Source organism: Odontesthes bonariensis, chromosome 6 (genome assembly GCF_027942865.1).
Source record: "Odontesthes bonariensis isolate fOdoBon6 chromosome 6, fOdoBon6.hap1, whole genome shotgun sequence".
Classification (NCBI taxonomy): Eukaryota; Metazoa; Chordata; class Actinopteri; order Atheriniformes; family Atherinopsidae; genus Odontesthes; species Odontesthes bonariensis.
In genome coordinates, this window is record NC_134511.1 from 10,224,869 (window position 1) to 10,369,047 (window position 144,179).

Here is a 144,179-nt window from a genome sequence, read left to right on the forward strand (position 1 = left end):
ATGAGAAAAATTATGTGGAGCGTTAGGGCATAAGGTCCACGTCTCCTTCCTGTCACCATCTGCTGTGTTGTTCTGGGCAAATATACATTCAATATTTTAATATTTTTTTCTGCAAACAGAAGCCTGTTGTGGACTGGAAGCCAAAGACCAAAGACTGTCTAGGATGTTTTCAACTTGTGAATAATCTTGATGAACTGCAAACTGTTTTTTAATGACCTTATAACCCTTCCTATATTAATGGGCAGCAACAAATTGCTTATCTAAGATAATTCCTGATGTCTTTCCTTCTTTGTGTTGTGTTAACACACACCTGAATGCTCCAGACCAGCAAACTGACAGAACTTCTGATTTTATAGAGGCGCTCACACTCGTCGAGTGAATTTGATTAGCAGAACCTGACTGCTACTTAACCTCTTCCTGTGGAAGCAGTAAGGGTGCACAGTCATGCACAGTTTCTGCATTTTGGTCTGGTTTTTACCACATTAGTAATGTCACAGTGTAATATGTCACATGTTGTCATTCATCTGAGGTTATATTTACATCATTTTAGGACTACTTAATTTTTTTCATATATCCTGATACAGAAAAACTTTGAATTAGTAGAGGGTGTACGTTCTTTTCGCATGACTGTGCACTGCAGCAAAGCCCAGACAGTGCAGTTGCAGAGATAATGTTGTCAGTAGGTTGAACCACTGAGGCAACATTCTGTAATCATCACTTTTTTTTCAATCCAGCCACCTGCCTCAGCAGCTGTTTGTAGTCCTGCTTCTCTTTCAGACATTGAATTCCACAGAGTCATTTGACTCTTTATCAGGCTGTGCAATGGAATGAGGAGATGAGATGAACGCTGTCTACATGCCTACCCCAGGCTCCTCATCATTTTTGTATCATCTCTCTCTGTCAACTCACTGATTCCTTTGAGGTGAGATCTGAGGGACCAAACAGACTGCATGAAAAGGGACTTAATCTCTTGTCTTTTCCCCCCATGTTACATAACGTTGGTGTTCCAACTTGTAAAGTCCTTTTCATTATTTAAACACGCATAAAACACACCATAAACAATGCTTTTAACAATGTCTTTACCACGACAGAAAACTCAGATCTGTATTCCTGAATGGATAATATTTTCTGTCATGCAAGATTAAAAGTTCATTGGAAACAGCAGTTGACATAACTGATCCTACATGTTAGTCCAACGTGGTCAAATATCTGTAAAGGAACTGTAATTTATATTTTAGACTTAAAAATCAACATCAACCGAACCAGCAGGGAGCTGTTTTTGGTAAATATCCACTGGCTCTGGAAAAGTCTCAGGGCTCTCTCTGTTGAGTAGACAGAGACTGATACACACTATCTGTTGAAGTCCATGGCAGTGAAAGACAGTTAATATAAAATTAAACACGTAAATAAATAAATAAATATGACGTAGACTGCCATTATTGATGATCAATGAGTGCAACACCATGATGGTAGTAATCAATGAAAATTGCACAGCAGCGCAGCATTGCTGAGGCTAAGCTGTTGGTGTGTGACTCTTAGTTTTTCCTTGGGTGATGGGAATAAGATGATATTTGTTCTGCCTGATAATTCCTGTCAGAAATTTTTCCGTCAGTCAGTCTTGGTGCTTATCTTCAACATAACACTGCAGGCTTTTACGTCTCCACATGTGTTACGGCACACGTTCTGACTGCTGAGGTGGGAAGAGAACTGATTCAATCAGTCGCTTGCTGAAAAGAGGCGTCTGCTTAAATGCTGCAATGTTGGAATAAACAGTTAGGAATAAATGGGGTTCTGTCCTACTACAATTTTCTTTGCAATTACACCACTGAGTGCAGAGCAGATGTAGGCTTCTTTCACGAATTAAATTAACATTTAGCCCTTCTCTGTATTTTTAATGCAACTGGTTTGTTGTCGTAAACTGTATGGCTTTCTGTATCGTTACATGAAGTTGAAAACTATTTTCCCAACAGGTCCCCCCCCCAATTAGAGATACAATGCATCATTGACAGGATGTGTTTGTACCCTTTTGTAGAAATCATAGCAATAGGTAAATCCTACTGGGTGCATTTTTCAATACATTCATTATATCATTGAAGAAGTTAAGATGTAATGTATGATCATCATCACCATAAGTATTATTATATCAATTAGCTGCTGCCACCGACATTGAAATACTCAAAAACCCAGCTTTTTACAACATTCTACTAAGGGTCATAAAATGAAGCTTTTTTATCTTACAAAAGCAATTGCAAATTATTGCTCTTTTCTGAGGCTTGAGTTTGGTACATTAAAATGCAGCTTACTCAAGGAAAAAACCCAAGACAATACAAAGTGATCAAAGTCTCACAGAAAATTAATATTTCATCCTCTGTGAGCTGGTCGATTCATGGTTAATTGATCAAAAATAATGCAAATCTACAGCCTAACAATGGAAGGACACTGGATTATTTCCATCTAGCTTCACAAATGGTTATAGAAACTTTGAACTTATTGGTTATTCAAGACAAGGGCTGCAAACTGAGAACTGTTTCCAAAGCATTGGAATCTTACACATCTGAGCTTCTTAATTCTTCTGTTAAGGCCATCAGGTTGGTAACTGCACACCGATTGTAAATCAGTAGCGCAAACACACAGAACTCTCAAAAGTCTTCATTGAACGCGAGAGTCATGAATTACACATTTCACACACAGGGAAAAAACAAATCTAAAATGTATGATGTTGCATCTCTAAAACAGGAGACAAACACGCCTTGCCTTTGCTAACATGGCGATTTAAACACCTGCCAGGACGAGATCCCTGCCCCTTGATGCCCTGCTGCTTGGTGGAGGGAAGCCGTGTCTGTGAGCTCCTTCGGTGGTGCTGAGCTAAGAGTGTTTGTAGGAAATACAGCCAAAATTACTCTGGAGATATCTTTAACTAATTTGATTGGCATGTTTTTCCAGATGAAATAAATAGATTGAAAACGTTGGCCCACAAAACAAGAAAGATTCAGGAAATACGGCCATACTCAGAAATCTACCAGGGTTTCTGAGGTCAGTCTTGGATTAATTTTGCTCTGCTACCACATCTTCCTCCTCCCTATTGTGAATTTTAAACTGTTCTTCCTCATTTGAGGGATGGCATCTTTGTGTCAACTATGAACTGAGACTGTATTCGCCCAGCACAACAAAGCAGCTAATTGCCTTTCCGTTTGCATTGTTTTTGTGGCGCTGGCACTGAATGTCAACACATCCCAGCCTCCACCATGTAATGCATTGTTAAAAAGACTGTGCCGAGTTCACTTCTGATCAGGTTGGAAATTCAAAAATAATTTGTGAATGCCACCACTGTCAGTCACCGAGAGAAATGTCTATTAAAAAGCAAGCTGATGTCGACGTTCGGATTAATTATCTTTTTAACATACAGATATGAAACACTCAGGAATACATGCAAACACACAGAAAACAGATTCATTACACAGAGTCTTTCCTCTGGCCTAATGTCATCAGCTCAGACCATAATTAGGCTTTTTACCCAACTCCGACACGCGCTGGCTTCCCTTTATCCCGTTGATAGGTTGGATGTGACAGTTTTCACACCCTTGGGAACCTTCTCAGGGTTTGTGCACGTCACTGAAAGAGACCTCACTACATACACATTCCCCGGGCTTGTTAAAAAGATGAAGAGAGAAGTACCAAAAGTCCATTCTAATGGGCATTTATGATATGAAAATGTACTCTCCTGTCAATCTCTGCACCAGCGGTCAGCGGAGCACTGAGTCACTCGACAACAGGAGCAGCCATCTCTCCAGTTTAAAGCTCACCAAGCTCTTTGGACCACAGTAACAGTTGTGGCTTCTGTTTTGATTGTTTTTTTCTGCTGAAGTGATGAAGACGTTGATGTCCACTTCTACAAGGTGTTTTATCAACCCTTATCTGTTTTTTGTTAAGTCCCACGTCACATCACATATGATCCAAATTACGTACTACATCAGTTTTTGGAAGAATGAGAGAGGCATCTCAGAAAACTTGCAATCCTTCCAGCGAACCTTGTTTATGACTGTGGTTTGATCTTTTTTTGTGAGGGTTTTCACCCTATGTGAGATAGAAGATTCAAGATTCAAGAGGGTTTATTGTCATTCCAGCCACATACACAGTACCCAGTGCAATGAAATAACGTTTCTTGAGAAGTTTTCAGTGCAAACAAACAGCAACAAGGAACAGCGCAACAACAAGGAACAGCTGGGACAAAGACAATACTAAAAATGCTACAAGTAACTGCAAGTGTGGTGCAAAAAAATGCTTGTGAAGTGTAAAAGTGTAAAGTGATTGTATTTATTTACATGCAGTAAAGGTGCAGTAGTGCATCAGACAAGTAGAAAAAGTGGCTCAGGACAGTATACAACAGAGGTGATCAGATCAGTCCCTGAGCGTTGAGGAGTCGTATGGCCTGGGGGAAGAAGCTGTTCTGTAGTCTGGTGGTGACAGACTGCTGCGGTACCTTCTGCCAGATGGGAGGGGTGAGAAAAGTCTATGTGAGGGGTGGGTGGGGTCTTTAACAATCCTGGTTGCCTTGCAGATGCAGCGTGTGGTGTAGATGTCTGAGACGGAGGGGAGAGTGGCTCCAATGATCTTTTCAGCCGTCCTCACCACACGCTGAAGGTTTTTGCGGTCCAGTTGGGTGCAGTTACCGAACCAGGCGGTGATGCAGCTACCCAGGAGGCTCTCTATGGTCCCTCTGTAGAAGGTGGTGAGAATGGTGCGAGGGAGGTGGGCTCTCTTCAGCCTTCTCAGGAAGTGGAGACGCTGCTGAGCCTTCTTTACTGTGGAGCCGGTGTTGAGGGACCAGGTGAAGTTTTCCGCCAGATGGACACCAAGGAATTTGGTGTTCTTCACAATCTCCACCGGGGAGCCTTCGACGTGCAGAGGCTCGTGATCCCTCTGTGCTCTGCGGAAGTCGACAACCATCTCTTTAGTTTTGTCCACATTCAGAGACAGGTTTCCACTTTCAGTGGAAAAGTGTTGAATGTTATCAGTACTCCACTCAGATCAGCATGAAACTGTTTAAAAAAAAGATTTGACTAATTTGACTAAAAGAAGAAAGAACAAACTGTTAGTATCAAACTTATCAGAAGATGCAGCTCCTGAGGTTCCATTGACAAGAAGTGTATCTCTAACATTGGCGTCGATTACGGGGGACGATGGGGACATGTCCCCCCCACTATTTATGATTTGAATTTTGTCCCCACGACTTTTAAAAATGTGCTCTGATGCGACCGAAAAAAAATCCCCACATTCTCAACCGAAATCGTCGAGTCTAAATCATGCGATAGGCGCGCACAAACATGTGAAAACCCCAATTTGGTATTTAGTCGTTTGATTTGCCGACTGTGAGCCACTGTGAAACATGAAGTTGTAAAATGACAGCGGAGTCGGTGCATTCCAATGACGTCACACCAGAGGTCCGTTTCACGAAGCAGGTTTAGTGAAAACTCTGAGTTGATTAACCCTGAAATGAGAGAAACTTTTACTCAATAAACCTTGAGTTTCTCTCTGTCTCCGCCCTCTTTCAGCCATTTGATTTCCTCATCCATTCAGTCAGCAGTGCGAGTTCTTCTACTTCTATAAGTCCATTAGGCACAGCAGGAGGCGACTGTTTCTGATTCTGATTCTGTTTCCACCAACATATCCTTTAGACAACGATCCCGTGGATGAAGGTGCAGCATTACTGCGCAGAGAAATAAATATTCCTCAGGAGATGGTTATCAGACCGCGCATAGATTTTTGCATTTCCAGACAATTATCTTTTTGAGCGGCACCATCAGAATGTGTTGGGACAAAAGAAAAAAAAAGACATAAAATACAAATAAATATTTTTATGAATAAGCTTAAAAAATTTATATAGGCCTATTATATTTTATAAAGACACTCGTGTCTTGGGGGTGGATTCCCTCCCAGGATTCCCTCAGCCACTGCACTTATTTCTAAAAACGTATTGAAACTCGCCGTATGAGCGCATTAAGATTTGGTGAAAGAGGTTGGTGAAAAACGTAGCCCCTCCTCTTCCCCGTTGCCATGGTGACTCGTCGAATCGGGGCTCCATTGATGCTGGCTTTTTAAAGTTGTGGCGCACACGCTAAACTCAAGGTCCTACTCAGAGTTGATTAAACTCACTCAAATCAGCGTTTCTGTAACCGAAAACTCAGAGTTTTCTATCTCAGAGTAGATCAACTCAGAGTTCAGGAATAGACTCAGAGTTGGTTGAACCTGCTTTGTGAAACGGACCCCGGGTAAACCGCTTTCCCGGCGAAACTCATTCAGAGCTACTTCTACACAAACAAAAATGCAGCGTTTCTTCGCAACTTCGCTGGTGGTTCTTCCAAGGATAACTTTAGAGGATATACACAGGGTCGTGGAGTCACACTCACCAACACCACAGTCCAGGCTGAGGAAAGGGTACAAGTTATTTGTGGAGTATATACTCAGTTATCAAGGTAAATTGTCTAACGTTTTATTTTTATCAGTAGGCTACTCAATAGCCTTCCACATTCATGTTTTGTAATGATAAGCAAACCATATACGATCCATAGAAACCATCTGAAATATTGTCTGTGTGTGAAATGTGTGTTAAATATTTGTCATGTGTAGACTATAATATTATGAATATAATTTGCCATGGTGGCTATGAAGTCTCCGTGTGCAGCGTTAGCATTTTAGTATTAGGTTAGCCAAGGAAACGTTAAGCTAGTTATTTGCTTGTTTTTTTTTTTTTTTTTAGCAACTCCTGAAAATAACATTCTGTATATGCTCAGTGTCAAATGTAGTTGATGGAAAGGTGGTAGTGAGAGGCTCGATGAGGAGGAATGAGGAGCCCCACAGACTACAGGTTTCTGCTTAGTTATAGGACCCGTTGGCCGAAGTCTGTGTTTGTTTTGATAGTCTGTCCGGACTAACAACTGCAGGCACAGTTGTACTTTTTCCCTTTTTCTGTTGTTCAGATCATTTTCACTGTTCTTTCTTACAAACAGTACAGTAGCGTAATTAATTAACAGTAATTAATTCATGAATAAATACATACTTTCGAATCAAATCATAATGATATGGAAACATGAAATTAAAGGATATATTTTATAAACTCTGTATGCGTTCATCAAAAAAAGGGCAGCTTATTAAACATGACGCTGGAATCGATCTAGAATGCGTTACTTTTTAATGTGCTGGATGGTGGGTGGTCCGTGGGGGGCATTACGTTTTTTGTCCCCACCACTTCTAAAACCAAACTGACGCCCTTGATCTCTAATGTCCAACAACGGCAGGTGAGGACAAAAGTTAGTGAGAATTGTTTTTACACCACATTTTAAAATCAGATCCCTTCTATTTTCCAGGTCAGTTGGGATTAATTAAACAGAAGCTGGAATTTGCAGAATTCTGACATGATGCCAAAATATGTGACTAAACATGGCTGCTCAAAATCAACCAGCTAAAACTGATGGTCGCAATAAAAGCCTGCAGCCTGTTTTTACACGGATTTGCTGCACTGATGTTTAATAGATAATAGATCAACTTTAATAATGAAACAAAAGGCATCGTAGTGGCAGGGAGCTATTAAACATGAATCCAAAGAACAAAGGCTCAGATGGAAGATTAAAGATTAAACCACACAACAGAAACAAAGACAGGGATCTAACACAATACTCTGAACCTAATCTGGAGTTTACATACTAATGGGAGTTAATGACTAAAGCTGCACAGGTGTGGCAATCAGGAAACTCAATCCAGATGTGAAAGCAGAACAGGAAGCGCAAAGGAGCAAAAACAAAATCAACTTAAAACGTGAAATAATATTTAAAACAAGGAAATTCGGCTAAAGCGAGAAACATGGGAAGCAAAATGTCCAAAGTGAAACCAAAACCCCACAGACTATGAAAAATACATACTGAGAAAATGTACCTTTGTTCCTACAGGTTGTGATCATGAAAACCAGCTCCACAATTGAACAGTAGCGCACAGATTTATATAGTATCATGTACCATGTGAAAGCTGTCTGTACTGTAAATATATGACATATTAGCAGCACACAACACAAAATGCTTTTCACCCTTTTTTTAATAAAGTATATGTAAACATATTCAAAGGAAAGTCTTTTTTGTTTGTTAAGCCACTTCACACTGAGCTGTGAATCATTCAAGCATGAAAATCACCTAACTCAAGTGATGAACCGGTGTTGTGTCATTCATTTTATAATGTATCACAAGGCACTTTGTTATATACATAATCTGTTTAAATCTCTTTAGAAATGACAGTTTGACGGTCATGAAATAGCACATTTGCACCAACAAGGTGATTCCCAAAGAGCTATTAGTTCAAAGCTTGACACGTCTCAACTATCTACAGAAGATGAACAGCATCTCAAAGTGATGTCCTAAGAAAGAGGAAAAAACCCAGCAAAGACCTGAAACGGGACCTGAGAGATGCATCTGGACCTTCAGCTGATCCGTCTACTGTTCACTGAGGCCTCATCAGAAATGGGCTCCATGGAAGGGCAGCTGCCAGGAAGCCGTTCTTAAGGAAGGGAAACAGGGAGAAAAAAAGGCTGAGCTGTGCCAAAGGACACAAGAAGTGGAGTGAAAATCAGTGGCAGCAGGTCTGATGGAGGGATGAATCCTCCCCAGAGCCCGGAGCTCAACATTACTGAAGCAGTGTGGGATCATGTTGGCAGAGAACGGAACAAAAGGCAGCCCACATCCAAAGAAGAGCTTTGGGATGTCCTTCAAGAAGCCTGGAGAACTATTCCTGAAGACTCCTTAAAGAAAGGACAGAAAGCTCGTCTGAGAGGGTTCAGGCTGTGCTGAAGAATAAAGGGATGCTGTTGAAGCTCTTCATGTTTTTGGATGGTGGGAGAAAGCCAAAGAACCCAGAGAGAGCCCATGCATATGCAGGCAGAACATTCAAACTCCACACAGAAAGGCCCCATCCAGGAATTGAAGCTAGAGCCCTCTTGCTGTGGGGTGATGGTGCTAACCACCACACCACCGTGCAGCCCACACCTATTCCTGTTTTCCTTTAAAGCCAGCTCATCAAAACTCCTCAGAGATTTTAGTGGGACACATGTCCTGGTAAAGAGAGTCAGACGATGTCTATGTATCAGAGTATCTTCAAACCTGCACCAAAACATCTGGACAAAGTCGGTTTTAATAATGCATGTGTACGTTTCACTTGTTTCTCAGCATTAGTTCTTAAATTTGCTTTTTCCTCCTGTGTTCCATCCTCTTTACCCTGACTTAGCTCTCTGGATTATTATTTTCATTGGGTTTTTTTCTACCTCTTGAGTTTTGTTGTGATCCTGAACATTAAATCAGAACTCACCTTTAGGCTCGACAACCTGCGCGCCCATGCTTTCTCATTAATCTTAAACCTTTGACAGATATTCTGTGTTATACAGTACAAGCACATTTAGGTTTGCACCAGAGCAGTACAAACTTTCAGTCCCCAGCTGATCAGAAAAAAAAATTTAAATTGGAAAAGCTGACAACTGCAAATGGGATTGTGGTGACCTCCAACGTAAACGCCATTTTCAGCCTCCAACTGTTCTTGGGTCAGCACAACCATTCCTTACAACTTGACAAGCACCAGAACAAGCTCCCCTTCCCTCATTTTCTTTCATTATGTGGAAGTTTGAACCAACTCCATCTGGCTGTCAGTTTGACCTCGACTGGAAATCATTTTCGTCTCAAACTCAGGTCGCCCTCTCACCAGCTGCTCTGTGTGCAGATAGTGATGGACTGACCTGACAACCTTAATGTGTCTCAGAGCTGATGAACACTGAAGGTGAAGCTGCTAAGAGCTGCGCGGTATGTGGAGGAAAGTATGTGGAGTAATGTCTATCCACTTGGAGTTTACATTTAGAATTTTTTCCTAAATGTAAAACAGAAATGTAACGAAATGGCATATACGTGTATAAACGTACATTTTTTTATTATATGAGACAGTTTAAGAAATAGGCTTAGTGTAGCTTTAAACTGCTATTCTATTCTGGTTCTTCTGGACTGATCCGACTTCTAAATTCTCTGCCTCAAAACTGCCACAGTGTCGAAAGCAGATAAGCTGTTGAATTAGTTTCCCATTATTGCTAATTATTGTAAATGAATTACTCTGTCATGTTGCCTGAAGTTCTGCATTTGTCACAGATTTCAGCTCGTCGGTTATTCCGTATTTAAATCCAACAGTCAATCTGTCAAAATTTGTTTTAATGGGCATGCAATTTAATGATACTGAAAAAAAAAATGCTGATGAACATTCAACACGGTCAGCGAGCACCCAAACAAAACCACACACCGCTGAGGTGAGATGACTGTCAAACAGAGCTGCGAAAGCTGCAGAAGCACGATCTACAGAAACACAAACACAAAGTACATTTTTCTCTTTTCTTTTCAATTTGCAAAAGTGTAAAACAAACAAAAAAAAAAATGTGTTGTGTGTTGGGGTTGGATAGCTGGGTTGAGATGCTCTTGGTCTCTGAGATGATGTTGAACCACGAACAGCTCATTTCCAGAGTTAAAGGTACATTTTTGTAAAGAATTTTTCAGCAGCATGGCTTTTTCATTTCCATTTTTAAGGTTTTCAAAGTAGAGTAGCAAAACAGCCTAGAGCAAAAGTTGGATCAGCCCATAGAAACATCCCCTTGGGAAATAATGAAACTTTTCTATGAGTCATTCATTTTTTAGTTTGGGCGACTTTCAGTCATTCTTCCTGCAACGCTATTTGCGATTCTTGAGTAGATTTTTTTTTTTTATATACAATTCCTCCTTTGAGGTCTATCCACAGGTGTTCATTTATGTTTAGAATGGTGACTGTTTGGGACACAGTGTAACCACCCTCAGAGATACATTTACAATCATTATGTTGAAAAAGGAATCTTTCTTCATCCCAAAATTTTGAAGGATGATGGAATGCTTTTGCTTTAAGAACCATCTGATGTCATAACATTCTTCCATCATCCAGGTCTCATTACAGATAATTCATTTGTGACATTGGTCCGCAGTAGAACACGTTACAGTTTGAAAATATGAGCACAGGATTTTCCTAATCTGTCTCTTACACAGACGGTTTATCTTTCAACAGTAACCCAAAACCTGAGAAACACGAGGAGTGACTCCAGCAAAAAGTGAGAACTTTATGGGCACCATGTCTGACTGAGAGGATGACAAATATTACCAGCAGCTTTACATTAAAATGTACATATTTTAGCTTTGATTTTCCAAGCCAAAACATTTAGTTTTGAATGAGTTTCAACAAAATACCAACACTTTGGGAGGAAATTTTTACACCTAATGGATCATTCATGTGTTTTTGTTGTGACTGGTTTGAAGTTATTCAGAACTACTGGAGAAACTATTCCAAATCACGTCAATGTTAACATTTTTATTTTATTTATCATTTTACAGCAGAGAGAACGTATTTAAGATGAATTTCCAGGCACTTATGAAGCAACAGTTATGGAAACTGCCTCCAAGGAGATAAGTGGAGCATTCACCTCTTTCATTCATTTAATCGCCTGTATTGATGAAATTCTCCAGCGGAACAAGCTGCTCTTTGCATTTCTTTTCTGTTGCATGATGTATGACACATCCATTACGTTTATTCTGTTCATGGTAAAATATTCTCCCCTTGGAAAGCTATCGGTCTGTTTCCTTGAATGTATTTCAGCCATTTTGACAAAGCAGACAGAGCAAAGCAAACTTTTTTTATTGAAATGAATTCAACAATAACTACTTATGTCTACTTCAAAGAAATAAAAAATAATAATAATGGAATAATGGAAACTTTATCTATATAATCAAAACACAAGTGAGTGGTGCTGGAATGTTAGTAATTTTAAAGAAGAAATTAATTTTAAACTTTGCTAAATGTAATACTGATTCAACTTCTTTCCTTGAGTAAAAGTGAAGAAGAACAGGCTCTGAAATCCAATTTTTGTACAAAGTTAATATAAGATCCTTTAAAAGGACAAATTTTGCTCCAGGTGTTTAAATATAAAACTAACTTAATGCCACTTCATAATATATATTGAAGAATCAAAACTCTCTGACTTAAAATAAAGAATAATTCACTGGAAATAACACTATACATTGACAGGAATAACTTGCCATTTAAATTCTCTGTGTCACTAGTTACTCAGTCTTCTTTTCACGGATACTACATACGAGTCTGCTTCGGCTTTCAAATCTGACTAAACATGGAAAGCGAATGAGAATCTAATGAGCCTTAAGTATCGGTGCTGTTGTTAAGGCATCCAACACACTGGCTCTATCTGGGCTTTCTAACCACTCTCCTCATACGTGTCTGATTGGTTCGGAATGGACTAAACTCCACTCATCCGAGTTCTGCCTGGATGTTTCAGAAACGGTGTTGATGTAATGAATAAATATAAACAATTCTTATTCTAAGATATGTTTCAGTATATTGGTTTATATTTACAAAAGCATGATTGAATGAAAATGTTTTGCCTGAAGCAGGAAACTGAATCATTCCTTAGCTGTGGGCACAAAACATAACCTGTTGGTGTTGTGGTGTATCAAAGAAATATTTAAAAAAAGAAAAAAAAAAAAAAACGAAGTGGAAGTAAATGAGCTTTTTGCTAACAATGAATTGGTGGTTTTCTATGTTATTTTGTTCTGCTAAATGGGTTCATCTGAATTTTCCCACCAAACAATTTTTCTACTTCTCAAAGAAAAGATCAATACGCAGAGACTGTGATGATGGTAAACAAAAAGATAAGCGTGAAGGAAAGTGGGAGAATTTCATAAATCTTCCAGCAGGTAATGGAGAGCAGCAGTATGAGATGTGAGTTGTTCTTTCTGTTGGAGAAAAGAAAAAGCTTTAACAAGCACTAAAACCTTAAAGACCTTTGCTGCCGTGAGTTTCACGTCATGAGTGAGAAGGTGGAGGGAAGTGCAGTGAATAAAACTGGAAGTAAATGTTAATTATTGCACTCATGTAGCACTTTTCTGACTTTAGCGAGGTTCAGAAAAGGAGACGCTTTACAACGCGTTTCTCCTCCGCACATCAGGGGCTGAAGACCTGCCATGGAAGGCGCCTGCCTGTCATCGGGAATGATTTAGAGTTCAGCGACTTTCCAAAGGACACTTCCACACGTGGAGGGGCTGGAGATCAAACCACCCCCCTTCCCATTGGTGGACAACCACTCTCTGTCTCACACAGCTGCCCCATTTCCAGGCGACTTTTACCCAGGTTAAGAAAGGCTCCTTAAAATTAGCACTTTGGATAATGACGAGGCAATAAAAGGTTTTACCAGACGTGTTAAAAGCTGCAGCTCACATCTCTCACCATCTCCACTTTGGTCTGTTCCAGAAGTCTTGTGGTTTGTTCAGATGCAGCTTTGCAAACCTAAGCTGTGCTGCCATGTTCTTTTTCTCCTTCAACCCTTCCAAACAAGCCGTACTTGTTCAGTCTTTTTCTCATTGTGCTGTCATGAACTTTAACATTTAACATGCTAACTGAGGCCTGCAGAGTCTGAGATGTAGCTCTTGGAATTTTTTTGGAATTTTTTTCTGTTATTCAGTCAAAATTTGGAGTGAACTTGCTGGGACGTCCACTCTTGGGAAGCCAACTGTCTTGCATGTTTACCATTCGTGAATAATCTTTCTCTCTGTAGAATGATGGACTCCGAATAGTTTGGAAATGATCTTATAACCCTTCCCAGATTGATGGGCAGTGTGAGGGACCGAGCCGGTCAAGCATGAGGACACAAAAATAATTTTCAAGAAAAATGGGTTTATTCCCCAAATGAAGAAACTAAACTCAAGGCCAAAAATAAAGGTTTTAATATAACATAACATAACATAACCTCACCTCAAACTAACGGCTCAAAACAAACAAAACTGACCAAAGGGGACTTAAATACTGGCTGATCAGACCATATTGACACACTGAGGAAGAGGGAAGGGAAACATCTACACAAATCTAACAAAAGTAACTAAACACAGTTAGCTTAAGAATAAACTTAAATGACTCATAACTAAACAAAGTTAACAAAATAAGCAAATCACAAAAGCAAAGAGAACTGATGCAAAAATGAGAATGAAGACTCCATGGTCTTCCCCCATGGAACTCCAGATGGTATCACCCAATCAGCCAGTCAATCTGGGATTGTAGTGTGCCAGCCAGAGTCCATTGCTTCAGCCCAGTCCAAGGTACCAGCACCAGCAAAAGAAAGCACAACAAATCAAGTATTTGACTAAATTAAACATACAAAAGCTAACTAAACATGCGCGCTACACTTAAAACTAATGTATTTCAATTTTGTCAAATGAAAATAAACAACCCATATATTTGTGCTGCAGTAAGCGTAAACTCAGAATGAAAAAGTGTTGGTGTGTGGGGTTACCGACTGTGTGGCTGCAGGTGTGGCCATCACAGACAATTGTAATTCTCTAAGGTCATTGTTGATGTTGTTTCCTCCTTGGCGTTGTGTTAACACACGCCTGAATGCTCCAGACAGCTATTCAAGTGCATTTGATTAGCAGAACCTGGCTGCTACTTAGTTAGGCTTTCACACACGGCTTCCATGTCTCATCTTTTTGGTTTTTGTGCATCGATGACGACAGTGTGATATGCCATGTGTTGTTGTTCCTCGTTTTTTTTTAACCTGATTTCCTGTCAACATTATGTCTATCAGACATTCAATCGATGCTTATGTGCATCTGATAACTAACAACTTTCAGATGATGACTTTAAATATACAGTTAGTCAGTTCATTGGCAAGACAATGGAGAACATCGTTTGGTTTGGCAGTGTTTTAGAAAAGACTAAGGTGGTGGACTGGTGAAATATTTCACCTAATATAGAATATATATAGTATATAGGATTAGTCCAACTGTATTATACCAGTAGGAAAGAAACTTATATTTGTATTTAGTTTAATAGAAAGGTTTTTATCTAAGATAATATGTACTTACAATCCATCCATCCATCCATTTTCTATACCGCTGAATCCGTCGGTCGGGTCGAGGGGGGGCTGGAGCCTATCCCAGCGGTCAATGGGCGAGAGGCAGGGTACACCCTGGACAGGTCGCCAGTTGTACTTACAATCTTTAGAGAATGGCTGAAAAATGCTCCTGAATTTCAGAAGCCTATTATTTCGTCCATCATTTGATTGAATGACAGCAGCACTTTAAGCTGCATGGATGCCACAATTTGTGTCAAAAAAAGTGTAGTTTTCTCAGTCTTCAAGTGTCTCATAAATGTTCTGTGATATTTATGTGACATGTGAATGGAGGATAGTCCATGGCAGTCAGTCTGTAATGCTTGGTCTTCTCTGGTCTTCAAGTATTTCTTCAAAAGCTTTCCACTATGTTTGGGATCGTTGTCCTGCTGCGTAAGAACTACTGCTGCAAACCTCAAGCAGTGCTGAATCAGTAAATGAAACTTTTTTCCGTTCATCGTGAACTGCTTGGCCTCATCTCCCCTATTGAGCAATGGTCTACAGACGTTACCCGTCTTCTGTGATTACTACCACACAGCCTGGCTCTGACACTTTTGCCAATTGGACTGTCCCAGAGAACAAAGCGTCATGTATTGATCTTCTGATTTTTTTTTTTTTTTCTCACTTTTGATCTGCCAGATGGTGTTTTGCATGCAACCGATCCAGTGTCAGCGGGCATGTGTGCATGCATGCACTGCCCTCTTAGAGACCCTTCACAAAAAGTGAAGGGTCACAAAATGAAAATGAATGGAAACTAATTGTGCTTGTTGTATTTTCCAACTTTCAAAGTATTTAAACTGGAGGTTTAACTAAGACTCAACTACGACTTCTGCCTCTAATTTTCTCTGTGGGAGATCATCGTACATGTCAATATAACCGAACTTACCACACAGACGTTGTCTTCAAGTTACTTGAATTGGGATTTTTGTCAAATGAGGCTGAGGTAATTATAGAATTGGGATTTTATTAGAGCAGAGCGACAGTTTGATAAAATTATAAGCTGTCGTGAGTTGACAGACAGTCTTAATGTGCTGATTTTCAGACCGGCTTTGTGGCGCTTTTTGAGGAAACTGTCATCCATCTTGCTCTAGAAATGCTCATGTACTTTTCAGGGGAGAAACCAATAATTCAGGATCATTTAGATGCTCCTTTAGGAGGTTTTTACTGAGTTTTCCCCTTGGTTGTAGTGAAATGAGGACAAAAAAGAAAACGTATTTCCAATCAATGGGTATGCGTCTTGATGAACTGGACTATTGTGTGCGGTTACTGGCCCGAACAGATCAAGGTTGAAATGGTCTGTAATATAGTTTAATCCCAATGAATTAATTCCATAATTAGCAGACTCCAACAAACTGGTGCGTCCAAATTCTTCTTGATCAATAAGTTAACATTCAGATCATGTATGTATGGTCTGTACATTCACCAGGTTTATGGGCTTGTTTCTAAAATGTGTTTGAATGACTTCAAATTTCTCCGATTATATAAGATCCTCCAAAGACGTCAGTCCCTCACAAAGATGGATTGTCTGGAGAGTGTGCTGATCTGGAACAATATGTCTCTGAATGGGAGACAAACTCTTTTGTCTTTTGGTTTTCTGGATGACAGTCATGTTGGTAACTCCACCGTAAAAAAATCCTTCATGATAGTTGTACAAAATGCAGCGAGATTGTACTCCTGCATGTAATCATCCTCAACAGACAGCCAACAGATAACTTTGGGACCATCTTGGAGGATCACTTGTGCATACTATGGTTTGCGACAAGTTGTTTGAAAGATCTCACACCGTCAGTCCCAGAAAGCTGTGGAAAAAGGCAAAGAATAATTCATAACTTAAAGGGACACTATGTAATTTCTTCCCCCATCTAGTGGTGCAATTTTATTTTGCAAAGTCGAATGAATTTGCTCTCTAGCGCCTCACGTTTTCAAATGTGCGCTGCAACTTCTTGAACTACGGCAAGCGGAATGTGTCAAGATTCAAGAAGCTATAGCTTCAGACTCAAGGTCCATACAAACAAAAAGAAATCAAGACACACAGTACAAAGGATTATATAACACACATACAACAACACTATGAATACAGATGACAGATAACATGTCAGATAACATAACATCTCCTTTGGTGTGCAAGCAATGCAATTAGTCATATTCCGGGAGTTACCGGAAGTGACGTCGACGCAGCGTTAGCATTAGCCTGCGTTAGCAATAGGAGCATTAGCAGCGGTAAATAAACTCCCGGTAAACTTACAAACTTTCTAATGCCTCGTTTTGTGAGTTAAGAGCCTATGTGTACTACGGCAGAAGTTTGGTAACAATCAATGCATTATTAGTGGGATCATTTACGAGATAAAAACTATGTAGCATTTTTTTTTTTTTTTTTAAACTTTATTAGTAAATCAACAAAATAACAGTTTACAAATGTGAGCATAACGCCAAAAAGAAGATATCCAGGGGGAGCATAGGAATAATAATAAAAAGAAGATGATGCACTTACAAAAAGAAAGCTAATGAACACAAAGACATATGTGCCAAGGAATAAAATCTATTTAGCATTAGCGGCTGTAATAAGTCATTTGGCGGAAATGACGTCACAATGACGTCATTTCTGCTTGTAGGCCTGGTGGGGAAATCGCGATTCGAAGTGCTTTATGTCCCTCTCGGCACTTCGTCATTTTTCATAGACCGGAAGGACATGGCAGCCTCCATAGAGCTTACCTGCTCTATGTAGATACAGACTAGTTATTCTTCACTCAGGAGGATAAGTGAGATTTTTGACAGAGATCATTTTACACCAATGAGGACTAACTTATGAATGAATATGTTGATTTGAGCTAATAAATGACTTAATTTATTACATAGTGTCCCTTTAAGGTGATCAAATTTCTGAGGATGTGTAATCTGCTGTTTTCAGTTTATTAACTGTGAGGATTTACTGATCATCTGTATTTTTATCTTTTGGATTCAGGCATTTCAATTAAATGAACAATAGATTGATATTTAAATTAGTGCAGACAGTTAGTCAAACTGGATGAAATATCAAATTAATTTGCAAACACTGGCTCTTACCTGATTGAATAAAAGTGAGAATTGGCAGCTATCTATGTGCTTTATCTTTATCTGCACTTTTCACAACTTGACTGTTAATTCGCGATGGCTTCAGATAATATATTGCACACAGGATAAATACCTTGCCATGAAATCAACAGAAGTTTGGTCAGCTGTGAAAAGAAACGCAGTCCTTACGTGAACTTTGATAAAGCAGGTGGGATGATTTCATTGTATATGTCCTGTTTGTAAAAGAAGTTCTTGTCTGTGATGTGGCCCTCCAGATTAAAAGGTCCCAGCACTGCAAAGAAAAATGAGCCTTTTCCTCGATCATGCGTTAAACTGATAGTGAACCCCGGAATCCGAAGGGAGACAAAGCCTTTTCCCGCTCTTCCTTTTAAGTTGTGCAAGAGTTAGCATCGATAGGGCCCGCTTCCCACCTTGAATGCAGACGGGATACAACACCACATAAACTGGACTCTCCTATAATAGAGAGCACCTGGCCCTTTCAGATCACAATCCATGAGTCATTAGGAGGGAAAATTCCCTGATTTAGTTTGGGGTTGGAGGGATCTGCCTGTGCTGCTTGGAGAATGTGATGATGGTGGAGCCCCGGACAAAAGCTACAGAGGAATAGCAGGAATGGCACTGGCACCTGACTTTTTCCAGCTGACATCTCTGGTACTCAGACGAGGATTAACATCCAATTTGCCCCTCTCTTCTTGGGCTCAAGTCTATCCCAACAGCCCGGCGCTTCAAAGAGGCAGATAAAAGGGGGGCGATGGATGGTCATTCTTCAGGGGGAATTGGCTTAGTGAAGCTCTGTCTAAAATGGCAGGGATACAAAAAGCAGGGTTGTTTTGATGTGCTGTGGAGTGTGATGGTTCGGCCAGCTATACAGTACGATGGCCCTTCTTCTTCTGCCGTTCACAGTGCAGCCGTGCGCTCTGACAAACAGAGTGAAGCAGACAGTCAAGCACCTGATCGTGCTTTCTGTGGCAGTTTTTGATCTTCTTATCCTCAGTTTGACACTTAAACGGTCACCGTTTTTTTTGTTGCTTGCCGTTACTATGGTTACAGGCCTGGTTGTGCAGATAGCAGAAATTGGTGGCATTTATTTTTTCAAAAAACAAACTCTGCATTGACTCACCGGAGACTGAAGAAAAGTTCCCAAGGATTGGGGAAAAAAAACGTCACACTCCATAATAGTCTTCAAGAAATTTCTGCTTTGACTCGGAAATTTGAGTTGAAGGCAGATTTAATTTGAGAGCAGACCAAGCGGGGGAAAAAAAAAGCAACATCTCGAAGGGTGTACCAGTGTACTTCTCTGCAGAGACTCTCACATAGTCTTGTAACAAGGGTGATCTGCCAGAGTCATCAAGGCTAACTGTGTAATTAATCGTTGTCGAGATAATTGTGCCACAGATGAATGAATTTTAGATCAACATAGTGTTGCTTGCTCTATGCTATGCAAAGAACTCGCTGATATAATGTTTAATTGCCTTCTCAGAGCACCGGTGGCAATTTTCAGAGCAATGAGTTTGTTAGTTAAACCACTTTACACTCATTCAAGCATAACAAAAAGGTACCCAACTCACTTAGAGATACATGACGTAAACATACATAATGTCCCCCCCTGAATCCATGTAAAATGTCAAAGATAAGTTTGACAGACAGAAAATGGTATTTTTGCCCCGACCAGCAGTAATTTAAATAGAACAGAAGAAACTTAATAAGAGCACACATAAGACTACAGAACTATCCAAACCAGATGAACAGGATCTGAAAGTGATGTCCTTAAGAAAGAGGAAAGAATCCAGCAAAGACCCGAAACAGGACATGAGAGATGCATCTGGACCTTCAGCTGTCCATCTACTGTTCACTATAGCCTCATCAGAATTAGTCTCCATGGAAGCTTGGCTGTCAGGAAGGGAAACAGGGAGAAAAGGCTGAGCCGAGCCAAATAACACAAGAAGTGGGCTGAAAATCAGTGGCAACAGGTCTGATGGAGGGATGAATCCTCCCCAGAGCCTGGAGCTCAACATTACTGAAGCAGTGTGGGATCATGTTGGCAGAGAACGGAACAAAAGGCAGCCGACATCCAAAGAAGAGCTTTGGGATGTCCTTCAAGAAGCCTGGAGAACTATTCCTGAAGACTCCTTAAAGAAAGGACAGAAAGCTCGTCTGAGAAGGTTCAGGCTGTGCTGAAGAATAAAGGAGCTCAGACCAAATATTAACTTTGAAGCTCGTTAGAATTGTGCAAATTGAGTGTTTTTTGCTTGTTCTTCCATTTACGTCTGCGTGTCTCAATAATTCAATGCACCTATTTCACGTTTTGCTGATAAAAACAAAAAAACAAACACAAAAAAAACCATGGAGAGTTGCTCAAGAACAGAAACTTTCAGATGTAATCCAGTAATGCAGCAGGGTTTTATCGAGGCACTATTTTGGAGCAGACGGGAGGCGTTGAGAAAAGTAGCTAAAGAACAGATCGCATGTTCGAGAAAGTGGGAAATCTGCAGTTCAGATCCATTCAGTACATATTTGCAGAGCTATTTCGGTGCATGAAACACATTACAGACAGCCACAGAAATGTGGAAGTGAAGACGCAAAGGAAACTCCTCTGATCTGATGTAGATACAACCTGTGAAAGCGTGTATGGAGAAAATCAGCCACCAGACCTGGGCCTCTTCAGATCTAGGCTAAAAACCTCCTTATTTAGGATTGCTTTTAATACCCGGTAGTTTGATGACACTTTTTTCTTATTTGATTTTGTTGTATTTTATTACTTTCACTGTTCTTTTATTGTTTTTATTTATTCTTCTCTTTATTTATTACCTGCTGTAAAGCACTTTGGTACATCGTAAGGATTGTCTGTAAAGGGCCGTAGAAATAAAATACATTTACATTTACCAAGCATGCGTTCCGTTATACCATACTTTCACACAATGGTGGTAATAGCAGGACCTTTCTTTCAAGATGTTTTTCCCAAACAGATTCAAAGACTCATCAGGACTAAATGAAAGGTCGATGCAGGAAAAGAGAGTGCTCAGGATCTCCAGATGTGGTGAAGGTTTACAACAACCCGCAGTTTAGTGTGGCTTCAGGAAAACGCTGACAGCCCTGGAGTGACCCAACCAAGAGTCTGGACCTGAATCATTTCTCTGGAGAATCGGGAAAATGGCTGCATTGATGCTCTGCAGTTTCAGCATAAAGCCAGGCTCAGATGAGTCAGAAATATAACTAAAGGCCAAAATAAATAGATCCTGGGTGTAAAGTCAAGATGAGTTTAGCAGCGGGAAAATTTGATAGAATTCAAGTATTTGAGACTTTTCTTGAAGCTGTATTTATTATTCAATAATAAGCAGAGTGTCTGGCAAAAAAAAAAAAAAAAAAAAAAAAAATCAATGACATACACAATCACAACAGGCGGAAGAAGGCGACAAATAAAACGTTTCTTTTGTGCTGAAAATCAGTGACATTTATTTGCCCTGGGCTATGAGATACAACCACAAAGACAGTGTGCAAAGAAAGCAAAGATTAAGTCACACTTATGGCGAGTCGGCAAACACGTTACACAAACAAAGATGATATATCTGCAGTGTGCACAGTATACTGTCAGAAGAAGTCATGCTACAGACAACACTCAAACCGATAAAAGGAGGGCTTGAAACTAATTCACAAAGAACACAAACACCTCAAATCTCAATGCATCAATCAATACATTTTCAAAATATACCAGCATATTCAATGTCGTTCAAATCAGCTTTATAGTCTAATAACACTGTTTTGTTTTGGTTTTTTTTCTTAAAAACCAGCTGAAAGTTGGTACAGTGCTGTCCGAGGACAGAAGAGTGAAAGGATCAAAGCACTTGTTTCGTTAATGAGAAAGTTATTCCAACGAAAAGCTACAACACACAACTTCTTAAAAGTACTAGATAGGAGACTACATGACAGACTTTGATAAATGATGTACCATCTGTGTACATATGCGAGTACATTTTTATTGTTAAAATTAAGTCAGCCTTTATGGCCACCTCAGATTTATTTGTTAGCCACCGATATACCAGCTTTGGATAATCTGGAAGGGTTTCACAGTCTCGTTGTCTGGTAAATCAGACTGTATGTTGCCTTCTGAAATATGGATTCAATTTCTCTCAACAAAAAAAACAACAGGTCCCATGTTTCTTAAAACTGGCTTTTTTCCGCTGTTCCTTTAGACCTTTAGACAGTAAAACGCTCTTCAAGAGCCAGTCGTTAAAAGGAGTCTTGAATATCAACATGGTTTTAGTGCCTAGAAGCTAAAATTAGCTTCCAAAAAATAAAAGCTTTACCTAGGAGTTCCTTTTTTTTTCATTTTTTCTTTTAAAGTTGAAACAATTGGCACAGCACGACGTCAAACAAGGAATCCAAAAAAAAAAAAAAAAAACTTGATTGCCTTTTGCTTTTTCAATCAGCAGCCACTCCAAATGAAAAACAAAGTCTTTGCTTTGATACTTTTTTTTTTGTTGACATTTCAAAAACCGTGACCATTTTTATTTTTTTTTAATTTTACCCCCAAAAAGTGCAAGCAAGCAAATACAAATAAAACAAAAGCACGTATACAATGACAAATGTATTTTTCTAAAGAGGATTTGTTTAAGCAGAGTTAAAAAATATACTACAAAACTCTTAAAAACCGGAATATAAGCTGATTGGTATTGCTGTATGTTATTGATTTATTAGTAATACATTTAAACACAGCTTGGAGAAAAGACGCACACTGCAGACTCACAAAGAAGACAAATATATATATATATATATATATATATATATATATATATAAAACAAAAAAAAAAAAAACAGCAGCGATGGAAGATACTGTCCTTTTGTTTATAGTGGCAGAAACAACATCCTCACGCCTTTGCTTCTCCATCCTCACTCATCGTCACTTTTGCTCTTGTCTGACAGATCCTGCAAGAAGAAGGAGATGAAGAGCATCAAAAAGCGAGATTCAAAGGCAAACATGCCGAGGGGGGGGTTTATACGATTAAAGTTGATTTCCTGAAGTGTGCAATGACAAAAGGAAACACACTAAATCACAAACTGAATATATAAACAGCCAGAAACGAGCGGGAAAGCTTTCCAACGCAGGCTAATTCTTTTCTTAGATCCTTTCCTGTTGTTTCATTGGGCCTTGGGACAAAGAGGTGAAGAAAACAACAAAACTGAGCTTTAAAACACCACAAGGGCAGAGGCGCAGCTGACTAAATCAAACACTGCATTAATATTCAGAGTAAGGGGGCATGTGGCCACTCTCTGAAGGTTAATGTAAACAGTTCAGCCGAGTCAGGCCCTGCCATTACAAACAGCACTTACGCACCATCAGAGAGGAGCTGGCCTCAGGCCGCCCACTTCAGCTGACAAGGAAGGAGGAGGATTTCTCCACAGCTCCTTTAAAATGGACTGAGGTGAAGTGGAAAACTGTTCTGTGGTCAGGCAAACAGAAACTTGAATGGATATTGTGTCCTCCTGACTAAGGAGAGGGACCATCTGGCTTGTTAGCAGTAATCAGTTAAAAAAAAAAACATGCATCTCTGATGGCTATGACGGTGCATTAGTGCAACCTGCACATCTGGAAGGCTTGTATTTTTCAGTAATACTGTCTGAAACCACATGCTGCATCTGCTCCGACAACATGGCTTCAGAGTAGAAGAGTAGCAGTCCAGACCTTTCAACCGAAACATTTGGTGAATCATGAATCAAAAACATCAACATAGAAGACCCAGGAGGACTATTGAGCAGCTAGAATCCTAAAGAAGACAGGGATGGACAGCATTTCTCTCCCAAAGGTCCAGCAGCTGGTCTCTTTCAGCTCACAGACTGTTGTTAAAAGAAGACGGGATGCTACACAGAGGGCTCCGAACCAACTTTTTTTTTTTTTTAAACACTCTTCTGAAAGAAGGAACAAAACATCTGAATTATTCTTGATTACTCTGTGGCCACAGATTATATTCCAATTTCCATTATTTACAACTAATGACGCAAGTTTCCTATTAAATCCTTGAGTCAAATATAAACAATAATGTAATTATAACATATCCTCTCAGGCCAGCAAGCCATCTGAGCCCCTTGATTACTGCGCTACTGATCAGCGACTCTTCAAAGTGGGGAAATGCTCCTTTAAGGTAAGGATTAGGAGAAGAATAGATGGGAAGTCTGAGAAATATTTTCAGGTGAATATAAACTAATTAATGACTTGATAAAGTGCAGTTAGTACTTTTCATGCAGGGTTTGCAGTGACTGATTCATCAAGTGCAAAAAGACAAAGGAGAACAAGTGGGAGGTTGGAGCTGAAATAAATCTTTCAAAGGGAAAGAAGAAAGCCAATTACAACTTGAGCTGGCAGCGGGGATAAAAGCAGCAGCAGCAATCTGTGCAGCACTCTCCAACTCCAATCGGGCACCAATATATTCTTTTGACTCCAAATGGGAGGTGTCGATCAAAGAATTGTGGGAAACTGCTGTTCAGATCTGTGTGACGAAGTGTTCATCAGACCACACGACTCCTGACCTTTGAAGTAAACACTGAATCCAAGAGGTCTTCCTCTGCTTTGCAATATAGTTAGCAGGGACTTCAAATCCTCTTCCACCGAGGAACATCAAAGATGTCCAGATAATCACAACCCCACAACAATGGGAGATAATAATAATCATAATATCATACGATCCTTGCAGTACAGGATGAGAGAAACGGAGCTTTGTTGAGGATTTTAGGGGCTGATCATCCATACGTGTGGGCCAAACTCTGAACTGTCACACAGTGACACACAGAGCGGACGTTCCACTGCAGTGTGTCTGCAGGCTTGCATGATAGTTTCCCAAATAATCCCAAAGAATTCTGGGCAATGCAAAAACTACTTGGGTAAGAAAGGATGCCCTTCTATGAGGTATGTCATCGCCACCTCAGTCATTTGGCCTCAGACTCATGTTTGGAATAAGTATTTGGATCACTCAACCAACTAATGCCCAGCTGCTCGGAAAATGTTCTCACTGCCAGAATATAGAGTGTCATATTTAATTGGCATGAATAAATAATGCCAGCTCTGAAGCCAGAACGTATTTTGGTAAATCCTTGTTGCCTCGACTCCTCTCTCCTTGCGGCTCTTCCTCATCTCCTCCTCTCAGGAGGGAAGGACAAAGGCACGAAGACAGGAGATCAGGAATATTTGCCACTACTGTGAACTGTGCCGGGAAAAGCTTAACTTTTATGTAAGAGGATAACGTTTACGTGGTGATAAAGAAAAAAAAAGATGTGTTTATGGTTTCAGTAAAGATATTGATCTGCGTTACCTTAGAAATAACTTGGACCCAATCTGCCATCCACATGAGACGCAAGCAGCTAAGATCAAGTCTTTTTAATGAGACCATTTCATTACAGAGTTCCTGGAACACATTTAGCCTGTTTGGACCGCAGGAACAACATGACAACACTGCCTTCAGTTCCTGAGACTTGTCACGAGTGCTTTTAAATATCGCCTGACATGCAATGTGCTTTACAATCTATTCTTCTTCTACAGACAATTTAACAACAATAAATGCCACCTCTCTGGCACCCCAGGTGTGACAGAGATGCTGATTGGACAGCAAGATTGGAGCAAACAGGACTGTAATGACCAGGGTTGACATCCACTATGCTTCAGTGTGTCATTTCTCCAGATTCCATTAAAACAATGAAAAGAAAAGAATAAAAGACGTTTTCTGATCTGCAGATTGTTAACAGTTCAAATTCTGACACTGACGTTAGTATAAATGCATTTGACAAAAATATGAAGTAGACCTGCTGAATGCTTTTCCTGGAAAGGTATTTATGTCTCTGCTGAAATACGTTTGCCTGCGCCCAGACCCTCCGATCTACTCGCTCCTTCATACTGACCGATACATCTGGCGCTGTGACATAAAACAGCAGTTTCTTCTGGTTCTTTAAGAAACGCCGGAGCACAAACAACAACAACGACATTAGGTCCAGGTGTTTGCACCAGTCTCAAGTGACCGATGAGGAGAAACAAACAAAACAAACACCCTCTGCTTTCGAAATTGGTTTGAGTAAACAAGTTGACATCTGAGTCCCTGTGGATACGCGCTTCTATAAAATACACTTACAATATCGTCCTGGTCCTCGTCACTGTCGTCGTCGCTGACCACTGGCTTGGCCTTCCCTCGGCTTTGCCTCTTCTTGCCTTTGTCGTGGCCGCGGCCCTCCCTGCCCAGCTTGATCTTCACCCGCACAGACTTGGCTGAAAGAAATACGAGCAGGAAACAGGAGCACTTTAAACAAAGTTTAAGTGTTCGAAAATGTGTCTTCTCGGAGTTTCTGCACAGGGAGGATGTTGATCATTTATGCAATCGGTGATTCGTGTCGAGCATCTACACCTCTGTACAAGGAGAGGAAAAAAAAAACAGACTCTTTGGCATGTGCTGGAGAGGACTTTATATATCAGTCTAATGCTGCAATGATTAATTAAAGATCTTGGCTTTAAAACAATGTCATTCTGGTTAGAAATAAATGTTGTGATGATGCATAAGCTGACTGAAATGATGGCATGAAACCATAGGGACCATCATTTGTGTCGTGCTATTTTCACGGGACATGAATCTTTGTACGTGAATGATTATTCAAAATCCAGGTGTCTATCTGCTTTACAATGTTAAAAAATTAAAAAATCGGTTGGTTGCTTGAATAAATTGTTAAGTATAGTTGCAAAACTAAAAAATTTGAAACATTCATGATCAGATTCCTTTTTCTGGAGCCTGGCTGTGGTGAAGCACTCAGTGTGCTGCTTTCATTGCGGTTGGCAAACAGCTCTGTGCATTACTGCCACCTTGTGGTTGTGGTAACAATCTCCAACCGGCAACTGCTTAAACCAGAAAAAACTCCTCCTGAAAGAGACAATGGTCTCATGAACTATTCCATTTTTATAATTCAATAACTATGTTGGATGGAGCAAATTGTGCAGACACAAAAATTTGCAGGAGAATATTGTGCTTTTATCCGTGTACATGTCTACTGTGTACTGTCAGCTGTGCCATCAACACTTATGGGAGGGGGCGAGCTTTTCAGATGTGATGAAAAGCTCTTTTCTGCCACAGAAACATGGAAAAAAAAGCTCTCAGAGACCCCCCCCCCCCAGTTCAGTCTAATTTGACACATAGTCCACGGTGCTCCCAGTGGGATGGCAGTGAATAGAAAACCTGAACAGCATGGGCTTAGCTTCCAGGGGAGGATTTTAACAAGATGATGCAAGGTTGAATGTGTTTGTTTCTGTGCACGGCCCGGAAAGGTGCGCGTCTTACCCTCAGCCTCCGACTCATAGTCGTCATCATCATCCTCATCACTGTCGTCGTCGCTCTCTTCGTCCTTGGCAATCTTTTGTCTGGCACTCTTGAACACAGACTGAAGGACAATGGAGTCCTCATATATCTTTGAAGGAAAAATAAAGGATGGTTATACATACAGGGAGCTGAGGGGTGGAATAATAACATGGAAAAGCCGATCGGTCAGGGACGTAAATACTGCTCATTTACAGAATTGTGACTTTCAAACCTTTAAAGCTAAACTCTAAACCTTAAAACATATTTTTGTATTTTCGTCTCGTGGTGTCTAACGCATTATAGAATGAACCCCTCAGAAAACAAACTGAACAGAAGCTCTTTTTAGGCTATTCAACAGCCGCAAAGACACTTGAATGAAACCCAAAGTCAATGGGGAAAGTCTCTTTAAAAAGGATCACAGAGGGCGAAGATGAAGTCATGAAAAAATAGATCCGCTACATAACCTCATACAACTTTCCTTTTTAATTGAATACTTTAATCCTTGCTCTGCTACAGAGATTTACTGAACAGCGCCATGAAACTGGGACCAACAGTGGTGCAGCCATATTAATTAGTAGAAACAAAGTCTAGATTTCTTAACACAAGCTTGTCCTGACAGCGCCAAACAATGCCAGTAACCGTGGAGCATTGTTCCCGCACAACAGCAGGAGTAAGCCTGAGCGGGAGAATCTTTAGTGATGGACTCAGTTGGTCTATAAGACCAACTGAAGACCCACGTTCTCACCAAATAAACATGGAAAGCCCAAACATGGCACATCACTATCGAATGGGTGAAATGCTCATCTGCTAATGAGCACATAATCACCACTGAGAGACGAGCATGATCAGAAAATGACGTTCACCCAAAGTGATGCTTCCAGGCAGCAAGTTTTCTGGCAGTTCTCCAAGTAATTGACAGATTCAGAAAAACTTGAGAGTAACTTTGATACATAGGTTTGAACACACCAGCAAACATAGAAATAACCGAGGGATTAATTAGAAGAAGCAAATTAGAGAAAGTTGTGAAGAAGAGTTTCTAACCTGGGACCCCTCCAAGTTGAAGGTCTGTGCATTTTGACAGAGCAGCATCACATCCTTCTCCAGGTCTCCCACGTTCCTGTATTTGTGGTTTCTCACACGCTCCTGTTGGCAGAAAAACAGGAGCCAGTTTGAATCCTACTCATCGTATGGCTTTCAACGCATGTGACATTCAAGGATTCTTTCTTTTCTGACTGTCTTTTATAGGATATTTGTGTTCATTAAGTAGGGTTGTGTGAAGTACTGACGAGAAGTCGCTAGAAGTGGACGTGACGCATGATGTTTTGTTGTTTTTGAGGACGGGTTGTGTGAAGTATTTCTGAGCCGTCAGTGTCTTACCTGCAGTGGGCAGCAGTAAGAGCGCTCTAAGACTGAAAGGGGGGTGAAGCCAACTTAACAACTGCTCAGAGGACGCTCAAGAGAAGCTAATGTTCACCATCTAAAACAACTCAAAACTCATAAAATCAAACCGGTTCGAGCAAACAATATTGTGAATGTTTACAACACTCGATGTCTCTGCCACTATATTTCCTCAACTGATGAACATCAGTGTTGCACGTTTAGTGTGCGGCCATCAGTTAATGATTGCTTATTTAAAGGCTGTGCACTATAACGGTAATTGAAAAGTTTAGCACCCATGAAGCGATAAAAAAATTCACATTATAGGGTTTTCTCAAACAGTTTAAATTCACAGGGTTGGATATTTTGCATCACGTTGAGTCGTTAGTTTGGCTCGCCATCAGCTTCCCTGCCTTATTCTACAAACAGAGCGTTCTGACCGCTGTCTACTAAGAAAAGGAACCTTTCTTTAAGCTCAAAATTTATGTATCTCTTTAAAATACTATTGGATTGGGGATAAAGTTCCCTTATCTGTGATTCTGTTTAGACTCACACAAAAACAAAAGAAATAAAAATCTAATTAATTTCCAGAATCTCAAAGTATTCATTCCATTTTCACAGAATACTCCTTTATTTACGCGGCACTGAGTTTAACATCACGAAAGAACTTTCTGATGAGAACATTCAGATTGTTCATCATAATCCGAGATTGACGGTCATTTCTTAATGTTCGTGTTAATCTACGGTTAACAGACCTTGATCTTCTTGAAGTCCACAGGTTTTCTGATCAGCTCATAATATTCCGGGAGTTCCTTTCTGGACGGAAGCTGGACGAAGACTTCGCTCAGTTGTCTTCCTGACCTGCGAGCACAATAATTCCACATCAATAAATTTCACATAATGAAATCCAGATTTCATCCTGTCAAGCTGCTGATTGTAAATTGCAGTACTTTTCATCCTTCGTGTGTTTGGTGGGGAAAAAATATGATCATGTTCTAATACAATAAGTGTTGAGACTAGGGCTGGGCGAGTTAACTCGTTAATATCGCGTTAACGCATTGATTATTTAACGCTGATAAATTGTTTATCACGCATTAACGCATGTTTGCTTCCTGCTTCTGAAGAGTGCAGACGTGTCTCTGCTTCCTCCTGCTGCTTATCGCTTTATTTGCTTTTAAATCATTTTACTTCTTTCCACAAGTCTTGGATATAATTTTATTATTTTTCTTTTAAGTGAACCAAGACTTTTTAAAATCATTTTTATTCTTTTTACAACTTATCTGACGAGCCAGCGACTACAATCCTTTCAACATGCCCTGTGAAAGCTGTCGGATATATCAATATACCCACCCACAAGTTGTCATTTGGGTTTTTTTCATCATTTGAGAATGTGTCATTCAAAATGGAGATAAAACAATCTTCCATACTTTACATCACCATTTATAAACCACCACAGAATTGTTTTATTGATGATTTTACTGAACTACTTTCAATTGTGTGCACTGCTTTTGACTGTTTAGTCATAACAGGGGACTTGAATGTGCATGTGGACGTAGCGCATGACAAGCAAGCTAAAGAGCTCACTGCTGTCCTTGAAATGTTTGGTCTAACTCAGCATGTGACTGAGCCCACCCACAACAGAGGGCACACTTTAGATGTGCTCATTTCAAGGAGTGTTGTTATTTCAAACGTGAATGTCGATGTTGCTTTATCTGATCATTTCTGTGTTTTCTTCGGCCTATCTACTTTACCCAAATCAGCAGCTGGGTCTGCAGTTGTTCGGGGACGACTCATAAATGACAGAACAGGGACACAGTTTATGGAAATGATTAGGTTTGAGAACACCCTGTGTTCTGATGTTGATGATCTGTTGAACTCTTACACATCAAGTCTCTTAAATGTTTTGGATACCATTGCCAATGTCACGGTTAAAATGGTTAAAAGTAGGCAAAGGGCGCCATGGAGGAAAGAAGAGTCGGTCAGGGCACAGAAAAGGGAGTGCCGGAAAGCCGAACGGTAATGGCGCAAGTCAAAGCTCCAGGTTCATTATGAGACTTTCAAAGAAAAGCTATGTGTGTTCAACCAGACTTTGCGTAGAACGAGGGAGAGTTATTTTTCTGAAATCATCAAAAACTGCAGTAACAACTCTCGTGTCCTGTTTGCTACAGTAAACAGATTAACAAACCCTCCAGTTTCACTGCCTTTAGAACTCATTTCTACATCCAAGTGAAATGAGTTTGCAACATTTTTTAATGACAAAGTTCAAGGCATTAAAAATGCAATCATTTCCACAACACAAATAACTACTCTGCAGCCAGCTAGACACCTAGAGCTGACACATTTCACACCTGTTACTGACAAAACAGTCGAAGAGACCATCTGCAGTCTGAGTTCATCAACGTGCTGCCTTGATGAAATGACCACTAGATTCCTAAAGTCTGTGCTGAGCAGTTTGTTACCACAACTTGCTCATCTAGTCAACATCTCACTCCAGACTGGAACATTTCCAAAGGCCTTAAAAACCGCTGTCATTAAGCCTCTTCTAAAGAAGAGCAATCTTGATGCCACAGTACTGAACAACTAACGGCCCATATCAAACCTGCCATTCTTAGGCAAAGTCCTAGAAAAAGTTGTATACCTTTCTCCTGTCTAACAATGCTCTTGATACCTTCCAATCAGGCTTTAGGCCCCACCACAGCACTGAGACAGCTCTGATCAAGGTGACAAATGACATCCGCCTGAACACAGATGCAAGTAGAGTCACAGTCTTAGTTCTGCTGGACCTGAGTGCTGCCTTTAACACAGTTGACCATGCGACCTTATTACAGAGGTTAGAAGACTGGGTGGGAATCTCTGGTCATGCTTTAAACTGGTTCAAGTCCTATCTGGAGGACAGGAAATATTTTGTTGAAATTGGTAACTGTGTCTCAGACCAAATGGCTATGACCTGTGGGGTTCCCCAGGGGTCAATCCTGGGACCCGTATTGTTCAATCTTTACATGCTTCCACGAGGCCAGCTAATACGCAGCTATAATGTGTCCTACCACAACTATGCAGATGACACTCAGATCTACGTGTCACTGACGGCAGGAGAACACGGGCCTGTAGATACACTGTGTCGCTGCATCGAACAGATCAGTGTGTGGATGCAAAACAATTTCCTCCAGCTAAACTCAGACAAAACTGAAATCATTGTCTGTGGCCCAAAGAAACAAAGAGAAAGTGTTATCAGTCACCTTGAGACTCTCTCTCTAAAACCTAACTATCAAGTTAGAAATCTCGGGGTTATAATGGACTCAGACCTGAACTTTAACAGCCACATTAAATCTGTAACATCAGCAGCTTTTTACCATCTAAAAAACATTGCCAGAATCAAAGGAATAGTGTCTAAACCAGACTTAGAGAGACTGATCCATGCATTTGTCTCCAGCAGGTTAGACTACTGTAACGGCCTGCTCAGTGGGATCTCTAAACGGGCTATAAGAGAGCTGCAGTACATCCAGAACGCTGCTGCTCGAGTCCTGACTAGAACCAGGAAATACGACCACATTAGTCCAGTGCTCAGGTCTCTGCACTGGCTTCCTGTCGCTCAGAGAATAGACTTTAAAACAGCTCTGCTCGTGTACAAGTCTCTTCATGGTCAAGCGCCAAAGTACATCTCTGACATGTTAGAGCCATATGAACCAACTCGGGCTCTGAGAACCTCAGGGAGGGCTCTCCTGCTGGTGCCCAGAGTCAGGACTAAACAATGTGAGGCTGCGTTTCAGTTTGATGCTCCTAACATCTGGAACAGTCTTCCAGAAAATGTGAGACAGGCCTCAACTCTGACAATGTTTAAATCCAGGCTGAAAACAGTTCTATTTAGCTGTGCATATGACAACTGAAAGTATTTTATCTGCACTCTTTGCTTTTTAATTAATTAATGATTATTTTAATGGGTTTTTAATTTCTTTATTTTATTTTTTATTTCTTTTAAATGATTTTTTTGCCTTCTTGTGATTTTATGTAGCTGTGAAGCATTTTGAATTGCCCTGTGTATGAATTGTGCTCCACAAATAAAATTGCCTTGCCTTTTATTTTTATTTAAAAAAAAAAAAAAAAAAAAAAAAAAAAAAAATTAAATTTAAAAAAACTACATTTTGGGGGGGCTTTTGTGCCTTTAATGGATAGGAAAGTTCACAGAGACAGGAAGCAGGGGGCAGAGAGGGGGGGAACGACATGCAGCACAGGGTTGTCCGATGCGGGACTCGAACCGGGGACAGAATCAGAATCAGCTTTATTGGCCAGGTTTGAGTAAACAAACAAGGAATTTGACTCCAGTTAAACTTCACTCTCAAAGTACAACACTCAAAAATAACATAAAATAATATTATTAGAAATAGAAATAAGCTGCAGCGAAGACTATAGCCTCTTGTACATGGGGCGCCTGCTCAACCCACTGCACCACAGCTGCGGAACCGGAAAAGAAAGTAGTTGGTGGATCCACCAAACATGGAGAAGGGTACGGAACTTTTACTCGGCCATTTTCATTTTAAAGTTCTTCCAGACGGCGGAGTCGACAGAACCAAAGTCATCTGTAAACTCTGCCAAGTTGAATTGTCTTCTCAGCGTAGTAGTTCCAGTCTAAAATGTCACTTAAAGGCAAAACACACAACTGATAGCAGCAAGTCATTCAAGGAGACAGACAGTGGAGCGAGGCTTCTACATAAAAACTACAGAAAGATGCTGATGTTAAAAGTGTGTTTGCACAACAAATGTTATGGCACTTTCATTCATATGGCAGCACATTTAAAATAAAACTAAATGCTAAAAGCTATACACTACTTTTGAATAAATGAATGGATTTTGCGTACAAATGCAATTAACCGTGATTAATCAGGGAAATCATGTGATTAATTAGATTAAAAATGTAATTGTTGCCCAGCCCTAGTTGAGACAATTGTGTACTAATTTTGGAGAATTTAGTTTGCGGTACTGCATCATACTGACATTTCTGTTACTCAACCTGCCCTCATGGATGGAACTGAAACAAAGAAAACAATGACAACAATCGTTCGACTAGCAGAGCGGAGTCAGGAGGACCACACAGAACAGATGCATGCGCTATCACACACACACACACACACACACACACACACACACACACACACACACAGGCATATGGAGAACTGAGATACAAGCTTCTGTCAGAATGCAAAGTGAACTTATCAGTGCAAACAGGCTGATTTCAGCTAAAGAATGCAGCGCAATTAACAATTAAGTAATAATGCTCAAACCATTTCAAGATAAGGGAGGTAAACAACAAGCAGTCGGGTGCATAAAAAGAGCTGCCATAATGTAAACAGACAAATGATTAAGAAATATGGCACGTATGAGCAGGAGGTTAAATAAAATCCAAATCACTTTGCAGACACCAGTGGACCGAGTCCCTCCTCTGAACACACGGATTATTGCATTGATTTATTCCAATATATCTACAACTATAACAATAAACTGAAAATGTTCAGTGCTCATCAACTGCAAGGTTTGTCTAAGACGGAACACAATACTGCAAGCATGAGCCCACACAAACCACTCACGATAAATTCATATTCATCATCCCGCTACAAGCAAGTATTGACTGCATTTTCTTCCTAGTTCATTTCCATACAGCAAGGAAAATGGGGGAAAGGAGATAGTTTATGTTGAAAGGTTTTTGTGTTTCTCCCTTTTCTTGTAAACCAAGGCATTTGATTGATCCTCAAAAATATTGCTTCTTTCCCACATTTTCTATCCCAACACAGAGAGTGGCTCCAAAACTAATCCATCTGCCAAAGTCTGAATGTGTGTCTTCTTTATTTTCAGTTCAATTCAGCCAACAGACTTCCTGTCACGATGTGTAGAGAGGCAGCATGAACTCTAATGTTCAACAGATGTCAGGAGAAAAAGAAATCTTCTGTTCAGACCCTCACCTGCTGAATAATAAAGAAAGAGGTCCAACAGGTTGGACAACTCTGCCTTTGAGCTGCAGGACAGCAGCTCAAATTCTGGACCAACTGAAAATAACTGAGCAAAAGAAATATTTTTATCAAATACTCAACGACCGGTGGTGTGACCTTCAAACTGTAGTGGTTCATTTATGACTGCACGAGAAACTGGAAACCAAAAGCAAAATAATTAAAATAAAAATCGCTGGAATTCCACATCAGAGACAACCGGAGACAACTGTCCTGTGTTCTGCATCAAATACGCTAAACTCCAAAGCTTCCTACACATAATCATTCAACCAGAACCCACAAGGAATCACTCAACTATGTACAGGAAATACAATGAAAACATAGCATTGCTCTTTATCCAAAGCCCCACTCCAGCAGTTGTTAATCCTCAAAGTTCCTTTCTGTACTCTGCAAGATTTTTTTCTTTTTTTTTTTCTTCTTGTTTTGTAATTATCAAAGCAGAAACACTGGATTCGTCTGTCGTTCAGGCTGGTTTCAGGGCTTCTGATGGTAAATTGCACTGACACAGTAACAGCCACCTCTAAGAAAACAGCTCACTAGTGCTGTGCGATGTTACAATATATGTCGTACGATATACTGTATATCGACAAGCAGTCCTGCAGACACTACAAAATCAGACGGCATTGCTATTCATTTTATATATAAAAAAATAATAATTTTATCCATATCGCACAGCACTACATCTCACTGTGGACTAATGTCATGAATGCTTTAAACAAGGGGATTTCTTGTCATGGCAAAATAATTCTACATGTGTCGATACACATGACGTACCTCAGTGTGTTCTATGGAGGAAATTAAACTTAAGACCGCTGCCCGGCTAAATTGAGGAGATAAAAGTTTATTCAATTCTAAGGTCACACAAAAAAAAAAGCCCTTAAGAGTGCAGATATATACAGTGTAATAGGGCTGAGCAATTTTATTGATACTGCGATATATATCGATATTTCGTTTCCCGATAAAGTATTGATTTAATTTTTTATTTATTTTGTTTAAAGCAAACTTTATTGAAAAGTCAGATGTTACAATTAGTGAAGACACAGAACATTAAAGGGACACTGTGTAATTTCTTCCCCCATCTAATGGTGCAATTTTATTTTGCAGTCGAATAAATTTGCTCTCTAGCGCCTCGCGTTTTCAAATGTGCGTTGCAACTTGTTGAACTACGGCAGGCGGTATGTCAAGATTCTCTTTTTCGCTTTTTTGGCGATGAGGATCCTTCCTCCTGTGGCGTGGCATAACTATGGTCTTCCATTGCGAACAAAAGTGCAGGCCGTTCAGGCTGGTTTATACCAGAGAATGTCTAATGGCGTAGACTGGCTCTGTTTATACCTGCGTGCAAACGTGACGTCAAAAAGACGTAATTTCCTCTTGCAGGCCTGGCGTTGGGGAAAACGCGATTCGAAGTGCTTTATGTCCCTCTCGGCACTTCGTCGTTTTTCATAGACTGGAAGGACATGGCAGCCTCCATAGAGCTTGCCCGCTCTATGTAGATACAGACAAGTTATTCTTCACTCAGGAGGATAAGTGAGATTATTGACAGAGATAATTTTACACCAATGAGGACTAATTTATGAATGAATATGTTGATTTGAGCTAATAAATGACTTAATATATTACACAGTGTCCATTTAAGGTAATGCAATACAATGCCAGGGAATCACATTATACACAACAAAGTGATAAATTAGTTAATAAAAATGTTGTATAAAGTGCACAGCTCTCACGTTTGTGACATGTTCGTTTGTTTCCGTTTGTCTGGCTGTGTTGTCCTTCCGGTTCTAAGGTTGGACCACCAGTCCAATCAGCGACGATTCATGTCGAATCGTATCGTTGGCCGAATATCGTGTATCGTATCGTGAGATTAGTGTATCGCTACAGCCCTACAGTGTAATTGATCTCCTTTAAAACTATAAAGAATTTTTCAAGCTTTTTAAAAAGGACAAAGATGGTTGCCACTTAAGTTCCAGAAGTAATCTAATAAACAGGCTGGTGTGTGCGTGGTTCTCAGTGAAGAGATCTGATCTGCCTGAATCAGTGTGGCCTTCTGGGAGATTTCTCCAGCGTCAGAGTAAAAACATCATGAAGCAATCAGGATTTACTGACTCAGATTTTCACAAGCCGTTTGTTTATGCTGGTCCAACACGGTGACCACCTGTGACAGAAGAGAATACTGCCACCACAGACACCGCATGAGGCATAAATAAAGAAATCTTACCCGTCTCTGTAGTTGATCACCGTGTCAATGATGGTGTTCATTTGCTTGGTGAGTTTGGGCGCGTTGGGGGAGAGCTTTTCTGCCGGCGGTCGTCCACGTCTCTTCTTGGCCTTCGCGCTTCCGTCGTCTCTGCTCGAAGATTCTTTGTCCGGACGTCTCTTGCGTTTGCGCTTTTTCAGCCGGATCTCCTCCTCCATCTCCTCCAAATTTCCATCCTCAATGGCCTGAAGGTCACGAGACAAAGTTCATAATCAGTCATTAAACCTGTGAGATGCAGAGCTGCAGTGTCATGGCATCACGTTTAAAAACAGATGATTTGTATTCTCCTAAAAAGAGATGTTAGAGTGAGTAACTCCTATGCAACAGCAAATTTACATATACGGTATGTGTGTAGTCTGGTCACGGTGCTTTTTTTCCTTCTTTATGGGACAGCAAACAAGTCTTCTTCTAATGAGACTTTGTTTGAACCACAGCCAACGTGGCCTCAAAGTGTCATTGTTCTATTCTAGTATTCCCTGAAACCTCTGTGCCAGTCAATAAAATGGATCTGCCCGGCTTAAGGTGACTCCCCAGGGGAGAGCGTCACAGTCTTCTTGATGTGGGTCACTGAGTGCTGCTGGCATCACAACGAGCAACGATTTGGTTTCCAATCTCTTCTAAGACCCAGTTTTCAACTGAAGAACGTGAAGTGAGCACAGCTCTCTTCTCACAGGGTCACACAGACACTGAACACGTCATGCTGGCTGGTGCACACTCACACACTCAGACTCAGCCACAGACATTGCCATGATTTCTGCACCAGTCACAGACATGCATATCTTATATGCAACTAAATTAGGACAATTATAGATGTAGAATTAGTTCACTTCCCTCAAAGAAATGTGCATTGTATAAAAAAAAAAAACGAGGAAATCACAAGAGTTTTGTTCCTTCTTAACGTAGGAAAAAAAACATTTGTTCTTTGCCTTAATATACAAGTTTGTAAACATACAAGTCTGGCACACATTTGTCACAAATACTATCGTTTGCCATCCTTTGCCACAGCTCTTAAGTATGTGCAATATCATACCATGAAAGTTTTCACTCAACGGCACTGTAAGCTTGTAAATCTTTAGCAATCAATTGGCTGATAGATGTAATCACCCTGGACTTAGTTGGAATGGAGCCTGCAGTATCTGTGACTTGGTCTTGACTGAAGCCGTTGTTGTTTACTCAAGCTGCATTAGAAAACCGGGCTTCACGATGAGGTCTCAAAAAGGCAAGTGTTCGGTAAGCTCTACACTCTTTTGCCCCAACGTACCCTCCTTCTTATGAAATCTAAATCATTTCCAGTTTACAGTTGAAGGCGAATACTGTTCGGTCTGAGCGGGGCATCGGGTGAGTGGCCCGCCTGATACACTATATAAACGGTGTACAGGCTCCGCTGTAGCTGCTTGTATCTGCCATCTGCGTGTTAATGCCCGACGGAGTAAAGTCTCCAACCACCAACGACTGCGAGAAATTAATGTTCAGTTGTTTTAGAAAAAGACCAGACCGTCAAACACAGGAAATAAATCAATTCTTCCAGGTCTTGTCTGCTACAGACAGAAGCTAGATTTACAGACGTTTCAGGCCTGGCGTTTGCCTTGAAAAGACGGCGCAGCGCGTTGTCGTGCACCAGTTGATTTTTGTAACTTGGCTGCGCCGAGAACGACAAACCGGATGGACCAATTTGAGACCAGGCTCAGTCAGGAGGTGCGTTTGTACAGGCAGCTGTACGAAACTGCAGTGAAACAGCACAGGGAGCACGTAAACTCCCAAAACTGGTGCACAGAGATTGGCAGAACTTTGGGGAAAGAGGGAGAGTTCTGTAAGAATGTGTGGAAGCAGCTACGGGACAGATACGTGAAGGCAAAGAAGAGGGCAGAGACTCCAAGTGGTGATGCCGGGGGTTTCAGACCTTCACCTCTATTGACTTAATTGTCTTGGCTAACGAACTTCGTGAAACACAGAAACACACGAAGCATTTCATCTTCCAGATACTGCAGCAGCATCATTGATGACCGTGTTCCTGCTCTCGACAGCGGCATTGTGTTCTTCTCGACTTTCTTCGTTGTAGAGTAGCGATAACCGTCACATAGCAGCGACACCTCTGACGGAGAAAATTGTAAGTACGGGTGCATCGACTTGCGCCACTATATACAGCCGGCACGAAATCGTGGCGTCATCAACACCGCTCGCGCTAGCCGACGCGGCAACCATGCTAGAGCCTTAACACATCACTACTTTTGACTTTGCAATTTGTTTAACAGGCCACAAATCTATAAGATGCATGTGTCTAAATTATTCTTTGTAGAGTAGATACTCCAGATTTCTAATTTCACTGTGAGCGCAGACGCATGTCACATTCAATGCACAGTTGTTTCGGACCCGATAAATCAGGCTGCAGGTTACTGACGTGTTCACAAATATCTGAAACAATGTAAGATACCATATTAGTTTTTAATGCTCACTGAATGAATGACTAAACAAGGTTGTCTGCAACACCAAGAAGTATTCTGTATTCAATTATTTCAATAATCAATTATCAAAACATAGAATATTTCAGACGGCTGTAATAAGTTGCAGTGGAGGGGAGCCGAGATGTGGGGAAAATAAAGTTTTTGATAGTTCTGACTGCGGTGTTTATGTGTGCTTACATTTATCACCTTGTTTGCAGTTTGCTGACGAAGGAATAAAAATTATTTGCACCCTGATAAAAATCCGTCCATACCCGTAGCCACTGTTTTTCAGTCAGTGCGTCGCTGTAGTCCACGTCGCGACGACAGCGTGATCCTCGACCGAACAGCTTCTCCTTTTCCTCTTCATAGGTGAGTCTTTCCACCTCAGCGTCATCTTTGATGATCCAAGAAGGCAACTCGTCTTCCTCCATTAGGCGAGGCTTACGTTTTGGATTCCTGGCATCCTCTCGTCGTCGGTCCATGTCCATGCGCTGAGGAGGAAAGAGAGGAAAACCATAGGTTAAGTGGCAAATAGTGACAGTTTTCTAGGTTCCTTAATGATTAAGCATATAAATGGATCTCATAAGATGGATCTCATACTCAAATAAACAGGTGATGGAGGATCCATAAAGCATCAGGATCAGTCAAAAACATTCCAAAACCAAAACCCTACTGTTTTATCATAGACCACCATCATGCTATCACCATGCTGAGGTCTTTTTCTCTGTGACAAAGTCCTGTGATCACAGCAAGCAACCAGGGCCGGTTTTTGCTATGGGCAATGTGGGCGACCGCCCTAAAAAATAAATAAATAAAAAATTTGCCAGTTTTCTAGACCACTCATTTCCATGTCAAGTTAGTGGAGTGTGCGCTGGGCCGCCCTCATTGTCACATCAACTTGCTGCTGAGAGTCATACAGGTTGTGTGTGTCAGAAGAGGCAGGGGAGGGGGGGGGGGGGGGGAATAGACTGATCCCAGGCCACACAACACAAACTGCTTCTAATCCAAATAAACTGTATTTCCTTCCTAAAATTAACATAGACCCATATACCTTCATGTAATTAACTGGCTTATGTGAAAAATGTAAAAAAAAAAAAAAAATGTAGAAAAAATCTATGCAGTCATCTATGTGAATTTGTTTACGTCACATGACTCCGGTTGATTGATGGGTGAACGGACGGTGTTAATGAGAAAAGCAAAGGTAATAATGTCGAGTCATCATGGATCATCATCATGGTAAAAGACCAAAGAAGCCATCAGGTGCCCAGTTTAGAGGGGCCTCTGTGAGCAACAGATCTGAAGTCCAACTGACCAACTTCATCGCATTTTTAGGGAGGCTTTTGCCAGCAGCAGTGTAAACTCAAGCTATGAATGTTTCATACAGGGTGCCCAGCAACCACAGAGCACAATGCTGATTCAAGCCAAATGAAAACACAACAACATCAACATCAGGACCCTGTAAAGCTTGAGAGCTTTTTTAAAAAAAAAAAGAAGAAACAAATCAAATTTGATTTGAAAAACAACTGGTGTTTAGCAAACTAGTAGTTTTGGCACAAGGGAAAACAGCAATTAAAGATATCTAAAACACAAGAGGGTTACAGAGTTGTGAAGTGTAAAAAAGCCAACTGTTTTACTTGCAATTGCAATGGCAACACAGGCGATTATTATGCAAAGTGATGCTTCTTTGAAGTGTCAGAGCAAATAGAACATTTTTTACCAGAGGAATAGGCTTGTCAGAATGTGCGCAACCTGCAATCAACCAGCTTTAGCCGACTGCTCTTTTCGAAGATTATAAACAATACTTTCCATTTTAACTGTTTTACAAGCGACAAAAACATGTACTTTTCTTACCATGAAGAGCTCAAATTCATCTTCATTGCGGGCTATCATCTGATTAAGGGTTTCATCATCAGGTACCTCATCTTCCTCCTGCAATCAACAAGATGAAATCAGCAAGACGGTCCAAAGCCACATCTTTTTACTCGGGTTTTAACTGTCGCAGTAAAACAGAGCTCTCTATCATGTTCCGTTCAATACAAAAAAAAAAAAACAGTCACTTCAACAAATAAACAGTTAAGATTGTATCACAAAAACACAAAACAATGAGTGAAGGACAAATAATTGCAGATCATATGAAACACCCTCACTGAGCCTTCCTGCAATGCAATCAAAACTATCTCATTACATGAAGAATAATTCAATTCAAGTGGAAAACATCCATTCATAAGCTTGTACATTCATCAGAAAAAATGCCAATTTAGTCCCAAAAATCTCGTCTTAGGCTCTAAACATTTTCGCTTAAAAGTTAAACTTTAGATTAAAAAACATCTTACAAACCTCATTCTGCTCCTCGTGCTCTAAAATGGCCTGAAGGAAAGCCCGCCGCTCGTGGCTTGATGACTTCTGGTCAAACATGCCGGCCTGGATGACCTTCTGATCCACATTCAGTTTGTATTTGGCAGCAGCCAAGATCTTTTCCTCCACACTGTTGACGGAGCAGAGACGGAGCACACGCACCTCATTCTGCTGACCGATGCGGTGAGCCCGATCCTGAGCCTGAAGGTCCTATAGTCAGCAGATCGAAAAGAAATGCTCCGCATGAATCGAGATTAAAAAGGGAACATATGTGCGCATATGTACCAAAAACAAAGTCCAAAGTAAACATCTTTAAACTTAAAAATACCAGAGAACGGCAATTTTCTGAAATCCTGAGGTTTTTTTTTTTAGTTGGAAAGTATAGTTTGGCCAGTTCAGTTAAATATTAACTCAGGAAATTAAATCAAAGTCAACAGGGAGCCATGATCACTGTACAGTTTAACACCACGTTCCTTCGCTTTTCATTGCGTTTAGTCTTGTTTGTGGAAGCTGAAAAAGTGAAGGCAAAGACTAAAAAGAAAACAGCATGCAATGGATATACATTTCCAATTCAACAGGTGGTCTGACTGCCGTCTGAACAGAACTGAGCACGAGGGGCAGCCACAGACACCCAACATCCCTGTGGCAGTAGGGACTAAAGGGTTTTTATTCCAAATTTCAGCTGTTTGAGGTAACTATGACTCCTGCTGGGGGATTCTCAAAAAATGCATGTATGTATAGTCTGCTGTGATACAACAGATTCAGTGAAAATGTGGTATTATTTATCCATTTACTCCATAATTTGCCACCCTAGCCAAGAACATCTGTAAATACAATAAAATGACCTGTTTTGAGAGAGAACAAGCTGCTTTAGAGCGCACAAAAATAGAAAAAAAAAAAAAAAAAAAAATCAAACCCAAGCTGACTAGTTAACACTCAGTTTATCCTAAAAGCAGTAAATATCCCCGCGCATCTGCCCATCTGAAGCTATATTTTGTGGATTTGATCAAAACAAATGTCAACACTACTGTATCACAATATATTTATCACTTATACGAGCACTGTCCTTACAGGTCAGAAATAGGAAAATGAAGTGATGGATGTACCTGGTGGGGGTTCCAGTCGCTGTCAAAGATGACGACGGTGTCGGCAGCCTGCAGGTTGAGACCCAGGCCACCTGCTCTGGTACTGAGGAGGAAGATGAAGAACTGAGATCCTTCCTCATTAAATTTCTTCAACAGAGCAGCTCTGTCCTCAGACTTGGTGCTCCCTGAAACATAAAATCTTCTGTGAACAGCTCATACTATAGAATGCAGTTTAGAAGTAACTTAATAGTTTTACAGTGTCTGTTATGTAAAAAAAAAAAAACAAAAAAAACAACAAAGTAAACAAACCTCATTTTCAAAACCATTTCATTTATATATATATATATATATATATATATATATATATATATATATATATATATATATATATATATATATATTTATTTATTATGAAACTCTTCTCAGATTAGCCAGGAATAAAAGCTATCATTGGGCTTATTTGCTGGAACTGAACAGTTGTTCCAGAACGGAGCTGCTTTCTCCACATGTGATCAGAAAGCCCTTTAATGATAAATCACAATCATCCTCAAACCGGTATGTTTGGATGATCTTACCATCGAGGCGTAAATACTGAAAGTTGCGATAGCCGAAGTAGTCCTCCATGATTGTCATGAGTGAGGTCATCTGGCAGAACAGAAGGACTCTGTGGTTGGTGGCGTGCAGCTTCGGCAGGATGCGATCGAGGAGCTCAAACTTTCCAGAAGCTCGATACAATTCGTGCCTAAGTGGAAGCAGTGACATTTAAAATGAATCATAAATTCTCATTGACAAGGGTGATAATCTGCGGTTAAACAGCCCGAAGTGGCAGACACCATCCTGAAATGTTTATTCAGCAGAAGTTCTGGGAGCTGTAGCTCTTTATATATTATTTCTGTGGAAGCTGGTAGCAACACAATAGAAAAATATAATAAAAAGCCAGCTATTAAGGCTATGTTTGTATGTATGGTGAGCAAAACATCCCTTCATGTCGTCTTGCATCTCCTGTGAACTTTACAACACAGAAATATCACGAGCAAAGGCTAATTTAATAGTTACGGTAATCTTTTTTACGCAGGAGAAAATGTCATGTGTTCATAAACATGTTTTTCTTTAAGTTGATTTTACAGACTTTTGATGTCCACCTGTGACTTGAAAACATATAAAACACTACTACTAACTAATAATAATAATAAATGACCAAATACATAAAATAAATAAATAAATGAATAAAAAACAGCATTACACTGACTAACTGAGTATAACTGTCTGATGCAAAAGTAATTCAGTGTAACGATCCACAATGTAGCGTTCGCTCCAACTTCAGTTAAACTTGTGAGGTTTAAATAGTTTTAGATGAAACAAAGACAGTGAACCCCAAGGAACTGTACCATTTTAGGCCTGATGAAGGCCATGCAGAGGATAATAGTCGACCACCTCCACCTGCTACTTAAGGCTCTAGCATGGTTGCTGCATCTGCTCGCGCGAGCGGTGTTGATGACGTCACGAGTTCGTGCCCGCCATATATAGTGGCGCAAGTCGTTGCGCCAGTAGTTGCAATTTTCTCCGTCACAAAGGTGGCGCTGCTACGTGAAGATTAGTGCTACTCTACAACCACGAAAGTGGAGAAGAAAACAATAAAGAGCAGGAATACTGTCATTAATGATACTGCTGCAGTATTCGGATCATTTTAATTTTTTAATTCAGTTAAAAGAGGTGAAGGTTTGAAGCCCCCGGCATCAACAGAGTCTCTGCCCTCTTCTTTGCCTTCACGTATCTGTCCCGTAGCTTCTTCCACACATTCTTACAGAGCTCTCCCTCTTTCCCCAAAGTTCTGCCCATCTCTGTGCAGCAGTTTTGGGAGTTTACGTGCTCCCTGTGCTGTTTCACTGCAGTTTCGTACAGCTGCCTGAACAAACGCACTTCCTGACTGAGCCTGGTCTCACAACGGTCCATCCGGTTTTTCGTTGGTGGTGGCGCCGCCAAGTTACAAAAATCGACTGGTGCACGACAATGCGCTGCGCCGTCTTTTCAAGGGAAGCGCCAGGCCTGATACATCATTTTGACGTCACGGTCCGCCACCGCCGTGACAGACGCGTCAACCATGCTAGCACCTTCAGGAGGAAGCCTCGACTGCTCAGGGGGAAGCTGGAGAGAGACCATGACTTGGCTGTCTGAACCATGGACGACCAGTGCCAGTACTGTGCCAGCTCTGAGCAGCTTGTTCAGCAACAGACTTTTAGTCCCACAGTGTGGGAAGGAAGGCTACCACAGGTCATTCTTACCAGCAGCTGTCAGCCCATAATGCCACATGAGCACACTCACTCATCACTGTTACTTACTACATCGCCTTCCTCTTACCATGTTCATATGTTGTACATATTATTTTACAACATGTACATACCTTCTTGCGTTTGTTCATCTATTTTTTTATATATATATATATATATATTGTTATATATATATTCCTTCATCACAGAGCTCTGTAATGTGCAATTTTCTTACTCATGGGATAATAAAGGTTATATTCTATATAACCTTTACTATAGTTATAATAATATTATTATAAGTTATAGTTATTCTATTCTAAAATTCTCTCTTCTGGTGTCCGAGCTGACAATTCACCGACTACTCATAAGGACTTCACAAAACTCCACCTCAAAAACAACAAAATATCCCTTTGATGTCATCACCATGAAACTAGATGTCTGTAACTCATTAAGCAATTCATCTGAAGTAATTGTGACAAGCATTTAACTCTGCAGGCAGCTTTTACACTGAGACACCAGCAAAGGAAACGGGGGCATATTTTTAGAAACTTCTGCACGTAGAAAAAAAAACCTTCCATTTGTGACGTTTCAGTGCGAGACCTTCATCAGGCAAACAATTTCTAGGGCCATCTTAAATAGGAAATGGTAATACGTGTACAAGCAATCACATTCTCTGAAGGTCTCAGACAGGAGTAAATGTTACAAATAATTGAAATTCAAAGTGTTCTCATATCTATTATCTGCGGTTCTGCCTTTGCCCCTGTGTTTTTTTCATTTCCTTGCATAATCATTCTCACACAAATAAATGATGAGTTCTGACATGAGGTCTTGTGCCTATGCGGTAGATAAGAGTCAATTTCTGAAACACCGAAGCAGGAAAAAATAAGCGATTAAACTGTTTTGTGAATACTCTAACCCAGAGTGCAAAAACATTTCTTACATTTCCATAAACTTTAGAAACAGAGGTCGAACTTAATGTCTTATATCAACATAATAAAAAAATAAGTATTTATTTTGTTTTTGTAACCTTATGTTTTTCAGATGTGAATTACAGTTTAGGGCAAAAAGTGTTAAATGATAGCACTGTTTCAAAGAATATACATTAAGGCAATGTGATAACCCTTATCAGGAGCTCCATATACAATATTTTCTAGATATAAAATGTAACATATTAATTAATGGGTTCTGGCTCTCTAATTTGTTGCTGTAGATGTGTTTATGTACAAAAAACATCTCAATGTTAACTTTAAGTGTTTGTATGGGCCTGAAGTAGGAGCCGTTGTATCAACGGTGACCACATAAAACGCTGCAAATGAATGGAAAAGATGTTTCCAGTGACGTTATAATTGTTGACACATATCTGCCATTAAGAAACACTTTACGATCCAAGAAAGTGAAAAAAGTTTCCCCTGGCTTTCCCCTCACTCTGACACTTCACTCACAAATGAAACCGATAGTGGAGCAGAATTCTTTCAGATCCAATAATCTGTACAGCTGGAAGATACAAACTCACAAGTGTGGTGCATTATTTACCCGTTGATGATGCCATTCGGATACCCCAAGTGCTCAGCAAACGATTCCTGTATCAGAAAACATTTTTTAGTAAAAGTAACGAAAGGATTTAAGCACTGGGAACAGATTTTAAAACAAGCTCCCGAGGGCTAATTATTGTGAAAACCCTTCAAAAAGAGCTCTTTCAGGTGATGTTTATGAATAAAAAGCTGTACATTTGTAAAATGAGACAACCCTGGACAACTAGATACCAATACTAAATATCAATGAGTTGCATAAATTAGTTGTCAGCCGGCACACACCTCAATGTGCGGGAACATGTATGGATGGTTGCAGATCTTCTTCAGCTGCATGATGGTGTTCATTAGAGTCTTGGCACCTCCTTTACCCTGGAGAGATGATATAGTTTCACATCAAAACCGTGTTTCTTAGCAGATATAACAAAATATTTGCCTCAAGGACCAAAATACAACCCTAGAAAACTAAATAGCACTGCACTAGAATTACATTATCACTTTTATTTTGCAACACTATGTCCATTTCATTTCAAAAGCAATTATTTAAGTTAATAAAAAGAAGAAAAAGTAAGATGAAAAGAAACATTCAAGCTCAATCACCACAGTCCCGGCCTCAGCTTGACACATACCGATAAAACAAAGCAAAGACTCCCAGCGAGGCCTCAGATGCCCCAGTGATATTTACCTTCTTGTCTTTCTCTGAGCCGTCTGTTAGGAGGATGCCTTTCTGCATGTGGCGGTACAGAACCTTCTGTATAGCAGACATGTCGCACTTTACGACATACTCCACCTGCATGAATGACAAGAGAAAAACAAAGTTCAGCGGCATGGTTGCGTCTTTCTGAGAGTGACTTTGTGCCGACACCGTACTTAATATCACAGACTCTGCTTTGAGATAATAGGGAAACAAAAACAAAGGCGTTCTCTAAAGTTGCAGCAAAGGTGGGAACCTTATCAAGCTTATTAAGACACTTGCTGCATATTATTTCACTCCAGTCACATAAAAAGACTAAACAATAATTAATTCATATCGGTTTTACAGATAATGTCATCTATATGAGGAAGTGTACACTATTTTCTCATAACTGCAAAACCATGATCTCGTCATTGATCTTAATTAACACCAACAGCTGAAAGGTTGCTCTTTTCAGCTGTTGCAGATGGACAGCTTCAAGTTTTCTCTGAGGGAGGAAAGTAACATTGAAGGTTGGCAAAGACTGCACCATTTGAAGAGTGGGTGTAGTGTGTGATATACAGACGTATGGCTATTATCCCACAGTTTGATTGAAATCATAGTTCTGTAGAGCTCGGTGATAAGGATTTCACATTTCCAGTCGATCCGCTGATGGAACAAACATCGAGAGTCCCCGAACACAAACAAATGTGACAGCAGCCTTTGTGTTTGGACATCATATCAAAACACACAGCCGTTTGTCCCCCGAAGAGGATTGCTCACCCCACCTCTCTCTGTCTTTTACAAACAGGCCGCACACACTCGTGCTACAACCCCTCTATATGCACAGATAGAAAGAAGAAATATATATGTGTTAGAGCAAAGCTTGCTGAGTTACATTGTTGCTATCTGGATGCTTCTGTTGCAACATTTGAGCCTTTTAAATAACATTTTCTCAAAAAAGCACTCGGGGAAAAAATATAACAAATTTAGTTGCCTGTTCCTGCTGGAGGCAGCAAGAAGGAAGAGTTTGTGCCGTAGTGGGTGCGCTTCAAATATGAATAGGGAAAAATATGGAGCTTTTACAACAAGTACCACAGGCTTAACTGGAGTCTAAAGAGCAAGTGTCACAGCCTGGCAGTTAAATATGAAGGCATTATGTTGTTTATAGGATTATGTGTAATGTAAATAAAATTGTAAATAAATGTGAATAGAGCTAAAAAATACTGTGTTACACACACACACATATATATACTGAGAGCAACATCAATTCATATTGAGATCAAGATCAAACTCAGTCAATATTTTTTGTCATATCGTGCAGCTCTACACAGACGGTTCATCCAATCACCTTCATCCAATTCAAACTGTTCCATTCTCCAAACAGTTTCCAACTACCACTTCCAAAATAAGTGCAACAATCATTTTACGTGGTCAAATAAAATGAAAAATGTATAAAACTGTTCTGAAGATGCCGGTACTGGATTATAGGAGTGCAGAGGTTATTTCAATCAAACAACAATGCAGATTTTGCAAACTTTGGAAATACCAATATCCCACTTTAAATCAAACAAAGTGAAGCTTCAATCTCACCTTCTCGGGCAGCTGAGACTCCACTTCTTTCTTCAGTCGGCGAAGCAGGAAAGGGCGGAGAACTTTATGCAAACGGCGAATAATCAGGATGGTCTCCTCTTCATTGAGGTCAACCTGAACAAATCAGAGGTTATACGTGAAGATGGCACCTCAAAGGCCGGTATGTTCTGCAGCTGATAAGCTGAGCTAAGAGCAGCTTCTCTTTCCTTTTTTTAGAGACAATTTAAGGCTTCGGAATAATTTCTACTTTGCCTGCAAACTAAACAATTACAGCCAAACCTGAAACAAACAGAGCAAACCTCCAAAGCAGCTCAAATGTTTGTCTCACTTATGGTGAAGACACCTGCTAATAAAGCAGTCGAATTTGAGATGATCCGTTCTTCAGCTGCTTAAACTTGTCTGAAAATGTAGGCATTTGTTTCCAGCACGTCGCATTTCTGTGTGTCCTCCAACTCAAGGTAAAGAGAACAAACAGCTTACCCTGGTAGCATCTTTGGGGAAATGGGCTGTGCGATTTATAAATTTATATTAAAAAAATAAGAATTAAATTACATTTATTAATTAAAAATGTCAGAAAAGACTTTACCGCATTAAACTAGGGGATAGAAAGTATGACCCCATGGGAAATTATAAGTTTAAGTAAGTTTAATTATAGCTGCAGTACACAAGGCAGTGAAGTGAAGTTTGTCTGAGCTGTGGTCATAATAAGCAGCAACATAGACACTTTCTACAGGGCTGAGGTGTGCAACAAAACCTCGACTAAAAAGATATTAGGAGCCAAAATAACAGAAACAGAAAGAAAGTGAATGTAAATGTGAGTACACAACCAACCAGTAATGATCTGGTCCTAACTGGGGAAACTTTGAGGCATAAAATATTATTCAGCTAATGGCCACTGAAGTGGGCAGGCAGGAAAACAGAAAGCCCCTGCAGTCAAAATGCGATAAATTAAACGATATCAAAGAAAAACTAGTTGGTCTGCTTTTTGGTATTCATTACAAACAAGCCACACAAATAAGACCAGAGCATCTATAATGAAAATCATCTAATTAAGCACATTTGCAAAGACTAGCTGACAAAGATAAAAGTAGCTACCCGCTCTCCTGTCATGGCGAACGGAGCGTTGAACCACTGCTCGAAGGTGCTGCAGCTCTTGAAGATGGTAGGCAGAAGGAAGTTGAGCAGGGCCCACAGCTCAGGCAGCTTGTTCTGCAGCGGGGTACCGGTGAGGAGGAGGCGGCGGGGAGCCACATAGTGGGTGTTCAGCACCTGGGTCAACTTACAGTGGTGGTTCTTCATGCGATGACCCTCATCTACAATCATGTACTTCCAGCGAATCTGTAAGTGGATAAAAACCCAATAAACCCCATGGGACAATTAGCATTTTAAAGATCTTGGATTATATAAACAGCAACTGTTAAAAAAAGAAGATTTGCATTTATTTTATTTTTTTTTCCTCGTCTGTATCCTAAGGTTACAAAACCACTCTGAATACAAATGAGAGACTTCATACTGTTTATGTTTATGGTGTTCATTTAGACAGGATTAAGTCTTTCTTCTTTAGATAAATTGAATGGATCTCAGAGGCGTGTCCTTCCCCTGTTTTCATGCATATTTTTAGTGAACAGATGAGGGGGAAAAAAACGTGGTTGTGCTGGAGAAGTTGATGTATGGATAAAAGAAAAATTAAACAACACATGATGCATGCTGATGATTTCTTTTCTTTTTTTTTTACACTGAACAGCGAAACGAACAATCCTCCCTTGAGAGCAGCTTCAGGAGTTACAGTCTCCAGAATCCTTCATCTGCATTGTCAAGGCAACATCATCAATAACAGGACTATCTGCAGCCTAAAGAAAAAAGTTCCTTTCATATACAGCGCCGTTTCACATTGCTGACTCACAGCTGAAGCGAAACTTAATATTTATATAAATAAATAAATAAATAAATAAATAATTTTCCAAAGAAAGCATCCACCACAAAAAAAAAACTGTATCTAAATCTGAAATCATTCTCCTGGGAAAGGATTACAGATTCAAATGGCCTGTCTTCTGCACAAAGTCCATGTCTATGCATGAGCACGAACATCCTTCCTTTGGCGATTGCTTTGAATAGTTGTGTGGATTATTCATTCATATTCACAAAAACATCTGGTGCACTCACAGCCAACACACACAGCGGGAGTGTATAAGATTAGACTGAATTGCTCAACCTCTAACTGCACGACTTAAGTCCTCAATGAAGCTTCGGCTCGACTGACAAGATAAAAAAATATTAGTAGTAATTTAGTGGTGGGTTGGGAGGGGGCACGAGCATTGATGCTTGGTTAAAACTGCAAATACATCTTAAAGATGAAAAGCTTTTCTATTGTTCTATTGACATATGATAATAATAATGCAGAACAATGCAAGGTTCCAGCTACATTATTGTTGGCTCTCAAGCATCTTTTGAAGTCTAACAGTTTTCTTGTTTTTAATTATTTTTTTTTTTATTGATGTTGTTTGAAACGAGAGAAAAAAAGTCTTGAAAAAATTGAATGAATAAGTAAAAATACTTCAAAACAAAAACAAACTGCAGTGGGCCAAGAGACGCCGACACTCGGCTGAGGATGGATCGAAGTCAAAAAGGGGAGTCAAAATTTAAGAACTCAGTTTCAAACCATGAGGTTGTTCTTTGTCAAAGGGATGAAGGCAGGATTCCTGTGTACAACCACCACCGTCAAGCACAGAAAGGATTTACTTCAGACAAAAGTGAAGATCTTTACAAACTCTCAGAAATAACAAGCCAACATGGATATCACTCCAAAACGATAACCTAGAGCACTCCACTACACTGTGCAAAAACTACTCAGAGAAGAAAGACAAAGACGGGTTGACTGAAAAGTTCAAATCGCACCACCTTGAAATGCACAGGAATACCTTCGGAATGCATGCGGAAAGAACCCAGCAAGCTAACTAGAAAAAAAACTCACCGCCATGATGGTAAAAGTGTGCAGAGCTGTTATTCAAGTCAAATTTAGAGGAGTCAAAAGATCTAACATGTAGACTTACAAAACTGATAGAAAGCCAAACCAGGTGTGTGTGAAGGCAAAATGTGGCAATACAGAGCAATAAGTCAGACAGTGTATCACACTTAAGAGGACAGAGCTTTAAAGTCTTTCACCTTGGCCAGTATGTGCTTGTCCTTGATGATGTATTCATAGGTAGTCAGCAGAACGTTAAACTTCCCACTGCGGAGCTGAGGCACGAGGCCACGGCGTAAAGCAGGAGTGCCCTTAAAAGGGAGACGCAAAGAAAAAAACAACCTCCAGTCACAATCAGCAAAAACAAATTAATTCAGAACATCTGAAATGAAACGGGCAAAAGAAGAAGAAGAAAAAAAAACAGACATTAAATACCTTGTAGGCTATTTTTACCACAGAAGGCGCCCACTTGTCAAGCTCATAGACCCAGTTAGACAAAGTCCTGCAGAAGAAAAGCGTAAAAAAACAAAAAGAAAAATAAGAAGCTATTACTCAAGCAAGAGGTCTTCTAAGAGAAGTTTACAGCAGTAACAGACACTCTTGTAAGACGGGAGCTTTAATTATTTGGTGAAGTACAACTTCAGAACTTCTATAAGCTAACATATGAAGAGGAGAGAGCTACTTGAGAAATCATTCATCAGGAGGTAAATGACTTACTGAAGTGTCTTTAATCAAGATTCAGACGTAAAATATGGCACAAACACCAGAGGAAAGAACTCTTGCTGTGCTGAAGTGCACTATTCTTCCAAGGGGTCAGTGCACTACAGTCACAATAAGATACTTTATTCAAATCTGTGCCGCGCCCCCAAATGCGGATCAACAAAAAGTTGAAAATATGGCATTCTCCACACTAACGAGTGTTTAATGAGTGGCCTTGAGCTCAGAATTAAGCCTCTGCTGTGCAGTTTGACTTCAAAAAGATGCACTCCCTACTCACTGCTGAAAACAAAAACCATTGATTCATTATAATCTCACACCCAGTTATACTTAAAAGGAAAAGTATTTTGATTAAATGTGTAATTAGAGGACATGTTTTTTCTTAATGTGCGAGTGCTGAGGGTGCTTTTATCTTCCATTTTTTTTTTTTTACAGAATCAGACAAAATAGCTTTCAATTTTAGACACCAAACAGCTGCACCCCGACTCAGCATGGAGACAAGGTCTCCTGCCAATTTCAAGTGAAAGCCTGACGAGTTGTGCCTGCAGGTGTTTGAGCAATCTGAGGGTATAAATGGTGACAAACATAATCACAATCCAATTATGTGAATTTGAATGAATGGATGCCTTCAAATGGCTTTATAGGAACAGGAAATTTCTTAGGAAAGCCAAATAAACTATTCAAATAAAAAGCGTAATGTCTTTTCAGATCAATTACTTCTTCATTTCAGATATTTCTAAAGCAGCTTTATTCTTTTTTTATTCTTCTTTTTTACATACATGTGAGCATATGAAAGAATTTCCTCTTTTCGTCTTTTACATTGTGGGTGGACTGCATCATGTAACAGCCTTCTTGAAAAGAGAAACCATTTAGTAGGCAGACTCTATAATTTGTGAGTACTTGTTGTGACTAACTGTATAATTTTTCAAGTGCACAAATGTGCTTACAATTAGGACGTGCTATGGAGCAGGTTTGGGTTATTTGGCTCAACATTGCCGGTAATTAAAAGAGAGTGACATTCAAAATTAAATCCAACAAAAAGGTGGAATCGCTCAATCAGTGTAGGGACTTAGGACTCTCCAACTCTCCATTAAAGCCCTTGTGATTTAAGTTAGTAAGGTCGGGTTATTTTAATCTAAAATTATCACTGAAAGCAATTTTGACAACTGCACACTGGTCCCTTGTGATGAACATTTTAGCATGCCCTGACACCACGCTACAAGAGATAGGACAGATGCCAGGTGTGGAGTACTGACGAGAGGGGGACAATGATGAGATAGGGGCCGTTGAGCCTCTTGAGTTCCATCAGGTAAGTGATGAGGGCGATGGTTTGGATGGTTTTGCCAAGGCCCATTTCATCAGCCAGAATGCCATTCAGATTATTGTTGTACAAGGACACCATCCACTCCAAACCCTGGACCTGAAAACATAGAGAAACAAAGGCAAAACCTGAGCTTTGCTTGAGCTGTTTGTATGATAGAAAACAACATCTATGTCACCATCTGTGCAAACCAATCAGCAAAAGACAGTGTGGCGAAACAGAAAAGGACAGGAGGGCACAGGCAACAGAGGAGGAAATTACAGAGTGCATGTGGCTCATCTACATCTCTGTCAGCGGAGTTAGTTCCAGGGAAAATGCCGGCTGCAGTCAATCTAACTTTAAACTAATTTTTTTCTCTTGACAATTCAGGTATGTTAAACAGATTTGGGACCTTAAGACAAGAGATCCAATTATTGTACAGCTGAAATCTCTGCAACGGAGCAGCACCATGTCTCATTCAAAACCAAGCAAACAATAAATCAAAACGGCAAACTTAACTGCACCCTGTTGTGAGTTCCCTTTCTGTTAGTCATTCTGTATGGCATAGCAATCCATCACAATGAAGCATAATCACACTGGAGCAGAGGGTGGTTGTACCATTAAAACGTAAACACAAAAGAAGAGAAATGTTGTTTTAAGCCTGAAATTCCCTGAACATCTATTTGCTCTGCAATAGATGGGTTTGATCACACCCTCCCTGCCTAAGAGCAAGTCAAACTCAGCTAAGAGCAAGTCAGAGGCACAAACATATTTCGAAATGTGAACCAACAAGGAAAGAGGGAGCTGCTGTTTGTTCCAAAGATCTTTAATAAGATCCGAGAGTCTCGACACACTATAATAATAGGTGCCGACATCACAAAGAGGAAAGGCTAAAGTAACATGGGTCTGAATGCCTCTAATAATGAACATTAAGACGTGTAGGGCTGTAACTGTCATTTTCCTTATCGAATATTTCACATTTTTGATGCAACAGTTGGATGAAGCAAAACAATCTCATGTTTGTTTGGCTCCACTTTAATGTGGTCAGCGCTCTGTTTTTTCAGTGGATTACCGTCTACCTGGAACTCTTCATTCGTGTACTTTTGTTGTTCCAACAACAAATCAATCTAACTTTTTAATTTTGTAAAATCCTACTCGAAAGTACACTTTAAGTGTGGTGTTCAGCAGTGCTTTGGAATCAGATACGCCTGTAAATGTGCGATTCTCTGAGCCAAACTGGACTTAAGCAAGCCATCTGCATGAAAAACTGTTTTTATAAACTGATTAATCAGTTTCTGAATGGATTTATTCTATTGTTAGCACTTGTTGTTTACAATCTGCTGCTGTTTGAAAGGAAATAAAAAAGCATTTAACAGCATCTTTGCAGCCTCTTCAACATTTAAACAAATTCACTGGACAGCTGTACATGTGCACGGCTCACACAGAGATTTGTTTTTATGACAAATGACCAAATTCTCTAGAGTCACTTTAACAAGATGGAAAAAATAATAAAAACAAGTGTACAAAAATATTATAAACAGAATTAGAGTTTAACCTCACAACGATATGAAAATTAATTAAGGATGCACGATATTGGATTTTTGGCCGATATCAGATGGCCCGATGTTGGAAATCACTTGCAACTCGGCTAAGGCTACGTCAGAAAAATACTGGGGACCATGTAGTGAGGTTCTACGTAGTCCAGAGATCTACAGAATCCAATGTCTTCAATGAATGAAAACGGCTGCTTCTCCAGAGCAATACACTCCTTTTGCCCTCTGTATTTCCCGGCTTTATCCAAGGCTTGGAGAAGAGACTGTGGGTGAGGTTTTGTTCCGCTGTCGTTTCTCGTTTTCCTTCCTTGCCGCCACAAATTCATTGTAACGGTCGGGATGGCGGTTCTTGAGATGGTTAATTAAGTTTGTAGTGTTGAAAGACTTAGTTTTGGCTCCTCCTCACATCAACAATGCAGAGCAGTCATTGCAAATAGCAGTTTTGCTTTAAAAAACTTTTTGAACCTCAACCTCTCTCCTGCCGGAGGTCATGCGTCATACCGCCGCGCTGCAGGCATCATCCTCACAGGCTCATCACAAAAAACAGCACCTGTTACTTTATCCAGTTAATCATACTGGTAGAATGGCCGATAGTTCATTTTAAAGCCAATATTGGCCGATACCGATAACGTACCGATAATATGGCGCATCTCCAAAATTAATTTCATGAACCTCAGCGATCTTGTGTTCATCAGTTTGTTGATGCGCATAAAACATGCTTCTTTGATTAAAAGTTTTTGTTTTGTTTGAGGTTTTTGCTTTTTTGAAATTGTAGATCTGATCGGATGATCGTGCCCGTTACTCACATGACTCATCACAAAGACTGTCTACTGTTTCTGCTTCTAGAAAATAAAAGTGGCCAAGATAAGTTGACGTGAGCCAATGATCGCAACGTATCCAGCTGAAAAGAATTATCGAGGAGGCTGGAACAATTATTTTTCTCCTATTAATGGCCAAGGCCACCAGGTTGCCTTTTGTTTTCATTGCTCATGAAGCGGCGCATATTGACACACAGTTAATGTGAAGCCAAGACTGGGAGAAGGATAGCAAGAACAAGTAGAAAGCCATGTTTGCTCAATGCAAACTTCTTAGTGGTAGTACACACACAGAACAGATGTGACACTATATTAACAATAAGAAACTGGAAACACTTTCCAAAGGCTTGACAAATAGTTTGGGGAAGAAAAAAAAAACTGGGAAATGGCTCTAAAGAAACAAAACAGTGGCACAGGGTTTGAATCCCATTCCCGCCTATCTTAGCTCTTTTATTTCTCCCCCTACCCGAACCAGGGTTTGCATCCCCACCCCGCTGTGACTGGTGTGCAGTTGGTGAGAGGCTGAGGTAGCTTGTGGCAGTAAAAAGATGGTTGTTGTGGTGTGAGGAGCAGATCTATATAGGGAGTATAGGGAATTACTCACCGAGTCTGGTCCTTTATTTATTTATTTATTTATTTATTTTTTCGTAAGCACAAGTTTCTTGTGTTTACCTTGAATAGGGATGGCTCAGGTAATCCTGAAACATCCCATAGTTAAGCTGCTATAGGCCTAGACTGCTGGGGGGCCTCATCTGTCACACCTTTCCTCACTTTACTCTCTTTATGTATATGTGATATTATTGTGGTCATTAACTTCGTCTGAAACTCCAGAAGACTCAGGTGGAGGCCTCAACAATCACCTGGATTAATGACTACCTGACAAACAGACCACAGTTTGTCAGACTGAAGAATTGTGTGTCTAACCAGGTGATCAGCAGCACAGGAGCACCACAGGGGACTGTACTCTCACCATTCCTTTTCACTCTGTACACTTCAGACTTCCAGTACAAGTCAGACTCCTGTCATCTACAGAAATATTCAGATGACTCTGCAGTTGTCGGGTGTATCAGAGATGGACAAGAAGCTGAGTACAGAGAGCTGGTGCACCGCTTTGTGGCATGGTGTGGGAACAATCATCTCATCTTGAATGTTAACAAAACAAAGGAGATGATTGTAGATTTCAGGAGAAACAGGGTCAGATCAAACCCTGTTTCCATCATGAGAGAAGAAGTGGAGGTGGTTGAGGAATATAAATACCTTGGTGTTCATGTGGACAACAGACTGGACTGGAGACACAACAGTGAAGCCATCTACAAGAAAGGACAGAGCAGACTGTACTTCTTGAGGAAGCTAAGGTCCTTCAAGGTTTGCAACAAGATGTTGCAGATCTTCTACAAGTCTGTTGTTGAGAGCGTCATTTCCTCTTGCGTCATCTGTTGGGGCAGCAGCATCAGAACCAGGGACCTAAAAAGACTCAACAACCTGATAAAGAAGGCTGGTTCTGTTCTGGGGACGACTGTGGAACCTCTGGAGACAATAATGCAAAGAAGGATTTTGCATAAAATCAAGAGAATTATGGACAACCCTGAACATCCTCTCCATGAGACTGTTATTGGAAAACAGAGTCTCTTCAGTCAAAGGCTTCTTCAGTTTGGATGCAAAACGGACCGCTACAGGAAATCTTTCCTGCCCACAGCCATCAGCATCTATAATAACTCCTTGATTTAATTGAGCTACATCAACATTTAATTTCCCTCTGGGATAAATAAAGTATTTTTGAATTTGAATTTTGAACTCGTGTTTCCCTGTTCCAACAGATATCCTTTGAATGGTGTTACAGTGCCGCCGCCGCCGCCCCCTCCTCCCCCCCTTTCTGTCTTCTCAAACCCCAGCTGGTCGAGGCGGATGGCCACCCTTCCTGAGTCTGGTTCTGCTAGAGGTTTCTTCCTGTTAAAAGGGAGTCGTTTCTCTCCACAGTCGCCTCAGGCACGCCGCTCAGGCACGCCGCTCAGGCACGCCGCTCAGGCACGCCGCTCAGGCACGCCGCTCAGGCACGCCGCTCAGGCACGCCGCTCAGGCCGGGAGATTGGACCGAAAAACAAAAAGTTTTCAGCGTAATCTGTTGGTTTTCTTAGCTAGGAAATTGTTTTTGAATTGGCTCTATATGAACGAATTGGATTATTTTATGAATTATGATTATTATTAATTAATTGAATTCCAATTGGCTTGAATTGGACTTACTATCTAAGTGCCTTGAGATGACATTTGTTGTATTTGGCGCTATATAAATAAAAATGAATTGGAAAAAAAAAAAAAAAGAAGAATTGAATTGATGTTCTCTACCTTAAAAGTTTAGCTTAAATTACTGCCCGCTATTTTATAGATGGAAACAGGACCAATTTCCATTCGTTTAAGGCTTTTCAATCCATTCACATTTGCAGGAAATTTGCAATGGAATACATCCATTATAGTCACCTGTGTTTTGTTTTGTTGAATAGCTGACATTTTGATTGGTGACATTAATGACAAAGCAACGCTCACAAGTTTAGAAAAAAAGGCTTCAGAATGCTTTTTTGCTGTCATCGTGTTCTTTGAAAAATTGAAGCTTCAAAAATAACAAATAGGGGGGTAACTGAAAATGTAAATGAACTGAGAGGTTGTTTGACAGAAACATACATCTTGAAAGTAGAATTATAGCCTCCGTGTTTATGCTTTTTTCCACTCAGACCTGTTACAGTCTGATACTACATGAATTATTCATGTGATATACATAACATTGCATAAGTAAATGTCTAAAAAAATTAAAAATAAGGAAATCAATACACAATATTGTTGCCCAAAATGGCTGATGCTTATAGAATCCAGACTTGTATATGATAGAAAATAATCCCTCAAATATATATGTGGATGTAAAGAAGCTACAAACACACACACGGCCATGTAGCGTAAAGGATCCATGTGGCTAACCACAGGTTCAAAGAGGGCAACAAAGATCAACTTTAACCACTAAATGTGCAGATATCTTTTGTCACTCATTTCAGAAAGTGAAACTCGTATAAAATATAGATTAATTACACAGAGTGAAATATTTCAAGCCTTTGCTTTTCTTGTAATTTTGAAGACACACCCTAATCAGCTAATTAACTCAGAACACCTGCAAAGGTTTCCAGAGCCTTTAAACGATCTCTCAGTTTGGGTCAGTAGGCTACCCAATCATGGGGAAGAAGGGCGAGCCACAAAAGGTCACTGCTAAAGAAGCTGGTTGTTCACACAAGTGCTGTATCCAAGCATATTCATAGAAAGTTGAGTGGAAGGAAAAAGTGTGGTAGGAAAAGCTGGCCTGGCAACAGAGATGACCACAGCTTTGAGAGGATTGTCAAGCAAAATCCATCCAAGAATTTGGGGGAGCTTCATAAGGAGTGGACTGAGGCTGGAGTCAGCGCATCAAGAGCCACTACGCACAGCCGAATCTTAGACACTGGGCTACAAATGTCGCATTCCTCGTGTCAAGCCACTCCTGAACCAGAGACGACGTCAGAAGGGTCTTACCTGGGCTAAGGAGGAAAAGAACTGGGCTTGCTCACTGGTCTAAAGTCCTCTTTTTAAATGAAAGTAAATTTTGCATTTGGAAATCAAGGTGCCAGAGTCTGGAGGAAAAGTGCAGAGGCACAGAATCCACGTTGCTTAAAGTCCAGTGTGAAGTTTCCACAACCAGCGATTTAGGGTGCCCTGTCATCTGCTGGTGTTGGTCCACTGTGTTTTCTGAAGTCCAGTCAACGCAGCCATCTTCCAGGAAACTTTAGAGCACTTCATGCTTCCGCTGACAAGCTTTGTGGAGATGCGGATTTCATTTTCCAGCAGGACTCGGCACCTGCCCACACTGCCAAAGGTACCAAAAGCTGATTCAGTGACCACTGTGTTACTGTGCTTGATTGGCCAGCAAACTCGCCTGACCTGAACCCCATAAAATATTAAGAGGAAGACGAGAGAAACCAGATCAAACAATGCAGATGACCTGAAGGCCGCTATCAAAGCAATAATAAGCAATTCATGCAAAAGGAGGCACTAAGTAAGTGTTTAGTGCATAGATATTAGGACTGTCAAAATTGCTCAAAAATTAGGTTTGTATTCCCTCTAAAAAAAAAAATACATCTATATTAGTGCATTATGTCAATGACGCGCATATGCATCTGGGGTACAGACGTGGCTCTTTAGTTGGAGTTTCATATATTATGCTATGCTCATTTGGGTGCACATTTTCAAGTTGTAACCTCAAGTTGCTGGTGGTCGAATGATAAGCTAACTGTAGCTTACATAGCTTGCATACGACTTTGTCTCTAGGCTCCACATTTTTTCCACCAACCGCCCAAAATCCGAAGTATTTCCAGACAGGGCTTTTCATATTTTTGGGGGTTAAAATCACTTTCTCTGCGCCTGCAGTCGAGTTGGGCTCCGAACTTTCTGCCACCTTCACGTAAGTGAATTTTCTGCAGTGACGCTGTGCCAGACAGTGCGACTCATAGACATATCTTTATAATATCTATGGTGCGACCCCTGTGAGCTGTCCCTGACCCCGTCATGCAGTGCGGCAACTCGCAAAGCAGACAGCCGCGCGGAGATGTGTTTTTCCACATTCGAATATTAATTTTCACTTCTTAATGTCTGTTTTTAAAACCTATTCCAATATATATTCGAATTTAGGATATTCTTTGACAGCTCTAATAGAAATAAGCATACTTTTCTGAAGACCTGACATTTCTGTTTAAAATATCCCTTTTTTTATTCATCTTATGCAATACTCTTATTTTCTGAGGCCCTGAAGTTTGGGTTTTTATTATCTGTAAGCCATAATCATCAAAATTACAATAAATAAAGGCTTGAACTATTTCACTCGGTGTTATGAATCTATATAACGAGTTTCACTTTCTGAAATGGGTGACAAAAAAATATTGAACCTTTTCACAATATTCAAATTTTCTGAGCTGCACTTGTAGATTATGATGGAACAGAACAGTTGGCCTTCTGGATACAAAATGTTTTTTAGTTCTCTCCTCAGAAAAATTCAATTTTGTTAAATCATACCCTTGAAAAAAGAGAACATGTTTTTGACAAAGCAGCAACCTTGAGCATAAAATTCTTATTAGTTTGTTCGTTGGTCCAAATCAATTTTTTTAAATGTGATCCGCCAGGTGGCTTTCACAGAGCCAATTAAAAAAACAAAAAATAGCACAGGTTTGCTGACTGTCCTTTATAAATAAAAGTGTGGATGTGTGCGGTTAACAGCAAAGATCTGGATTGGTTCCAAAGTTTGTGTTTTAGCCACAAACAGGCAGCTGGAAGCATGGCAAGATGGAGTCTGTCGTGACTGAGAATTCAGCTGCTTCACTGGGCAGCGTGCGTCATCCGTGCAGAGAGAAACTAAATTCTACAATAGTATTTATATTCACATTGCACACAGAAGCATTTTTTCCCTCACATTCACATCAGTGTCAGCTGCTCTTGTCCTTTCTGTCACTCACTGAATAGACTGTGTTTAAGTAAGCGGCCGTATATATAAAAGTCAAATTAGCTTCCCCTGCATTCAGACCACACTCTCTCTCTTCTCTGGTCTTTGTGGTAATTCACAAACACAAGGTCTACCTCCCCTTGTGAGTGCAGCAGGGAGCAGCTGAGGCCATCTTCCACACAAAGCATCGGAGGTTTGTTCGAAAGTTGTCATTTCAATACTTTTGTGAGTTAAATAAAGAAAAAAATAGATGAGCGGCCTGTCCAAGTTATTTTCTATAGCCCCGTTTCCACTATACAGTCGGTTCAGAACGGTTCGCTTATTTCAGTGTTTCCACAACCACGAAAGCGTACCGGTCCCATGGAACCCGTTACCATATTTGTAACCCTTCTGCTCTAGCACACAGGACCGGTTCCCTTGGGGAGGAGCTAGGGGTGCGCGATCTGACGATATAAAATCGTGACTGGCGAGGAAGAGTGGAGAATCGTAGGCGATCTACCAAATTAGAGAAACCGTATAGATCGCCTTTGCCAATCAGCGCAATGATTTTTTTTTTTTTTAATGCTGGTTCCCGCCGATGCGGCAGACGTAGGGCGTCCTTAACCTAACCGACCAATCATAGCGAACTGTGCGTCGTGACACTTTCTTACACGCCTCCATATTGTGTTTGTAAAAACTTAGAAAACGCATGGACAGCCATGGCTGAAAGCCAAGCCGACGAGCTGGTGAAGACGAGGAAATCCACCTCTGTAATTTGGAATTGGTTCGGGTTTTCTTCTACCCTAACCCACTGCTGCTGGTCCACATCAGGAATGGGAACAGCAGCAGCGGCACCATCCACAGCACATCCATAGCGGCGCACGGGAGAAACTCACGGCCAGCAGCAGCACTCTCGGGTCGGATGAGGAAACCGCTAGCTCGTAAGCTAACTACGGTGCAAGAGAAAAGGGATGCACCGCGACCGTGACAAACATTACACAGTTGAAAAGTATTCCTTTAGGGCGATCTGGTGATGGCAGTGCGTGACTGTGGCTGCAGTAAATGAACATGCAGCGTTGCTCATCTGTTGCTAAATGGCATCATGAGGTGGAGTCAAGTCGTCATCAGTGGTTCGTTTTTCTATTTCCGGTTGCTTCACTCTCACTGTGTCAGATTTCATCAATTAGATCATTATTTTTCATCTTGACTTGGGTTACAGTTGAATTACAATGTGTTGATTGCCAAATTCTTTCTTTTACTCCTTAGCTCTTCTGTGGTTCAGCATGTCGACTTAACTCTACTGTAATTGGTCTTTTTTTTTTTTTTTTTTGGACGGAAGATCGTGATAAAAAAATCGAAATCGTGATTTTATGCAAAAAAAAATCGTGATACATTTTTTCCATATCGCCCACCCCTAGGAGGAACCAAAGCATCAATGGGAATTATCGTTGCCTTTCAGGATGCAACAATAATAATAATAGATCGGTTTTATATAGCGCTTTTCATAATACTCAAAGCCATTTCCAGTGAATGAAACAACAACAAATTCCCTAAAGTTCTGCCAATCTCCGTCAACGAGTTCTGGGAGTTGACGTGGTCACTGTGTTGTTTCAGTGCAGTGTCGTACAGGTGCTGTACCGCACTTCTTCGCCGATTCTGGATTCAAATTGGTCAATCCTGTTTGTCGTTCTCCGTGAAAATTTTGACTTGTGCATGACTACACGCCAACCAAAAAATTTAATTAAATTAAATAAAAAAAAAATTAAAAAAATAAATAAATAAAAAAAAAATCAGACAAGGGGAAAAGTTCGGAAGGCTCGTCTCCTTCAGCCATCATTCAGCCTGCAGAGCTGCCTGCTTGTCTTTCACAGAAAGCAGAGGTGCGCGGGGCACTACGCTGAAGCTGGACGCGGCGTGAGGGACCTCCACTTTCTGACGAGACGCCACAAAAAAACCGCTCATACCGCAGGCACGGTATGACAGAAAATTTTAGTGGTTTTGAATCCTTGACTTTTTAATACCGTGGTATACCTTGAAACCGGTAACCGGCCCATGCCTAGTCTGGAGGGCTGAGGAGGTGCGGGCTTCGGCACGCACTCCGCCCACCCCTGAGGGTCCCCTTTGTACAGTGGGAACGCAAAGCTGACCCCAAAGCGACCCGACCCGTACCGTACTGACAGTGGAAACGAGGCTTATGTGTCGGAAACAGTTAAGTTGTGTCATCCATGTATTGTAAGGCAAAGAGTCTTGAAAGGTGTGTGTGTGTGTGTGTGTGTGTGTGTGTGTGTGTGTGTGTGTGTGTGTGTGTGTGTGTGTGTGTGTGTGTGTACCTGGTAGTGTTTGAGCATGCCATTGATCAGCAGTGAGGACTGCTTCTCCACCCTCTCAATGACAGCATGGGCCACACCATAATAAGACTGGGTGCTGATTTGCCCAGTGGGAACACTGTACTCATCATCCACATCTTGCTTGGCAGACCTGAATGCGTGTGATTCACAAATGGAACAGAGTATTTGAAACTGTCCTTACCCCCAACTGAACAGCACTGTCTTTCAAATTGATTTTAATGATCCTTTAAATCCTTGGCTGGGTTTGATGTCTGGAGCTCAGCTGGAACACAGCTTGAGCTCCTAATTCCTTCTGGAAGTCTAGATTTAATACGAATGTTTTTTTTTTTTCTCTCCTTTTATTCAAACATTAGAAGCCTGCTGGGAAAATTAGAGGAACATTTTTTATTCTGAATATCTAATATTCTCCCACATGCTGTAAAATCATCCAGCAAAAAGCACAAAAATACCTGTTCCTGATTCACCTTGATGTCTCTAACTGATACAAAGTAAATGTGAGTTAGTGGGATAATGGAAAATATCACAATACTCAATGATATTCTTGGCAGCCTTCCCGTGGACTTCATCTCCATTTGCGTCAATTATCTTCTTCTCCTCCGTCTCAGCCTTGGCCACCTCGTCTTCCTCCTTATAAAGGCAAAGTTAAATAATAACAAATAAATGAGAGCATACTACATACCAATAACATCGCAGACATAATACAAGACAAGTACTGATGGTGATAAAACTGAGTAGAAGGTGTACAGCTACAGCCCCCTGGTGGACCTATGTTTTTACATGCAGAGTTGATCACACTGAGATGTGAAATAAATTCCATTTAATAGGATTTGATTGATTTGGAAAATTATAGGATAGTTAGGACGACTGAAAATCATTAAGTGGGAAAGTTTTATTATTTTAATTGAGAAAGTGACTGACCTCCTCCTCAAACTCTGATCCGCTCTCCTCGCTGTCTGACCGCGGGGCAACTTCGTACCTGTTTTTAAAAGAAGGCCAGAGAAACACAAAGCCCAGAAGTTGAAACAAAAAAAAAAAAAAAGGAAACACCTGACAGATCGGGGTTAAAGGAAGTTCCAGGTTACGTTTCATTAGTTTCAAAAGTGGAGACAGCCAAGAATTCCCTGCAGACAATCCTGTTCTAATGGCTGTTATTGTGACGGCTTGGGAAGAGTGATCATTTTCTTGTGTACTTTAGATTTTGGCTTGCACAAACGAAGGATCTGCTTGTTTTGAGTTCAGTTTCTGAACTTATAGCAGACTTTTCTTGGAAAGAAAGAGCATTTTGTTTCTGACATTAGTGACACTGAAATTTAATTTCCAAAAAATAAAAAATAAAAATCAGATAGACTTAGCAAGAAGAAGTGCCAGCAGCAGAATCCCCAGGAACATACAAATAACAACATCACCAACATGATTTCAGAGGCTAACAACAGCTCTATCCAACAATGTGGCTCCTCACCCAGGGTTCATCTCAAGCCAAGCCTCCAGCTGGCTGGACTTGGGTGCATCTGTCCCCTGTAAAACTTTCCCAGTCTCCGTCTGAATCAATTTGACTGGCAGCTCACTCATTTGGCTGCTCTCGTCCATGGGCTGTAAAACAACCAAAATACATGGAGATGCATGACAGCTGAACTCATTATTTAGATAAATGTTTAATGCTTCATTGACAGAACAAATATATCAAATTTCCATTGGACATTTGCTCAATAGCATGCTTGTTATATTTAATAATTCAGATAGGAGACCCATAACATATACTATCTCTACAAAGCTCCAAAGACTTTAATGTTTTCATATGATAAATAAATCATACAGATGTAAACTAAAGTAGATTTATGGAAATAACTGTTAAAAACTCAAAACTGGAAACATCAATATGTTGATAGTCAAGTTAAGTGGGAAATAGCAGCTGAGGACAATGAACAAGCACCAGGAAAGGACAAATAAACTAATTTCAGATCAACCAGAACATTAATTCTTTTCTCACTATTTAAAAAAAAATCCTACTAAAACAGGACAGTAGGGACAATTAATAAATTTTACCCCCCCCCCCCCCCCCCCACACCCCCCCTCCCCGCCCCCCCTTTATTAACAGACTCACAAATTCAGTTTTTAAGAGAAACACCTGTTAGGACAGAGCTGAGCACGTCTCTCTCTGACAGGAGACACAGACTGAAGCTGTTTGAACACAGAAACTAAGACTCTTAAAATGTTCTAACAGAAGTTATGGAGCGGTTGATTGTGTGAACACCAAAGTCTGCAGCATTTGCCCCAGACTTCTTACAGATTTTTTCTCTCTGCCATTTATTGAAACCTCTGGAAGATCTGCGGATGAGACGATGTGCGAACATGGCAGGAAATTTTCCAGAGGATTCACTGCCACTGTGCTCGCTGGAAAGAGTTTTCATTTCCCTTTCTGCCGACCTGTATGTTTCTTTCCACTCGCTCCTACCTAATATGGATATGTTCAGATACGTGCACAACCCGTATCAACACAACACAACACAGCTCATCTGCTATTCTCAACGTGCTGTAATGACATCCCAGTGATTTCTGAAGTGTAACTTCTGCATCACATTTTGCCTCCTGCCTGCATCTCAAGCAGAAAGCCTCCCACTATGAAACACGGGTAAACAGCAATAACTGAAAATGTCAAGGGCAATTTGTCAGCACATTCTCCTAAAAATCTGAGTTCATGTGTGAAGACAGCTGGAGAATTGAATTTTAAAAACATGAATGAATAATTCTGCTGCATTATTCAAAAGCTGTCTGCTTTGCAACCACCCAGGGTGCAGCTTTACCCTTGTTTAATCATCTGTTACACAGCAACACTTAAACTAAATTTAACTTAATGAACTGAACTGTTCGACATTAACTCTCTTTTTAACCGGAGTTGCCCTCTGACAGCTCCAGGAGGAACGCTCTTCAGCTGTTAAATGAAACATTGCAACTCACCTCTCCATCAGGTCCAATAGCGCTGGTGCCTTCACCATCTCCATCCACCTTCTGGACACACAACAAATGATAGTTAGAATTAGTGTGATTATAACAATCTTCCACCCAATCTTTTTTCTACACACGTTTAATCCAATTTGGGACTGTGGGGAGACTGGAGCCTATTCCAGCACTCACTGTGCATAAGGCAGGGTACACCCCGGACAGGCTCACAACCATGCATCTGCTGTAGATAGTTTTCAGGCCTGACACTTCTTCTTTTGTGGGTTAGGCCGTGTAAAACCTAACATTTACACTGCACACCATGCTAAGATATGCGTTTTCAGTCAATCGGTCTTACCGATGCAAAAGTACTGTTTCGGGTCTATCTAACTGTGCTATCTTTAGCATTATTCATAGTAGCAAACACAGAAATCTGAGGAAATTATGTCTTTGTGAAGGGCTGCTAGTAAAGTAACTAAAGATACCATTTAAATTTGGTTCTTTGCTAAGTTATCTGTTATATATAGACACAACACCAGTTCTTGTAGGTGCCTTCTTTATGCTTGAATGATTCATAGGTCAGGGTAAAGGGACTTAAAATAAAAATCCTTCAGAAAGCCTGGAGAACTATTGCCTGAGACTGCCTTAAAAGACAACATGGATATCTAGCTTTTTGGGAAAAAGTATACATAAATGATGGTAAGGTCAACTGCACTTTAAGAAAAACGGGTTACAAAAAAAAAAAAAAAAAAAAAAGATTTAAAGCCAGATGAATCAACAGTCATTGGAACTATTTTCCTAATATCTATTCCCATAATCATCATCACACATTGAAATATAGAAGTGGCACAATACTCAGTTACAGAGAAAGCTTTGTTAAATGGCCAAAATCAGGTTGTAAAATGATGTTATAAATGGCTGAGAGTTTGCAGCTGTTTGTGCCTGAAAAAGTCCACCGAGTAGTCTCAGTCTCTTTGACGTACGTTAACATGTCATTTCAGCCGAATATCTCACCAAGTTTGAGACCATTTAATGCTAAGGTTGCTAAAGTACATGATCCAATAACCACACTGTTGATCAAAAAAGCTTTAAGTAAACAAAATAACTTAAATGAATTATACCTTGATAGACCTTTTAATTTAACAGTTAAATGTGGCAAACGTTCATAGCTTCACACATACAAAAAGAAAAAAAGAGGAAAAACTCAGCATTGTAAAGTTCTTTTCAGAGAAGAGCTGAATTCATACCTGGCCTTCACCAATATGAAACAGCATCCTGTAAATAAACATGGCTTGACCTTCCTCCGCCTACCTTCTTCTTCTTCTTCTTCCTCTTCTTCTCCTTGGCAGCTTGAGCAGCTTTGTGTTCATACACCAGAGTGGTGAGGTTGGCCACGTACTCGTCTGTCTGCTGCAGTAAGTAAGCCAGACGCTTGTCTTTCTTTTGGTCAATTAGTTTTCGGTAGCCTTCCTCATCTTCTTCCTGGAGAAGGGATAATGACGGAAGGTTAATGGTGACCAGAGCTTTGTGCAGTTCCTGATTGCTAATGCGTCCATCTCATACACTCGGCCATTGTACGTTCCACATAAAAATTTTTTTTTTAAAAAACACAAACATTTTTTTAGACAGATTCCTACGGTTCCTGACCAAAGAACAGATAGTTTTAACAGTAAAACCTGTACATCTTTATGTGATGCCGCCAAGAAAAGTGTGCAACTTCAAGGAAAGTCTTTACCAAAAGTCTCTTCATCCTCTCCTTCTCCATTCTCTCGGTCTCCTTCTTCTGTTCCCGCTCTGTGTTGGTGTGCCAGGTGGCAATGGCCCTGGTGAGTTTCTGGGTTTTACTGGACACAGAGCGGTGGTACTCTTTGAAGTCCTTAGCATGCTGAAGAATACTGTTGAGATATTCCTATAAAACAAATCACAGGATTTGTTTAAGCAGGCAAACTATCGTAATACGATGTAACAGAGTCATACAATAAAACTGCAGGCTCTCACACTTTTCAGAAATACAAAAACATGGTAAAAAGTTCATTTTTACTCTTCCCTTAGGATCATGCACACTGAGGTGAATCACCTGATGTTTCTGTCTACGCTTCTTTTCCTGCTCGAGTTTCTGCTGCTTCTCCAGCTTCTCCGTCATGCGTGCCTCTCTCAAAGTCTGTCTCTTGCTACGCCTGTAAGCCTTCGAGTTGAGTGCCGTCTCCAGGGTCGTGTCTCTCCTCATACAAGCCACCACATCCTGTCTCAGCTGGACGCATGAACAGGTTACACATCAGGTTCAAATTACAGGTACTTAAGACATACATGTCTATTACTGAGCAGAACTACAAAAAATACATTCTTAATAACTTAGGCTAATGAACACCAGAAATGAATATTACAAAATAATAAAGATCATGAAGTCTGGAGGAGATGGTAATCCAAAACTAAAATGCAATCTACATTAATCCATTGTGTAATTTTCCTGCTGTGTGGTTGCAATGGTAATTCATCCACACACATGGTAGGTGACCTTGTAAATTCCCTTCCCCTTAACTGTGAGTCGATCTAGGTAAGCTTTCACATCTATGCAGCTGTTGTGTACCTGTCGCTGGAAGTTGAGCAGACGCAGTGCCTTGAGCTCCACTGTAGCTTTATTCCTTAAGTCGTGAGGCAAAGATCCTGGCAGACTTTCCAGTTCCTGGATTCGATGCGCAATCCGAGCCTGCAATCTGAGGGAAATTACAAAGACACGTTAAACTGCAGCAAACTGAACTAAAACCTTCCAAATGCAAAAAAAAAAAACATAGGAATTATCAATGTCATGAGGACCGCCACTTTAGCACCAACTCAATGTCAATATTCTGAAATCAAAAACCAAATCTAAAGGAACTGGAGACACTGGAAAAGAAGAACGAGATCATGCAGAGGCTACAGCGAGAGCAGGTGTAGAGAACATTTACTGAGATTTGCAGCAGAAAATAAAGACTAAACAACAACAAACACCTATTATATATGCAGTTATTCATGCTCGAGCCGGATGATCAAGGACAAGTTACAGATATTTGCTCTGGCCAAGTTAACAGCTGGTGCTACTGTGGCACCAGTTTTTCAGGGCTGAATCCAAAGCTGTGGCGGTCAAACAGAAAGTATCGTTTCCAACTTAGGCACCGGCTCCGACCTGGAACTGGAGCAATTTTGGAGAAAAAAAAAAAAATAGAAAGGAAGGTAGACTAAACAGTACATATTTGGTATTATTCTCATGCTTCTTCACCACATATAAAACTATGGGAAAATTACATGAAAACTAACATCACTCTGTTCTGAGCTTAGGTGGCTCAGATTAATAATTCAGCACAATGTAGCATTTAAAATGTAGCTGTTTTTGTCCACAGAGGCACTGCATGTTGAGATCAGACAAACCAGTTTTAAAAAAGTCCGTTCTCACCGGTCTGTCATAAACGCAGTAATCATCAACAACAACCTTGAATTTACACAGAGGTCTACAGAGCCGTCCTCACAGCTTCAGTGATGCTTTTCATTTTCAGATAATGATGTAGCGTAGAGAATGCAAGTGCACAACGGTGTGCTGTTAGTTTATTACACTTGCTCATTACTCAATGAGAAAAATCATTCAAAATTACAAATCAGCAAGTGTCAAAAGAGTGTAAACCTCAGAGATATGAATTAATTTAAAGGAGAAATCAAAACACGTTCATTTCTATCAGTGAGAGGAAATTAGCGTGTGAGCTGGTTCATGCATCTATCAAAGTTTGATCTTCAGTTATCATGGTACGATTGAAGGAGTCTTCCAGCATTTTTAAGAACGAGTTGTTGTTGTTTCCCATTAGGCTAGAAAGGTTTACAAAACCATCTCAAAGGGTTTGACCTCCACCAGATCTCAGTAGGATTGACTCATTCAAGACAATTGTTACCCTCCAAGAGCTGCAATAGTCCGTAAGGTCACAAAGGAATCCAGGGTGACATAAGCAACTCAGATCAACTCTCTCAATAATGATTACGAGTCCACCATCAGAAGAACGCTGAGCAATGATGCAATGCATGACAGCTATGTAAGAAAACTGCTGTTCTTTGAAAGAACATTAGCAGCTGTTACACTGTGCAGCCGAATGTGTGTGAGCAACAGTGTGTGAGGGACCCTGTCACTTCTGGAGCTTGATGCAGGCTCCCTCAGGGTTAGGGAACCGGGTGAACTGAGTAAGGAGGCAGTGAAAGTCAGGGTTTACCTGTGGGAGAGCAGGTGCTTTAAAAAAAATAAAAATAAAAACTCGCTAGTTCTTTGGGTTTCAACATACTGCTCCTCGGAAGACAACGTACCAAAACAGATCCTCTGTTTTTGTCATAATCACAGAGCGCAATAAGCAGAAAGACCAACCTGGACAAAAACAGCAAAACAATTACAAAATCTAATCTGCAATGAGCAGATGTGGATTTGTCTTTCCCCACAGCTTATTAGAAGTATATTCTAGATGGATACCTATGTGTGTTAACTGTACAGCTGGGTGTACGGTTCGACGTGTCTGTGATGACATGGCAATTACCTATACCTATACATATTAGACTGAGTACTTTTCCCCTTCACTGGTACAGTAATTGTACACCGTGCACATGTGTGAGCAGCCTCACTCTGCTGGATTGTTGCAGAGCATTATGGGTTTCAGGGCAATAGCTTCACACCAGAGGCTGCACAACTGAAATGTAGACAGATTTTTGGCTTGGAACTTCAAGCCCTGAGCTACAAGCATGCCCTGGCAGCAGCTGCTGTTTCCAAAGTGCTCATCAGTTTGCTAAAGATCACACTGGCAAGCTGGAAGGCCGGTGTAACTGTAAATGTTTCGTGGATTAAATGGGTCAAAAATAGAACTTTAAATAAGATGTGTTATGTTTGGAAAAAGGGTCAAGAGTCAAGACGCATTAATGTCTGCCAGCTTAGTGGAAAGCTTCGTGCAGTTTGCTTTTCTGGCAAAAGAAACAAATGCCTATATAACCTTTATCATTTTGAAAACTATGTTGCTGATGCTTTGGGCTGTGCCTGTCAACCACTCACAGAATGTGTTCCCAACATGTGGACCGATCAGTCTGTTGCTCTCACACAACTGATCTCAAATGCATGTATGGTTTAAATATCTCTTAGTCTGTAAAGTCACTAAAGATAGCCACAGAACCACTAAGTTGGCAACAAGATATCCAAAAAAAGAAAATATATAAGTGGAAGGTCAAATATAATGGTCGGTCTTTTAAGAATTTAAAAGTATTCCTGCTTCCGTCTCATGAGATGACACCAGAGCTTTAAGTGGGATAAATACCTGTACTCTCTTTCCTGCAAGATTCCCACTGGGTCCAAACCCTGAGGCTTCTGGATTGGTGTGATACGGTTTTGCTTCTGCTGTATCTGGAGCATGGGGGACACCTGCTGCCCTGGAGGCTGAATGGTTGCTGAACTGCCCGGCATGGGCCCAGAAGGCACAGCAGACATCTGAGGTGGTGCAGGGGACGGGCGACCACTGGGAACGGGGGTGAGGTGCTTCTGTGCGTTGGCTTGATTTTCACCACCCTGACCTGTAAAACAAACAGCTTATTCCTCCACCGTGTCAAAACCGAGGCAGAGGTGTGTTTTCCCAAAATTATAGAATCAATCTTACATGAAGAAAGTTACAGAGTGAGCCTAAAGTCTCTGAAGAATCCTCACAGCTTCTTTCAGACAAAGCTACAACAGTTAAGGAGAGCCACATAGGTTTATTCTGATGGAAACTGAGGACTTACCATCAGTCCATGGCTTAGGTCCTGTGCTTTGATTGTGTCCTTGTATAGCAGACGCTGGGCAGGGGCTTGACTGGGGACCACCCATAGTTGCCATTGGCATAACTTTCAATCGAAATAACCAGTTGATAACATTAGTCCACCTCTTAAATTTTTAACCGGTCTTCTTGTAAATATGTGATGTAAAGGAGGCTAAAGTCTGATAGAAGTGGTTTTACTCTCTTGTTTCTGCTCTACACAACTGCACACTGAACAAATGCAGATACTGGATGCTTTGTCAGACAAAACAAGCTTTGTTAGACATCTGAATACGTCAAATAAAGGCCGTATGAAATGTGATGGATGGCCTTTTATAAGTTTTTTTTTTTTTTTAGAATTTTCATTCAATATAATTTGTGTATTGGTTAAAAAAAGCAATAAGAAAGAAAACAGGACAGCATCTCTAATGCAGCAACCCACATTATGTCTGTGTGTTCTGCTGTAAACCTGCATCTTCCCACCTTGAGGCCTGTAGGGGCTGGCACCAGGTGCCTGCTGCTGCTGCTGCGGCGGCTGTTGCTGCTGCTGCTGCTGCTGCGGTTGTGGCATTGTGGGCAGGGTCCTTTTACCCTGAACAGCCAGCTGGAGGTTTTCAGGCAGCGGTTGCCCACGGCCAAGAATCTTGTAGGCCAGAATCTGAGCTCTGAGCTGCTGCAGCTGGACCGGACTGAAAGCAGAGGGCCCACGTCCTTGTTGGCCCATGTTGGGCATGCCTCCTTGGGTATCCATGGACATCATGGGGACTGACTGGGAGGGAGGTATGTGGGGTGGTGTAGGTCCACCTCCACCCCCTGACATAGGACTAGAAGCATGCTCATGGACTCCCATAGGAGACGGGTGTGGAGACATGTATCCTAAAACCGAGAGGAAGAAGTTCTAATGATTTTTAAAAATCCACAGTACAAAGCAGTGAGATGCATCTTAGGAGTTGTTAAATTACTAAGACAGAATTCCAGAATATGCATATTGTAATAATCCCTGCATTTTTTTTTTTCTTGCTAATGGTTCATTCTACTTTACCACCAGTTGGATGTTTTAGTTATTTTTCAGACACATATACAACACATGAAGAGGGATTGTTCAAAGGTGTGACAGACAAAAAAAACATTGGGAACAACTGCCTTCAGACACTGATTTTTTTTTTTTTTTAAGTTACCAAGAGGGCAAGTTCCCTTATAATCAGTTGAAATGTGTAAAGAAAATTTACTTTTGGTAGTTTTGAAAGACAGGAGATGGGGTACCTTGGCTGTGCTGGTCCATGGGACTTTGTGGAGGCCCCATGCCGCTGTGGAGGGTTCTCATCCCCACACCTTTCATGTGACCAAAATGCATCGCCTCTGCAATCGTCTTGTCATTCATCCCCTCCATAGGCTGAAAAAAATAAATAAATAAAGTATTATATCCAAAGTGTACAGAGATAAGCTTTGTCAAACTATGCTTTGTTTCCTAATAACCTTTCTTTTTTTTTTTTTTTCAATGTTGTCCCATCGGGGGGCGTCTGTCTACATCCATCCTGGAGTTAGAAAATTTGTTTTTTGAGAACATGAAATTCAAAAAAATATCTTTACTTCATTAACTATGCAAACATCTTATGTTAGGAACGCAGGTCTTCTTCTCTTCCAACCCCAGACAACCTGCTGATTCCACACTGACGTCATCAATTTGAGACTATAATATGAGGGGGGGGGGTCTAAGCACTTTGGATCGCCTTGTTGCTGAAAAGTGCGATGTAAATGAATTTCACTTCACTTCACTAAATGAACAGAGTCATTTACCATTGGCCATGTGAAGCAAAAGCAACAATAGGCTGTTTCCTGACCCGGCAGAGATAGATGACAACCTGCACAACTCTGACCCAACCGGGGCCTGTTTGGAAGTTTCACTGGCACCCAGTTGTGACATTGAGGCCCCATCCACACGTAGCCGGGTATCTGCTAAAACGAATATATTTTTCTACGTTTGGACCTGTCATCCACATGAAAACGCATAAAAACGCATCGTAAACGAATGTTTTTAAAAACTCCGGGCAAAGTGAAGATTTTTGAAAACTCCGTTTATGCAGCTGCGTGTAGACAGAGATAACCGGAGTTTTGCGTTTTCGAACGTCACAATATGCGCCAAAACAACAACAAATCTGCTTTAAAGTCTAAAGTGCAACCTTTGTTTACTGAAGAAGCATGGATGCCTTGAGAACTGTGGTGGTTATTATTGTGCAGGCGCTGTTTACAGCCTTGATTTTACGCGCCCAAGTCGTACTCCCAGAGGAATGGCGTGACAATTTCGCATGTCCCGGTCCTCACTCCTGTTGCTGTCGGAATTATTACGTCCTCATATCGAGGGGCAGTCCACTGTCATGCGATCACCTGTCAGTGTGCTCAAAAAAGTTGCGTGCACACTTTATTATTTAGCTGACGAGGGCAGATTGCACAAAACAGCAAATGCATTTGGGTTGTCAAGACAGGTGAAAACGCAGATGTTCGGTTATGTGTGGAAGGTGTTTTTTTCGAAAACGAGGTAATGTGGATACAAATTCTTTTATAAACGGAGGGGGGGAAACATTCGGTTTTAAAAATACCCGGCTACGTGTGTACATAGCCTTAGAACCACTGCCCCAAAAAAACTGTTGCGAAATGCAACTAATCTGTCGCAGTCTGGAGTCACGTTTTTATTGTGCAGAGCAATTTCTTTCATCTCCTCAGGCAACATGTTTACTTATACTAATACACCTTCAGCAAAAACAGTTATCAGTAAGAGATGTAAGGGCTGTTGGGAGAGCACTTTCTCCGCAAAATCAAATGTAATTTCCTACAATCTTAAAGACAGTGATCTGGATTAGACACATGTATCATGACAAATGGAAAAATGTTGTTTTATCTTGCTGATAAACAGAGAAACTACACACTCATTACTGAAGTATTACTGATACAGCACTCTCTTTGGGCAGCAGTGACACCTACAGATACTCTAGTCTACAGTTATATGAACGCCATACCTTGTGGACAGGAAACATGCCGTCCTGAGAATAATCACTCTGTCCCTGACCCTGCATGCCATGAGGTGCACTGGGCGTTCCGGGTCCAGGGCTGGGCCCCATCATACTGTGAACAGAACTTGGCGAAGGGTCTGGTCCAGGGCTGGGGCCCAAGATGGGCCCTGGGGACAGACCTGCCCCAGGAGAAGGGCCAGGATGGGACATACCACCTGATGTGTCTGATGGGGTGGACATCTACTGACCAACTGGGACACCAGACAACTATGGGAGAATCACAGAGAGCATTTTTAAATCTTCATTTGTTGTATGGATCATGCTGTGTAATTATTATTATTAAAAAAAGAAAAGAAAAAAGGGGGAAATGATTGCCCTTTTTACTGACTTTTTATATCAACAGCTTGCAAAATATGCTCGTCACTGATGAAGGTACCAAGTAGTTTCTACATAACTGGAAAAATAAAAACAAAGTTGGTTTAACTAGCTAAGAAACGAATAAGTAACACTTTGCAAATTGTTAAAATCCTTTTTCCATGTAAAATCCTCTTCTAGTTTCACAGATATGCAAAAATTTGGTCTTGTTCTGGTCTCCGGGTAACTGTGACGGCATTTTTTAAATCCATTTTCATCATTTTTACAAACAAATTAATCAATTTGTGTATAGTGTATATAATTAGCAAACCCAAGGCAACAAAAGAAAAAGTGTTATTCAGACTATAAGAATAATTTCACGATATAATATAAAATAACATAGTCATTTTCTTAATTTTATGTATGTAAATTAAAAATGAATTCGTACTCTTACTTGTAATTAAAAATCATCTGAAAACTTCCTTCATCACTTACATCAATAGAAAATTAAGTAAATAACTACTGTGTGGCATTTTTGGGTCCCAAACACTGCACTGTTAATACGGTAGGATTATAGTGAACTATTGATGTACAGAAAGATTCTGTTTTGTAGTGTTTGTTCTTTAGAAAACATTATTAGATAAAAAACAGTGATTTTTTTTCTCTTCAACATTTCAATTAAGGATATAAATAAAAATTCCCAGACATGCTTTTACTGTAAGCAGTTCTTTCTTTTTAAAGTACATATCAAAACCTTTAACACGTTTAAGGTGATATTTAACTCAAAACGCCTCGCTATGAAGCAGAAACGTCTGCTACAACGTACATGACAGACATACAACAAAAATGTGTATTATGCGACTGCAAACCGTATTTTCAGCCTTTAGCAGAACGGTATATATATAAATATATACATATGTGCGTATATAACACACATGAAACTAATAGCACGAAACATTAGCTTTTATAATAAAATAACGATGTGTGTCGTTTCTTTGACTACCCCTGTACAGTTACATGAACGTTAGCTTGTTTATTATCGCACTGTAGAAGCGAATCTAATTGGATCATGGCTTCCCTAAAACTGGTGGCCATCACGGATGTGCAAACAAAATCAAAGTTAAAATGAAAGCCACGCTCTTGTCACGATCATGGAAGTATTTCAAAGGACGCTATTGACGTCAAAGATAACATTTAAAACCAAGCGGTTTCACAAAACAAGCTATTCGGTCCGTTTTTTAGGGCTGTCCGTTTCGCTCGGTTGGTGGGGAACTTAGCTAACAGCTAACTAGCTGACATTAGCTAGCATAGCGTTTTAGCTAGTCCGGGCGGCGCTAGTTCTCTCTTCGGACTCTACCCAGTTAACTGTGTCCGTGTCAGAAAGTTTGGACAGTTAGCAACACGCAGAGTAATAACAAGTCAGTACATGTAAACTACGAAGCGCAGTAAATCATTTTACCTTTCGGCTGATGTGAAACTGCACACAATTAATGGAATTATTCTAATGTTTCTTCAAAATATGACTGCTGTCCACAAGTTCACTCCCCCTCGGTGTTGTTTTTGCTGTCATATTTAGTTCTTCTTGTCTCTCCATTGCTGATTTGTCAATGTCACCGGATATCCCGCCCACCCTAACGGTGATTTGCTACATCACCGTCAGTCGTCTTTTTGGTTTTTGGGGCGTGTGTCTGCTCTGCTCTGTGATCCATGTTATAACTTTCTGAGGGACACAATCATAGATACAGATGCCATGATGCCCGGTGAGCATGGGGGTACGGTGCTTTGCTCAAGGGCACCTCGGCCGTGACAAGAAGGTGGACTGACACCCCTCCAGCTGTCAGTTTCACCAATCTTTTTGAGTGGCGAGAGTGGGTATCGAACCACCAACCTTCCGGTGACGACCAATTGAGCCACCAATAAATAAATAAAATTTTCTTATTCGTCCAACAGTGGCGACATTTTTTATGTTGCAGCAGCAGCAAGAGATTAAAAAAAAAATGAATAGTAGAAAAATTAAAATAACGATATAAACAATAAAGGATTTATATATATACAGTTGTTGTCAAATGTTTTTTCTTCTGAAAGGTACACAATTGCTTTACTTAAATCAACATATGTCTCTTTACTTTTTTAGCCCGCACAATGCACAGATCTATATGATTATTCATTGATATATTACCCAATTCATATCAAAACAATTTTAAATTTAAAAGTCATTGAATTTGAATGAAATATCAAATTGAATATGACTCTTTACAGACAAATGATACTGTGTAATGTAATACAGGAGCCAGCATTTTCATATCCCCAGCAGGAACAGGAAACAACCAACATTCAGTAGCCTCATAAGCTGATGTTATTATGCTGGACACGCCTTGGTTTGATGAATTATTTGGAAGAAAAGTGCTAAAAAATACATCTAGATTGTTTTGATTTAAAGTAATCAGGCCAAATAAATACAGAATCTACTTTATGGGGATTTAGAAAACTATTTCAATCACGATCCTGAGACAGAAATTATCTGCCACGTCTGTGCTCCTTTATGTAGTCTGCTGTACAAACACAAGATGGAAGCAGTGACCAGCACTTGCATCAATAAACCAGTCTTACAGCTCTGTTCTGGCATACAGAGGCACCTTTGAATTACATGCGCCTGAGCTCTGAACAAACATGCTGAATCTGGAATGACTGAGTGCTATAACCTATTTTTACATATACTAACTTAGTAAGTCTAATGATAGCATTGTGGAGTAACAATGGCACTCCATGCAAATAACGCACAGGTTTGGTAAAGCTCCATTTGCATCATTTTGACATCAGAAACTGTGTTTTGTTTTCATTATGAAAAGATAAAGCTGTTTTTACTGGACGTTGTTTGTTTAACCTCAGTGGAGATATCAATTTTTCTCTCTTGTTTTTTCTGGGATGTACAGTTCATAATTTGTATGTCATCATGTGTATCCATTTAAATTAAAATATTATTGTAACTACAATTTGTTAAACTGGTTACATGTTCAATATGTTTCTCTGGAATTACTTCAAAATGTACTTTTTGTATAAACTGGGGTTAGGATTTGTCTAATCAATCAAAGAAATAGATTATTTTATTACTCTGTTGGCCTGTCTTACACAACCAAACTCCACACATTATATGGAATAGAAATAGAATAGAAAAATACTTTATTTATCCCTCAATGGGGGAAATTCAAATTCGTCAAGTAGCTCAACATTTTTTTAAATATTTACAATGATTGAATTAACAACAATAAAACAACAATAATAATTCTACTACTAACTAAATAATAATAAATGACTAAATGGCAAAATAAACAAATAAATAAAAATCAATCAATCAATTTGAGAAGAACTCAGCAGTCACTGTTATAAAGCCTTATGGCTGTGGGAACAAAGGACCTTCTTATATATATATATATATATATATATATATATATATATATATATATAGTGTGCTGCTGTAGAGAGATTAAGTGGACATTTGCTGCAGTAACTACAATTTGTACAGATCAAATTATTATAATAAAAACCAACACATTTCCATCAGTCTGTGCTATCTATGGCGCTCTGATGACCCTGTAAGGCATTCAAAGTCCTGACCACTCATCATTTGAATGGCCTGTACCTCACAGATTAATAAACAAAGCTGCTTGTATAAACTTTGATCTTAACTTCCCCTCCTCAACAGTTCTGTCCTTTCTCATGCTTCTTCAAAAAGGATGTGTACAGGACTCCTGAATGTAAATTTTACCCAAATAAACAAATGTAATTAAGTTTGTGGTTGAAGACACCGCCCCCTTCAAATTCACCGAGCCAGGAAAGGGCTTGGCCGCATTCATTTGTCAGTGAAAGGACTAGTGGTTGTGGTTTCCACTCACCTTGAAACCCTCAGTAAAAGGCTCCAGGGACTCTCTGGCATGACATTTGTTTTCGAAGGCTACAGGTTTTTTTTTTAAACGGATGGGCTGAACAATTGAACATTTATACACAGATACAAAGAGGGTCTCTTGAATGGATTTTTCTTCATCATTTTCCTATTTATTGTCAGTCAATGTTTTCAATATTTTAGCTAAATACAAACAGGCGTTAAAGTGTGACTTTGATGCAACACAATTTCTGCTCCTATTCAACAAGTCTCAGAGATTTTAGATTTTAAATTTTTATATCATTTTTTAGTTTTTTCTTTGTGTCTCCACATGTCAACCTTACAAATTAGATCTTAATCTCACAATAACTCACTTAATATACTTTACCAACATGCATAGTGCCATTTTCCTATTTTGAAGAAGATAGACAATAAATTTATAAATTCCTGTTTTTGTACATTTTATGTAGTCAGAGATTCTATATAATTTTGGCAACGTTAACACATTAGATTCTTTATGTTTTTGGCAAGAATGCTTTCATTCTATCTGGATAAAAAGATCAATCCTGTTACTGTAAGTACTGCCATTTTTATTCTTATTATTTAACAGGTATATTGTGAGAAAGAATGGTATGGCAAATCCTAGCCTAAAAAACTGGTCCATCCATCCATCTTTTGTACCCGCTTAATCCAACTCAGGGTCACAGTGGGGCCTGGAGCCTATCCCAGCTGTAATCAGGTGAAAGGCAGGTTACACCTTGGCTGGGCCCCCGGTCCATCACAGGGCCAAGGCAGAAACAAACAACCATAAATACTCTAACTCACTCCTATGGTCAATTTAGAATCACCAGTTAACCTAACTTGAATATTGGTGGATGGTGGGAGGAAGCCAGAGTGCCCGGAGAGAACTCGTGCATGCATGGGGAGAACATGCAAACTCCACACAGAAAGGCCCCAGGCGGGATTCAAACCAGGAGCCCAATAGATGTGAGGAGGCGTTGCAAACCACCACACCATCGTGCAGCCCTAAAAATTACTAATGTTATCCCTATATATTAGACTATGAAAAGTAAATGTATCATGTAAAATGTATGTTCACACTATAATTAATATGGATAAAACAGTGTGGTTGGCCTACACATCCATTCATATACTCCATATCACACACATTATAGTAATAAACTTAACAATAAAGTCCTAATCCTTGTGTAAACTAAGGCTAACATTTTGATCTGTCACTAGTGAGCTCCATGATGTCTTTTAAATGTTATCCTGTTGTCATTACTTTCATTTGAATGAAGAGAAAGGGATGAGTTAACTTGAATTAACAATCTGTTACTTTGCAACACGAAAATGAAAGCTTTGGAAAGACCTATATGTCACAAATCAGATCTGTGTGAAATCCCTGCAAAGTGTTCATTATCATCAATTATTCAAAAATAATGGTGACATTCAGTTTGTCATTTTGACCTGTATGTGCTATGTTTAAATCTATGGTATTTAAAAGCAAAAACAGAATTTTGTCCTGTAAAAATGATTTTAATAATGTAACATCAAGTCTCTACATCTGCTGACAAGAACAGACATTTCTGTGTGCTCTGTGTTGTTATGCACAGGTGTGTGCAAACAAAAGGTGTGCTATAATTAGTTTTACATGAGTCACATTTGGCAGCGAGCTGTTTGCTTTATTCTCTGTGTTATCCGAGAGTCCCATTTGAATAACCAATGCTTTCACTGTGGTCTACCTATTTTATTTCTGAGCCTGATGATGAAGTGACTGTTTAAACAGCGCAGACAGGCAACATGTGTCACGTGTATCAAATGTGCTTGTTTAGTGTGTTACAGTTTACATTAGATTAGCCATTACTAAATGTTTATGCAGTCACAGACCCACACAGTGTATCACAGTATAAATCACACACAAATTGTTTTCAATATTAGCAGCAACAATATCTTCTTTCTTGAGTTCTTTGCCTAAAGTTTCTTCTACTTCCTTTTACTGTATTTTCCTTATCTTATTCATTTTGAATGAATAGTTGAGTCTGGACATAGATCTTGTGTTAAGAGCATAGCCAGTCTGGTTAGCAGACAGCTCGCCACAATATCTCTTTACCTTTGCACTTGACAAGATACTGAAAAATTTAAGATCTAGCAACTGACAAATAGCAAAGTTAGGACTCTCAGTTTTTACCTGACTGCTAACTGCTAGTTGTAGTAGTAACTGGTTTCCTTTTACAGGCAGCCAGTTAGGGGACTCACAGTGTCAACACTCAGTTGGCACACATTCAAAGTGAATAAGATGAGACCATTGAAGCCTGAACTAAATACATTTGAAATCTTCCTTTGCAACTGATTCTTTTGTTCACTACCCAAAAGCTAAGGAAGCGAATTAATGACAATTATTCTTTACCAATGCTACTATCCAGGCTTCCTATTGCTTCCTGCCCCAATTTTCTACTGAAATATCTGAAAAGCTAAACAGAATAAACGTTAATTTTAGTGTCTTAACCAGCTAAATACAGATGTTAATAAAATACCAAACTGATTAAAATAGAATATCAACAAGCAACTTGACACATCTAAATCGTTATAGCAACCCATTTCAGAAAACTACTTTTTGAATACATCTTATTTTCATACAAGACGATCAAAGATTATCTAAACTGACCTACCATAAACATGGATCTTCTACTTTCAAGAAAGCCTTTCATAACTAATTTTGTAACAGGACGGTGATACTCATTCACCCTTTCGTCACTCATTGTTTTTCCTGCATATGCAGTAAATGTGAAGGGAGCTGTCAACAGCTCTTAAATAAAACAACAACAGAGTGAACCCTTATTATATTTTCTGCACTAATTAATAGCTTGCTCTCTTGAGAGCTTCAAGAGTTCTTTAAAAAGTGAATTGTTCTTAAAAAAATGTTAAAAATTGATCAATTTGTACAAGAGAAACAGAAGTTTCAGGCATCTCAGCCTTTCTCCGTGCATGGCCATTGATGCTTTGTAGGGATATTTTCAGTCTAACATGGCATTCTGGCACAGTGCAGACCGAAGTGCAGACCGAGCAGTCCCTACTTCCGAGCTGTAAACACCGTGTAACAGGCGCAGTGCGCAGTGATGCGAAGGTAGAGAAAATAGCGCCAAGCGATTGTGAGGTCTGACTTTTTCCTGGAGAACGATTTTGTGATGCAAATGTATTACTCTTTTGAACGCATATTGTTTTGAGAAGCAAAACGCTTTATTTTTGTGGCCCCAGCCAACTAGCCGGACTACCTTCTTCAACACCAAAACGAGGCCGGAACTCGGCTCACATGACGCAGTAAGGGGGTAAGAAAATGGTCATGCACGATATTTATAGTATGGGATGTCATACAGCTTCATGTCAAAAGAGGCGAACTATCCCTTTAAAACAATATGTGGCACTAAGAGTAGTTTTATATTACTAGAATGCACAAAGTGCAGTTGTATTTTGGTTGAATACGCCTAAAGAAAATAAAATGTGTTTAAATGTAAGAACTGTGATGGCCTCTTCTGTCGCAAACAAATATTTATTTTCTTCCTGTTCTGCTTCCTGGTTTCTGAAGTTTTCGTCAAAGGATAATCAGCTCACGAGGCATGCTAGGTTTGTTCTTCTCTTGTATTTTGACGTCAATAATGTAGATCTTATTGCTGCCTACTGGTCCGGCATGAATATATTTGTTTGTGGGAATTTCTCTGTTCTTATCTGGACAGATAAGAAATAAAAATAAAAACAGATAAAAATAACTGTTTAAAAACATGTAGAGTAATCTAGCCAAGGCCTAGGTTAGTATGATGATAAGAGGTGAAACAGCTTTGTGAAGATGAAAATATAGAGCTGAAATTAAGTTATGTTGCAAAGCCACTTATCCTGCTTCTTGGCCAGTCGCCGGCGTGAAGTGTATCTGTTATCCCTATAATTTATTAGGTTTACAAGAGTGATCCTCATTCAGACAGACAGTTGGACAAAAAAAAAAAAAACACATTCATTTTTCTTAAATATTGCTACTGTCCAACTATCTGAGTTTTTACCCCAACTCTCAATTCGATGCTGGTTATATCTCTCTTCAAATGTGACTCATGAAAGAGAACCTTCAACCAGATTTACGGGCAGGTGCACCGTGCCCTCCTTTATTATTCCACCCTCAATCTCTGCCTGCTGGTGCTCAATTTGCAGGCTGCTTTTGAGCTTCTTCCAGGGACCGGCATCTGGTCCAGAGTAACGGTGCTGAGATCTTTTTCCAAGATGGTGCGGGGGCCATGTCGGAGGCTGTGAAGAGAGGAAATGCTGTCAGAGGAATCCTCTTTGTAGTTGCCTGTGTTGCAGGTGTTCTGCCATTCACTGTTAAAGCATGCTGTTTAATATTACAACCTGCCTGACATATGGTGGCCCTGGCTGGACAAACGCGGCAGCATGATGATAACCCTGCCTGATAATATTCTCTGACAGATAAGCACACATGTTGATTATTTCCAGATGATGTATGATCATTCTTTAAATTCCATTGAAAAGCCAGCTATGCTTTCGTTCATTTAAGATGTCCTCTATTTGCAAATCACTAAATCAATTTTTTTGTCTTCTGCCCTGTGAGAAGGCACACAATAATTTCCTCATCTGCAGTTATATTTCAATTGTACCTTTTGAATTAAATAGAAAATAATCAAAAATTGCTTTTTTTTTAGGTATCCAAATGATCATCAAGATTTGCACAAGTGTAGGTAACACAGAAACATTATTTCCTTACTTCACAAAAAGAATCCCAACGATGTGGATTGTAGGGGTTCAAACATGTACTGTTCTGGACCCTTTTCACAAAAATTCCACAACAAAAGAAAGTCTTTTGACCTTTTAGGGAACATTTGAGTATATATTATGAGGAAAGATGACGGTCATGGTGAGAAAGACAAAATATTTGCTCTATAAAGGATTTATTGAGTGAGTCTACCTCGTAATGGACATAGTGTCTCTACAACATATCAGGCTGATTCTTCACCTACCTTGAAGTGACAATACAACAGTGCAATGGTTATTTTCAAGAGACATTTGATAAATTAACCCTTTAATGTTTGACTCTACCATTTGGTAGAGTAAATTTTTCAATAACTGTATTGTATCTCATCAAAAATGTGTTAAGGTATCATATCTACCACTTGGTTCAGGTAAGTTATTTGAAAAGTGAGAATCTTATGCTATTACTTTTTCAAGTTTTTGACAGCTTCCCCAGAAAGCGACATCTTTGCTTTTTGTTAAAATACATTGATTGTTATTATTATCACCCTAAGGAAACAACATTTCTTGCTTGTTTCTTGGTAAGTTACACAAAAAATGTCAAACCTAAATAATCTAATGTGAAATGTGTGACCAAAGTATGTATATGAGGCAAAAAAATTACATTTAAAAAAAAATAAAGGACAAATTTGAACAAAGACGCCAAACATGGAATATTTTACTGTAACTTTCTGAAGCGCAAATAAAAAAGAGACAGCCTCTGATACATGTCTGTTAATGGCATCTGTAATTGAGTTGTGTCTTCTTTCACCGCCCATTGGAACTGGATGAAACAGCTCAAACGGAGCTAAACTGGATAGTTTGGCTCCTTTTACCCGAGTGTGTTTCCAGCCCTTTCAACTTGTAGCAGAAGAAAAGCTTAATGTGCAAAGCCAGCATGTGTTTTGAGCTTGTCACAGTGAAGAGATGCAGCTCAGGGGGGATGAAGTCAGCCTTGAATACCTGCCCACCATCAGCGCATGGTGAGCATCTGTGAGCTGTTAAGAGCACTTTATCTTAACCACATGCACAGGAGTGGGGTTAGTAGTGTTAAGGTGTAAAAAAGGCACAACATGTCTGTCTGTATTTGTAGGGGAAGGTGCCCGTTGGTGTACGGCTATTCAGTCCTGAAGAAAAAAGGAAAGTTTGTCCTGTAGCTCCACTGAGCAACATTTCACAGATTGTCCTCTCCTTGGAATAATTGCTATCACTCACAAAATGTGTTCATCGTCCAAATGATGGACAGTTTTAGCCAATAGCATATCATTTTCTATCTCTAAATCATCCATTACTGAGGGAAATTTGTTTTTTCATAACATAATTTGACCGTCATTGATTTTTAATTTAAGCATCAGATGTATTGTTACACAGATGTTGTTGGAAACTGTCTGGAAAAGGCGGGACGTTAAAGGAGCATATGGCAGGTGATACGATGATCCATCGACCATCACCGTCTCTCATGAGTGAATGTCGAGTCAGAAAAACCACTGCAGACTCAGACTCTTGTTAAAACCAATCGAGTCAAGATTAAAAACATTTTTTCCACCTAGAAAAGCCATCGTGCTATATGATAAACACTGATATTTCTCTGTTGCTCAAAGTGTTATGATACATTATACATGTGGCAGTCTTGTAGGACTTTGGCATAAAAAAGGTAAACTAACTTTACATCTTGCTCACCTTTTTCCTCAGTGTATGTCCATTTTTGCAGCCGATTTCAAAATTCAAATCATTAATTTGAATTTTTTGCAAAAGGCTTAATGTGTACTTGAAACAGTTTTAAGATCTTATTGATTTCTTTGATTTTTCACAGCCTTCCTCTTAGTATAGCGAATGAAAAGTTGACATCACGTGTAGGTTTGTTTGGACGTCGTATTCCATGCTCACTTGCTCTGAGGTTGTCTTTTGTATTTACAGACCCTGAAGTCGAACTTCAGGATAATGTGTCAATGCTCAGCCTGTAGAATCAGACTCTAAAATCATATCTCAGTCAATCTATTATCCTTTAAACCAAATGTTGACCATATCTGTCCACTACATGCAAAAAAAACATGAGTTTCAATATTAAAATATGCCTTTATCATCAATAAAGTGACTCATAAAATCCACTACACATGACTTCATATAATATTCAGGAATCTGAATCTGAATAATTTGTTCCCTTGTGGACTTGCAACTTTTTAGATTTCAGCACACTGCCAGCTTGATAGTAAGCAGATCGTGCATTCAGCAGTGCAATTCAATTACTCCTGGTGAGGTGCCTCTTCTTTCTGCTACTTTCTTTCTCCATCTCCATTTCTCTAAATTTGACTGTCTTTCTCCAAACAAAACCAAACCCTACCCAGGCAAACCAGAGACCATTCCTCAGAAGATGGCGCTAACATCCCAGCATCCAACACGATGTGACGCAACTCCACATCCTCTGTTACCGACCTTTTAAAGTTTGGCTTAACACCCTCAAACAGAAGTCATGACCTTTGTTGCTAAAAGATGCCAAGGCTGTTTAATCCTTACAGGCTGATGCTCAGACATAGTTTAGTATGTAGCACCCCATTAAACCACAACACTATTTTTGCACACTTCGTTGATCTGATTCAGCAAATCAAACATAAAGCGATAATTTGTGAATTTTAAAAGTTGCTCTATGTAAGTAAGTGCTGAAAAACAGTGAAATATTTATAGAATTTTGTGGCCACTTGTTAAACAGATAAAGCTTTCAGCCTTTCGAGTGACAGCTGAGAGTTGAAGTATTTTTTTGACTGCAGACAGAGAAAGTGACTTTCAACAGCAGGACATCAGTCTGGAATTTCCAACAAAAGAATGTTTGACCAGCTTGACAGAAATGATCCATTGTGATCTCCTACAGTGCATTTTCTCATGGATTTCACCTCTTTGTAAACTCTGCCACATTTGTCTGTGTACCAAACAGTCATGTTGCTTTTCTAAATTCTCTTTTAAGACCAAAAAAAAAATGTCACGTTAAACTCTAAATTTCATTTTTTCCCATTAAGTATGCATGTTTTTTCACCTGGATGTTAGAACGAGCTCGCTTTAAAGTCAACAGGTTATCACTTGCTGTAATGCACACCATTCTTAGCAGTGTGTGTAAACAGAGGATGATGTATGTTTTGTCAGCGTTTTGCCATTTGACAGGTTTCAAGAGTTAAGCCATTACCGAGGTGAGGACAGACCTGTTTCTGACAAACTGGATTTGATGCTGCCTTCGAACACTTCAACCCTTCATCTTTTGACTCAAGACTCAACACTAACATTCAGACAACAATATATGGCAAAAGTATTTAGCTGTTGAATTAAAGCCAGTGGAATTTCACCTGGCACTGCAGAGGAAAGCTCACTGACAGCGATGGCAGCCGCTCGGCGCTACAATTTATATGCGATTCCTCTGCTCACAAAGAGCTTGTCAAAGTGCCCCACCTCCCTCCTCTGAGGCCTTTCACAATACAAATCCTCCAACCAGTCGCCATTCAAAAGGAATTTTCCCTCCTGTGTGAGGGCTGATGTGAGTGCGGCTTTATAACCCCAAACATGAATCTTGTGACGACTTGCTCACAAATACACTGCCTTGTCATATTTGACAGACTCGTGTTTTGTTTTGGCATTAAGCAGAGAGAGCGTCCACAGAAATGCCTCATCACAGTCACTGTTTTTCACGCTTCAGCTACTTCCCCTCTGTAACCTTTCTCTGACTCTGGACAAGACTCCGTCTTGTTTCCAATTGTTTCTATTCTAAGAAGTTCCAGGTAAGCGTTAAGAAGGAAATCATTCTGATTCATTTTGTCACAATTCGTATCCTGAGTGGGGACTTTCGGGGCAACTTGTTCTCATGACAAAACATCCATTCATCCATCCATTTTCGATACCCGCTTAATCCAACTCAGGGTCGCAGGTGGGCTGAAACCTGTCCCAGCTGTCATGACAAAATATGACAAATTAAAAATGGAAAAATGCACACAAATTCTGTTTTGTGGTTGTTTTTTTCCCCTCATTGCATCCAGCGAAACAGACATGTTGTGTGTTTTATAGAGGGAGAAAGCTTTGTCATTCATAATTGCAATTTTAACGCGCAAATGCTGACAAACAAAGAGTAAGTGAAACCAAGAATGGACTCTAAAATGACTATTTTATTTTTTACTGTTTGGCTTTTCAGTCATGTGTGCAGCTCCACCACCACAACCCCACACAGTTAAATGTGATAGCCTGGTCCCAGAAAAATGATAAATAATCAAATCAAATCAAATTTATTTGTATAGCACATTTCAGCAGCAGGGAGTGGAAGAAGCATTAAAATACATAAAAGAATATAAAGAGAAACAAATAAAATAATTTAAATGAATTTAAAAACAAGCAACAGTCCAGATAAATTAAAAGATATTGTGCATATCTCATGCATAGACACATGAGAAAAGAAATGTTTTTAACCTGGATTTAAAAATGTCTACATTTGGTGAGAGTTTAATCTCCACTGGCAGTTTGTTCCACTTGTTTGCAGCCTAACAGCTAAATGCTGCTTCTCCATGTTTAGTCTGGACTCTGGACTGGACCAGCTGACCTGAGTCCTTGGATCTAAGAGCTCTGCTAGGTTTAGTCACAAAAACCTTGCAGAAATAGTCACAAAACAGAAAAAGTAACTGGTGACAAACACAAAATCATCTTGTTTGTTTGTTTGTTTTGTGCCACCCAGCTTAACTTTCAAAGTACTGTATTTCAGCAGGACGTCCGGTTTATGTATCCAACGTGTTTTAGGTTTAGTCAAAAGTTAGGGGACACTCAGCAGCCAATAATCTGGGAAAGATGTACGAGTTCACGTTTCACAAGAACCAGGTCAAAGTTTGATTCACATAGATTTGAAATGAACAACTTTGTGTTTACAGTTCACTATTTTATAATTCTGAACGAAGACCAAACCCAAAATGAACATTTGTCAGCTTCTATGATTGTGGAATATCCTCCTTTTATTAAACATAGTTTTAGGAGTGCAGTGGAGTATAGGAACATTAGAACAGTCTGCATATATATATATACATATCTGCATTTATCCATTTTATTACAAACCTTATAGATACTCAAAATCACATTGTCATTTTAAAATGTGTATAAATTACTTTATTTGATCATTGTTGCACTCAAATTAAATAACACTAGCCAGCAGAGAACCGGTGGGAAATGCTTTAGTCTCACAATTAGCATCACGCTGACATATAAGGACCTTCACCAGTGAGTGAAAAAATGCAACTTTAAACATCCAGCAACAACATGTTATACGCCTAAAAGAAATTAAGAATACACACCAGTAGCTGTGTAACAAAACCTGTGAACGTGTCAGTTAATGTGCAGCTGTCTGCGCCAAGGCCAAGACAAAAGTTAAACTTATATTACAGGTGCTCAACCCGGGCTTTCTTCTGTGTAAAGTAATCTTTTACATCCTTCAGATTCAGCTGGCAGGAATAATTCTTCTTATAACTCCCTTATAGGTGTCTTCTGAGAACACTTTTTGTGTGTTTCTCATGTAGTCTGCAGTGAAGTGTTTCTGCGTAGTTATACAAGTCTATAACTATAATTTTAAGAATAATTACAGACTCATTATCCTAAGTCTCATCTAAGTTTCACTCTTCCACTGCCATTATGTATGATGCGCATCTACAGATATATAAAGCACCCACAATATATAAACTGTAAATAAGAGTATATTGTGAAAATTGACAAGAAACAAAATTAGGGAAAAAAATCATACTTAGTCTGTTTAATTTGATAGTGAATTACGTGGCAACTTTTATATTTCCATCTCATGTCAGGTTTACATTGCCATAAAAAAAAGAGTGTACATATGGCCTATAGTCAAAGCATAAAGTTAAATCACATTGAAATGTTACTAGGACAGGAGTGATCATCCAGGGTAGTCCAGATCGAAATGCTAGTTACACTCCACAAGGCCAGAAAGCTGAGTACTGTCATTCAGACATGTACAGACATGGTTTTTAAGGTATGTATCCAGAGAGCCACAGCCTTGAACTCTTTAAAAACTTTTCAAAGCAGAGCCGTCTGGTCCATCTTATGGAGAAGTTTTTTATGGCCGTGTCATTTGTGGTACATTCAAAGCCTGTATTACCCTGCTATTCATCTCCTGACAGGAGACACTGAACTCAGTGATTCTTGTCTGAAAAGAAAAACCTGGCACATGAACTGAATGCCGTGTTTAAGAGGTGTCTTAACACAAGTCAGTTGATTCTATTTTTATTTTGACTCAAATAACACCATTTACAGGAAGGAACATCTCCGAAAATCTGTTTGAAAAGCCAAACATGCCCGAAACTGTCACAGTGATGTGTTTTCCAGAGGTGTAGCTGTACAGCTGGGATAGGTTTGTTCAGGCAAATTGTTGTATGAGTCCATCAGTGAAATGTAGACGGCTCTGGCCTTCAGCCAGAGCACAGGAGGCCCACTGCAGTCATCAAGAGGAATTTGATTTGCAGTCAAAGTGGCGAAGAGGGAATAATGAAGTGACCAGAGGAAACCTGTTGATGAAAGGTGTAATGTGACAATAAAATCCAGTAACATGAGAAACACTTTATTTTAGCTTTATTAATTGGTGCACCGTCAACTGTTTTTTTTTTCTCATTCAGCAAAAATGCTCAGAAAAAATACCCAAGAAACTCATAGATATTTATATATACATATATATATATATATATATATATATATATATATAATTATTCAACTGTCAAACGCATGCTAATTAGCAGGCAGAGGGACACATACTGGACACAAAGACATCTGAAGGTACGGATCAAACTTGCAAAATGCAAATCTGAGCCACAAATTCAGATTTGCAAATTCTAGCACTTTAAGATTTTGTTGTAAATGTAAAGTACGTTATAAATAAAATGTATTATTATTATTAGATGTCATGTTGGATCTGGATCTGCAGGTAAGATTTGATCCGGCACATCCACCACAGCTTTCTTCTGTATCTGGACTGGACTTTTGTGCTGGAGGATTCTTGCTAAAGTGGAAATCATAATTTCTACTTTGTGTGAACTGAACCATTGAATTTTGAGGATGTGCCCCAAACATAAGCAGGATATGTGATGCAGCCATCCTAAACATACATACATGGAGTAATAAGAGAGCATATTCTAAGCCTTTCACATTAACAGGCCAGAATTTTCAACATTGCAGCTTATCGGCGTAAATGGAAATTATTTGGCATTTTGATTACATTAAAGTTAATTTATCAGCCAAAAAACAGAACATAACTCTTTTAACTTTTGTTAGGCGTGACAGTCTTGTTGGTGTATTTAGCCTTCTCTAGTAGATTTACGAAGAGAAAACAAAAGCTGAAGATGGATGTGATGATTTCTGCCGGTTAATCGCTGTCAGCATCCATCTCCTTTTACCACTTTTTTTGTTGTGTCTCTCACTTAACTCTGATTGGAATAGACCAAGCATTTGTCTTCAGACTAAATACTTTCCAAAGAAGACACATTTGCTGTTTCTCAGGGATTAAAGCCCTCATTTTAACCACAACACTGCTTCACCGACGTGCTAACAGTCTGCACAGCAGGGAAGTGCTAACCAGATGCTCAATACAACTCCAAGTGAGCGTGAATACAATGTTTGCAGTTTTCATATTTCTCCTTTCAGCTGCGTTGAAAGGTTTTCTTTTAACAACAACACAGCATGCACTGAAACTCTTCAGGAATGACAGCCAAGACAAGGAGAAAAAAAAAGATTTTCAGGTCTAACCTCCCCAGTGATTGTGTTTTCTTAGGAGATCTTCACATGCATGAAGCAGAAAAACTACAATTGTTTTATAACTTTGATTAAGATCCAAAGCAAATGTGAAACTTTTCAATTTTGATGTTCGAGCCTACATACATTTACATCTAAAACAAATTCTAACATCTTCTAAAGTGTTTTACCAGAATTGTTTGCCGCAGACTCGCTGACAGCAGTAACTTTGCATTTATTCATGTTACTTTTCAAATATTCCAAGTTAACAGTAACGTGGTGTGACTTAAGAGGGAACAGGTGGACCTCCTTAAGCTGTAAGAAAATGGCAAAAGCATAACAAGGCCCCTGTGGTTTCCTAAGTGTGCCCTCATTTACAATATAGACCCGCATATATCAGGGTTATAATCATTAACAACCAGTTCAGCAGAAGTTCAGTGTGGACTGTGAACCTGTGAAAGCCTGCTCTGAATAGGATATTTTGGTTTTTCCTGAAACCACACGAGAGAGACTGACCAAATGTTATGGTTTACTTGTTTCACAGAGCTCAATGGGAACTATTTCCTTTCACTGCAGAGCGAAATCAAACGGGATAGGGTTGCAAATAATGGCTTATTCCTCTGCAAATTCTCTTGTGGTTAAAGCCGGGTGCTGAAAATTTCCCTCAGTTGCAAAGATTTTACATGCATGACACATTATTTGAGTTTTAACGCAAACCCCCCAAAAAAAAAAAAATAGAAAAAAAATGGAGGAACTCAATCTGACGATATCCCTTCAGGCGCCATTGTCCCGCTTTGCCCCAAAATAACAATTAAGGCCTCTATCAAATATCACTGGGGATCTTAAGCAGCTCTGCGGCGTCATACTGTCTTCTGCACGCCTCACCTCAACTCAGAAATGTGATCGCGCCACGCTAAGCGCTGCTGGGAAAAAAGGCGCAAGCGTACATGCTACAATTGAAAACTCTCAGAAGGTAACCATTAGACTTTATAAAACATGCAATAACATCTTCATGAGGTTCTTCACTCGTATCCCTCCTTTGTGCTCAGAGTGAGATCACTCAGATTCTCAAAGGGCCACAAACTCAGGAATTTTACCGGAGGGCAATCTCAAAGAAAGACAGCTTTTTCAAACATATAGCTAAACAAACACTCAAAAAGCTGAGTGTGCACAGCTTCAGACACAGTTAAGAACCCCCTCTTGTTCAACAATTACCCCTTTTAGGATTGGCTAATCCTGAAATATGGGCCTGTGACTAATGGCGGAATTTAGCAAGAAATCAGCTCCAGTTTCACTGGGCTTTATTGACTCTAATGCATGATGCTGATACCTTTGGCTTTGATGAATGAGCGTGGGGATACTGTCAGCTTCACCCCTCCTCCTCCTCATCTTTCACTATTGCTTTTGTGCAGGTGACAATGAAAAGTGTCAGAAAAGCATGTAACAGGCCCTTTTTACGTGCTTGGCAAAAAAATAAGCTGTCATGTCAACAATGATTTGAATGGGAACACTTGAACTGTTTTATTTTCTTGTTGTTTTACAGGGTGGGGTGGCTCTGAGAAGTCTTTTTTGTTTTGCCATCTTTAATTAACTCCAATATTGTATCTTATTTTTGAGCATGTGCCAACCTGCTGACATTTTGCAACAGGAGGATTGAGTATAAAGCAGCACGAATGCAGTTTAGAGTGCTTTGCTACACAAACAAGGTATCAGTCATGCTCTGAATGTGCATCTATGAGGCATGAACAAAAATATAGACATTTGAATAGTTTTTTATTGGGCAATTGTGCAGATGAACGACAGCTGAGTGCTCAAAAAAAACAAGCGTAGAGTTTCAACACTTGAGAAAAATTCAGTCAATATATGCATGGGTGCACCTGTGGAGCGAAAAGCTTGGATGATTATCACAACATGTTGCAAAAGTTTAGTGATCAGTCTGTAGCTCCTGGAGTAAAATGAGTTCAGAAAACTGAGTTCAGTGAACCAGTTAAAAGACAAGACAAACACAAAATAAGTTATGCTACAATTTCAGATACAGTCAATCACACAGGGCAGCATTGAGGTTAAAATGCTCGTATGCTTTTTGTAAGTTTGCATTCGAATGGATGGAGTAAGTGCAGCAAACGGCTAAAGAAGTTCTGCTGAAATTTCTTATCGTCCTCATTCATGTGACAACTATAATTTCTGGTTGTACTGCAGATTAGATAGATTGCTGGCATTGTCCACATTTACAAATACACACACACACACACGCACATTCACACACATAGAACAAGTATCTTTAAGCAGCAGGTCATGGCCAGGAGTTTTCATTAGAAGTCAATCAAATAATAAAACATCAGGTTCTTCCATACATGATGTTTAGCCTCAATACTATTAGATGTAATAGTGTGTAAAAGAAAGGAAATAATGATAATAATTAGAATTGGATAAAACATTCAGAAGTAAATCGTCTTACCTGCTGTGGACACAGTTAGCACACTGTCCATTTAGAGAATCAGGGCTGTTAACACATTCTTCACGTTACAAAAGCTGCACCACGAACATCCTTCAGTTTAGAAAATTGTGCGAACAAAGTAGAAAACTGTCCTCAATGTACTCTCAGTGGTTTTGGCAAAAATGCATTAGCTTTTTTTTTTTTTTACAACTCTGAGGAGCAGCTACAGCTTGACTCGCCCGTCATACTTTATGATTCTCCAAACCTAAACCTCGTTTCCAGATGGGTTTTTATTTTGTGTTCAAGTAAACTAAATGTCAATTCATTTCTAAGGGAAACCCTGTAATCTCCAACAGATGCACAAATTTGACATAAAGTATGCTGATAAATGTTTACTTTTGCAGGGGATTTCAGAGAGAGCCCACACTGTGTTCTTGAAAGTTAGACAAACTAAGTGGTGAACAGACTAATAAACTGCTAGCTTGACAGTTAAACTGATTATGTTGTCAGCATTTTGAAGTGAATCAGTCATGTTAAGCAAACATTAGTACGGAAATAATGGGAAGCTTTGAAACGTCATAGGCCTTTTAACAACATCTTTCACAACAATGTGCACCGGGCCGACAATCACTTTTATCTAAGCTCTTCCCTTGTGTTATTAATGTCTTTCCATTGCTGTGAACGTATGCGCATATTCCATCAAATTAGATGTGGAACTGCCAGAATTGGCCTTTCCCCTTGCTGCAGTTAAGTTTTCTTCCATTCAGTATGACATGCACTTCCTTACAATGACCACTATGGAGCACAGTTTGTGTATTAGACACTATATTGGAGCAGATATGTTTAAAAAAAAACTTGGCATGACAGCGCTCTGATTACTGTTTACTGCAGGTAAGACTGACTAATCTGTGTTTTACATGACCCCTCTTCAAAAAAACTAAATATCCCTTGGAATGGTTCACATTGTGACAAACAGCTATACAGCATTTTAATGCTTTTCATAACTGTATGTTAACCCTATTACTTCCACAGTGGGGAAAAAGCAAAGGAAAAAGGTTTCTTTCCTTAGAGCAATAACATTTAGAATCAATGCTTTTTTCCTCAAACGGTCGGGGTGACACTTTACGGTAAAAGTATAATATTTTGAAAAAAGTAATGTCACAATACATACTTTCTTTTAGCATTCCATTAGGTAGACTAGAGTACAGTAGAGCAGGATGTTAAAGGGTTGAAGTTAAACGATCGTCACCAGCATGTGAATTAAATGAGTTAACCAATAACACGAGATTTATCAATAAATATCAGTATTTTCCTTGAAACACTTACTGAAACTCATCTTGAGATGCAGTTCATTGGCTTGACAACAACCTCTATGTCAATAGAGATGGGTAATTCTTAACAGGTGTGACTCAGGAAGAAATGTCAGTTTAAGAAGTAGAGATTGATCTCCGAAAGGTGTCTATTGTACATGTTTTTTTTGTATATTGATTTGAAGTAGTTGGTGAATTTGAAAATATAACAGGTAAGATTGTTTCATGGGAAATAGCAATGTTTCTGCAAACAGACATGCTAATCACTCAAGGCCTAAATCTCTTTATCCCTGACATGACTCCCTATCCTTGACTCTTTTGACCCCCTGGCCATAAGACTGTAAAACTCTTCACTGGGTGGCATGGGAGGATCATGAATGAACATATCTGTTTGCACATTTTTATATATATATTTTTTTGAATATACTTATATATTACTGTATGTTGTTACTAACTGTGTTTCTGTTTGCTGTTGATACTAACCTGCCTTTGGGAATCTATGTAGCTGCTGAATACTTTGAATTTCCCTCAGGATTAATAACGTATCTATCTATCTATGAACTTCTCTATCAAACACTCAAATGACAACACCAGGGAGGATGTGGTGTTAATAAATTAAAAGCAAAAGCAGCATGATTTATTCACCTTATACAAAGTAGTTAGACACAGCCTACGAAACCTACAGTTTCTCTACTTCGTGTACTGAAATCCAGTATATATTGTGATCAAATGTTAAAAGTACTGTAAAATAGCAGTAAAATAATGGCATCTTTTCAGCAGCGGGATGTTAATCATAACTTAGGGTGAAATTCTTTACAATGCTGAATGCAAAGAATCTTATGAGGTATATTTACACGCCTACAGAAGAATCTATCAACTGATCTGACATCACAGGCACAGAGAAAGAGTGCTTTGCATTCAATTTTACATCTCCAATTTGATGCATTTGCATGCATGTAATTACATCAAAAACTTAGTGCATCAGTGCAATTTTTTTGCTGATAGATAAATGCCAGTGGTTCAGTAGTTAGAGTGGGTGCCACCCGGAAGATTGGCAGTTTGATTCCCACTCTCGCCACTCAAAGAAGTGAAAGTGAAGTTAAAGCCACTCAGTGAAACTGGCAGCTGGAGGGGTGTCAGTCCACCTCCTTGTCACAGCCGAGGTGCCCTTTAGCAAGGCACCATACACCCATGTAAATGGCTGCCACTGCTCCAGTGTATGGCATCTGTCTGTATGAGTGTGTGTGACCCTGTGCATGTGTGTTTTCAACAGGTGCCAACCTGGATGGGTTAAAAGTGGAGGAGAAATTTGATGTATTTCATACAGAGTGTACATGATCTTAATCTTAAAACAATCATGTTCCCAAAGACCTTGTTTGTCAGTGATGTTTTACAGTTTTAATGCAAAGAAGAAGACAACAATGAAATCCTTTCCAAACAAACACGTCAGATATCTGTGGATGTCTGTCCTGATAGTGAGCAGCAGAGACAGTCCATTAAACATGTTCCTGAAATGCTTGAATACATATTTACATAATACACACGCAGCATCAAACCACAACAGCCACTGCTGCCACTTGTTTGATGTCAAATAGTCATTTCTGATGAAAGAAACTGTACCCTTTCTAAAAAAAACAACTGATGCATAAATACAAGCGATATCTCCAATACGTTGTTTTATTTAACGGATAAACAGGTGTATATGTCATCTAAAGAAAAAATGATTTTAACACAGAAGAAATATTGACAACAATCCAGGAGGAAGTAATCTGTGATGAAATATACTGTACTGTACACGCTAAAATTTATGCAAAATTGATTTAACCCTGACAAACATTTATTTTTCATGCTTTGAGTCTTGGAGGTCCTCCCTGGAGACAGGAGAGACCGATTACATCTCGGCAGTTGCAAAACCCAACTGTCTGATATGACAGATAACAACAGCCAGAGACAACATCAACATGTCACGCTCACGAGCGCAGAAGGCAAATACGGTCAGGTGTTATTTTAGAAGTGATGCAAATTAGGCCAAAGTGATACAAGTTGAAAGGCCGAACCTTTCAGAGGCTCTCAGAAATGTTTCCATGTGACAAACAAGTGTCTTCATTTTCAGTCAGACAACTTTGAGAGAGAGACTATTTTCTTGCACATTCTCATCCTTACATTACTGCATATTTGCACTATTTGCATACATCTGTTCTGTATTCTGTAACCCCCCCTTCCTACTCACCCACCCCTCTTATTGGAGCCTGTCAGCTGCCTTCTCAGAAACAGTTAAAAATCAGCAGTGCTGTTTATTGATACTGGATCCCCCTTTATTGGCAATGTTAAGTACCAATATGAAGTCAGGAGCCCAGTAATAACCCCCTGGGGAAAGAAGCTCTTTGTTCAATTGCTGAGATCATGAACTGCAAAGTATTAAAGTGCTCCAGCAGCTGCAGCTCTCTCCTGACAAATGACCCTCCGATGGTCATAGAGCAGCCAGACCTCATTAGACTGAATCTCTCTACTTTAAATATTTTCGTTTTGTGTTGTAATAATACGTACCTTTATTATTGTAATGACAAGAGCAAAGCCGATTTTTTTTTCAGGTTAGTATGTGTGCGTGTGTGTGTGTGTGTGTGTGTTTGTAAAGAGAAAGGATGAAATATTGCAAAGAATTATTTTTTTCCTTCAACATCTGCAGAGCTGTAATAGAACGTGTCTTCACGCCCTCCAGAGTAACATTTGGACAATATCATCCTGTCATAAGTCGTTGTAAATTCCAGTGGTATTAACAAGAAAAACAGCATTACGAAATGAAATGACGCAGAGCATTGATATCCTTCAAAGTGTAGCTGTTTCATATTTCAGCATAGCAAAGAAAATCTGTGTTGGTGAATACGATGTTCTATGCAATCAGAAAATGGCTGGAGACTGGAAGAAAGAATGATCAAAAGATCTATGGCAGACCCAAAGTCCCAACCCAATCAGGAATTTCTGGAGCTCACCAGCTTACATGATCGATACCTTGAGTACAATACATTGAGTAATAAAAATGATGGTCTGGGGTTGTTTTTACTCGAGGCCAAAGTGGTGGCTTGCACAGAGTGTTTGATATTCTGAATTAAAAGGCTTTACCAAAAGATTTTGCAGAACTATTAAACACCTGTTCTGCATCACGTAAATTGGACTTAACCTGCACTAAGAAAGTTTTCATGACATTCAGACTGTATCTAAAGGGACTTACATCGAACGTGTTTGCATTTTCCCTGCAATAATTTTTGTTATGAATTGGCGCTACATGAATAAACTGAATTGAAAACATCATTGAGGCAGGATGCAAGGGAAAAAAGATTTCTGGGAACGTGTCCAGCAGTGTTTGGAAGAACTTTTAGGCCAGTACTTGAATTCCCCAACTGAAACGATGTCACAAGCGTGTCTGTCTGTCTGTCTGTCTGTCTGTCTGTCGAAAAAAAGTGATTAATCAAAAATCCAATAAGATTCTGTCTGTTTAATAATTCACTGACTTTTTCCTTTGCTTTTATTTGTTCTCTGTCTTGATTTCATGATAGATAAAATCATTAAATATCACGCATTCCTATGAAATTTGGTTTTAACATCCAGTGATATCTAGGGAGCATAGTCCTCCATCAAGCTCATTAATGTCTTATTTATTAAAAAGTTATCTGGAAACTACGCCAACTCTCCACCAACTTTCATGGGATCTAGTTTTATATCTTCAGTATTTCATAATTTGGCCAACAAAGGGACAAACAGACAGAACTGAAAAAGGTTTTCCTCATTAAAAGTGCCAGTGCACACAGAAAACAGCTCGGTCAGTAAAGCTGATGTTAATGCTTTTTATTTATTTTTATTCCCATTGCCTTCAATTTTAGAGGCTTAGGTGACCTTTATATATTACCAGCTGAACACATCTCCTTAACAGCTTCTTTTTCCCCCTTTTGCAGGGTGATTTTTTCCCACAGGTTTGTTGGTCATTTGTTATGAAGGCAGACCATGGTAGTCCATCATCACTGGTGTTGATAGACAGCAAATGGAGCATAGCCAAACAACATGGACGCAGGTGTTAGCGCTGTTCATCTGAGATCTGAGGAACCATCTTGCTGAGGTCTTGATCAAAGTGTAAGCCCTGACCGGGGGAATTTTCCCATCTGCAAAGCTAGCTTATCATTCATGCTAAAATTGATAAGATGATGGCTTTTAGATAGTTTGTAAGTCAGATAAAGATCACACTCGTCCATCAAAATGTTAACACAGTTCTACTCGCATAAGCGTGTAAACTAAAGCATATCTCACACATAAAACTGCTCCATCTCTACTATCTCCTCTATCAGCGTGAGGCCTTTTGTATGGAGCTGTTACAGGCCTGGTCAGTCACCCATTCTTCTTGTCACCTCAATCATATCTACCTTGGAGGTGGTTTATGATGATCGTTTATCAGATATAATCCAAATACCTGCATGCCCGTAGTTGAGAGTACAGTAACACAAAGCTGACTAAAGTTCGGACTTCTTTCGTTTGCTCGAAAGGCTCACAAAAGGAATAGTTTATCTGTGGATGCAACTCTTCAAGCATGAAACCCAAAGTAAAGATGTCATCTTTAGAGAATTCCTGGAGAAATAAGAGTTATGATAAACCTTTTGTATGTTTAACCTGTTTTTCGGTTTGCTCGAAAATGAACTTTACTGTTGGAGCAGCTGATGACATCCCACCTGGAAAATAACCACTTTTCAACTTTTTTTCTTTTTTTTTTGGCACATTTAGGTGAGGTCAAAGTCATTTATTAAGGGAATAAACTAGAGGAGGGACAGCATTTCCAGGAAGGTTGGGGAGTTTTCTAAAATGAAACAAAACTTAAAGCTGTAATATGTGCATTAATTTCAACCTTCCTTTCGGTTGATCACTGATCAACTTAATTGTACTTAGAAAATATAAAATTTCAGCAAACACCAAAAATGTTGGTATAGGAGCATGTTTATGATTGTGTTACATCAGGCTTTCTTTTGATGATGATTGTCCACAGTTTGGGAACTGAGGATGCTAATTCTTATTAAACTTAAGGAATCTGTTCATTCTTGCTGAGTACAAGCTCAACAGTTTGTGGTTGTTTTTTGTCTGATTGTCTTCATGAGGCTGTATTCTTCTCAATAGGACACAGATCTAGACTTCAGGCCAGGGAAGCACACACACTCAGGGCCTGTGAAACCATGCTGTTCATAGTCATGCTGAATGAAGTCTGGCAATGACCTGGTGAAAAAACATGAACTTCCTGGGAAAAACCATCACGTTGATCATGGTATATGTCTGCCTAAATTCCTAATATCCACCTCTGCATCAATGGTACTTGGGTACATATGAAGCCATTACGCTGATGCACCTCCATACCATCACAGACTGGTTTTTGCCCCTTTCTCTGAGCAGCTGAAATGTGGATTCATCTGACTACATCTGAGATAAGCTAATATCCAGAGGACTTGGTGACATTTCGGTGCAGAGATCATATGTGGCAGTTTCACATTCAGTTGCTGCTGGATGCAGCAGCAGGATGTGTCGATGAAAAGGCTTTTCCAAGGTACTCCCAAGCCTATGTGGCTTGTATTGATCAAAGTAGCAGAATGATTTTCATGTGGTGCCATCTGAGGTCTTGAAGGTCATGCATATCCAAGAGTGCTTTCTGGCCTTGGCCAAAGAGCACTGAGATTTCAGCTGAATCCTTTTTCACAATATCATTTTGTAATTCAGATGTTGAAAGAGTTCTTTGTGAAAGTTTATAGTACTTCTGCATTTAGAATTTCTTTTGAAACCAACGAATGATTCTGTGACTGAGTTTGAGACAAAGTGGAGAGCCACGACCCACCCTTGCCAACTTGTGGACTTTTCCTTCTTTTCTTACCGTATAAACGCATTTAAATGATATTAAATCTCCTTACATTACAGACACATGTTGCAATAACTCCTAATTGTGCTTTTTCATAATAATCCTGAGCAAGTTACACCAAGTTATAATAGCTGTGCAATGAACAGTATTATGAAGAGTATACTCCTTCATGTAGATCATTTGCAGTCAACCTCATACACGTAATACAAAAGTATTACGTGTATGAGGTTGACTGCAAAAAATAGCAATGCTGCCTAAAAAGGTTAAGAGGTCAAACCTTTAACACACAAAATCGTGCTAGCACATGGGTTTACTAATAATTTTACTACTACTATTACTTCTTAACAACATGCACCAAAGAGATATGAACTTCTAAATATTTTTGAAAAAGATTTAAATTTTTTTTTTTTAAAGCTGGACTACTTTGTTAGAAAGATGACAAAAAAAATCTGTTAAACATGATTAATAGTCTGCAGAAACAGCACTTTCAGTCTGGTGAGAATGAGAAAAGGGTGGCACACATATGTTCAAAGAGGACGTGAGATCAAGTGTAGGAAAGTCCACTGACTTGGCCCAACTGCCTGCTGTGTGACTGATAGTTTGGCGTTTCTAAATGTGAAATATGTACTCTTTATTGACGTGTTTGCCCTGTTTTGCTCTTCCCTTGCAGTGGGAGACTGTGCCATGTGTAGTTTTGCTCATTTTTTGCAAACCATATGGCCACCCACATTTTTTTTCCCCATCAATATATTTCAAAATCTTTCAGTTGAGGAATGTCAGTGATAAACCAAATTTTTTTATAATAAAGATTTAAATAGAGAATCCCTTAAAAAAAAAGAAGCATAAAAAGCATAAAAAATTTCTAAAATTGCACCTGTTTTTTGTTTTGAGTTTTTAATCTTTGTGTGACAGAGGGTGTATGATGTCTTTGTGTGCTGCAGGTTGAAAAAAAAAAGAAAAAAATCCTACTATTGGCAAAATGAAGTAAAGAATCCCATCTGTTAAATCCAAGGGCTGTTTCTACTGCTTATGTTGCATTAAGCATTACTGCACGAGAGAATAGACAGTTAGCATAAAATGCCATAACCGCTTATTCATGCCGGAGGGATCACATATCCCCTCTGACCTGGGAACGCCTCAGGATCCCCCTGAGGAACTGGAGAAAGTGTCATGTCTGTGAGTTTTGGTCATGTTTTTAGTTCCTGTTTAGTTTTTAGTTTTGTCATGTTTTAGGTTTGTCTCATGTCTTAGTTTTGTTAGTTTTCAAGTTCCTGTTTAGTATATAGTGTCTCTTGCCCTGCTATCACCTTCACTCACATCACCTGTGTTTTTCCCCTCAGCTGCACTCACTCACCAATCACTCCCTCAGTATTTAGTTTCCAGGTTTCCCATGCATCAGGGCCAGATCCTCACCGTCACCCATGACTGTCGCCCTTATTCATGGCAAGTCAAGTTATTCAAAGTCAGGTCTGTCCATGATTTTTCATAGTTCTAGTCAGGTTTTGTTTTTTCACAGTTTAGCTTTTGTATTCCTTTTGTTGAATTTTTGGAATAAATTTAAGTTTTGTTTTGGAAATATCTGCATCCGTGTCCTACCTTCTCCACGCCACGACACGCACTACATGTGACAGAAAGTTGCTGGGGAGAGGGATGTCTGCGTTTCCCCCCTGAACCTGTCGCTTCCACGATACAACCTCATATAAGCAGAACATCGTGGATGGCCAGACGGAGGAAAATAGAGCTTAAATAAAGGGAATATAAAATGAACTGGTCTCTGTTTTACAGTCATTTCTTTTTCTCTTTTTCTCAGGTGACAATACATTTTTCTCATTATTTTCAGATTTTAGTCACAAGGACAAGCAAGTACAATCAAAATTTCTAAATTTTAAAAGAACCTAACTATAATGTTTAAAGGAGGTTAGGATAACTAACTATACTTATGAAAACTAATATTAGAGTTCCTTCAGTTCCTTGTGAAATGACTTGGAAAAAAACAAATCAAACGCTCCCAAAATCAACAAAATAAATAGATTTTGGAAACAAATTTTGCAGCTTAGAAGCCAATGTAATATCTGAATTAGAAAGGGATTTTCTAAAAATCACCAAAACCATACAATAACACTTTGATACCAATATCTTATCCATCGTACTGTAGTCATTCCAGACACATGACTACAATAAATATACAAATATTTACTGTAGTCATTCCAGACACATGACTACAATAAATATACAAATATTGATCATAATTTGATATTTTAATAAGCTCCTCTCTACAAAAAACCATCACTCAGTGTAAAAAAAAATGAACTCCTACCTCAGGTTTTTCCAGGACTTTCCATAATGTGGCAACCTAATGGAGTTAAGATGCAACTCTAGGATCCGGGCTGTTTAACTGATGTGAAAGGTTAAACAGAAGGAGAGTGGGGCTCATTGTTTCAGGTAAAGGGAGGCTGGAGGCTCATTCACAAGTGTAAATGCTTCTATCTTATTAAGTTACATGACCTGGTGATGAGGGAAAGGGAGAAGAGAGTGGGGAGAAAGCACCTGCCTCATCCCTCTGCCCAACAAAGATCTGTTCCAGTGAAAAGCCACCGTAAACCCGGACACAGGCACGCAAGCTCTAATCGACCTGATCCCGAGGTGTCCCTTCTTCTCTGAAGTTGCCGCCAAAAGTCCACCTCCCCTCCCGAGTCCTGCAATAGACCTCGCTCCCCTGCTGAGCACAGGCCTGCCGATGTCTCAGCCACTCATTTTCAGGGTAAAAAAAGAAAAAGAAAGGGGACTATAGATAGATATCTTTGTTGTCCACTTTGTAGCACGTTTGAAGATAATGTGAGACTCTTCTGGACTCAACCTCCACTTACCAGAGTTATCTTTTAAACGACATTCAGAGAGACTGTTAAACCGTCTCTGTTTGTGGAAAAAAAAAAAAAAAGACTGTAGCTTTAAGAGTAGAAAGATGAGCAGCTGTCTCCAGGGAGCGATCTGTCTTCTACCGGAGCTCTTGTGAAGTGCTTTTTAGTATCAGGTGCATCATCTTGAGAAGCCATTTGACATTCCTGGCTGAATATGTCCAAAATTCCCACATGCAGAAGTAAAAAAGATAAAATAAAAAAAAAAAACTAGCAGGGCCAGGTGGCTGACCATTATGAGTGCATGCTGTGTAGAACTAAAATGTTGTGCATGTCTCTGCAGGAGGATCGTTAGGGTAGTTTTAAATAAAGGTCATTTTTTACTTTCTTTCACAGGTAAATTTAACTGGAGTTGTCAGCAGAGGCAATATTTTCCCTCTGCCTGCTCGCTGTCACACAAGATGACTAATTATTCATCTTCATTAGCAACATGAGAATCACCCGAAACATTTAAGCATTCAGGCTGACATCACCTATGGCAACCCAGCCTCATGTAAGTCTTTAATATAACCCTTTTCATCCATATATTACCAAAAAAAAATATTCTACAGTCCTTTTTGTGTAGTTAGTGTCCGTTTTTTTTCTTTCTTCCATTAGTTTTGTTTATTAGCATGTGACATGAGGCTGTCTCAGTGAGGGAATTTACCCAGAGGGGCTTTTAGCAGTGATCTGGTGGATAGCAAGCCCTTGGAATTTGGTTTAACAGCTTGAAGATCATCACCCTGTCCCAGGCGATGGCCTTCCATGGCAAACACCGCTGTGCCTGGTGCTATAGCCCAAACTGAAGCTCCACTGAGAGCTGCGTGCTGCCGGCAACAGAACAGAAAAGGAGATTCTTGGCCTTACATATCCATGATCCAGCAAGCAAGCAAGCTGCTTGATGTCCGATGTCAAAAACTGTTTTTTTATTTTTTTTTTTTATTCAACATTTATTTAACATAAAATATATGTACAGTAAATCAAGAAAAAAAACTGAATCGTGTGCTAGCATCCCCAGCAGATGGCCTGTGATACAAATCATTACGATAGCCCTACGTGACTACCAGGTTTCATACATTTCAGTTGCTGTTGGTTAAAGGGGAACTCCGGGGCATTTGAAGCGCATTTCCATTGCTAGAGGTTGTCAAATACTGATAGTAGGACACAGACAGGTGCAAATCTGCGCTCCCTGTGTGGAGATCGCGCTGTTCGCACAGCATGTCATGCGAGGCTAATACGTGGTGGCTAAGGGGCAAGCGCTAACCCTTCCACGTAAAACAACAACTTGCACACTGCAGAAACGTCACACCACTTTATAACCCATCCGACAATAAAGTCACAAGCCTTACCATCAAAACCATATGCACGGTTCTCACATTACTGGCATGGGGACGTTACAAAACAACTTTATAAACAGCATGTAACTCACCGGCTGGTTGTAGGCTCGCGCATGTGAAAGCCCAAAAGAGTCAATGGACGATACTCCCAAATACAAAGCAATTATCTTCTCTAGAAAAACTGCGTTCAAGTGTTTAAAACATTACAACAATACATGCCCAGTAATATTGTTGTAATGTTTTAAATACTTGAACACAGTTTTTGTGTAAAAAATAAAAATTCTTCAAAATTTTTGTTATTTTGAAAATTGGACGATTTAAACGGGTTTGGATCAGATTAGTGGCACAATATTTCTGTATAAAAAGTGCTTTTCAAGTGCCTGCCACAATAAGAATATGATTATAACCTATTAAAAAACATTTTTTTAATGTTTTTAATGTTAGGTTGTATAAACAATCTTCAGTTATGAGGTATTGGGGAGAGGACTGAGCAACAGGAACCCAGATTTTTAGGATATATTATGAAATTACGGTCATACAGGAAATTGATCTTTGACAGCATCATATAACTCAGTTATAGTTCAAAATTAATTTTCAGTGGGTGTTAGCCCTTTACATCCATTTGGTTCTCTTTGATCTAATAGACTGCATTTCAACACACCTGACACACCAAGGAGGTTGGGGTACGTCATAAATATTTGACTACACCAGAATGAGTCAGGCTTTTTAATTGTTAAGGATGATATAAGTATGAAAAAAGGTTGAGGTCAATTAATTATCAAATTTTTGCCTGAATAAGAGTGAGCAGAATTATAAATAAAAACATTGTGAAATATCACAACCCAAATAAAATCCAAATAATATTATTTGAATTAAAACACACAGCATATGCCACAATCAGACCGGAACTTGTGTACTAAGTTGGTAAATGTAGAAAACAGAAAGTGAAGGTGACTTTGCTTATCATTTCAACCTCCTTCTATTTTTTTCAGTCAGGTAAAAAGCTGTGAACTCTATCTGCTTTTTGTTTTCCACCTCCTGGATGGTAATTATCTTCATGTTGTTGACCTCTAAGGTATTTTAACATGACTTATGGCCCAATTCTGAGATGGCACGCCTCTAGTTGGGCCACGCACCCCCTCCTCCTCTTTGTTCCATATGGTTTGACTTGGTTACAGCGTGAATGTGGTAAGATACTTGTTAAAATGTGGTATGTGGAGGCTGCACTTGCTGATACTCTTCTTAAATTGCTTCATGTTTTGTTCTTCTCTTCAGGGGGTACGACAGCCTTCACATGGAGAATTTCGCTACAGTGAGGTCATAAAACGTAGGGGAAAAAATCAGAATTGAGTTAAAAGTATACATTTAGCTTGGATACAAATTATTCTGATAAAGTTACAATAAAAGTGTTAAAGCAGAGCATTTTCCTTTGTTGGTCACGGTGGAGCAAGTAAATCCGTGGATGACCCGACCGAGAGGGAAAGTTTTTGGCTCCACGAAGATCAACTCTGGATTGATGGCATGAAGAGATATATGTGAACTCCAAAACATCCAAGTCAGGTGTTAGAGACAATAAAATCACATCAATTTTATTCAGTGTATCAAAACTTTGCAGCACAAAAATGTGCTGGAAAGAAATTACTCAGGGCTGTCAGCCAGTTTGATGTTTCGAAAGTGGGAAATTGGCTGCTGTCCTTTTTTTTTTTCTCCTGGTGAGTAAATCTAAACATATTGTCATTGTTGTCTTTAAAAAGTATCCCATTTAGTGATCATTTTAGCTGGGTTGAAGTTGGGATTTATCATGGCTAAATTGAAATCGACAGTCTTACTCTAACCTTTAGCTTTTGTCCCAGTTTCTCCTCATCAAATCAGACCTAAAGTCTGAAAAATAATCTGATAATCTATATAAGCAATATACTGACATTGATGATTATCGTGATATCAAAATAATGAGGTAAAGATGTTGTGTAAATATATTGCTATTTGATATAACTTAATAAAATCCAAAGATTATGGAATGATCTTTCCCAAATATTCTTCCGGCTGGCTATGATGTTTTCCTAACTCTACATACCTAGTTTTAAATGCCTAAACTTAACCAAACGGAGAATGACAGCATGTGAACAGCAGCTAAAAGAAAACTGTTTTTTGTTGGCATGCAACTCAGTTTCATTGAAATGCTATGACACTATATCCCCATACTCTGTACTCTTGTCCACTCTGTCCGACACGTGTCAACCTCGTTTAAATTCGTTGATTGTGATAACTCATCACACATGCACCTAAATCGTGTAATTTTACAGAAGAGGTGATGAAAACACAAATGTCCATATTCACTCCCGACATCTTGCCAAGATTTCCTAGTCTGCTGCTTCGTAATAATTCTTACAGTTTGCTGAGTGAGACGGTGTGTGAATGGCTACGATACTCTTTCAGAGCATCTTACCAAACAGCAAGTATCTGATTTATTCTTTTCTCCACTTACTCAACAATGTTGTGGATACAAGAGCAATCATGATGAAATATTTCAAGACGTTTAAAAAAAAAAATAGTTTATGAGCAAAAGTTTTCACACTTATTAAATCCATTGCAAAAAATGGACGATTACAAACACCTCAATTAAAAATGATCTGATACATATTTATTCAATCTTATAAGATCTGAAACAGGTTCAAATAATATTAATAGAATTTACAAACAGTTAGCACATGGCTAACTGCAATAAAAATGATTAGCTGTTTATACCACAAACTGATTTACCACCTTTCCCTCAAACGTGTTTTGTTTTTGTTCATTTTGCCTCTGATTTGATGTTTTAAACTTCAAAAGGATGCCTGCAGCCCAGAAAGAGAAATCACAACTGATAATGACATACTGTATCTGCGCCTTGAGAGAATTCCCATAAGAGGTGGTTGTCAAATACACCCTAAGAAGAGGATCTTGGGATAATTTTTTTGCACTTCTTTTGTTTAACACAAATGTGTTATTTCTTCTAAAATATAGGAAACTCCTTCAATAAAGAACATTTTGTGTGCAGAATATGTGTTGAAAATATTTACCAGTACTTCATTGGTGAAGCTTGTTGAGCAACCATATCTTGTGGTTATCTATGTTTGCTCAGTTGTGACATGATCTAAATATTACAGCTCAGAGAGGACCAAGAGACTCTGGAAAAAGCTGAGAATATAACTTAAATATTTTCCTGTCAAAAGTTGTCCATGGTCTGTCATGAACATTTGCCTTAATCACTATTCTTATGTATTAATTTACCTGTGTGATAAAAACATGGAAGCAATGTGAAAAGATATTTGATATGGAAATAAATATTTTAAAGAATAGCCGATTTTTCCATGAGCAATTTTCCCTAAAAAATGTATTTCTGCATTTCTTGCCGCTGGGATTGATTTGTTCCAACTCTCTCTACCCAGTCGTTTCCTGCAAGATAACATTAGCTATTGGGGAGACATGAGGGAATTCTTTTATGGACTCTGAGTTCTTCCCAGACAGAGATGCATACACATTTGACTCAGATCCATAAATGAGTCAATCTGATTTGACATTTTGTCAACAGGAACATCTGAGTTTCTCGTTTCTGAAGGGCTTTGGCGCGATGCAGCTGTATTGGTCCATGGAGACTAATTGTTTCAGCTTACTGTCCTCATCACTTTTTACATCATCTGGAGCACAAACAGAATGAGGAAACCTACTGGCGCTGCTTTCTCCAATCAGTTAAGAAAATCTGACACCCACATCAAATTGCATTGTTCCGTAAAAAGTGTAATTTATGATCCATTACCAGTGTTTTCTTTCTTCTCTCTCACTTCCTTCACATCAGCTCATAATATCCTAACAAAGTCATTCTTTGATGGCAGCATTTCTCATGACTCCCGTTAAATGGCTCCACAGTGAGGGAGAGAAAGAAAGCGTGAAGGCCAAATGCAAAGAGGCTGAGACGGAAACTGAAGAGCCCATCAAGCTCATTCATCTTGTTGGATCTGAAGGCCGAGAACGCCAAGCGGAGGAAATTTCACACACTCATCTTTCTCAACACACTCTATGAATCATATCAGATAACAGGTTGCATTTTAAAGTCACTGTGAGTATTACAGATTTGGGGGGCTTCTCTATAATTACATCCCCTCTTCTTTTCACTCTGTAAATGAATGGTTTTCCCCTCTGCCCCACCAGCTCCCCTCCTCGGCTTGGCAGAAGTGATCAAATGTTTCTGGCTGACTATCAAACAGGTAGTTGAGGAGATTTACGCCACTTTGTTGCCCTCACTGCTCAGCAAATGGGACAAGAAAGAGAGGAGGGAAAGGCGATACCTCACTGAAGACAACATCTTGCAGAAAACTTGCCGAAACACGCAGAGTTGCCTGAGAGGCCGATGAAGTCAGTGCGTGGTCTGAGGTGCTGCCGCTGCATGTGGCTCCAGGGTACAAATGGAAAACAAATGTGAAGGTTAATAATGACTACTTTAACTAGTTTTTTAAGACAAAAAAGGTTTTGAAAAATGTAATGAATATATGCAGTGTTTTTCATTTATCTTGTTTAATCATAGCATGCTGTTACTGGATATTAATGTCCCTAAATCTGTCATTCGTCAATAATTTTGTAAAACAAGTCTGTGAAGAAAAGAAAAAGCACAAATTTAAGTAATTTTGGCATTTACTTGTCCCATCCCTCATTTAAGTACCCACCAAACATTAAAGACACCAGTGTGTATCTGTACTGCCAGAGCTAAAAAAAAAAAGCGAGACCTTACTGGCCACAACTGTGGAGAGAAATGCCACCTGAGTCTTAGTCATTTAGGACCAACAACAATGAGGAATGAATCACAGTGAAAATAACCCTTCCAAGTTCTCTGAAAACACACGGGAGCTGTTGCTAGTGGAAAAAGTATTCGGATCCTGAAAAGGTGCATTTCTACAGTGTAAAAATACTGCACATGTAACTTAAAACCCTGCATTCACTGTCCTGTATTATTAAGATTAGGCCTACAAAAGTACATTTTAAAGAACCTATGTATACATTATATATATTATATCATTAATTATCTTCACTGATTCATTATTATGTATGAATTAAATCCAGTGAGGGGAGCTCAAAGAAAGCAAAAGAGCCGAAGCAGAGTAGAGATTATAAGTGGTCACTTCAGCCAACACGTTCATGTTGCACACTGATAACTTGTTTTACAAGTTCGATTGTTGTGAGAATTATATATTTACAATCACAATTAGGTTGGGTATCATTTGATAGTCTAAATCAAATGCAGCTTAAGTTGAACCTTAAAAATCAATGAACTGGACTACAAATCACACTTTCCAATAAAACATAAAACAGGGCGTGCAAACCAGCCTCAGAAATATGTTTCCATGTCTGTAAGTGAGCTAAAATAGACTGTAAAACCCTATTAGGCCACTATCTTCAGATCACTCCACAATTTGGTCTCTTTAATGCTCATTAATGGCGGTGATGCTTCTTGGTTTGCGACACAGACAGATTGTCGTTTGTGTGTATGGGGGAAGGACAGAGGCAGAGGGAATAGGACATGACAGATTATGTCACTTTGCCCGATAAGCAATTTAGAAACAAGCAACTTTAAAAGATAATCCTCTCATCTTTGTCGAATTACACAAGACCTTCTACTTTCAGATAACAATGACTTAACAATGTTATATTTTCTGTGGATTGATCTGTTTTTATCGTCAGCAACAAACAATTTGCTCTTCTCTCTGTCTAAATAATGTTATGTATCCATGCTGCACATATGGTGTGACCCTCCAGCCAATAAAGCATTTTCATTTTACCTAAGTCATGCAAGTCCAGCCTGTGCGTAGGGCAAAACGAAACCTTCCATTAAAAAAACAATGTTTTGCACACCTGCCCTGATTACTTATATAATAATCAATAGACGTCCGGTTGAATTCTGTGACCATATAGCTATATGGATGTAGGAAAAACGCCGTTCCACATTTAATTTAATTCCATGATCTGAGATGGATCATCATTGATCATGGACCAACATGGATTATACTCCTGCTAACAAATAGACAAACCAAATTAACCAACCCTGAAATCTCATTGGAAGAGGTGATTATTCTGAAGGCTGATTAGGAGACTTCTCTTTAAAATCTTTTGCAATGGAACCTTGATGACAAGGTTTAGCAGCAAATATAAAAGCCTTCCATGAAATGCTTTAAATGTATTATAAAGGTGGAAAACAGGAACATGTCAAACCTGTAAGAAACTGTAAGCTCTGAAAATAATACATTTAGAGAGAGTCAGGATAAGATAAAGTAACCTAAATGCAACACAGGTGGTTCACAGTCGAGTGTATTGTGGTCTTCTACCCTGTTATCTCTTGGGGCTCGTAGTAGCAGTCCATCTCTTTCATGGATAAGCAAATCAATCCGCTCCTGTCATTTTGAGGATTCCACAGCAGAGGGGCTTGGTGGTGTGAAACAACACCTTGAGCTGAGGGGGGGGGGTGAGGAGAAAAGAGAAAAACAATGAAGCTCAACCCTCTGCTGTGTTTCACCTCCCTCACAGCAGTTGTTCGTAGGTTTCAACACACACAGCCCTCCTGTCCCCCCTCCCATGACCATATCATGACCTCATTCCAGTCACCTGCTGCTGAGACCGTGGCTAACCTGCCCTTCGAACCAGAAAATCAGCCGCCTTTTTACTAACGCTCGCAAAGCAGCACAGGCCAACGGATGAATACATACCTTAACTTTTTGACATATTTATGCACCAAAACTGTGGTTGTAAACTCTGTCTTCCTGCAAGTAAATACAGACACGTGATTATAAGCAAATTTGTGCTAAGACAACAGTTAATGGGGTGAGCTGTTGGTTAGTTGGAGCATGAGACTGCATGAAAGCCAGCTTGCAAAGTTACATCCTGTTCAAGGTACAAAGAGAGATACCGAACGAGCCCCATGGGATCCATTGGCCACTCTTAAACATTTGGAACATTTATGCTGCTTTAAATTTATTTTTTTCCTTTTTCTTTTTCTTTTACTTCTTTCCCTTGATATTTGGTCAGTGGAATGAATTTTGTTTGCCAGAACTCTCTGTTGTGAATACCTCTTAAGAACATATGGGGATTTTGTGGTTGCGGTATTATGTTCCTAAATGCTGTTTATAACAGCCTCAAACAGGACATGTGAAATAGGTCAATTTGACGTTGGGATGACTTGTGCTCACACTGTTAAAGCTTTTAAAAGGAGCACAGCGTAAATGTTATGTTTCCATGTGCTGAGAAGCAAACGAGGAGTTATGACTCCAGTTTGACAATGAAAATTTAAAGCATTTCTCAAAGCCACAAAGTCTTTGGGCCAGCACATAATGAAAAGCTTTAGCTGCTGCGTTTCAACATCTGCATGATCAAAATTATCTTTGTGCAACTGTAAGAGGAAACAGACTCGTTCTCCAAGTGGCAACTGGTTATTTTAACGGCTAATAGCAGAACTGGGCAGCACAGGCCATAGTGGCAATTCCCATGAAATCTCCCGATATTTCTTTCATTTGTTCTCCGTCCACAATTAGTCGTGGTCAGCCTGATCAAAGGCAGCGGTCGGGCGGTTGCATGTGAACCGGCGTCCACTTGCAATGACATCCACAAACCAGAATGAAATATGAAATATCAAGTTTCCACGGATGTATGGACTTGTAAAAAAGAATCTGAAGAATAGGAGGGTTTTCACACTGGGTAATGTGAAACATTTGGTGCAGATTGTAGGCCTCAGCAGAGGGAAGACGAGAGCCAAAATCTGTCAGGCAGTAAAACCAGAAGCAGGCAGAAGTTAAAACGACTGCAGTTGCAGAGTCCTGTTGATTTAGATGTCATTGGCTTCTTGGTGCACGGCATAATTTGCTGCTGTTTCTAAATGTATCCACTTCTATCCGATTTCTTTTCTAAATTCAACACAGACCACAACCACATGTTAATATGTTTTTATAAATGAGTTGTTATACTGCAGTTTGAACATAGTACACCTTGTAATAGGGACAGAGTGTGTTACACTACAATTTAAAGTGTTTTCACAATAGAGACAAGAAATGAGAGAAGAAAAAGACAACAGAAATAAAAGATTTTGGAAATGGATCATTAAAATGCACCTTAAACTTTTACTTTTCGGAATGTGGGTAATTCAAGCCGATAAATATGACTGTGTGTGTCACAATGTTCAACTGACTGCTACATGTGATGGATCTCCGAGCCCACAGAACAAAGCTTGCCTTGGACAAATAGTGAATCTAAGCCAAATGGGCCACTTCATCATTGCACAGCAATTGGTTGTAAATGTGGTGTCAGGTTCCCCTGTGTCTAGCTACCTCATGTAACCATAAATACTGCACAAAAGCAGACAGGTTGTGTGTGTGCGTGTGTTAATGCAGAAGATCTGAGAGTAGCGGGTGAAATTATTCTTGTCCTGTTGTTCTCAAACAACGAAACAAACTTTGTTCCAATTAGTGTTGACTGTGACAGGTGTTGGGAGGTTATTGACCTTTAGAGGTTGAGAGAGCCTTTGGAAAGCTGTGTAAGCAAATAAATGGCCATACGTTTAAAAGGTTCACTGGGTAGAGAGGTCTCCGTGTCATAGAAGTTTAAGAAGGAGAAGCTTTATCTGTTTAGCAGGCATCCTCCTGCTCATTTTAATTGCTTCCTTTGTTTTTTTCATCTACAGGGGGGAAACAACATTATTTTGTAGGCTAATAAGTTATAATAGTAAAAGCCCAGCTTAGGAAACATCCATTCTAAGTGGGTTAGCCCAAGATTCTACTATATTAGAGTTTAGCTCTCCATTGTATTTGGGGAGCTTTATAGAATATTAGAAAGTCCTTCGGTTTTCTATGATATGGGCCATTTAATTTAAAAAGATCTTTTTGTAATAACAGTGAAGTGTATGTTAATACAGCCAAATTCCCAATAAAGATGTTCTTTTTCACATATTTTTCCTTTGTCAGACGGGTTAAAGCATAATTAGAACTAAGTGTCAATTGGCGGTTGCTAAAAACATTTACAGACTGTCACTCTGCTGCAGTTAAATCCAGATTTTATAACCGCAGCACCGTCCAACAAAACGTCTACTCAAGAAACCTAAAAACAACGTCTGAGCAGTGCATTCATTCAACTATACTTACATGAATGATGATCTCCCACAGAGAAAATTAAATGCTGTAGTATGTCTGAAATGTTTTCTCACACACTTTTAGTAGATAACTGAATTGTGCTCCCATGAATGTTTTCTGGGACAAGGACAGTGTTCCAGTTAAATGACAAAGTCGAACAGCAACCGTAGCTCAAATTTATTTAGGTTCATTTTCCAGCTGTGGACAAAGATAACATTTATATGGTGAGTTTGTACTACTCACTATGCAGCCAAAATGTCCACCAATGTGAGCATGCTAAAAGGGCAAAAGAGGGCATCAATCCAGCTATTATGAGTACATGAATGCCATCTTGGTAAAAGTGGTAAAAGTTTGTGAAATTACCAGGTGAAAAATGAGACGGGTGTTGGCGATAATCCACAATTCTCTTTTACCATGACTCTGCACTAAATCAATTCGCTAAGCATCCACTGCCTGTTATCATTGCTTTCACATCAGTTTTACGAGTAGGTGTGCAGCCATCTAAAAGGAACCAGATTCTTCTTAATTTCATTATACCTCTTCAATTTTAAAGCACTACAAGAGAATTTGGGAAATTGTTTGCTCTTTGGCTCCCCCGTTCAGTTGTTGGGATGTAACATCAGTGTTGTAAAAAAAAAAAAACCTGATCCCTGTACATGCGCGGCTGTGCAGGTGAATTTGTTGTCATGCTTTGCTCTAAGATTTTAGTGTGAAATTTGACCAAACCTGCCCAAACATTTTTTTACTTCAGAAGAACTAATGTCCATGTTAGTCTGAAACAGAACAGAGGTGCTAACTGAGGCTTCATTTGTGAAACAAAGATGGCAATTCCCATTCCCAGTCATGACACAGAGCACTAAAGTAAATCTCAAGAGTTTAAAAACATGTTTCATTCGTTTTAATTACATTAATCAACCATGGCTTCAATCTCCTCTGATTTACAGCCAACGTAGAGCAGAGGAAGAAATGATCATGATCATACTCCTGTCATGAATTCAATTCCTCATTCCTTTACCAACAGAGCCAAACAAAGCTAAAGTGACGGAACAAGAGAGCTTTATCAGTTACTTCTTATCAATAACAATAATGAAACTAACTCTGCATCTGTCTGTCATTCTACTTTTTCCCTGAGCTCTCTCAAGCAGTAAAATCCAATCTGATTTATTTTCTTGTCCCTCGTCTTTCTTGTACACTTCTTCTCTTCTTTCTCACTCCATCTCATGGTGTTGTCTTCTGTGTATTTGCTGAATCTAAACACTGAATTATCACTCAAATGTTTAGCTGTTCAGCACAAACTTCATTGTTCAGGTTCACTCACATTGCAGTCAGGTTTAACATGAAAACATCTAAGAAAAAAAAGCTGTATACCATCTGCTAAGCAACCGTACTCCAGACAGACACAAGGAGAGGAGCAGATGGATTTAAGGGGATTTTTTCGCAGCTAAAGTACCAGAGATTTACCTTCAGGAGTTTGTAGAAGGCAAAAGCTGAGATAAAAGATTAGTAGAATAAATCATGATGTTGTTCCATAATGGCACGAAAGAAACGGTCCACATGTTACTGAAATAAGAACATTTTTCAGCATTAATATAGCTTATCTTTAGGTAATGATATTTTAATTCCAGAAAGTTATGCATGAACATACAGGGTTTTTTCATTGTTGTTTTCATTAAGGAAGATATAAAGTCAGATCATCCAAATTTCAAGTATCTTCACAATAACCTCAAGAGAAACACCATCTACTTTCAGCTCCTAAATATCCAACAAGCACATTCATTATGGCAGAAAAGTCACCATTTATCAAACATCTCTTACATCGTTTCCCTCCTTGTCTCATAGCTGTTGAATCATTCCGAATCTTTTCCTAATACGGTATTGTTTGTCACAATTCTAATTATTTTTATCTATTTACTTTTTTTTACTAAAATTGAAGTCAGTATTTAATCTATTCCTGTAGACTTAGTTTCATATCAGGAGGTAAACGTTGATTTGCTTTCTCTATTAACAAACCGATAGTAAAGGATGGAAATAGCTAACAAGGGGTGGAGTGCCTTAAGAATGAGATGATTTGGAAACATGAGCCCCTGCTAAATTATAATATTGTACTTCCATGAGTCAACAGCATTTAATGTCTTGACAGCGGTGAAACCATAGTAACAGATTAACTCAATATGACACATTTTATGATCACTGATGTCATTTTGCAGAAGGTTGTCCTGCAAACTGCCAATTGCATTTATGTCGGGAATAAAACACAAGATTAGCGGAAAATCTTTTTATCCAAAGTCAAAAAACATAAAGAATCCCAGTGCTTCCAATGAGGTTTTCTGCATATGAAATGGGCAGTTATACCAGACGCACTGCAAATATAGAGGCAGATACAGTCAAATGCATCACATCTATAAGCATCAAAAGGCAATAAATTGTTGCCATGGCGATTTTAACACAAGAAAGGACTCTTACTAAGTTTCTTAGAAGGATCATTCAGTTTAAAAACTGTTAATAATGACGAAGTTGCACAAAAGTCACCTTTTTCTGATTGGACTTGGATGTCGGCCCCACACAGCGGGACTCAGAGTGAGCTGTCGGCTGTCTTGTGGACAGATCAAATTTGAACAATCTCATCTCCTTTCGTCTGCTTGTTATTTCTGACGATTATAAAGCTCCAATGTGAAATGGCATGGTTGGTATATTTGTGTTTCTGTAAAGAAAAAGTGAGCTGTGCCTATTTTTGCAGCCCCGAGCACAACATGTTTATTTAAAATTGGCTTGAGAACATTGTGTGATGAGTTGCTGCTAAGTCAGTTGATGCAATAGTAGAAAAATCTATAAAACTATGCAGTTTTATGTAGAAAATGGTAAAGTGTACAGTTACCATCCTTGGCAGCCCATGAGGTGCCTGGGCCATCACTGTCAACTACTCCCAATGGAAATGAGCTAAGCCTGCCTGAAAAGTCACTATATTATGTCAAACAATAAGAATTTTCATCATATCACCTTTTCTCAGATATACTGTATTCTAAATATGGCCTAATTCCCAATAAATGCTTTATAAACACATCGCAGCAAACAAAGACATCCCCTGGACACCCATGTGACATTTGCAATGTCTGTTTTGTCTGCTACTGGCTCTAACTACATTTTAGCAGGACGTTACCAGGACTTTACTGACATGGTCATGTGGTCTCAGTGTGAAGATTTGAATGAGACCCTTCCCTGAAGGTCCTCTTTTGGTCCTGTGGATAACATTTGCTTCCTTTACCACAAGTGTGGGGGAAAGTCAGGCCTTTTCGGAGTCTCATTGGACATAGACATGCTACATAAAATTCCTCATCCACAGCAGCATGCAAAAATAAGCTATTATCTAAAAAAGTTATGGTGGGTGTGTTTGACTGCGATTCTGGAGGCCTGGATCCAATACTCGCTTGGGTGTGAATCCTCAGAGGGGTGACTCATCTTAAATGTCCCGCAAATAACATCTCCAAGACTAAAAGGAAATCCTTATGAATTTTATTGGGGGACCTTTAGCAGATGCTCTATGGACCTTTTTTCTTGTTTTCTTGGGCAAATTAACTTTTATACTCTTATACACCATACACAAACTGAACAACTGTTTTGAGATTTCGCTGGTATTTCAAAGATGTACGATGACAATCCAAGGAGATAGTTAGAAACAATATAATGTGTCTTAGTTCTTCCAAAAAAGGGCACAAACTCCTTTTGAGTAACAAAGGACAAGAAAAAAAACACCAAAGTTTTGTGCCTAGTAATAATACGCTGCTGCTTTCTTTTTGTAAATGGCTAAACAGAGTGAAAAATGAAAAATGTATTTAATTGGGAAAGAAACTTTCCTCTGTTAGGCATTACCAACTTTAGACGTTGTCCGAACATTGAGATAAATATTTTGCTCAAAGTTTTTAATCTATTTGTTCATTTTAAGTTGATAAAGAAGTCTTGAAAAATGCTTAACATAGCAAGAAAACACAGTTAGCAGCAGCCCAGAACAAAATACTCTTAAAATACACATAAAAAATTTGGGTGGCCAGTTTTAAAAATTTAAAGAATGAATAGTAATATTGTGAAGTCATGTGACCATGACACATCTGTAGTTGAATCAACATAGCAATATGTGATGTGAGGGACGTTAGTTGATTATGCTAATTATTTTGGATTACTTTAAAGCACCAATTCATCAACAACATACATGTGCTTTCCTCCTTGCAAAGGTTAAGAAAATTAACAAAAGTATGCTTTATGTGTCAAGACAAAGTGTTCTTTAATATGGGATTTTTTGGCTGATGGATATATACATGGAGCTAAATCTATCATGTATAGCAAATGGCATTAACTTTAAAATATGTTAAGAAAGTATTATTTGAACTATCTCATCCCAAATGAATCAACATTTGGAAGCTTGGTAAACAGTAGAAAATACAACTGTTAACTAATTAATACACTAACAGTTAACTAATCATGTTCTTTGTAAAAAAGATTACATTAGTTTGCTGCAGCTCATTAGCCTAGCATGCTAACGGTTAGCCCAGATGTAATGATTCCAGAGTTTTTGCTTGTAGAAAATATAAGGAAAGACGCCATCCACACCATCAAACCACAACGGCTTTGGAGCTTTGAACTACATCCGCAGTCACAAGTGTGATTTTACTTCCACCATTTGGCAGTCAGCTGAAGTCACGGCTGACTGATGTTTGGAAACTTTACACTTTATTAAGAGGATCTTGCTGATTCCCATCCAAAGAGAAACCATTTTATTCAGAGATTGAGTTCGCTTGTTTCACAGCTTTAATAACTGTGGGACTCTTTCAGGTCCATTTCCGCCTGGGAAAACCTTGTGAAAACATGAAATAACAACACGAAATAAAGATTCAGGAGGCACTTTTCCAACAATGATTTCACCAGTTCCGTGAGTATCAGATGAAACACATGGGCTGGTCAGCTTCTACTGATGTCAGCTGATCCAGAGCTGCATACTCCCAGATCAGTAATATTTGTTCTCAAAAACGTTATATTCCTTGACATTTGATGATGACTTTTTGAAGTGATGAGTGAAAAAACAAAGGGGGCCAAAATTGTTACAACATCTGGCTCCAAAAGCTAATATGATACAACAAACCTGGAATATAGATGAGTGAGTGCTTTTTTTTTCTTATGAAATGAAAATGTGGTCAAATAAGCTGTATAGTATTATTATTTTATGGTTGAATGTGTTATTTTGTTTATTTATCACACAAGTAATATTAAGTGAGATGGTCAAGACACCTTAAACACCATAAGCAAGATCTGTCAGAGAAAGTGTAAGAAATTCATCATCATTGCAAATAATTAATTATGTTTTCACATTTAAATAAGTGCCTATGAGGATAATGCTGAGTGTAAGTTTTAGTTTCTTAAATAGAAAGGGTATAAAGATAGCATTTTGTGTCATTTTACGTAGTTGTTTAAAAACAACTTTGGGCCTTCAGTCAAAGAATGAAAAAGAAACAAAAGTTTTAAAAAAGAAAGAAAAGCAAAAGAGTTTTGGCAGAGTCTGTAACCCTCAGCATGTGAAAAAGGGCTTTGCATCACTGCCCTCAGTCAGTATTTCCTCAAGTTTCCAGCTGTTCGCTGCCGCTGCGGGACTCTTATCGACCCTGACACACTGCCTTTGAAAAAGTATGCACACGCACTCTCAGTTATTGCTTATTTCCTCACATCATTTAGCGCCTCTGTTACATCTGGGTTTACCAGACATGGCCTTCTCAGTTACATTTGACCAGGTTGGGTCACTCCGTTCTACCAAATGCTCTGACACCACAGTGCTGTTTTATTTCCTCCTGCTCAGGGTTAAGTTATATGAGGACTGTCAGCATTTTTTTTCTTTTTTTTCTGTTATTTCTCAGATGCTGTTCAAGTCTAAGTCTTTGATAAACTCGCAGCAACATATATATCAGAACTGTGTGTTGGGAACAGACTGCTACACAAAAGCTGGCATACATTTGATAACATAAGCATTGAGGTTAAAAAGACACAACTTGATGACCTTGGAATGATTGTGTTTTCACTAACATTTTCCAAGTCCAACAGTGAAAACATCAAGGAGGGCAGAACTAATCCTGGTTCACATATCTTGTTAATCTATTTTGTCGTATCTTATCTTTGTTTTCCTTTCACATAGAAGTAACCTAATCTGTTAAATAAAATAGTATGTAGGGTTAAGAATCCTATCTGCATTGTGTGAAAGTGCACTTGGCCAATAGTTTATCATATTGGCCTGCAGAGTGGGTTTTGCAAGTTTATTCAAAAAGTAGCACAAATGGCAGACTTGAATTAACTCTCAGACATGTCTAATTCTTCTTCGTTGTGCTTTAAATCACTTTATTTCTCTTTCATGCTCCAAGTCCTCTGGACCAAAGACAAAGTAGCTCCGGTTGTCTGAGACATTCCAGACATATTCAGAACCTTTATTTTTCACTTCTCAGTCTATTAGCGTCAATTTCTATGACATCAAATCTAGAAATCTGAATATGATTCTTGGCTTCATCTGATTTGCTTTGGGTTTGAGAGCACTCTGTCGAGGGGGGAAAATCTCTGAATAATAAAGTTGTTTTCTGTGCTGACCCGCATTTTACTGACTAATAAAGAGTCAGACCGCCCAGAAGACTGAGAAGGAGACAGACATCAGTCTGGGCACTCAGCTGAGGAAGCAGAATGTACAAATGATTCCCTTTCACTGTTTATTTGATATATCTAATGACTGGAACTTATATTTGTCTTTTGCATTTGATATTTCACACGGAATTCAGAAGCTTCAAGATGATGGTGGACATGCATCCATTTAAAAAAAAAAAAAATCAAACAATTGAAGTAATTCAAATAATAGCTAAACATGATGGCGTTCAGTTTACTTTTTTATATTTTCATATTTTAGCCAATTCTCTTACTGAATGATGTGTTTATAACATTATCCAACTTAGCTCAATGAACATAAAGGATTACATGCATTTTTAAATGACATACCCCTTTCTAGCCCTGCACCTAATGCTGATTTGGAAATAGACTTCACGGATGAGCAGCTGGCCTTCATGCAACCACCTAAGCACTCAGCATAGTGGCCTCATCTAATATGACACATGCTGTTTGAAATACCAACACAGCTTGTCAATTTTTCCACCATAACAAGAATTGCTTGTCTCATGGAAACAAGTCTGAAAGTAGCCAAATTCGTGGAAAGTCCCACAGACCGCCTCCGCTCCGGCTTATCGTGACCCACCATCATCTTTTGTTTTCCCCCAAACACAATAATGTCGGCTGCAAAACAAAACCCGCAGCAAGGCAGCCTCATGAGAAGAATCCTCCAGATCACTTCATCTCAGTAAAGTCAGGGGTGAGATAGTTCCTCTGGGAGCATTTAGGTGTTGACCAATCACAGCTTAACCAGCACAGAAGCTGGACCGCACTACAAAAGAGTCTGCTGGGATCAGAAACATGAGAAGTGCTCGGCTTTTTTGTCTTCTTAGCAGTGAGTAACACAAGCCGGAGGGAAAGTACAGAAGTATTTACATGTGAAGTATTAAAATTAATATGCTCCCATCAGCACTCACACTTTCTTTCTTCTTTTACTCTCAATCAGTTATTGTGGTTCTGCTGTCGGGCATCTGTTCATTCACTGTTTTTTATCTAATAAACACGCCAAGAATTCATTTTATCTCACTGCAGCAAAAAGCCAAAGGCCTTGTGTGGAGTAAAAAAAAAACACTTTGTTAGTCAAGATTCAATTCATTACTGTTGATATTAGACTTGTTTTAAAAATCTAATCACCTCTGTGAGGGTGACTTAATAAAGTAAAAAGTATTTTAATATAGAAATAAAATTCTCAGTTTAAGGAAAGCAACACTTTGGGATTATTTAAGCCCAGAATCATGGCAAGGAAACCAAATTCAGCACTTAAAGATCCAGCTCTTGATAATCAAGTTAGCACTTTAAACCCTGGAGGCTGGTCTTATCCCTTCTGCCTGCTCATTCTCTGGAGATTGAGCTTTTTACCTACACTTTGTAACTTCCATTTTCCCACGCTGTCAAACTCACCTCATTCCTAATTCTGTTGTCACGACTCTTGTCAAGTTGCCTTCTTCCCTGCTTTTGTTCGAGCCAATCAGTGTGATCCCAGTTTTTTTCTTTTTTAACTCTTCTGTCATTCTCTCCTCAGGCTAGGTTTTGTGCAACCTACCTCATCCCATCCTCACCTCTTCCTGATACCAGAGGACCCTCATCAGGCATCTCTGCCACCTCCTAAGCCAAACAAAATAGTTTGAGATTCAACTTTAAAGAGCATGAAGCCTTCAGTAAGGTCGCCGTCTTCTTCTAATCTAATTTAACCTGATAAAACATTGGTTTGCTTAATTTCTTTTGTATTCAATTTGATTGTTAAAAACATAACTTGAAACTTGTCACAACATTGTTATTTGCTTATTTAAGATTTTTAGTTAGAAAAGTTTTGCTGGGTTATTTCTAATGTTACTCCAGCCTGGTAACAGAGAATGTGAAAGTGCGTCACGCCTTGTTGCATGCTGGGACATGGGCGCCATCTTGGAAGGAATCCTCTCCCTTTTACTCTTCCGACTGCCATCATTATCCGGTTAGTTTTTGTTTTGTTTGGCGAAAAACTTCTAGCCGATGTGGGAAGAGATGAGACAGATAAAGCCATTTTTCATATATTTGGCCAGCAGGGAGCCAGTTGACCCTTCTTGACCTGATGAGAATGATGAAATTTGTGTAACACAAGCCTCCTTGCTACAAAAACCGTGAACTACCTCTGATTTTTGGCAGTATAGCGTGAGAGTCGTAGAGCTGTGAGTCACAGAATGTGGAGATGTTTGCTCAGACATGCAGAGGCATTGCTTAGTATAAAGTTTAATACATTTCTTGTTGCTCATTATCATTTCTTAGTTTTCGCTTTTTTCAAGAAATGTCATTTTATGTCATAGAATGACTCCCAAAAGGCTTCAAATGAGCATGATTTATGCTACTAAAACAAAAAACTGCATCCAGAGTGACTTTTATCAAATCACTTGATTTTATAATCAAGAATAGAACTCTGTTTAGGTTAGGATACGATTATATTATGTTATTATTCTGGGCTATACACATCACAGCTGAAGTAGTTGCATTTACATTTGATTTGCAGCAGCATGCACAGGACAATTTGTTTCATCCTGCAGACTGTGACTCACTTAAGCTTCAGAGAACTGATTTATAGACTCGTGGAGCAGTGAGAGATCTCTTTATGTTGAGGAGATACTGGAACAAAAAAGCATTTTTATCTCTCAGGGCTGGCAGACAGTCAAAGTGACCTCCAGGTTGCTCCATCTCACTGAGTGATTTACTGACAGAAAAGATGATTCTTCACCACACTGACGCATCACTTTGATTCTCTTTGGTGTGCTGTGGCAAAGGTGAGATGACTTCATCGGCCATTTTTTACATGGTCAGTGATGGGCCATCCTTCTTTTTCACTGTCTTAAACTCTATCATAATCGAAGATGATTTAACCGATCGGAAGCTAGTGTTTAAATTGATTAATTATTCTTCTTTTACTTCCTATGGTTCCAAAATAAAACAGACATTTATTTGATACATTGCTGCAAGTTCATGAAATCTCTACTCTTCAAGCAACCACCTTGAAGACTAAAACAGATGCGTGTGTTGGCCAAAATAACAAAAAACTGTGAGATCACAGATGCACCTAATTCAAGTATAGTATCCTATAATAAAATAATTACTTTTGTGGGAAATAACGTTTACTAAAATCATCATTAACTGTAACCCAAGTGAAAAAACAACACATCAGAAACGAAAAATTAGGGCTATGCTGTCATGAAACTGGAATGTTTTTAACTTTTGAAACTATTTTATCCCTTGAATTCAGCTCATTTCTGGTTGAAGTGGGACATTCGAAATGTATCAATCAAAACTCTTTGGCTGCAAAATCTGTTCGAATGTTTATTGATTTTCACATCTCTTCATGCTGTGAAATTCCCAGAAACGATATTTAATGCCAGCGTCATTTCTGAAACACATCGACCGTATGAACATGCTCGAGATTCATTTTTCACCTCAGTGTAACTTATATAAATGAAGACAACCATTTTTCCTGTCCCGCGTTGCCAAGAGATTGCAGACCCACGTGAAATAAATCAACACAGACGGTACAGTTTGCTTTACATTAAAAACACATGGCGCACCGCAGACATTAGCAAACGAATGGCCCCTCCATGAGGACGACCTAAAAAGTGTTGGAAAGGGTCAAAGCTCACATTTAGGAGTACAGTAAATTCATTCTGATTAAAAATACAACAGTTTTGTGATAGATAAAGCTTTGGATTTGTTAGGACTGTGAAAAAGTCCGGATTATAGGCCTCGCACATATATCAAAGATGGCATTCATATCAGGTGCATCTGATCGGAGCCTCCTGTACACACAAACCACAACATCCCTATCATCAAAGGAACACCAGCAATAATAAAGAGAGTGTTAAAAAAGACAGTGTCAGTAATTTCCCGCGTCTGCGCAATGTGCTCGTGCTGCTGCATGGTTATCAATATGCTGGTCAAAAAAAAGCGTGCGAAAAACTGCAAAAAATGTATTGAAACTAATCTAAAACCACTCCAGATCCCAGATCAAAATGCGGAATAGCCACAAAAAGTGTGTCCTCCAGTGGATTATTTCAATACCACCGGAGATACATGTGCAGGTTTGTAAAGGCAGTTAGTTGTGTATCCAAATACATGGTTCACCTGTGACACCCCCCCTTGTTTTTTTTTTTTTGATCTGGCCTCAGACAACAAGCTGATGTTTCTGTGTATACTCTACATATCTGTGATAGAGTCATGACACATGGCAATAAGATGTTCACTTGTTTGAAGTACTTTTTTCCCCCTTCTGTGTCTTTAACTTAGATTACAGCTTCTGGAGCTGGAAGCCGCAGCACATGTGTAAGCCAGCGGAAATACCAAAATCTTGCATGCCTCTTTGATTGTTACATTCAAGATATCATGTGCGCTACCAGCTCTCCTGCTGCAAACCATTAGGCTCGGTAACTGGTGGCTTGTAAAATACGTTTGGAAGTCCTGGAGACAAGGTGAAGGGAATGAGATGGGGATTCCACATGGTTATCCAAGGAGATGATAAACAAAGGGAGAAGGCGATACAGCCTAAGTGATATATTGGGCACATGTGGTATCTTAGAACAAAAGAGAGGATTGGAAAAAAAAAAAAAAAAAAGACTTCAGAGGGAGGGAGGGCAAAGAGGAGTCTCCTCTGATTTATTCTTTTTCAGTTTCAGGGCTTGTGTATCCGAGAACAAGATTAGTTCAGTAGATCACATCACCCGACATCCCGCTCCACCTTGACCAACGACAGAAAATTTCTCTCAAGTACTGCACAGAGATGCTATTTTCACTAACTTGTACTTGTGTTTTTTTCTTTTTCTTCTTCTTCTCTTCTACAGTTTAATGGGAAATACGGCAATTTTTAACCCACTATCTACTGTATATTTGACCACTGTGCTTTCTAAGTTATTTAATGACACTTCAAAATCAGGTTTCCAATTGAAATTATATTCATATAATTAGAATTCAGCTCATGATAATAAAAAAAAAGACTCCAGTTCCCCCACTAAAGTTCAGATCATTTTGATTATCGCATATTACTTTTGAGTGCTTTCAGTCATCCGTCTGAATGGGTCTTCAAGACCTCACTCCTCGCACATACCTAAAGGAGTCAGTGGGAGGAGGCTAGAGGTTCAGGCCGCTTGTAAAACCTCAAGTTGGACAGATGAAGAGGTCACCGCTGGCCATCACTCTGTGGAGAGAGAGAAAAAAAAAGCTTCTAGAGCTCTAAAGGAAAACCTCCAGCAGAGATTAATGCGCTGCTTTATATGTTCCAATCTAGTTTCCAGATCCCGTTGTGCCTTCTTTATGGCTTTGCGAGCATTCCTGTTCCTATTGTAACCTGCTTGCACGGAAATGGCCGTGTCATACTTGCCGAGGCTGATGATTTGAAGTAGCCGTAAGAGCAGCTGGCCTCTGCCAAAAGGACCAGATCTGGGCAGGTCATCAGTGAACCCACATCAAGGAGCTGAGGCACTTCAAATCCTCTGCGTTAACTTTTATGGCAAGTGTTTATGCAAGGTCATGCACATTGACTTACACCTTTCTTTTATGTAGGGTTGAAGGGACACATGTGTCAGATGGAAATGTATCTTATTTGGTCCCTTCCAGTCAGCGTTTAAATCAGTGCATGATCTGTCATTGTTCTAAAGACGTCGGTCGCTGTCTGTCCCCAGTGCTCAACAAATAAAGATTTGTCTTTTGCATCAGCAGCCAGTCACATTGAGATAAAAGCCTTAGGAGAAATAATGAGTACGTCAAGAGAAGAGACAGCACAGATGCTCTATGGAATCTAAATTCTGCATCATTTTCAAATAAAAATATTCATCAGAGATTGGACTTGCACATTGTTAGGAGCTTCTTAAAGTCAGGTCTCATTGGTGCTGATCCTAATTACTATCCAAGCAGCTGTGGATATTTGACTGTGGGGCTTGGTGTATTAAAATAAATTGTATGTCACAAGGCATTGTGTTGTACAGGTCATGGTGTTTTATACTTGTTCAGTATTAAATAAAAGTTAATGTGCTACAGATCTCCATGACTTCCTGTTCCTGGTGAATGGTAGTAAACTTGGCGTAAACTTTGATTTAGCATCTGCTCCAGAGAGATGAAGGTCTGTTTGATATGTAGACCTGCTGTATGGAAACGTGGCAAAAAAGATGGGACAAAAGACAAGTCTTTTAGGAAAGTGAGAAGAGGATGAGGATAATGAGAAAAAACTTCTTAGGTTTCTATTTGATTGTGTAAATGAGGGGGGCGGTCTTTCAGTGTGTCATGGGCTGAGCTTCTCACCTGATTGGTTGATCATCAGGCTGTTGAGATCCTATTCCACAAAATGGTGCCTGAAATCGAAGGTAAGAAAACTCTGTGTCGTGTCACTATTAAACAAATAACTTATTTTACTCACCAGACTGTGACAGCTTGTGTTCACTCCATCACAAATTGATCTGCATGCTGAAATGCAAACAGAAACCTTTAAAAAAAGGCACAAGAATAAATCCTTATGGGGAAACAGAGGAAGAAATGCAAAGGGGAAATAATGAAGATGTAATTACGTTATGAATAAAATAGATTACAGTGATGTAATTTGTCAACAAAGTTTTACATATGATTAGATGTAAAAGAAAAAAACAAATGAGATTAAACAAGGGTATCAACACAAAATTAAATAAATTAAGTTCAAATTTGGAGCAGAAAAATTAATTTAATACATTTCAAACATTAATGAATGCCAATATTTTTTTTTTGTGGAATAATGATTTATTTATTGAGCCAGTTATGTTCCTTTTAGATTTTTAATTTTAGTCCTCCGTACACTAAGGACAAATATCCATCCACAGATCATGTTGATTCAATGTGAATATTATCATGAAGTAGTCTTTCAATATTAGCAAATACGGCAACATTAATAGATTGCTTAGAATAACTATATCTGTTCGTAAAAACTAACATTAAAAACTTTTTACATTTCAAAGAGTTTGCAGAGCGTCGTCTGCTTCACTCTCTCTCTGCGCAGCACCATCAACCTTTTACAGATCCGCTGCTTATTTCCTTCCTGAATCATTTTACAATTTATTTGTGGCTCATATTTTGTTCAATGATTCAAAATTTTGTAATCCAAGAGACAGACTGCGTCATGCTGGTTCAGATTGTCCCAGAGCATCTCTCAAGTGTCCTGCCAGACAAACATTTTTTTTCTTAACCCTCTTAACCTCAAAGCAAAAGGGAACTGCAGCGGCCGCACTCTGCATTGATTTGTGGTCAGTTTCCCCTCAGGCTGTGAATGATTCAGTGACCTGCCAGGCCTGCATGTGTCTGGTCAGCCGTGTTTACACAGCAGCTGTTGGACACAAACAGGGGGAGCTGCAGAGTAACAAATCTGCGGGGAGGTGTCCTACTGAGAAGAGAGGATGTCTTTGACTCACCCACAGGGCAGGAGGGAGCTGAGGCAACCAGGTGCACATCAGGGAGGCACAAGCTCAGAGGAAGAGCAGTATAAAACTCCACTGAAACTTGTGAGCTGAGGTGAAAGAAAACTTCCAGGCCATACTGAGCCTTACTCAAAGCCTTGCTTTCAGTCATTACTTTAAGTTCATATGTGAGCAGGTGTGCTGTGTGACAGGACAGATGAATCAGATGTGGTACATAGCTTGGTGAAATCCAAAAGACAGAGATTCATTTAGCAAGGCTGGGGTCCTACAGAGAATATTAGTCATCAGTGGAAGCAAACCAGACAAGGAGGGAGCAGAAATTAGAGTTTGTTTAAGGTGAAAATCAAAATGTTACAGAATATGGCAGACGAGGAGCAGGCAACAAACAGGGATGAAAAATAAAAATGACTAGAATACAAATGGCTTTAAAGTTTCACTGATGTGCAGAAGACAATTTAGCAAAGAACAAAAGGAGCTGAGGAGAAGAAATGCTGAACTAAATAAACTGAAAATTACAAGAGGGGGAAAGCATCACAGGAATAGAACATAAAGCTGACTAAAGTTTAAGACAACAGAGAAGAAAAACATGACTCTCCAGACATTTTGTGAAACTTATTCTGGGCACAGGGACACACTTTATTGAGCCTAAAGAACACTTTTTTTTGCTTAGTGTTAGTGTTGCCCACAGCAATTCAAGAACAAATGAGAAGGCAGATCATCCATCCATCCATCCATCCATCATCTTCCGCTGGTCCGGGGATCGGGTCGCGGGGGCAGCAGCTTGAGCAAAGAGACCCAGACGTCCCTGGCAGATCACTGCGTTGCAAAGACAAAAAGCTTAACAACTGTTTTTTTTTAAGTCAATTTATTTTCCCAATAGTGTGAACAAGCCAATGTGCTAATTTAACTAATAAAGGAATTTCGTTAATATTTTGAGAATTTGTTCAAATTAGGATTAGATAAAAGAATCTCTGATATAATGTAAAATAGATTCTGCCCGACTTTACAACCTTGTAATGTATTGATGACAGACAGTGACCCACATTTTTTTAAATTGAGTTACTGTTAAATATTCCTTATTTAAAACAAATATACTATTGTTAAAATTCCTTCTTCTGGCCACTGTGACCTTGGATCTGTTTTGTCCATAGGTCCATGGATAATTCAGGTTGATATTTTTGCTTTGTCTGTGACATCCACACAGCCCTTTGTCAAATGGTTTATAGACTCTAAGCAAGAGGACCCCTCAATATAGACTGGTTAGTTGTGGCCACAGTCAGACCAACATCAACTGTCTACTGCAGTTTGTACTCAACAACCACGTAGTTACTGACTTCAACATTGTTACAAAAGCAGCCAATAGGAAATACAGCATTGATGTCACACGTCACTTTGTTTTTATTGTTTTCTCACTCTCTCTGAGCATAGAAACCTTATCCTGAAGTTAGAATCAGTGTCTGTACACATAAAGGACAACCTCAAACTGTAGGATCAGCCTCTAAAAATCACATCTCAGTCCATTTATTATCCTCACAAACAAATGTTAAACATCTGACCTCTGCAAAGACAAAAAAAAAACCTTTTGAATGAGTTTATATATGAGAACACATCAAAAAGATCAATATAGTGACCTGTAAAATCTATTATATTTGATTCCATAAAATGAACATGTTGCTCAATGTGTTTGAAAGTATTACAACTTCTTACTTTTAATTTGTTTACTTTCATGATTTTGCCCAAAAATGGGGGTCAAATTTGCGGGGGTCCAGATTTTGGGATGATACTACACTGGAAAAAATGCCCCTCCAAAAATAAGTTTAAAAAAAAAAAAAAAGAAACGTTTTTGCTTGAAATAAGCAAAATAAGCAATAATAATAAAATAAATAATAAAAATAAGCAAAATCTGCCAATGGAACTAGTGAAAATCGGGTTGTCACGATTTCTTGAAATAAGATGTGATATTTAGGACTTTTGAGATAAAAGTGATCTTGAAATTAGCTTAAAAAAAGCTTGTTTCACATGATATGTGACTCAAAACAATTTGTTTTCAAGACTTTTTCATTTAACAAGATATTCAAGATGTATTGTCTTCAAACAAGTCCCTATGTCTTGCTGAAATAGAACTTGTTAGGCAGTTGTGTCTAATATTAAAGCAATACTATTTAACATTTCTACCTTAAAATAACAGCTTGAAAAAAATTGTGCGGCTAGAATGAGTTTTAATATTACGATTGGCCTGTCTCCTATGCCCTACAGGGGTCTGAGTTGGAAAAACTGCGTTATGTAACTTTGCTGGACCGGCCCGGTAGCGGCCCGGGAGCTGAGCGGAAGTACTTCGACTTGCTTTCTGGCACACCTACCGCAAAAACAAATTCAATTCAAATTCAAATTCAAAATTCAAATTCAAAAATACTTTATTCATCCCAGAGGGAAATTAAATGTTGATGTAGTGATTTGTAAATAGACCCCTCTCACGCTCCCAGGTACATTTGATTACTCTTACCTTCTTGGTCGACATAGCTTGCACCTTCTGACTCCTCGCCGGTTCGTCAACAAACGTGAAAGTGAAAGGGTGTTGTATTTACGACAGTGTAACCGTACATTACCTCCAAGCCTGTAGGGGGAGCTCCATAATGGGCTTTTTGAGAAGTTACATTGTATTGCGTTAAGTGTAATGAGATATTTTGACTAGAAATTAGACAAATATACTTGGTAAGTGTAGCTTTTCAATTAGCTTATCTCGCATTCAGCTGTGCGATTTAATCAATCCTGGTAAGGTCTATCGTCTTTCTCCTTCTCTTGTCACTGCCACTAGATTTTACCGTTTTTAGTCGACCAAAACAAGATGTAATCAGGCACCGATGGTCTGAAACTAAGGTAGTGGGAGAGAATTCTGTAAAAGATGGTTCTCCCTCCGCAGCAACTGACTAATCTTCTTGGCAGGTGAATTTGAGCAATCTTTTAAAATCACAAAAGGGTCTGAATTTCCCACAACTAACATCACCAATCACACGAGAAGTCGGAGACAATACATTGCTGTTCAAATGGAAGCAATCTCATGACACTGAGTTTAGGTTCCAGCTGTGACCTGAAGACCTGAAGAGGACGGCGTACAGATGGGGAGGTCCTAGTCTTTACAAGGACTCGGTCCTTCAGAGACCACCCGGTCGGTGCGTTGGTCTCATCTCACTAACACACTTTACAGGAGGTGAAGCTCATCGTTGGCCTCGTTTAACAGCTACATCCCTGTGGGAAAGGGCCAAAAGAGGACCAGCACAGACCAGAAGGAAAGAAAAAAAAGTTTTGCACACGTCTCATTACGCTCATCTGAAGTCCATTTCAAATCTGTAAAGAGCGAGACTGCGCCCAGCTGTGCCAATGTGACCGTCTACACCTGACAGTGAGACGTGTTCCATGGAAAAATTGTGTGCAGAGGATTTAAAATTCCAGCATAAATTTAGGAGTCTTCAGGTCTCTTATTTGGGTTTAGTCTGACTTTAGTCTAAAGAGAACAAAATGTCTCGAATGATTTCAGTTGAGTGAATCTATTCCTACGGGTGTAAACGCAAAGACTAGTGACTGTACTTTTTGTTACCAACACATAGGGAAAGACAGCGAGCACTCAACTCATTTTTATTTCTTCCCAGTCATCCCAGAAGAATGTAAGTCTTGTATAGCTGCTTTTTTCAAATGGTGATGACTAATTCAAGTTCAGTCCTCTTAGGAACCGTTGGCTTTGAAATGTTTACTCAGAGCCCATCCCAAATAGTTCTCCAATTGTTCTCATTTATGCCCGGCAAAGTGACACATGAATTAATAAAACTGTCACAAACTTGAGCTGTTTAATTATGTCCTCGAAGACAAGTTTTTGTTTTTTGTTTTTTTAAGATAAATTATTTTATGTGGACATTCCATTAAATTGACATGAATTAAATAAGTATACGATTAAAAAAAATCTGGTTTTATCTGTGGTAATATACACAGATATATTCTGCCCTGATACAAGACAAGTAGACTTCAAAACAAGTTTGTAGATAGCCTGAGGCGGCGGTTGTAAAGTGAAGGGAGTCAAAATATAGACCTGTTTAGTCCCGTGTGTCACGATATGGAGGTGGAGGCGAAGAAGGAGGACCCAAAATGCAGACTAAAAGTAAAACTGGATTCATTCCAAAAAACTGTAACACAAAAACAAACAAGAAAAACTGATCAAACAAAAACCAATGAACAAACAGACCTGAACTGGACACGGTGAAACAAGCCCTAACAAACACGAGGTGTGACGGTGAGGATCTGACAAGCAGTGAATGAAACCAGGAGACTAAATGTCAGGATCTGGGTGTTTAGTGGTGTTTTTGTATTTAGTTATTGGTTCTATTATTTTTATTCAGTGCTCTTAGTTCTTTCTGTATCAGATCAGTCTTTGTTTCACCTTAGTTCTGCTTCTCATAGCATTCAGTTATGTTTAATTACTCCTTGTGTATCCTTTGTGTTAGTTAGAATATTTCTCCGTATGTTTTCCCTTTGCCTTAGTTAGATTCATTTTCATAGTTAGTGTGCTCTCCCTCGCCCCCTCTGCCATCTCTCTCTCTCTCCTCAGTCCCACTCTCACCTGCGTCCTGTTAGTAATTAGCCACCAGTTCCTTGTTCAGTAATCAACCTCCCCAGTATACCTGTATATGTCCTTCTAGTTTCACCCCTCCTTGCTGGATCCTCGTCTCACTTCCCGTCTATCTACCCCGTCAAGCTGTCTCGTCCTATATGTTCCATGGTTTTCCTTGTCTGTCCTCGTCCTGCAAGTGTTTCAGTCTGGTTTTGTTATTTTCTTAGTTTTATGTTTAGTTTAGTTTTTTCAGTGTTCCAGCTTTGCTGCACTTTTTGTTTATATTTAAAATAAATTCTTTAAGTTCACTTCTGGCTCTGAGGAAAGTGCAAGACAAAAACACAAATGTGACTAAACCTAACATGCAGATCGGTACACCGTGTTCAACAGTTGGTTGACTAATGTGGCATCTTTGCATACAAATTGTTCTCTTCTTATTTTGAAGTTTCAACACTTATTAAAAGAATTCTGTGCACATAGATCATGCTAAATGTCACTAAACACTGGAGCTTGAAGTATTCATGCTTATTTAATCTGTTTTGGGGCTTTTTTTGTGGGACTAAGCTGATACTTTTTGTAATATTTGGCAAGAAAAATAATAGTGAGGTTATAAATTGTATCTGATTTGCATCTCTTTTGGATCAAGTTCAAAACTAAAGATTCATTCAACTGATTCTGTATTTTCTAGTTATCTGAAGGTTGAAACGGAAGTAGTTTTTTGAAACTCAAGCAATAATGTGGTCATACAAAAAGATCAAAGCACAATGGAAGGGGAAAAAATATCTAGAATGAATAATTAAGCAAACTTTTGCCTTAATTTGGCTCTTTCTGTTCCAGGTTAGTTATTAAAAAGTCCAATGCAGACAGCCGGAACTTCAGCTCAAAAGCACTTTGACATGAGCAAGGATTTAGCTTCTGGTCACAGGTTGTCACAACTAGAGGAATCAGTACATGAATGAGTGTTTTGCACAGCGAACACCCTGCAGCCCACCAAAACTGAGGCACATTCAGGGGTCATTCGTGCTCCAAATTCTCCCTTTCATCTGAGATTTTACACAGCCAGAGACATATTCTCAACAAGGAATCGCGAAACAATAAACTGAAGCGATAAACGTTATTAGGCGGTTTACTGCACGAACTTGTGGATGTTGATGAAAGCAGTGATGACCGGGATGAAGAGCGAACAGGAGCCCTCCATCGTGCGTCACCAATTCCTCCGGAGAGTCCTCTCTTTTTGTTACAAGCTCTGCAAGTGAAGCGTGACGGGACTACAAACGCTTAACCATCCCCTTCAAACATATGGGCTCTTTTAGGAGTGGTCCAAGCCATTACATGAGCTTTGCTTTTCTCATCAAGTGGGTCAGTTTGTAGGAAGTGACTGGCTTTGTCATTCTCTCCGGCCCCGTATTATTCTTTGCCTTTTTCCAAACAATACCACAACATATCCTGATGTAATGTAAAAATGGCTCAAATTGGGCCATTAAAACTCTCTAACCTCAGTTTAAACCCCCTGTCATGGAGGCTAATGCTCAAGGCGGATACTTAGCAGTAATGATGAAAGAATGTGGATAGGCCCACTTTAAATGGAGCCATCAGCATGGCACGGCAAGAGGGGAAAAGGAAAGGGCTTTTATGATTTCCCTTTGAAAAATTTATTTCAATTTATAAGGGGTCCTGCAAGGGTGTCGTATACAGTTCCCTCTCTTAATACTAAATCTTTCAGGCAGAAGCTTTTAAAACTTCAAATGCAGCTAGATCTGCTTACACATGTCATGCTATAGCCTATATAGCTCCCCTTCCTGTTCGGCCAGGCTGCTCAAACGTGTGTTTCATGGATGTGAGGGTTTTTCCAGCGAGAAAACAGAAGAGCAGCACACAGTAAAACGCTGCACATGCTGTCTGGCTTTCCCATCAATCCTGTGAACAGGCAGGGCCCAGCTCAGGTGGCCTCACATCGGTCCAGTCATGACTTTGGGCTCTGGAGTTCCTCACTTGTGGTATACTTTTTTTTGTTTGTTTGTTTTTAGCCGATATTGATTTAGCAGGACAGAAAGACATCTCACAGTTTTGATGTGACTAGCTTTTGGTAATTAAGACTTTATCATTATTACATCGAATAGATGAACTGACAGTGAGTGAGTAGAAAATTGTTGTTGAACAGCAGCAGTGATCAGAGATTTTTTTTAAAAGCACAGAATTGTCACAGTTAACCTCTTGATTTAGACTTTTATAATAAAGTCAATGAAATAGAAGAACTCGTAGAAAGTGGAATAAAATTTACAAATGTTTAAAAAACTGGATTTGCCCTTTAACACCAAACGTTGTACTGGTACAATGGCAATATCAAAAGATATTTTGATTCAGATTCTGACATTGCATCTCAGTTATCAGTTTGATTTTTAAAGGACATTTGATCGTCTGTGATGCACATTTTTATATTTAGAACTGTGGTTTAGACTAAGGCCCCTGAAAGTACAAAAGTATAGAAGTCTTAATCGGTATATCTGTTTATTCAGTGAATTTCTTTCGGTTTCAGGCAGATTGAACCCGTCAACGGTCCAGTGAATATTGCCAACCCCGCACTTTATCCGTCACTTGATGAGTTACTGACAAACACCATGATAAAATACAGGCTCACTTTGCTCACATTGGAAGGATTCTGATGGAGTAAAGAATAAGTGAGTTTGCCAAATGCTAATTTGCATGTATTATTATCGCTGCCCAGTGTGGTCTCGGTCCCAGGGCATCGAATGTGAGACCTGCCCCATGGATCCCCAGTTGTTCATGTAGCTAATAACAATCTATTACTGCTTTCATAGAATATGCGACCTCCAGGGGTTGTGAGAGTAACTGCATGGGAAGTGTCAAAATTGTAACTTCTTTTTTTTTTTTTTTTAACTATTACTCAGCAATGTTATTGGCTAAGGGTTTTAGTAACAGTTTTTATGCCTGGGTGCCAAACTCAAAGACATCGGAGCTGTTTCAGGAGGCAGGGTTAACAAACTCTGGGTTTAAATCTGACCTCGGAGTTGATTAACTCGGCGCCGTCAAACTCTGAATTTTTCGGTTTCAAAACAGGTGAGTTCACTTAACCCTATGAAGAGTTGGCTCATGAGAAGATAAGAAGACCCCATCAAAGGAACTCAGATAGGAGGAGCAGTTTACAACATTTGTGGATGGATGGCTTTAAGAAGCCTCAAACTGGTGTGAAACTGGAACTATTAATGTGTGTGCATGCACCTGACTATGTTTAACTTTTATAGGTGTAACCCAACGGGCATAAAGTGCACTTGGCAGCTAATAAAGACTAAGTACAAAAAAGGACAGAAGTTCTTATATAAGTAATTCATATGAATGATGTATGTGCATTTGTCCACTGCTCAGTGACAGACACCCATCTAACTTCATCATAATCTATCTGGAGTTATAGATGAGTATAATCTGATGGTTTTCATTACTTAATGTACATACATTTGCAAGTCTGCCCACTGTTATAAAAAACATATTCAAAATGCACTTTTCTGTGTAGAAATTGACTGTAATCTTCATTGTTTTACAGTTAATGATGGTGTAATCTGTCTTGTGGAGCCTCCTATAGCAGACACATATGCAGTGGGAAGTACTCTACTCAAGGTTTCTCTTGAGTTGAAAGTTGAAATTGAGTTAATTTTCACTACAGGATGACGACACCTCATCAGCTGCCACAGTAAGGGAAGATGTGGAGCAGCTCGTTGAGGTTTTAAACAATATGCGTTCAGTTTATACATTACAACTGGTGATACCAAGACATTAGATTTCTGGATAAATTAGACAAACTGATATATGAAGATAAACTTACTTCCTGCACTGTGGTCCTTTGCAGAAATCAGAATACTCTCGAGCATTGGAAGATGAATGTTTGAAGTGACGTCATGACTTGGCTCTGTAGTGCCTCGGGCTGTGGAACACCAAAACAGTTCCTTTATAGAACCAACTTAGAACTGACTTTAGCACCAGAACCAGCACAGCAACTACTTTAATCAAAGAAGGTTATAAATCAGTGGCCCAGCTTCTCTGAGAAACCCACAAGATGTTCTTTAGGGTCCGTGCCTGTGCACACTGATCTTGGTAATATCAAACAGACATCAAACACTCTGGAGACTTTACTTAATATTTTTTAGCTGCCTCTTTTTTGTTCACTTACTGAGCTCAGTTGGCTAATTGAAACTGTTTCACAACCCAATAAAGGAAAAAAAATCTTAATACTGCAGTGCATTATAGCAGCGGTGTGCTACAAGTTCATTCTTTTTTCCATAGGAAAACAAAGACATTCCCAAACTGGCTAGTTGGCTAGTTGCTTTTGTGAGACATCACAAATAATAAAATTGAAAAAAAAATAGGGCTGGGCAACGATTAAAAATTTTAATCTAATTAATCACAGGATTTCCCTGATTAATCACGATTAATCGCATTTGTACACAAAATCCAAAAATGAATTCAAAAGTAGTGTGTAGCTTTTAGCAATTAGTTTTATTTTAAATGTGCTGCCATATGAATGAAAGTGCCATAACATTTGTTGTGCAAACACATTTTTAACATCAGGATTTTTATGTAGAAGCCTCGCTCCACTGTCTGTTTCCTTGAATGACTTGCTGGTATCAGTTGTGTGTTTTGCCTCTAAGTGATATTTTAGACTGGAACTACTACGGTGAGAAGACAATTCAACTTGGCAGTGTTTACAGATGACTTTGGTTCTGTCGACTCCGCCGTCTGGAAGAACTTTCAAATGAAAATGGCCGAGTAAAAGTTCCGTACCCTTCTCCATGTTTGGTGGATCCGCCAATTACTTTCTTTTTTCCGGTTCCGCAGCACACAGCAACAGACTTTTAAAATAATAAAATAAATAATAAAACCTGCATTAATGCGCGATAAAATATTTATCGGCGTTAAATAATTAAAGACATGCTATGCAACTTTTTCATGGTCATAAAATTGCTTGGCAATCATCAGTTTGCTTGGCTGACCCGTTCCGATGAAAACGGTGACATTTCCATCTCCATCTGGTGGCCCTAGCCCGAAACGGCGCTGGCAAATTTGCCTGTGGCGCCGCGTGCTTTGTTTAGCTCTGGAAGTCTTGCGACACACGAGAGCCGAGAACTACTGCTTCACGGCAGGTCGTAAAGGGCTCTGAGCCGAGCCAGGGAGCCTGATAGCAGAGAGTCTGTAAAAGGGCTGTGCTGATAGACACACCCCCTCTCCAACTCTCGGCTGTGGCCAGTGTCTTGAAAAATAAACCGTAAATTGCCTCTGGTGGGTTTACGACAGTCTGGCTAGACTGTTGCCCATTTTCTACGGAGCTCCCCCTACAGCTTCGGGGTGTGTATTGCATGGTAAACAAACCCCGTATTACTGAGCCCTGCTTTAAAGCGATAATAACGGCCCAGCCCTAAAAAAAACAAATAAATAAAAGAATCCGCTCAGAAATAAAGGGACTTGAACGCATGGTAACATACAGGTAGAGTGGAATCCAAGTCTGGTGTTTATTAGATAAGGAGGTTGGAGCTCAGGTAATCAGTATAAAGTAGGTAAAGACATCAAAAGGTGGGGTACATGGGAAATAAGACTTGCACTTGCAACCAGGCCAGATAAGCAGATGACCTTAATTATTAAACAGGTATGGTCAAAAATACAAGAAGCAAAGAGTAGGAAGGCCCACGGGAAAACATGCAGAAGACTATGTGGCACAGGGAGATGTGGGAGAGTGGAGCTTATATGGTGAGCGGGAGTAATCAGTCACAGGTGTGGATAATCAGCTGCAGGTGAACTCCATCAGAAAGTCAGAGGAGAAGCTGCGAAAAAGGAAAACCTGCAAGAGGAGAGCGAGGAGAAAACTACAAAATGAACAGGAAATGGATGTTATTGAGAATGAAAAAGAAAACATAACTCAGGCTGTGATGTGGGACATCACACATGGCTCGGTTGAGTCATTTAGTTTGTGTTGATGTTGATGCCTCCTCTGAGTTCTCACAGCTAAATATCTGTGGCAAAAAAATCTCATTTTGCTTTGCAGGTTGCTTAAAAATAAAAATAGTCAAACAAGAGATTAATAGCGATCTCCTCCAGAGACTTTATTCAATTGACAGGTTAAAGTTGTATGAGAGTGTTTTGTGAGCTAAATCATGATTCTTCCTTTTGGTTATTGGGCCAAAGCCTTCCTTTACCTTTTGATACGGACTTAAACACAACCGTGCATGTGCCAGTGGAGACTAATATTAATACCATTACCGCTCACTACTAATCCAGGTAAATCTTGGTGGTTCCACATTGAGAGTCTTTATTGCACTGAAGGGGATTTTGCAGATTCAGGTCAGATCAGATTATTTCTTTCATTCATACGAAGTGCTCGGACATGAAACCTGCAGCTGTTGTGAGAGTGCAGCAGAGGCAGGACACGGCTGTGGAGCCCAGCTCAACTCACCTGCGGTTTGGATGGGGGGGAGTCATAGGTAACGGGTCGAAGACGAAATCAGAGCTCCTGCAAGTTCTTTCATGAAGCCATGATACTTCATTATATTAAACATTTCAAGGTTTCTATAGCTTTGGAAACATGGAAAGTATTAAAAACCACAACAGGTGCAAAGATAAGACAAAAGTCTACCACTGGGGCTGAGAACAGTACTCAGGGAACATGAGTAATTCAAGAAGTCAAAATCTTTTATTCAAATTCTCCACCTCGAGTCTGTTTTCTTTCTGGGACTGTTAGCTGTTGTTTTTTTTTTTAAACAGAAGCTGGTTGCATGTTGAAAATCAGCCGTGTGACTAAACCTTGTACAGAGAAGGTAGTAATATGTTCCTCACCTACAGATCGACATACACATTGTTGTGACCTAACTTGTAGGAAACAACATAAGGTGAAAAAGGGTTTAAAGCCTAAAGGTAAAATCTAAAGAGATTAAAGGGATAGTTCGCCTCTTTTGACATGAAGCTGTATGACATCCCATATTAGCAATATCATTTATGAACATTGACTTACCTCCCGCTGCGTCCTGTGAGCCGAGTTCCGGCCTCGTTTTGGCGTTGATGAAGGTAGTCCGGCTAGTTTGCTGGGGCCACAAAAATAAAGCGTTTTGCTTCTCAAAACAATATGTGTTCAAAAGAGTAATACATTTGCATCACAAAATCGTTATCCAAAAAAAGTCAGACCTCACAATCGCTTGGTGCTTTTTTTGCCTCTTCACATCAATGCGTACAACTACCTGCCGATAGCCGCACCTGTTACAGTGTTTACTGCTCGGCCTGCACTTCGGTCTGCACGGTTTACACAGCCCGTAGTGATACGAAAGTAGAGAAAATAGCGCCAAGCGATTGTGAGGTCTGACTTTTTCTGGATAACAATTTTGTGATGCAAATGTATTACTCTTTTGAACGCATATTGTTTTGAGAAGCAAAATGCCTTATTTTTGTGGCCCCAGCCAACTAGCCGGACTACCTTCATCAACGCCAAAACGAGGCCGGAACTCGGCTCGCAGGACGCAGCGGGAGGTAAGTCAATGTTCATAAATGATATTGCTAATATGGGATGTCATACAGCTTCATGTCAAAAGAGGCGAACTATCCCTTTAATGAAAATTAGCATGATGAGCTGCAGCTGTGAAAGTGGTGAACCCATTGCAAGGTTCTCCCCTTATCCCATAACTCAATTTGCACATCTTTGACTCCTTACCTTGCGTCTTTGTGCGACCCACCAAAGATGCAAGAACAGACACGAGGTGTATCCTGCTTATAAATCCTCCAGCCAGCCTCCTTTCTCCGTCAAAATGTTTTGCCTCGATTTATATCAATTTCCAGGTGACAAAAGAGACAAGGAAGCACAAACTATACAAATAAGATGAGCCTTGTGTGTCTATGTAGTCCACTATGAGGTGTTGAGCTGTTCAAATAATGCTTATGGGCTTCACAGTAAATTCTATACTTTAATTTCATTCATGCTTATTTTTCAAGACAAAAGTTTGAATAAAATAAAAGATGTTCGCACAAATCTGTCCCGTATACAACCAGAAAGTCAATATTAGACTTAACCACCTTAATCTGACAAATCCCTCCTTGACGTATAACTAGGCGTCCATATTTTCATGTTTAAAAGCTTTGCTTCGCTAAATTTCTCGGCATAGAAAAGCGGTATATATAGACATCTGGAAATCCCATTTCGAGCCAGATTTTAACATCTGCGGTCCATAGATTCTTCGGTAGGTTGCAAAGATCCAAGTCAAAAGAATATTCATATTTCATGGTCCCAATTCCTCTTAGTTGTGTGGTGGCAACCATATTGAATGTTTTGCCACTAAGGGGCTGTCAATTCAGGTGTGTCGAAACAGAACGGTGGTAATTCTTTTCTTTATTTTTTAAAGGAAACATATTGTGCCCTTTTTTCACACAAGCTAACATAAGTTCCTGATGTCTTAATGAAACATTTGTGACAGTCTTTGGTCAGAATAACGTAGAGAGACAATACAGCATCTTTTCTTTCTTTCTTTAATTTAAACCTCTATTCAAGCGGATCATTATAGGCAATGGAGCCACCATTCTGACTCTTATGAGATCTATAGTACTCAATTACCCTTGTGTTGAACTGACCCAAGTTGCTAAAACCGCACCATTGAGAGCTCACATCCTAATTTCTCTGTCACGTATCGGCTCCATAAACTCTAAACTTTCCTGTCACTCTATTCCACCGTGTTTTAAGTTTTTAGCATCTAACAGTAAGAACTCAATTGCCAGTAAAAAGTCCGATTTTTCTTGTCAAAAAGTACCGGTTCAGGATCATTAGCTCATTTATTTCGAATGTTAAGTGAACCGTAGTATTAACAATGAGATTTGATGTGAATAGCCAAGGAAAATGCGAGAGCAAAAGAGCTTCAACTTCCAAGATGTAGCGATTGCAACATCATCTGTTGTTGAAGTTAGCCAACGTTAACAAGAAAATGAGCAGGATAACCTTGTAAATCTGAATGTATAACTGAATGTCACAGTTTCAGGGTAGACCGAAAATAAAAAAAAAAATAATAAATTTAACTGGAAGTGACTTCAGGCACTCAAATATAATATAATATGTCCCATTTGAAAAATTAGTGTAACTCAAGTGCCAACAGGGGGGCTCTCTATGCCTTTCTATAACTACTCAAGAAGCTCATCTGTTCACATGAAAACATGGAAAAGCAGCTGTGGAGACTTTCCTCTCAGGCCCAAAGGAAGTGGGTATTTTTCCTGCTTTGGTTTGTTCCTTGGGTCACTCTGCACAGATTACTCATGATGGACGACATGTAAAAGAGGGGGTATGCTGCGCTTCACCACAGCAGCAGGTTTTTAAGAGGCACTGCTTTAGAAGTTTAGGACTGTGATAAGTTTTTTTTCATCCAAAATCACAAGAGTCATGGTTATTACAGATGTATATACTATCAATAATAATGGGAACAATAATCAGAATATTGGAAATGTGGCATGGAGGGGGAATTTTATGTTTCTTCAGAGCAGGGGCGTAAATCTGTCCCTCCATAACGGTAACGTGTTCAAGCTAAAGCAGAGCTAAGCTATGGATGTTAGCAGCTGAGCAGCACATGGTTTAAAACCTGCCATCCTCTAAAGACCCTCTTGATAAATTTCCTCCAGGTGGAGCAGTTTAATACGTACAGTAATGCACAAACGTACACTATACAGCGTTTTCAAAGGCATGCATAAAACTGATATTTACTTTGACCTCTATAGCGGTCGACTCTGGGACAAATAGCACCCTTATGTTATGATCGTGTCTTCTGCTGCTTTTTTTCAGATGGGTGAAAGGTTCTCGATTATAAGTCAGGGGTTCTTGTTCTTAAATTCTGGTT

General features: G+C 39.5%; 1 protein-coding gene across 5 annotated transcripts; it reads right to left on the minus strand.

Moving 5' to 3' along the window:
* Positions 1–22,557: 22,557 nt before the first annotated feature.
* Positions 22,558–77,782, minus strand: smarca2 (SWI/SNF related BAF chromatin remodeling complex subunit ATPase 2). 5 transcript variants are annotated; one of them, XM_075467293.1, is made up of 35 exons: positions 77,667–77,781; positions 76,242–76,299; positions 75,860–76,120; positions 74,109–74,238; positions 73,329–73,721; positions 72,832–72,933; positions 72,375–72,627; positions 69,653–69,779; positions 69,143–69,316; positions 68,801–68,974; positions 68,377–68,547; positions 67,084–67,134; positions 65,588–65,718; positions 65,047–65,104; positions 64,658–64,755; positions 64,111–64,258; positions 53,884–54,047; positions 52,346–52,412; positions 52,111–52,221; positions 50,044–50,286; positions 48,949–49,062; positions 47,368–47,472; positions 46,968–47,054; positions 46,687–46,733; positions 43,462–43,628; positions 42,908–43,071; positions 41,784–42,011; positions 41,298–41,375; positions 39,719–39,937; positions 36,967–37,190; positions 29,508–29,613; positions 28,417–28,518; positions 27,358–27,484; positions 26,167–26,300; positions 22,558–22,978 (listed from the first exon to the last, which is right to left on the minus strand). In XM_075467293.1, exons 3-35 carry the CDS (start codon positions 76,091–76,093, stop codon positions 22,943–22,945), a joined length of 4,767 nt encoding a protein of 1,588 aa, XP_075323408.1. In that variant the 5' UTR covers positions 76,094–76,120; positions 76,242–76,299; positions 77,667–77,781; the 3' UTR covers positions 22,558–22,942. The 5 variants fall into 5 exon arrangements, with proteins under 5 accessions (XP_075323408.1, XP_075323407.1, XP_075323409.1 ...); XM_075467292.1 differs by having other exon boundaries at positions 76,242–76,307; XM_075467294.1 differs by lacking the exon at positions 76,242–76,299 and having other exon boundaries at positions 67,084–67,131; positions 77,667–77,782.
* Between the last annotated feature and the right edge of the window lie 66,397 nt (positions 77,783–144,179).

Excerpts from the sequence above, each read along its gene's own strand:
- smarca2 (XM_075467290.1), bottom strand. The coding sequence starts at position 76,093 with ATGTCCACCCCATCAGACACATCAGGTGGTATGTCCCATCCTGGCCCT. Across the intron at positions 37,191-39,718 it reads CTGAAAAACAGTGGCTACGG|GCCATTGAGGATGGAAATTT; the intron begins GTATGGACGGAT and ends CGTGACCTTCAG. Across the intron at positions 26,301-27,357 it reads CTATGAGTCGGAGGCTGAGG|CCAAGTCTGTGCGGGTGAAG; the intron begins GTAAGACGCGCA and ends TATTTCTTTCAG.